This window comes from Pelobates fuscus, chromosome 10, assembly GCF_036172605.1.
Source record: "Pelobates fuscus isolate aPelFus1 chromosome 10, aPelFus1.pri, whole genome shotgun sequence".
NCBI lineage: Eukaryota > Metazoa > Chordata > Amphibia > Anura > Pelobatidae > Pelobates > Pelobates fuscus.
In genome coordinates, this window is record NC_086326.1 from 140,172,349 (window position 1) to 140,312,689 (window position 140,341).

Below are 140,341 nucleotides of genomic sequence, written 5' to 3' on the forward strand. Positions count from 1 at the left end.
TCCCCCAACAAAACCTTACCTTCCAAAACAATGTAATAATAATAATAAAAATAATAATGGTACAAAATTGTATTCGTCCTGTTTTTTTTTTCTTTTCATTTATTGGTTTGTTTTTCTTTAAATCTTTAATAAATAGGGGGAGCTAGTTTTATCCCCCTGTTATTATATAGGTGGGAGCTGGTTTTATTCCCCCTGTTATTATATACAGATTATATAGGGGGAGCTGGTTTTATTCCCCCTGTTATTATATACAGATTATATAGGAGGGAGCTGGTTTTATTCCCCTGTTATTATATACAGATTATATAGCTGGGAGCTGGTTTTATTCCCCCTGTTATTATATACAGATTATATTGATGTAGATTAATTTAGAAATAAACAAATATGTTTAAATGTCTATCTGTTCCTGTCCAAATCTGAGATGATTAAATTGCGTATACGCAGAAGTAAGCTCACACTGACACATGGAGTTCAGGTTAAAAGCACTTCAGAAAATTTAATGCAATCTGGTTGGAAAACAGTTATGCAGATCTTTTTAAAAGCAAAATGACATCATCATTGAATATCAGATAATAACAAATAAACATCATTAATTGGATTAAACATTATGTGACTAACTTCGTGTCCACCCACCAAGAGGTGGTATTATTTTGGACACGGGTGGGGACAAGGGGGGTCTTGAGCGTCATTTTACACGGTCAGTGATATCAGGCCTCATGTCCAGGTGCAAGGTCTCTTATGAATAGAACATTTCATTACTACTGTGTTCTCGTGGCCTTCAAACTATACTATCTTACAAGTTTAGGGAGTAGTCAGCAACTCCTGTGTCTTTGCAGGAAATACAGTCTTTGTCTACTATTCTAATTGGGTTGGGAAATTCAGTCACGTAAGGTAGTTTTAAAATGAACAAGTTAAGTCATGAGGACAAAATGGAGGATTTGAAGAAGTCAGGTTAGGAGGACAAAATGGAGGATTGTCACAATATAAGGTTAAAATGGAGTTAGTACAATAATTCAATACAAGTACAATAAAGATTTTTAATAATCCCACATCAGTCCCCCCTATGAAATGTTAAATTCTAAGAGATAAAAACTTTATTAAGTTAGTATCAGGAAGACGTGTTAACCCAAGGCACAGAAACCCTATGAAGTAACGGTTCTTAAAGTCTTCTTAGTTCTTCAGAGGGACATCATAAATAGACAAGCTTACATTACCATATGGACTTGTGTTATCTGGAATATAGGCACAAGTAGTCATGGTGACAGGTAAACGTTGTTGGTTGCAATAGGTATAATAAATGCAAATCAAAATATTATTATTATTATTAGCAGTGACGGTTGGGAAAATGGACTCAAACTTTCCTTTTACTGCAAAATCATCTGGTACCCCCCTTGGCACACCTATGGCATCAATTTATATATATATATCAAACTTTCCCTTTCGAGGGGTGCTCCTTTTTATGTTCTGAAGCATGAATGTGGTGTGTCAAGAGTACCTTGTCATGTATTATGTGTATGGACATAATAACCATGGCTAGGGCGCATTTGCTTATGCATTGTAGTATTAAACCTGTCCCACGCTACATCAGCGTAGGTGGACTCGGATCATTTAGTCAATATTAATATCACCACAAACTCAGGATGGGCAAATAATCCTGAGGAAGCTTGGCATTTGGATCCCTTCAGCTTCACGAGGTCTCCTTTTGGGGTCCTCGGCTTTCCATCGATGGCAGGTGGTCAGGCATTATTATGGCCATCAAACACCTACTTGCTGGTATCTTTTTATTTAACAAGTCATTTTTTCTTTAGAGTCAAAAGTGTGTCAAAATCAACAAATGTCACTTCTCATGTTGCAGAGAGAGTCTTGAATCTGGAACAATGAATCCACTGAGTGATCTCTGCAACTTTCACAATGCACTATTGGGTATATGGTCTTGGTTGTCACATTGATGACCGGCTAGGCTTCTGGCCATCCTGACAAAATGTCTATGATAACTAGTGCATATTTGACCCAGTAGCTCTTTGTCACCTGGATTCTTGAAAGGGATATTGAGAGTTAGCTAGGTGCTTAGGAGTATTTTAGAGATCAAAAGAGTTCATGAGGGTCTTGGATAGGTATAAAGTTCCATGGGCTCACTGCCCAGTACATGTTTTTGGGTAAACAGAGCTTGAAAGCGTTGGAGTACAGCCCGTCTTCAAGGGTTGCCCCTTTCTGTTTTTCCAGCTTTGTATTTCTTCAGGGTCCGTAGCTGCTTGTCATTCTTTCAGAAGCTTGAGATCTGTAGGTAGGATTTACATGGTGAGTATAGAAGTTTCTTTAGCGGACACCATTCTGTCCACTTCCCTTGGTGCACTTGTGGCTTGGTTGGCAGCGTTTAGTCAGCTGAGTGGTGCTTCTTATCTTCCAGATTGATCCAAAATAATGTGCTGCACCCAGGGCATGTCTTGAGTCAGTGTAGATATTGGCATGTCTTCCTTCAGGCATTTTGTATGCCACTGAGAAGGCTGTCAATTCAGCGTCTTGAGCAGATGTGAGTGAGGAAAGTGAAGGTGCTTGACGTACCTGATCTTCTGTAGCAACAGCAAATCCAGTATGGTACCTTTCCTCTTTATCCGCAAACAGAGTGGAGTCAGGATCTGGTAAAGCTACTTTGTCTTTCTATTCACAGTTCTCTTGCTGACCCCCCTCTGTAGAGATTTGTAAATTGAATGTTCATGTTTTGTTCTAATGAGTCAAGTTCCTTTCATGAGATTTCTGGGGACTTAGTGAAGAAAAAACATGAGGGACAGCCACCTCCCTTACTTCCATGGGAATCTGGGTCAGGGCCGCACTATTTCCTTGAGAGTGCCCAAAACAGTTCTTTCAGTGTGGTATTCCCCCCTGGGAAGTGGCGGAAGAGTGGCCAGAGCAACTTTTCTTCAAAATATAATGTTGTCAGGTAGAGGCAGAGTTGTCTATGAGTGGAGGAAATTGGTAAGGAATAAGAAGGGAGGAAGCATATAAAGGATATAGATATGGTGGTGGGGAGATGGAAGAATGAGTAGTGGATAGAGTGAGAGGGAAGAAGGTGGAGTAGGAGGAGGAGAAGGCGGAGTAGAGGGAGGAGTAGGAGGAGGAGAAGGAGGAATAGAGGAGAAGTAGGGGGAGAGAAGAGAAGGTGGAGTAGGAGGAGAAAGTGGAGTAGAGGGAGGAGTAAGAGCAGGAAGAAGGAGTAGGAGGAGGAGGAGAAGGTGGAGTAGAGGAAGGAGTAGGAGGAGAAAGTGGAGTAGAGGGAGGAGTAGGAGGAGAAAGTGGAGTAGAGGGAGGAGTAGGAAGAGGAGGGAGGAGTAAGAGCAGGAAGAAGGAGTAGGAGGAGGAGAAGGTGGAGTAGAGGGAGGAGTAGGAAGAGGAGGGAGGAGTAAGAGCAGGAAGAAGGAGTAGGAGGAGGAGAAGGTGGAGTAGAGGAAGGAGTAGGAGGAGAAAGTGGAGTAGAGGGAGGAGTAGGAAGAGGAGGGAGGAGTAAGAGCAGGAAGAAGGAGTAGGAGGAGGAGAAGGTGGAGTAGAGGGAGGAGTAGGAAGAGGAGGGAGGAGTAAGAGCAGGAAGAAGGAGTAGGAGGAGGAGAAGGTGGAGTAGAGGAAGGAGTAGGAGGAGAAAGTGGAGTAGAGGGAGGAGTAGGAAGAGGAGGGAGGAGTAAGAGCAGGAAGAAGGAGTAGGAGGAGGAGAAGGTGGAGTAGAGGGAGGAGTAGGAGGAGAAAGTGGAGTAGAGGGAGGAGTAGGAAGAGGAGGGAGGAGTAAGAGCAGGAAGAAGGAGTAGGAGGAGGAGAAGGTGGAGTAGAGGGAGGGGCAGTAGGGGAAAGTGGGGGACTGTAGATGAAGGGGAGGGATCGGTGGGAGGAATAAGCGGGGGTGGGCAGGTAAGGGAGCAGACAGGTGATGTAGCAATGGAGGATACATCAGAAATCAAGACTAGGTAGAAATGCAATGGAGGCTGCAAATAGCCCATGTACAACAACTATTAACTGGCCCTAAGCTTTCCCTAGAGAAAAATAATAAAAGGCTAACATGCTCATCTTGTCTCCACAAGCCTCGAACGTTTCACTCCCATGGGTGGCCCATGATGGCTTGCCCACCACTTCTCCACACGGGGCCTTGTGCCCGCGGAGACAGACGCTATCCCTAACTCTCGTTCTTAATTTAATAATTTATATCTAACATCTCAAAATGTAATTCCCACTTATATCACAAATATACGTTATCACAATTTTATGTCTCGTAAATGGGATAAAATTTATTCTACTCTTCACTGATAATGTATTTTTAAAACATACAAAATAGACAAATAACATTGCCTTCTGCAAAATAAATGGAAAAGATAATGGAGATTTTGTTAAGCTTATAAATGGCTATACATTAATTCACATTTCTTGTTCTCCAGTTTCTGGCTGTTGATGACAATGTACAATGTAATAGAGCAGCGGAAAATGCTAGCAGAATGCTTGGTTGCATAGGGAGAGGTATTAGCAGTAGGAAGAGGGAAATGCTCATGCCATTGTACAGAACACTGGTGGGACCTCACTTAGAGTACTGGATACAGTACTGGAGACCATATCTTCAGAAGGATATGGATACCTTAGAGAGAGTTCAAAGAAGGGCTATTAAACTGGTTCATGGATTGCAGGGTAAAATTCACCAGGAAAGGTGAAAGGATCTTGACAGGTATAGCTTGGTGAAAAGATGATAAAAGCATTTTAAATACATAAAGGGGAAACAACACAGTAAAAGTGGAGACTATATTTAAAAGAAGGAAAACTACCATAACAAGAGGACATAGTCTCAAAAATAGAGGGACCAAGGTTTAAAAATAATATCAGGAAGTATTACATTACTGAGAGGGTAGTGGATGCATGGAATAGCCTTCCAACTGGAGTGGTAGAGGTTAACTCAGTAGAAGTGTTTTAAGCATGCGTGGGATAGGCACTTGCTGCTAGTAACAGATCTAGAATTAATATACTATAATGCCCAAAGTCTCAATTCCTATGCATATGCAATAATAAAATATCTGGGCTTACAACAAAAAAATTATGTTAGTCAGTCTTTTAATCTGGAGGCAAACATTATCCAGTAAAAACATTTTGAAACCAATCCCTAATTGTATTACCATTTGTTAAAGAAATCTAGGTTTATTAGAACTTTCTTTTAGTAAATGTTCTTTAAGATAACCCCTCTTCCATCATGTTACCAATTTTTTTTTTTCCCTTCATAATCTAACGTAACAACTTTGCATATTCCCTCTATCCACATTGCATAGTATTGCAACAAATCACACTTGCCTTTACATCTTTAACTCGTCCAAATAATTCTCTATTCCTGCATCAGATTCACTTTCCTAACCTTCGTAATAAACACTGAGCTACTAATTTTACTGAAAGCAGAACTGAAAAACCAGGAATGTCACCCCTCCCTCTCCCCCCTCGCGTCTCACAGAAGGCAAGGAGGGAGGGGTGAGGAGAGAGCCAGCATGAAGTTTTTTAACCATGTCAGCGCTGGAAGGACAGTTACGTTACAATTATTGCAAGCAAAGAGACACACAAAAAAAACACAACATTTAGACAATACACCTAGGCTTCCCATACTTATAGCAATAATTGAAATAATCCCTGATCCAGTCAGGTCAATCCCAATATAGTAATACTCTCAGTGGAACTCAATACAAAACCCCCACCCTCTACCAGGGTAATGGCTAACACAAAATACAAAAACAATTATTATAATATACATATATTCTTAACCCTTTGTGATCTAGTTCTTCCTCAGCCCAACCTTCCTGCTGAATTCTAGCTGCAATCTACCACATGAAGGCACAGCAATTTTACACACTTTAGCAATCTTTTCAACTAGATCACACGCGCTAGCCAGCCCTTATTGGGCTTTCCTAACCCTGTTCCATTCCCCTCCTATACAGGCATCCCAGATATAGGGGAAAGAAGATTAAACAGATTATCTACAATGGTCAGCTGCCACTCAGAAAGGGTGGGTCCCTCCAAGTGCATCTTCCCAAAAACGCAGACTAGTCACTAATTCCGTGTACCCGAGGTGGTAGCCACGGATTGGAGTGGGGTGAGAAGTGTGTGACCAATCACTTCTCTCACAAGAGAAATAGTAGAGGATAGTATAATAGTATAGGAAGTGTAGAAAAGATAAAAAGGTAAGGAAAATCCTTAGAGATAGACACAGGAGTTCATGAGACTCCTAATTAAACAGACAAGACAACAATACAATTGAAATACAGTGCATGCATTACAGTTCAAATAAAATCAACAGTAATCCCTTTCCTTTACTCGTGTGCTTACTCCAAAGTCACCTCCCTCTACCCCGTAGTGTCCCCGCTCGGAGAACGACTTTCGTAAGTCTCACTACCAGCGGCCACGGAAAACAACTGACACCGGTCCGAGTTCCGTCAGCCTCCCTCTGCACAGCAGTCCACAAGAATGTGGCCACCTCTATCCTCACTCCCGTAGTGCCCCTATAAAACCCACTTTATAAGTCTCACTACCACGTGATGCGGAAAACAAGCAATGCCTACTTGAATCCCCCCAGGAAACAGAGTCCCCTGCCACAAGACTAAGTCCCCTACCACAAATAAACAGAAAACTGGAATTCCACCAGCCCCAGCGCTCAGGGTTGTGGTTACCAAAAGAAAATTGGAATTCCCTCAGCCTCCACACTTGAAGCTGCGGGTTACCACGTGCACAAAGAAGCTAGCTAGGCTCTCAAAGTGACACAAGAAGGATCACAGGAAATTATGAGTCTACACAAAATCCACAGTTCCAACAATCCTCTTTTTCCTTACAGCCACAGCCACGAGGCTCCTAAAAGAGGTAAACAGGCAAAGAAGACCCCCAGGAACGCATCCGCAGGTCAACCCCCCTTTTTCCTTACAACCACAGCACCGTGGTTCCTAAAAGAGGTAAAACAGGCAACAGAAGACCCCCAGGAACGAATCCGCAGGTCCACCCCCCTTTATCCCAAAAGGGGTAAAATACAAACAGATAGACAGACACACTGAAGACCCAGGCAAATCCCCTCAGGTCCACCCCCCTTTATCCCAAAAAGGGGAAAACAAGCAAAACAGAGAACCCCAGGCAAATCCCCTGCAGGTCCACCCCCCTTTATCTCAAAATGGGGAAACAGGCAAACAATTCAAACACACCCAGGCAACAGATAGACTAAAATGCAGGTAAACAAGTGAGTAACGAGACACCGGGCAAGATATTACCTGTCTTTGATGTCCTCCCGGGAAGCAGTCACAGACACGTGGACGGGTCAATCAAAGGGGCCGGAACATACCGGTGGCTCTGCAAAAGTCTCTACCGTGTACCTGGAGGTGATCAATCTCCTTTCCTTCCCCCTGGATTCCCCCGTCCAACCTTGTCTTCCTTAGGACGGCTCACCGGCCAGAGGTCATAGCCCGATGCCCCACGTTGGGAGCCAAATTGATGTAGATTAATTTAGAAATAAACAAATATGTTTAAATGTCTATCTGTTCCTGTCCAAATCTGAGATGATTAAATTGCGTATACGCAGAAGTAAGCTCACACTGACACATGGAGTTCAGGTTAAAAGCACTTCAGAAAATTTAATGCAATCTGGTTGGAAAACAGTTATGCAGATCTTTTTAAAAGCAAAATGACATCATCATTGAATATCAGATAATAACAAATAAACATCATTAATTGGATTAAACATTATGTGACTAACTTCGTGTCCACCCACCAAGAGGTGGTATTATTTTGGACACGGGTGGGGACAAGGGGGGTCTTGAGCGTCATTTTACACGGTCAGTGATATCAGGCCTCATGTCCAGGTGCAAGGTCTCTTATGAATAGAACATTTCATTACTACTGTGTTCTCGTGCCTTCAAACTATACTATCTTACAAGTTTAGGGAGTAGTCAGCAACTCCTGTGTCTTTGCAGGAAATACAGTCTTTGTCTACTATACTAATTGGGTTGGGAAATTCAGTCACGTAAGGTAGTTTTAAAATGAACAAGTTAAGTCATGAGGACAAAATGGAGGATTTGAAGAAGTCAGGTTAGGAGGACAAAATGGAGGATTGTCACAATATAAGGTTAAAATGGAGTTAGTACAATAATTCAATACAAGTACAATAAAGATTTTTAATAATCCCACATCAATATAGGTGGGAGCGGGTTTTATTCCCCCTGTTATTATATACAGATTATATAGGTGGGAGCTGGTTTTATTCCCCCTGTTATTATATACAGATTATATAGGTGGGAGCTGGTTTTATTCCTCCTGTTATTATATACAGATTATATAGGTGGGAGCTGGTTTTATTCCCCCTGTTATTATATACAGATTATATAGGTGGGAGCTGGTTTTATTCCCCCTGTTATTATATACAGATTATATAGGTGGGAGCTGGTTTTACCACCCTGTTATTATATACAGATTATATAGGTGGGAGCTGGTTTTATTCCCCCTGTTATTATATACAGATTATATAGGTGGGAGCTGGTTTTATTCACCCTGTTATTATATATACATATTATATTGGTGGGAGCTGGTTTTATTCCCCCTGTTATTATATACAGATTATATAGGTGGGAGCTGGTTTTACCACCCTGTTATTATATACAGATTATATAGGTGGGAGCTGGTTTTATTCCCCCTGTTATTATATACAGATTATATAGGTGGGAGCTGGTTTTATTCCCCCTGTTATTATATACAGATTATATAGGTGGGAGCTGGTTTTATTATTCCTGTTATTATATACAGATTATATAGGTGGGAGCTGGTTTTATTCCCCCTGTTATTATATACAGATTATATAGGAGGGAGCTGGTTTTATTCCCCCTGTTATTATATACAGATTATATATGTGGGCGCTGGTTTTATTCCTACTGTTATTATATACAGATTATATAGGTGGAAGCTGGTTTTATTCCCCCTGTTATTTAATACAGATTATATATGTGGGCGCTGGTTTTATTCCCCCTGTTATTATATACAGATTATATAGGTGGGAGCTGGTTTTATTCCCCCTGTTATTATATACAGATTATATAGGGGGAGCTGGTTTTATTCCTCCTGTTATTATATACAGATTGTATAGGTGGGAGCTGGTTTTATTCCCCCTGTTATTATATACAGATTATATAGGTGGGAGCTGGTTTGATTCCCCCTGTTATTATATACAGATTATATAGGGAGGAGCTGGTTTTATTCCCCCTGTTATTATATACAGATTATATAGGGAGGAGCTGGTTTTATTCCTCCTGTTATTATATACAGATTGTATAGGTGGGAGCTGGTTTTATTCCCCCTGTTATTATATACAGATTATATAGGTGGGAGCTGGTTTGATTCCCCCTGTTATTATATACAGATTATATAGGTGGAAGCTGGTTTTATCCCCCTGTTATTATATACAGATTATATAGGTGGGAGCTGGTTTTATTCCCCTGTTATTATATACAGATTATATAGGTGGGAGCTGGTTTTATTCCCCCTGTTATTATATACAGATTATATAGGTGGGAGCTGGTTTTATTCCTCCTGTTATTATATACAGATTATATAGGTGGGAGCTGGTTTTATTCCCCCTGTTATTATATACAGATTATATAGGTGGGAGCTGGTTTTATTCCCCTGTTATTATATACAGATTATATAGCTGGGAGCTGGTTTTATTCCCCCTGTTATTATATACAGATTATATAGGAGGGAGCTGGTTTTATTCCCCCTGTTATTATATACAGATTATATAGGTGGGAGCTGGTTTTATTCCCCCTGTTATTATATACAGATTATATAGGTGGGAGCTGGTTTTATTACTCCTGTTATTATATACAGATTATATAGGGGGAGCTGGTTTTATTCCCCCTGTTATTATATACAGATTATATAGGTGGGAGCTGGTTTTATTCCCCCTGTTATTATATACAGATTATATAGGTGGGAGCTGGTTTTATTACTCCTGTTATTATATACCGATTATATAGGTGGGAGCTGGTTTTATTCCCCCTGTTATTATATACAGATTATATAGGTGGGAGCTGGTTTTATTACTCCTGTTATTATATACCGATTATATAGGTGGGAGCTTGTTTTATTCCCCCTGTTATTATATACAGATTATATAGGTGGGAGCTGGTTTTATTCCCCCTGTTATTATATACAGATTATATAGGTGGGAGCTGGTTTTATTACTCCTGTTATTATATACCGATTATATAGGTGGGAGCTGGTTTTATTCCTCCTGTTATTATATACAGATTATATAGGTGGGAGCTGGTTTTATTCCCCCTGTTATTATATACAGATTATATAGGTGAGAGCTGGTTTATTCCCCCTGTTATTATATACAGATTATATAGGTGGGAGCTGGTTTTATTCCCCTGTTATTATATACAGATTATATAGGTGGGCGCTGGTTTTATTACTCCTGTTATTATATACAGATTATATAGGTGGGAGCTGGTTTTATTCCCCCTGTTATTATATACAGATTATATAGGTGAGAGCTGGTTTATTCCCCCTGTTATTATATAGGTGGGAGCTGGTTTTATTCCCCTGTTATTATATACAGATTATATAGGTGGGAGCTGGTTTTATTCCCCTGTTATTATATACAGATTATATAGGTGGGAGCTGGTTTTATTCCTCCTGTTATTATATACAGATTATATAGGTGGGAGCTGGTTTTATTCCCCCTGTTATTATATACAGATTATATAGGTGGGAGCTGGTTTTATTCCCCCTGTTATTGTATACAGATTATATAGGTGGGAGCTGGTTTTATTCCCCCTGTTATTATATACAGATTATATAGGTGAGAGCTGGTTTATTCCCCCTGTTATTATATACAGATTATATAGGTGGGCGCTGGTTTTATTCCTCCTGTTATTATATACAGATTATATAGGGGGAGCTGGTTTTATTCCCCTGTTATTATATACAGATTATATAGGTGGGAGCTGGTTTTATTCCTCCTGTTATTATATACAGATTATATAGGTGGGAGCTGGTTTTATTCCCCTGTTATTATATACAGATTATATAGGGGGAGCTGGTTTTATTCCCCTGTTATTATATACAGATTATATAGGGGGAGCTGGTTTTATTCCCCTGTTATTATATACAGATTATATAGGTGGGAGCTGGTTTTATTCCCCCTGTTATTATATACAGATTATATAGGTGGGAGCTGGTTTTATTACTCCTGTTATTATATACAGATTATATAGGGGGAGCTGGTTTTATTCCCCTGTTATTATATACAGATTATATAGGGGGAGCTGGTTTTATTCCCCCTGTTATTATATACAGATTATATAGGTGGGAGCTGGTTTTATCCCCCTGTTATTATATACAGATTATATAGGTGGGCGCTGGTTTTATTCCTCCTGTTATTATATACAGATTATATAGGGGGAGCTGGTTTTATTCCCCTGTTATTATATACAGATTATATAGGGGGAGCTGGTTTTATTCCCCTGTTATTATATACAGATTATATAGGTGGGAGCTGGTTTTATTCCCCCTGTTATTATATACAGATTATATAGGTGGGAGCTGGTTTTATTACTCCTGTTATTATATACAGATTATATAGGGGGAGCTGGTTTTATTCCCCCTGTTATTATATACAGATTATATAGGTGGGAGCTTGTTTTATTCCCCCTGTTATTATATACAGATTATATAGGGGGAGCTGGTTTTATTCCCCCTGTTATTATATACAGATTATATAGGTGGGAGCTGGTTTTATTACTCCTGTTATTATATACCGATTATATAGGTGGGAGCTGGTTTTATTCCTCCTGTTATTATATACAGATTATATAGGTGGGAGCTGGTTTTATTCCCCCTGTTATTATATACAGATTATATAGGTGGGAGCTGGTTTTATTCCTCCTGTTATTATATACAGATTATATAGGTGGGAGCTGGTTTTATTCCCCCTGTTATTATATACAGATTATATAGGTGGAAGCTGGTTTTATTCCCCCTGTTATTATATACAGATTATATAGGTGGGAGCTGGTTTTATTCCCCCTGTTATTATATACAGATTATATAGGTGGAAGCTGGTTTTATTCCTCCTGTTATTATATACAGATTATACAGGTGGGAGCTGGTTTTATTCCCCCTGTTATTATATACAGATTATAAAGGTGGGAGCTGGTTTTATTCCCCCTGTTATTATATACAGATTATATAGGTGGGAGCTGGTTTTATTCCCCTGTTATTATATACAGATTATATAGGTGGGAGCTGGTTTTATTCTCCTGTTATTATATACAGATTATATAGGAGGGAGCTGGTTTTATTCCCCCTGTTATTATATACAGATTATATAGGTGGGAGCTGGTTTTATTCCCCCTGTTATTATATACAGATTATATAGGTGGGAGCTGGTTTTATTCCCCCTGTTATTATATACAGATTATATAGGTGGGAGCTGGTTTTATTCCTCCTGTTATTATATACAGATTATATAGGTGGGAGCTGGTTTTATTCCCCCTGTTATTATATACAGATTATATATGTGGGCGCTGGTTTTATTACCCCTGTTATTATATACAGATTATATAGGTGAGAGCTGGTTTTATTCCCCCTGTTATTATATACAGATTATATAGAGGGAGCTGGTTTTATTCCTCCTGTTATTATATAGGTGGAAGCTGGTTTTATTCCCCCTGTTATTTTATACAGATTATATATGTGGGCGCTGGTTTTATTACCCCTGTTATTATATACAGATTATATAGGTGAGAGCTGGTTTTATTCCCCCTGTTATTATATACAGATTATATAGAGGGAGCTGGTTTTATTCCTCCTGTTATTATATACAGATTGTATAGGTGGGAGCTGGTTTTATTCCCCCTGTTATTATATACAGATTATATAGGTGGGAGCTGGTTTGATTCCCCCTGTTATTATATACAGATTATATAGGGAGGAGCTGGTTTTATTCCCCCTGTTATTATATACAGATTATATAGGAGGGAGCTGGTTTTATTCCCCCTGTTATTATATACAGATTGTATAGGGGGGAGCTGGTTTTATTATTCCTGTTATTATATACAGATTATATAGGTGGGAGCTGGTTTTATTCCCCTGTTATTATATACAGATTATATAGGTGGGAGCTGGTTTTATTCCCCCTGTTATTATATACAGATTGTATAGGTGGGAGCTGGTTTTATTCCCCCTGTTATTATATACAGATTATATAGGTGGGAGTGGGTTATATTCCCCCTGTTATTATATACAGATTATATAGGTGGGAGCTGGTTTTATTCCCCCTGTTATTATATACAGATTATATAGGTGGGAGCGGGTTTTATTCCCCTGTTATTATATACAGATTATATAGGTGGAAGCTAGTTTTATTCCCCCTGTTATTATATACAGATTATATAGGTGGGAGCTGGTTTTATTCCCCCTGTTATTATATACAGATTATATAGGTGGGAGCTGGTTTTATTCTCCCTGTTATTATATACAGATTATATAGGGGGAGCTGGTTTTATTCTCCCTGTTATTATATACAGATTATATAGGGGGAGCTGGTTTTATTCCCCTGTTATTATATACAGATTATATAGGTGGGAGCTGTTTTTATTCCCCTGTTATTATATACAGATTATATAGGTGGGAGCTGGTTTTATTCCTCCTGTTATTATATACAGATTATATAGGTGGGAGCGGGTTTTAATCCCCTGTTATTATATACAGATTATACAGGAGGGAGCTGGTTTTATTCCCCCTGTTATTATATACAGATTATATAGGTGGGAGCTGGTTTTATTCCCCCTGTTATTATATACAGATTATATAGGTGGGAGCGGGTTTTATTCCCCTGTTATTATATACAGATTATACAGGAGGGAGCTGGTTTTATTCCCCCTGTTATTATATACAGATTATATAGGTGGGAGCAGGTTTTATTCCCCCTGTTATTATATACAGATTATATAGGTGGGAGCGGGTTTTATTCCCCTGTTATTATATACAGATTATATAGGTGGGAGCTGGTTTTATTCCCCCTGTTATTATATACAGATTGTATAGGTGGGAGCTGGTTTTATTCCCCCTGTTATTATATACAGATTATATAGGTGGGAGCTGGTTTTATTCCCCCTGTTATTATATACAGATTATATAGGTGGGAGCTGGTTTTATTCCCCCTGTTATTATATACAGATTATATAGGTGGGAGCTGGTTTTATTCCCCCTGTTATTATATACAGATTATATAGGTGGGAGCTGGTTTTATTCCTCCTGTTATTATATACAGATTATATAGGTGGGAGCTGGTTTTATTCCCCCTGTTATTATATACAGATTGTATAGGTGGGAGCTGGTTTTATTCCCCCTGTTATTATATACAGATTATATAGGTGGGAGCTGGTTTTATTCCTCCTGTTATTATATACAGATTATATAGGTGGGAGCTGGTTTTATTCCCCCTGTTATTATATACAGATTATATAGGTGGGAGCTGGTTTTATTCCCCCTGTTATTATATACAGATTATATAGGGGGAGCTGGTTTTTATTCCTCCTGTTATTATATACAGATTGTATAGGTGGGAGCTGGTTTTATTCCCCTTGTTATTGAATACAGATTATATAGGAGGGAACTGGTTTTATTCCCCCTGTTATTATATACAGATTATATAGGTGGGAGCTGGTTATATTCCCCCTGTTATTATATACAGATTATATAGGTGGGAGCTGGTTTTATCCCCCTGTTATTATATAGGTGGGAGCTGGTTTTATTTCCCTGTTATTATATACAGATTATATAGGTGGGAGTTGGTTTTATTCCCCCTGTTATTATATACCGATTATATAGGTGGGAGCTGGTTTTATTCCCCCTGTTATTATATACAGATTATATAGGTGGGAGCTGGTTTATTCCCCCTGTTATTATATACAGATTATATAGGTGGGAGATGGTTTTATTATTCCTGTTATTATATACAGATTATATAGGTGGGAGCTGGTTTTATTCCCCCTGTTATTATATACAGATTATATAGGTGGGAGCTGGTTTTATTCCCCCTGTTATTATATACAGATTATATAGGTGGGAGCTGGTTTATTCCCCCTGTTATTATATACAGATTATATAGGTGGGAGCTGGTTTTATTATTCCTGTTATTATATACAGATTATATAGGTGGGAGCTGGTTTTATTCCCCCTGTTATTATATACAGATTATATAGGGGGAGCTGGTTTTATTCTCCCTGTTATTATATACAGATTATATAGGGGGAGCTGGTTTTATTCTCCCTGTTATTATATACAGATTATATAGGGGGAGCTGGTTTTATTCCCCTGTTATTATATACAGATTATATAGGTGGGAGCTGTTTTTATTCCCCTGTTATTATATACAGATTATATAGGTGGGAGCTGGTTTTATTCCTCCTGTTATTATATACAGATTATATAGGTGGGAGCGGGTTTTAATCCCCTGTTATTATATACAGATTATACAGGAGGGAGCTGGTTTTATTCCCCCTGTTATTATATACAGATTATATAGGTGGGAGCTGGTTTTATTCCCCCTGTTATTATATACAGATTATATAGGTGGGAGCGGGTTTTATTCCCCTGTTATTATATACAGATTATACAGGAGGGAGCTGGTTTTATTCCCCCTGTTATTATATACAGATTATATAGGTGGGAGCAGGTTTTATTCCCCCTATTATATACAGATGATATAGGTGGGAGCGGGTTTTATTCCCCTGTTATTATATACAGATTATATAGGTGGGAGCTGGTTTTATTCCCCCTGTTATTATATACAGATTGTATAGGTGGGAGCTGGTTTTATTCCCCCTGTTATTATATACAGATTATATAGGTGGGAGCTGGTTTTATTCCCCCTGTTATTATATACAGATTGTATAGGTGGGAGCTGGTTTTCTTCCCCCTGTTATTATATACAGATTATATAGGTGGGAGCTGGTTTTATTCCCCCTGTTATTATATACAGATTATATAGGTGGGAGCTGGTTTTATTCCCCCTGTTATTATATACAGATTATATAGGTGGGAGCTGGTTTTATTCCCCCTGTTATTATATACAGATTATATAGGTGGGAGCTGGTTTTATTCCTCCTGTTATTATATACAGATTATATAGGTGGGAGCTGGTTTTATTCCCCCTGTTATTATATACAGATTATATAGGTGGGAGCTGGTTTTATTCCCCCTGTTATTATATACAGATTATATAGGGGGAGCTGGTTTTTATTCCTCCTGTTATTATATACAGACGTATAGGTGGGAGCTGGTTTTATTCCCCTTGTTATTGAATACAGATTATATAGGAGGGAACTGGTTTTATTCCCCCTGTTATTATATACAGATTATATAGGTGGGAGCTGGTTATATTCCCCCTGTTATTATATACAGATTATATAGGTGGGAGCTGGTTTTATTCCCCCTGTTATTGTATACAGATTATATAGGTGGGAGCTGATTTTATTCCCCTGTTATTATATACAGATTGTATAGGTGGGAGCTGGTTTTATTCCCCCTGTTATTATATACAGATTATATAGGTGGGAGCTGGTTATATTCCCCCTGTTATTATATACAGATTATATAGGTGGGAGCTGGTTTTATCCCCCTGTTATTATATACAGATTATATAGGTGGGAGCTGGTTTTATTCCCCCTGTTATTATATACAGATTATATAGGTGGGAGCTGGTTTTATTCCCCCTGTTATTATATAGGTGGGAGCTGGTTTTATTTCCCTGTTATTATATACAGATTATATAGGTGGGAGTTGGTTTTATTCCCCCTGTTATTATATACAGATTATATAGGTGGGAGCTGGTTTTATTCCCCCTGTTATTATATACAGATTATATAGGTGGAGCTGGTTATATCCCCCTGTTATTATATACAGATTATATAGGTGGGAGCTGGTTTTATTCCTCCTGTTATTATATACAGATTATATAGGTGGGAGCGGGTTTTATTCCCCCTGTTATTATATACAGATTATATAGGTGGGAGCTGGTTTTATTCCCCCTGTTATTATATACAGATTATATAGGTGGAGCTGGTTATATCCCCCTGTTATTATATACAGATTATATAGGTGGGAGCTGGTTTTATTTCACTGTTATTATATACAGATTATATAGGTGGGAGTTGGTTTTATTCCCCCTGTTATTATATACAGATTATATAGGTGGGAGCTGGTTTTATTCCCCCTGTTATTATATACAGATTATAGAGGTGGAGCTGGTTATATCCCCCTGTTATTATATACAGATTATATAGGTGGGAGCTGGTTTTATTCCTCCTGTTATTATATACAGATTATATAGGTGGGAGCGGGTTTTATTCCCCCTGTTATTATATACAGATTATATAGGTGGGAGCTGGTTCTATTCCCCCTGTTATTATATACAGATTATATAGGTGGGAGCTGGTTATATTCCCCCTGTTATTATATACAGATTATATAGGTGGGAGCTGGTTTTATTCCCCCTGTTATTATATACAGATTATATAGGTGGGAGCTTGTTTTATTCCCCCTGTTATTATATACAGATTATATAGGTGGGAGCTGGTTTTATTCCCCCTGTTATTATATACAGATTATATAGGTGGGAGCTGGTTTTATTCCCCTGTTATTATATACAGATTATATAGGTGGGAGCTGGTTTTATTCCCCCTGTTATTATATACAGATTATATAGGTGGGAGCTGGTTTTATTCCCCTGTTATTATATACAGATTATATAGGTGGGAGCTGGTTTTATTTCCCTGTTATTATATACAGATTATATAGGTGGGAGCTGGTTTTATTCCCCTGTTATTATATACAGATTATATAGGTGGGAGCTGGTTTTATTCCCCCTGTTATTATATACAGATTATATAGGTGGGAGTTGGTTTTATTCCCCCTGTTATTATATACAGATTATATAGGAGGGAGCTGGTTTTATTCCCCCTGTTATTATATACAGATTATATAGGTGGGAGCTGGTTTTATTCCCCCTGTTATTATATACAGATTATATAGGTGGGAGCTGGTTTTATTCCCCCTGTTATTATATACAGATTATATAGATGGGAGCTGGTTCTATTCCCCCTGTTATTATATACAGATTATATAGTTGGGAGCTGGTTTTATTCCCCTGTTATTATATACAGATTATATAGGTGGGAGCTGGTTTTATTCCCCCTGTTATTATATAGGTGGGAGCTGGTTTTATTCCCCATTATTATATACAGATTATATAGATGGGAGCTGGTTCTATTCCCCCTGTTATTATATACAGATTATATAGTTGGGAGCTGGTTTTATTCCCCTGTTATTATATAGGTGGGAACTGGTTTTACTCCCCTGTTATTATATACAGATTATATAGGTGGGAGATGGTTTTATTCCCACTGTTATTATATACAGATTATATAGGTGGGAGCTGGTTTTATTCCCCTGTTATTATATACAGATTATATAGGTGGGAGCTGGTTTTATTCCCCCTGTTATTATATACAGATTATATAGGTGGGAGCTGGTTCTATTCCCCCTGTTATTATATACAGATTATATAGGTGGGAGCTGGTTCTATTCCCCCTGTTATTATATACAGATTATATAGGTGGGAGCTGGTTCTATTCCCCCTGTTATTATATACAGATTATATAGGTGGGAGCTGGTTATATTCCCCCTGTTATTATATACAGATTATATAGGTGGGAGCTGGTTTTATTCCCCCTGTTATTATATACAGATTATATAGGTGGGAGCTTGTTTTATTCCCCCTGTTATTATATACAGATTATATAGGTGGGAGCTGGTTTTATTCCCCTGTTATTATATACAGATTATATAGGTGGGAGCTGGTTTTATTCCCCCTGTTATTATATACAGATTATATAGGTGGGAGTTGGTTTTATTCCCCCTGTTATTATATACAGATTATATAGGAGGGAGCTGGTTTTATTCCCCCTGTTATTATATACAGATTATATAGGTGGGAGCTGGTTTTATTCCCCCTGTTATTATATACAGATTATATAGGTGGGAGCTGGTTTTATTCCCCCTGTTATTATATACAGATTATATAGGTGGGAGCTGGTTTTATTCCCCCTGTTATTATATACAGATTATATAGGTGGGAACTGGTTTTATTCCCCTGTTATTATATACAGATTATATAGGTGGGAGCTGGTTTTATTCCTCCTGTTATTATATACAGATTATATAGATGGGAGCTGGTTCTATTCCCCCTGTTATTATATACAGATTATATAGTTGGGAGCTGGTTTTATTCCCCTGTTATTATATACAGATTATATAGGTGGGAGCTGGTTTTATTCCCCCTGTTATTATATAGGTGGGAGCTGGTTTTATTCCCCGTTATTATATACAAATTATATAGATGGGAGCTGGTTCTATTCCCCCTGTTATTATATACAGATTATATAGTTGGGAGCTGGTTTTATTCCCCTGTTATTATATAGGTGGGAACTGGTTTTACTCCCCTGTTATTATATACAGATTATATAGGTGGGAGATGGTTTTATTCCCACTGTTATTATATACAGATTATATAGGTGGGAGCTGGTTTTATTCCCCCTGTTATTATATACAGATTATATAGGTGGGAGCTGGTTTTATTCCCCCTCTTATTATATACAGATTATATAGGTGGGAGCTGGTTATATTCCCCCTGTTATTATATAGGTGGGAGCTGGTTTTATTCCCCCTCTTATTATATACAGATTATATAGGTGGGAGCTGGTTATATTCCCCCTGTTATTATATACAGATTATATAGGTGGGAGCTGGTTTTATTCCCCCTGTTATTATATACAGATTATATAGGTGGGAGCTGGTTTTATTCCCCCTGTTCTTATATACAGATTATATAGGTGGGAGCTGGTTTTATGCCCCCTGTTATACGACAGCCGCCTGGAGGTCCGTTTGGATACCGGAAGCGCCCCCAGTGACAGCCTTTGAGGGTAGACTTAGAGCTGCAATGTAATCATTGCAGTTTTGTGGAACTGCTATGTTTTACATTGCATCACTAAGTGCAAAAGGAACACAGCACCCAGACTACTTTAATTAGCTGAAGTGGTCTGGGTGCCTACAGGGTCCCTCTAATACCAAATAGACCATTTTGTAAACCACCCAGATAGGGCATGTGGCACAGAACATGTCAGAGCTTTTTCACCTGGTGTCCTCCGGTGCTTGCTTCTTTCTCTTCCCCCCCAAAAAAGGCGACGGTTAACTGGATCCTTCACCTTCTTATACAATCTCTAAAAGTTTGCTCTGATGCGCTTACTTATCGCCAGAAGTACTGCATCTCTTCCTTCCCAACTTCTAAACCCCGCCCAGACTTTCTGTGGCTGTCCAAGCACAGAGTTCCCAATGCAGCTCAGTGAAAAGTCTTTGCAAGGCAGGTGATCCGGGTGTAACGGCACCCCCAGGCAGGGCCGTCTATAATATGATTAGGACCCTGGGCAATGCATTTTCTTGGGCCCCCTGGGCCCTGCCCCTCCTATCCCTCCCCCCAATTACGCCCAATGTGCAATCACACTGACAGACGTACTGGCACATACAGACACAGACAGACATTAAAACATTCACAGATACACACTGATACACAAATATATACTGGCAGACATACTGACACACACAGACATACATACACACACAGACAGACACATACACTGGCAGACATACTGACAGATATACTGACACACACAGGCACATACACTGACAGACGTATTGACACACACACAGGCATACTGACATACACATAGACAGACGTACTGGCACATACACACAGACAGACATTAAAACATTCCAAGATACATACTGACACACACATACACTGACACACAAATATATACTGGCAGACATACTGACACACACACAGACATACATACATACACACAGGCACATACACTGACAGATATACTGACACACACAGACACATACACCAACAGACGTATTGACACACACACACACAGACATACATACACACACAGACACATACACTGACAGATATACTGACACACACAGACACATACACTGACAGACGTATTGACACACACACACAGACATACACACACAGACACATACACTGACAGATATACTGACACACAGACACATACACTGACAGACGTATTGACACACACACACAGACAGACATACACACACAGACACATACACTGACAGATATACTGACACACAGACATACACTGACAGACGTATTGACACACACAGACATACATACACACAGACACATACACTGACAGATATACTGACACACACACACAAACACATACACTGACAGATATACTGACACACACAGACACATACACTGACAGATGTATTGACACACACAGACACATACACTGACAGATATACTGACACACAGACACATACACTGACAGAAGTATTGACACACACACACACAGACATACATACACACACAGACACATACACTGACAGATATACTGACACACAGACACATACACTGACAGAAGTATTGACACACACAGGTCTACTGACATACACATAGACAGACATACTGACACACACAGGCCTACTGACATACACACACATACATACATACACAGACAGACATACTGACACACAAGCATACATTTAGCCACCCTCCAGGTTCTTACCTTTTTCTGGAGGGTGGTTTCCCTGGGGTACAGTGGCAGGCTGAGGCAGATAGGAGTTCTCCTCTGGAACTCCCCTCCCTGCCATTCTCCTCCCGCGCGGCTGTGCTCTCCGTCGGGAGGAAGTGACGTCACTTCCTCCCAGCCGGTACAGGAAGGGGCCTGGTCGCGCTGTTTAAGCGTCACAGCGCCAGACCGGGCCCCTGCTCACACATGCTCCCCGGGTGGCCCTTAGTGCATGAGCCACCCGGGGAGCCTCCTCAGTGTGCGGGCCGGTGCAGCTCTGTGCAGCCGCACCGCCGGGTCCAAGGGGGGCTGCGCAAATCGCGGGGCCCACGGGGCAGCTGCACTGGGCCCCCCAGGAGCAACTGGGCCCGGGGCAGCTGCCCCGTTTGCCCCGCGTTAAAGACGGCCCTGCCCCCAGGCATAAAAGGGGTTAAAAGCCGTTTAGGAGATATTCCCTTCCAGATATACAGGCAGCTACTGTAGACACCAATCCACCGAACCCGAGAAGCATATGAATGCCGTAAACAGGCAAACCGGAACCATACGAATGCTGTAAACAGCCGAATAGGAAAATCCATTAGAATAGGTTTACACTCCTAGCAGTCAAACTGGAACAGCATACAATAAATCCCCCCAAGAACGAGACAAGGCTCCGTTTTGAGGGTCAAGCAGGAACAGACAGAGCTGTGGGTTTATTGTTCTTATATACACACACATTAGTACCACCCACAGGGTTTTGGAAAATAACCAATAAACACGTACAATACACTCAGACACTCCCACACAAAATCCTCTCCTCTGCCTGTTATACAATTACCTTACACAATGGGTAATGTAATTATCACAGGCAGAGAAATACAGTTTGTCCACATTATTCATAACTTTAAAAGTATGCATCACATTCACATAAAAATCAGCATACTCCAAATACGAACATATGTCAAAATCATCCACATTGGTCCAAAAGATAGATCTAAGTCCTTTGTGACCAAAGGAAGCATGGCTTTTCTGCCCAAAACCAGTTCCACATAGTCTTCTATCCTGGAGATAATTGGGAAGTAATCCAATTATCTCCACGGACAGAGACAAAATTCCATTAAGCACATGGCAGTAAAAAGACAGTAAAATACAATAAAATACACAAGGTTCCATTTATTACATAAAATACAGACATGCAACATATCCCCAGATAGCTTAGGTCTGAGCACACCTTATTACTGAATGGCACTCAGACAACACACATACAGTTCAATTGCCATGGAGCCAAAGTCTTTTATTACACGAATAGGCTCCATGGAATAGCTCCATTATGTAAATCCGAGAATCTACCGAACGCCAGAGCAGAAATACATGAATAGACCTTTCTGCATAGGAAAATAAAGTATTTAAATGCCGGTCCATAGTCAAAAAGGCAGCAGGCAGGCAACCAGGCTCCTCCAATGCACAGTGGCGAGATTGGTCTCATCACACCGGGCAATTGTCTGTCTATGGAGTTTAGCTCCATTGAGCTAACCAAACCAGGAAGTAACAGGACTGGTTGTCTGATGTGACACTTAAGTGACAACTTCTACTGGTATCTGCACTTTTTGTAAAATGGGAAAAAGGACGACACACTTTTCACAAATAAAGGATTTCAGCAAGCTAAAGTACTTTAGGGGTCTGGAATGTCCTTTTAACCCCTTAAGGACACATGACATGTGTGACATGTCATGATTCCCTTTTATTCCAGAAGTTTGGTCCTTAAGGGGTTAAACTTGTCAGGGCACATGGCCTCTTCTTTCCTTTCGAATGTTTCCCTGTGTTTTCATTCTTTACTGTGCTTGGAGGGAAAAAAAACCTGTCATATCAGTCTACCTAAGTCCACTCTCTGCTTGTAAAACGTCACTTACAAAGCCATTTTGATCTATGAATATTTGCACCCTTCCAAACTATTCACATGTCACTATTTATATAAATGTGTAACGGTCTTACCTTGGTTGGGAGTCTGAAGCACAGATATATGCTCAATCTTGCAATTAAACACAGGCCACGGTGGCCAGGGAAGAACTCACCTGGCCTGTGAGTTTGTGCACAGGGGCGGTGCAGGATGATGCTCTAAGTCGCAGTACAGATACGGACATAAACAGGAGAATTGTCGTGGGCAGTGGTGGGGGAGTGCCAAGCACAGGATCCGCCCCGGGTGCCAAATGCTCTAGGTACGCCCCTGGTCGTGGGTAAGCCAAAGGTTAGTGGGTGCCAGAAATCAGGATAAACGAGTAGAGAGCCGAGGTCAGAGGATGCCAAAGTCAGGATACACAAAATAACAAGCCACGGTCAGGAATCAACAGGAGAACACTGGAACACAAAACAGCAATACAGGAACCAGAGTCAATGAACTGACACTGCCCCCAGGGAGAGGCAGTGTCTTATACCTGGCTAATCAGTGATCAGCTGCAGGTGAACCATGAGTGACAGGAGCAGTCTTAGATAACGTCCAGCCCCCAGTGCTGGATACAAGGCAAGAGTAGACTTCTGGATAATTCCTGAGCTATAGGGTGGCTCAGGGGCAAAACAGCAGGCCCAGGACCACAAAGTACCCAGGTTCAAATCCCTTATTGGGCACTTCTGGGGTGACCTAATCTGGTTGTTGCCTCATCTGGATGTCACGGTGAAAACCGTGACAGTACCCTCCCTTCAAGTACGACCTCTGGGTGTGAACAGGTTCTTTGTAGTGGTTGGATTCACCCTCTTCCTCTGAAAGGTCAAAAACATTCTCTGGTAGGAGATACGTTCTCCCATAGGCATCCATGCCATATGTACGGCCGCCTTCCAGATTTTTGGGAAACACAGCACCCACAGTAGCCTTTGCTTTAGTATTTCTCACAGGCGAGGCATTCACAGCTTGCAATTCTTTCTCGAACACCTCAAGATCCTGTTTACATACAACAGTGCCATTAGAAGCATATGTGCAGGTGAAAGAACTTCTTTGGCAAGGCAGGAAGTGGTGATGGTGCTTGCTTGAACACGTGTTTCTTCGGGTAAAGGTATAGACATTTCTGGAGCTGGAGGAGGGACTTTCTCAGAAGTACTGGCTGTGTTGATTACCGTGGTCTGGGTTCGCTTTTGTGTCACGGAACGAGGACAGGCTAGACAGCTACCTTGGCAGATTCCAGGCTGTGTTGCCGGGATGAAAGGACGGGTACAGACAGTACCTACTTGAACAGTTTTAGGCAGAGGTGGGCGAGTAGGGAAGAGGGAGATAAAGTGCCCTCTTTCTCCACAGTAGAAACATAGGCCACTCCCTCTCCTATGGTCTCTCTCCTTAGACGACAGCCTAGTTCGGGTAAATCCGATCTCCATGGGTTCCTCCCTGTCCACTGGAGCTTCACGTCTTGCTTGAGTACAATGAGAGTGACAAGTTTTGTCTGGTTTTATTCCTCCTGTTACTAAGGCAGGTCCCTGAAGGTGGGTTCATGCTGCAACATGATGGGGACTTTGTATGTGCGTTTAAAGTCCTTTTCTCTAGGTCAGTGCTCCCCAACCTTTTTATCGCCGCGGACCGGTAAACGTTTGATAATTTTTCCGTGGCCCGCTTGTTTTGATTTAATAATTTTAATTTAATTGTATTTAAACATGCCTTCAAAATAAAATACAGCTACACCAAAAAATTAATATTAAGTGATTTATTTGATTTAACTCACTAGAATGCCAAATCAATGAGAACCCTGAGCTTGTTTCTTTGCAGACGGTGTGTGTATGGGGGCAGTGTTTGTGGGGCAGTGTGTGTAGTGTGTGTATGGGGGCAGTGTTTGTGGGGCAGTGTTTGTAGTGTGTGTGTGGGGCAGTGTGTGTAGTGTGTGTATGGGGGCAGTGTTTGTGGGGCAGTGTTTGTAGTGTGTGTATGGGGGCAGTGTTTGTGGGGCAGTGTGTGTAGTGTGTGTATGGGGGGCAATGTTTGTGGGGCAGTGTGTGTATGGGGGGCAATGTTTGTGGGGCAGTGTTTGTAGTGTGTGTGGGGGGCAGTGTGTGTAGTGTGTGTATGGGGGCAGTGTTTGTGGGGCAGTGTTTGTAGTGTGTGTATGGGGGCAGTGTTTGTGGGGCAGTGTGTGTAGTGTGTGTGTATGGGGGGCAATGTTTGTGGGGCAGTGTGTGTAGTGTGTGTATGGGGGGCAATGTTTGTGGGGCAGTGTTTGTAGTGTGTGTGTGGGGCAGTGTGTGTAGTGTGTGTATGGGGGCAGTGTTTGTGGGGCAGTGTGTGTATGGGGGGCAATGTTTGTGGGGCAGTGTGTGTATGGGGGGCAATGTTTGTGGGGCAGTGTGTGTAGTGTGTGTGTGGGGCAGTGTGTGTATGGGGGGCAATGTTTGTGGGGCAGTGTGTGTAGTGTGTGTGTGGGGGCAGTGTGTATATGGGGGGCAATGTTTGTGGGGCAGTGTGTATAGTGTATGTATATGGGGGGTAGGAGGGTAGGGAGGCTTTTAAAAAAAAATAAAAATTAAATATATACTTTATGTCCCCCCTCCCTTCTTACCTTTACTGGGAGGAGGGGGACATCTTTCGTTCCCTGGTGGTCCCAGTGGGATTCATTGGTGGTCCCAGTGGTAGGAGTGAACTCTAGCCCGCGCTCCTGGGCTAGAGTTCACTCTCGCGAGATTTGGAGCGTTGCCGTGGTAACCGCGGCAACGCTCCATACTCGCGAGAGGAAGACCCGGAGGAGCTGCTGGTAAGAGCTCCCGGGTCCTCTCTCACTCCCTACCCCGCCGACTGTCAGCATAGTGCCTGCGGACCGGGGAGGGAGAGCTCTGATCTCCCAGTTCCTCGGGGGCCCGGTACCGTTTGATCCACGGACCGGTACCGGTCCGCGGCCCGGGGGTTGGGGAACACTGCTCTAGGTAACCGAGATCTGCGGGTACATGGAGCAGGCTTGGGAGCAGGGCCGGACTGGGGATACAAAGCAGCCCTGGAAACATTTTTTATGCCAGCCCCATAAGTCACTGCGCCATATATTGTCGCGTGTAATATTGTCAGCACCCGGGGCAAGGCATGTAACTTGCACCCCCTAACACGTGGAGTGAGGGGGTGATTAGTGACAGAGTGAGGGAGGGAATGGGTGACACAGTTACAGAGGGAGGGGGTGACTAGTGACAGAGTGCGGGAGTGGGTGACTAGTGACAGAGGGAGGGGGTGACACAGTGACAGAGTGAGGGAGATGGTGACTAGTGACAGAGTGAGGGAGGTGGTGACTGTCACTAGTCACCCCATCCCTCCCTCTGTCACTAGTCACTCCCTCCCTAACTCTGTCACTAGTCACCCCCTCACTCTGTCACTAGTCACCCACTCCCGCACTCTGTCACTAGTCAACCCCTCCCTCTGTCACTGTGTCACCCATTCCCTCCCTCACTCTGTGTCCCTCACGCTAGTCACCCCTTCCCTCCCTTACTCTGTCACTAGTCACCCCCTCCCTCCCTGTCACTAGTCACTCCCTCCTTAACTCTGTCACTAGTCATCCCCTCCCTCACTCTGTCACTAGAGTGAGTGGGTGACTAGTGACAGAGTGAGGGAGGGGATGACTAGTGACAGAGTGAGGGAGGGGATGACTAGTGACAGAGTAAGGGAGGGAGTGGGTGACTAGTGACAGAGTGAGGAAGGGGGTGACTAGTGACAGAGTGGGGGAGAGGGTGACTAGTGACAGAGTGAGGGGGTGATTAGTGACAGAGTAAGGGAGGGAATGGGTGACACAGTGACAGAGGGAGGGGGTGACTAGTGACAGAGTGCGGCAGTGCGTGACTAGTGACAGAGTGAGGGAGGTGGTGACTGTCACTAGTCACCCCATCCCTCCCTCTGTCACTAGTCACCCACTCCCGCACTCTGTCACTAGTCACCCCCTCCCTCTGTCACTGTGTCACCCATTCCCTCCCTCACTCTGTGTCCCTCACGCTAGTCACCCCTTCCCTCCCTTTCTCTGTCACTAGTCACCCCCTCCCTCCCTGTCACAAGTCACTCCCTCCTTAACTCTGTCACTAGTCATCCCCTCCCTCACTCTGTCACTAGAGTGAGTGGGTGACTAGTGACAGAGTGAGGGAGGGGATGACTAGTGACAGAGTGAGGGAGGGGGTGACTAGTGACAGAGTGAGGGAGGGGATGACTAGTGACAGAGTAAGGGAGGGAGTGGGTGACTAGTGACATAGTGAGGGGGGTTACTAGTGACACAATGAGGGGGGTGACTAGTGACAGGGGGGTGACTAGTGACACGGGGGTGACTAGTGACACAGGGGGGTGACTAGTGACGGGGGTGACTAGTGACAGGGAGGGGTGACTAGTGACACAGGGGGGTGACTAGTGACACAGGGGGGGTGACTAGTGACAGGAGGGGTGACTAGTGACACGGGGGGGTGACTAGTGACACAGGGGGGTGACTAGTGACACAGGGGGGTGAGTAGTGACACAGGGGGTGACTAGTGACGGGGGTGACTAGTGACAGGGGGTGACTAGTGACAGGGAGGGGTGACTAGTGACACAGGGGGGGGTGACTAGTGACACAGGGGGGTGACTAGTGACAGGAGGGGTGACTAGTGACACGGGGGTGACTAGTGACACAGGGGGGTGACTAGTGACACAGGGTATACTTAACTCTGTCACTAGTCATCCCCTCCCTCACTCTGTCACTAGAGTGAGTGGGTGACTAGTGACAGAGTGATGGAGGGGATGACTAGTGACAGAGTGAGGGAGGGGGTGACTAGTGACAGAGTGAGGGAGGGGATGACTAGTGACAGAGTAAGGGAGGGAGTGGGTGACTAGTGACAGAGTGAGGAAGGGGTGACTAGTGACAGAGTGGGGGAGAGGGTGACTAGTGACAGAGTGAGGGGGTGATTAGTGACAGAGTAAGGGAGGGAATGGGTGACACAGTGACAGAGGGAGGGGGTGACTAGTGACAGAGTGCGGCAGTGCGTGACTAGTGACAGAGTGAGGGAGGTGGTGACTGTCACTAGTCACCCCATCCCTCCCTCTGTCACTAGTCACCCACTCCCGCACTCTGTCACTAGTCACCCCCTCCCTCTGTCACTGTGTCACCCATTCCCTCCCTCACTCTGTGTCCCTCACGCTAGTCACCCCTTCCCTCCCTTTCTCTGTCACTAGTCACCCCCTCCCTCCCTGTCACTAGTCACTCCCTCCTTAACTCTGTCACTAGTCATCCCCTCCCTCACTCTGTCACCAGAGTGAGTGGGTGACTAGTGACAGAGTGAGGGAGGGGATGACTAGTGACAGAGTGAGGGAGGGGGTGACTAGTGACAGAGTGAGGGAGGGGATGACTAGTGACAGAGTAAGGGAGGGAGTGGGTGACTAGTGACAGAGTGAGGGGGGTTACTAGTGACACAATGAGGGGGGGTGACTAGTGACAGGGGGGTGACTAGTGACACGGGGGTGACTAGTGACACAGGGGGGTGACTAGTGACGGGGGTGACTAGTGACAGGGAGGGGTGACTAGTGACAGGGAGGGGTGACTAGTGACACAGGGGGGGTGACTAGTGACACAGGGGGGGTGACTAGTGACAGGAGGGGTGACTAGTGACACGGGGGGTGACTAGTGACACCGGGGGTGACTAGTGACACAGGGGGGTGACTAGTGACACAGGGGGGTGAGTAGTGACACAGGGGGTGACTAGTGACGGGGGTGACTAGTGACAGGGGGGTGACTAGTGACAGGGAGGGCTGACTAGTGACACAGGGGGGTGACTAGTGACACAGGGGGGTGACTAGTGACACAGGGGGTGACTAGTGACAGGAGGGGTGACTAGTGACACGGGGGGGTGACAAGTGACACAGGGGGGTGACTAGTGACACAGGGGGGTGACTAGTGACACAGGGGGGTGACTAGTGACGGGGGGGTGACTAGGGACGGGGGGTGACTAGTGACGGGGGTGACTAGTGACAGGGAGGGGTGACTAGTGACACAGGGGGGGTGACTAGTGACACAGGGGGGTGACTAGTGACACAGGGGGGTGACTAGTGACAGGATGGGTGACTAGTGACACAGGGGGGTGACTAGTGACACAGGGGGGTGACTAGTGACGGGGGGGTGACTAGGGACAGGGGGGTGACTAGTGACGGGGGTGACTAGTGACAGGGAGGGGTGACTAGTGACACGGGGGAGTGACTAGTGACACAGGGTGGTGACTAGTGACACAGGGGGTTGAATAGTGACACAGGGGGGTGACTAGTGACGGGGTGGTGACTAGTGACAGGGGGGGTGACTAGTGACAGGGAGGGGTGACTAGTGACACGGGGGGTGATGTCACTTCCTGTCCCCCCCAGATGTTGCGCCCGGTGCGGCCGGCCCCCCCTGCACCCCCCACGCTACGCCTCTGTTCAAAGTGACACCGCTAGTGACAGTCACTCAGACGGTCACTAGAGGTGCTTCCTGTGTCCGTGCACCTACATTCAGGGCCTCCACACTCTGTAGGTGCTGAATGTTCCCCATAGAGATACATTGACTCAATGCATCTCTATGAGAAGATGCTGATTGGTGAAATGTTTTGCAGCCAATCCAATGGCAAAGCATTGGATTGGCTGAGATCATCAAGCTTGATGATCTCAGCCATAGAGGCAGGGCCAGTCAAGGGGAGGCCAGCACGCTGGGTGGGGAAAAAAAGGTGAGCAAAAACACTATTTTTAAACACACATATACACCATGACAGGCACAGAAACACATATACCATGACAGATACACACCCCATGACAGACACACACACACCATGACAGACAGACCATGACACAGACAGACCCACACACACACACCATGACACAGACACACACACCATGATGGACAGACACACCATGACACAGACAGACACACACACACCATGACAGACAGACACACACCATGACAGACACACACACACACCATGACAGACACACACACACACCATGACAGACACATATACCATGACACACACCATGACACAGACAGACACACACCCCATGACAGACAGACACACACACACCATAGACAGACAGACACATATACCATGACACACACCATGACACAGACAGACACACACACCATGACAGACAGACACACACTCCATGACACAGACAGACAAACAGAGACACACACACCATGACACAGGCAGACAGACACACCATGACACAGACAGACAGACACACACCATACAGACAGACACCATGACACAGACAGACAGACACACACACACACATTACTCCTACCTGGCAGGGGGTCGTGCAGTGCAGACGGCTGTCTGTGCTGGAGGCTGCTGGGGACCCGTGCTGGCGGCCACTGGGGGAGGTCTGCTGGCGGCCGCTGGGGGAGGTCTGCTGGCGGCCGCTGGGGGACTTGTGCTAGCTCTGCTCTCCCGCCCTCGCGCGCTGCTGAATGAGACCTGAATATGACATCATATTCCGGCCCCAGTCTCATTAAGCTGCACGCTGGGGAGCAGAGACAGCGCAGCTCCCCCAGCGGCCACTAGCAGAGCTCCCCCAGCGGCCTCCAGCAGACCCAGGTGTCTGCCCGGCCCCAGGTGCCGACGGCCCACCGGGAAATTTCCCGGTATCCCGGTGGGCCAGTCCGGCCCTGCTTGGGAGTAGCTTTCCTGGAGGTAACGCACTGAAAGTCCATTGCGGTCATGAACCACTCCCAACTGTCCAAGACAGTGCTTTTCTCCAGCAGATTCTGGAATGCTCACTCCTTAATCCGTCCAGAAAGTAAATTAATAGCAGAACGGACCTTAACAAAGTCGGTGGCGTAGGTGCTAGGTTTCAAGGCAAACATGAGCTCACAATCCATCCTGAATGTTGTAAATGAGGAACGGGAACCATCAAATCTTCCAGGCATCACAACAAACGGCTCTGGATGAGCAGGTTCCGGGGCTGGGCGTACTGTGCCTTTAAGAAATGGAACTTCTTGCTGCAGCTCTGAAACAGTCTGGGTCAGGCTGGACACTTGCTAGGCAAGGGAGGTGAGCAGCTTACATATCTCTGCGGACTCCATATCGTTCAGTTCATTCTGTAACGGTCTTACCTTGGTTGGGAGTCTGTAGCGCAGATATATCGTGCTCACCCTTGCAATTAAATACAGGCCACGGTGGTCAGGGGCACCCTCAGGGCACTATAGTGCCAGGAAAACGAGTATGTTTTCCTGGCACTATAGTGGTCCTTTAAAACGGTTCTTTCCTGAACTAGCATACTAGTTGTTTGTTTTATTTTCAATTTCAGTTGAGTAATGTATAGTTTTCCATATGTTTTTGGAAATGCAAAGAAAAAAAACTCTTCTTCAGCCAATCACTGTCCTTTTCCAAATGTGCATGCTTTTACTCCATATTAAGTGTTCTCTATGTGATCAGTTGAAATACATTTTAAAAACAGTGTCCTGAGAGAAAGAAAAGCTTTTAACTTTTTTTTTTTGTGCACAAGATATACGGACATTCTTTTAGAGCCACGATAGCAGATGTAAGCTTTCTAGAATAGACAATAACATGGCATGAGATATAACGGCACATGTTAGAGAAGCCTGGCTAGTTGTGGTTTAAAACCAGGTGTCATAGACTAAGAGTACTAGCTGCCCTGCGTGGGGAGACATTGGAAGTGAATTGTTACGTGCCAACTTATGTCGTTTAATCAGGCTATGTATATCACTGGAACTTGACTTATGAAGCATGGTATACAGCACACTAGTAAAGAAACACAATAATAAATATAACGGAAAGAGAGTTTTAACACAATATAATTTTCTATTTTGCGATGTTGATATTGCTGAGGTAAACGTTTTCATATAAAATATTTTTTATTATTCATATTTTACTGTATTTAATACAACAAATAGAATTAAAAATGTATATGCACGTTCAAGCAGTCAAATTAAACTGCACAAACAGAAAGTACATGAACTCAACTTTAAAGAACACATGATTTAGGTTTCGTCAACAGAAGTAAAAAGTGTTATAATCTATTTTGAGTCCCTTAGCATTTTTCTTAATGTGTTGGTAAACAGTCCCCACATTCAAGACACAGGAGTTAGTTAACTTGAACTAAAACAGTATTTTCTACATGCCTTGGCTTATGTTAGCAAGACTTGATTTACAACTAAAACATTAAGAATTTGAGATGGTGTCTTTACTGGATGGGTCTTCTCATGGTGCCGAAGGCTATATATAGAAGCATAACGTTTATCACACTGAGAGCAGGTGTAGGGTTTCTCTCCACTGTGAGTGCGTAGGTGTGAACCGAGAGTTGATTTTTGCTTAAAACATTTCCCACATTTAGGACATGGGAATGGTTTTTCTCCTGTGTGCACCCTGTCATGTTTAATAAGATCTGCTTTAGTTCTGAACCGTTTGCCACATTCGGAACACGAGAATGGTTTCTCTCCTGTGTGACTCATATTGTGTTCAACAAGCTTTGATTTATACAAAAACAACTTTCCACATACTAAGCATAAAAATCTCTTGGCTCTTACATGGTTCAGATCATGTCTAGCGAGGCTAAAATATGTGCGGAAACATTTCCCACAAGTGGAACATGAGAAGGGTTTCTCTTCTGTGTGCATCGACTCATGCGCAGAAAGACGTGTGGCATTAGAAAACCACTTACCACATTGAGAACATGACACTGGTGTCTCAATTCTCCGATGTGTAATAAGATTGTATGTTCCAGTGCACCTCTCTCTACATTCAGAACATGGGATTAGTTCCTTTTCTAAATGAGTCTTATAATGGCTGATAAGATTATTTTCACGTGTGCATACGATCTTGCACACAGTACAGGTAAGCTTATTGTCCTTAGAATTGGTAGGCTGTTCATCAGACTCTGTATTAATGGAGAAATATTTCTGGCACTCAGAGCAGTTAAACATTTTTTCTACCGTGTGCTTTTTTTGATGAGAGACATAAGCACATTTCCCAATACATTTTTTGCCGCATTCACTGCAATCCAACTCTATCAAGCTATCATCCTGTGTATTAATATCAGTATCTGTGAGATTTCCTTCTTCACATGAGACTGATTCTTCTTTAAGAGAGGACAGAGATTCCTCACTCTGCAGATGTTCTGTGGGTGAGTGAATGTCCGTGTCTGTAACAGTCACTTCTTCCCATGAGTCCGATTCCTCCTTAACAGGGGAAGAAGCAGGTTCTGTCTGTGTATGTGCTGTGGGTGAGTGAATGTCCGTGTCTATAACAGTCACTTCTTCCCATGAGTCCGATTCCTCCTTAACAGGGGAAGAAGCAGGTTCTGTCTGTGTATGTTCTGTGGGTGAGTGTATGTCAGTGTCTGTAACAGTCACTTCTTCCCATGAGTCTGACTCTCCCTTAATATGAGAAGGTATATGTTCTGTTGGTGAATGTTTTGTAGGAGAATACAGTTTGGCACTAGTGCGATTTAATTCTCCTGGTTCCTCCTTAATACGAACATGCATGTATTCTAGCTGTGTATGTTCTGCAGGTGTATAAATATTGGTGTCCGTGAGAACATGTTTTTGACACGAGAGAAGTTCCTCCTTAATATAAACAGGTGTGTATTCTGGCTGTGAATGTTCTGCGGGCATGTATATGCTTGTGTCCAAGGAAATTTCTTCTTCAGACAAGACTGGTTCCTCCTTAATTAGAGTATATGGTTTATCTATTTGTGTGTGTTCTGTGTGTGTATCAATATCAGCATCTCCAAGCCTTCCTTCGTGACAGCAGGTTGAATCCCCTTTATCCATAGACTGACTGGTTCTAGATGTATTTTCTTCCAAGTATTGTTCTCCCAGATCATCTGTGTCTGTTTCCTCTGTGGGGACAAGCTCTGGTGAAGAAGAAAGATATTGAAAATCCATTTAATGTAATGTTGCAGTAATGATCTATTGGTAAAATAAATAAATAAAAATAGCAAATACTGTTAATTGATTATTTTTTTTATCTACTTAGTACAAGGTAAAAGGCCAAATGTGTATATACACAACTTTTATATAAATAGACACGTAACCTATCTGGGGATCTATAAATGTAAGTATGGTCTACAGGTAAGAATCACAATGATTGCATCTTCACTTACCCAGTGAGCGGATGGATTGGCAATCATCCATTTTGTCCATGCAAGGATTGTGGTGGTCTTCCGAACACTCTTGCTCTTCCATTGAGAAATAGCTAGGTCTTCACACCATATAGAAGCCTGCCATACAGAATGATACAGTCACATCCCTTGGTTTTACTGTATAATATCCCATTCCCAGAAGCCTCACCTCTCCAGTCAGCAGGTGGGTGATCTTGATGTCATTGTGTTTCTCATGTATGTAATTCAGGTTGATACACCATGCTTCGAATCATGGTTCTACAAAAATCATCTGGGATATTGAGACTGGTGCTAGGCTAGGCACTCTCCTGGTTTTTGAACAATTATCTAAATATTCAAAGACAGACATATTGAAAAAGAGAGCATGTGGTCACTTATATACCTGTAGTAATACATCTATATATTTTTCAAGAGCAGCAGATGCATTCGATTTTTGGGGTAATAGTGACTGATAGAATAGTGATGTCAATGTACCTATCCAAGAACCCTGCACTTCATGGGCCAGCAGATATATCTCTATAGGGAGATATGAGTGGAGTGTCACTGTCTGTAAATGCATTGATGTACATGTGTCATCAGTCAGTGTGTTTGAATGTTCCCCTCACTTACATTGTCTCCTCAGGCTATCCATATGATGCCCTTTTTCATTTCAGTATACCTTTCCACTCTAGATCACAAGCAAGCATCATGCCACTAGCATTTCCATTGCTCATGTCAATAAATGTATTTTCTAAGCACCAAAACAACTTTAGCTTAATGTAAGGCTGGATATGTGTTTATGTAAATGCTATTCCTGAGCGTTTAAATCCAAAGCACATTATCAAAACGGCACTTTCACCGACAGGGGGGTACGGTGGCCAGGGTGGGGGGCAGATAACAATGAGATTTACTGACCTGAACCTGTCCCTTGCGAGTGTGACTATAATATTCCAGGGGGTCCTCTTTAGCTTCGGAGGCTTCAGCACCAGGAGCCACTACTACATGCATGGGAGTACATCAGTGAGGTATATGGATGATACCACAAGACCCTCCATAGACAGAGCCAAGTCCCTGCAGCTGTCACTGGTGACGCTGTCGGGAATGACACATTAGTTCCGCCTGGAGTGTTTTTCAGTAAAATTCCAACACAATGAAAATGAGTATTTCACAACGATTCTACCTTTATGAAATACTTTTGAGTGGGGGTGACCGTACCGCTTTAATTCACAGAAGAAACAAGACAGTTTTTTTTATATCAATGTGTTTTATTTGACATTATAATGAAGATATATTTGGGGAGAAGTGTAAATTGCTGCGTCAAGGCTGGACAGACAGGCTCAAAAATTCAATAATGAAAGCTTTTATTTAACCCCTTAACACCGCAGCCAAATGTACAAGTTGTGAACGAAACAAAACGTAAACAAAACCTGGCATTTGCGCTATATGTCTGTCCAACCGTAATTCACCTCTTTCATATTAAATGCACCCCCCCTTATTATATATCATTTTATTCAGGGGAAACAGGGCTTTCATTTAATATCAAATATTTAGCTATGAAACATAATTTAATATGAAAAAAATGGGAGAAAATAAGATTTTTTTTGATTTTTTTCGTTCTACATGACATTTTAACTGTTAATGTCATAATACTGTTTGCTTTTACTGCAATAAAATACACATATTTGTATTCAGCAAAGTCTCACGTGTAAAACAGTACCCCCTATGTACAGGTTTTATGGTGTTTTGGGAAGTTACAGGGTCAAATATAGCGTGTTACATTTGAAATTGAAATTCGCCAGATTGGTTACGTTGCCTTTGAGACTGTATAGTAGCCCAGGAAATAAATTTACACCCATAATGGCATACCATTTGCAATAGTAGACGACCCAAGGTATTGCAAATAAGCGATGTCCAGTCTTTTTTAGTAGCCATTTGGTCACAAACACTGGCCAAAGTTAGCGTTCGTATTTGTTTGTGTGTGAAAAATGCAAAAAACGCCAATTTTGGCCAGTGTTTGTGACTAAGTGGCTACTAAAAAAGACTGGACATACCCCATTTGCAATACCTTTGGTTGTCTACTATTGCAAATGGTATGCCATCATAGGGGTAATTTTCATTCTTGGGCTACCATAGGGTCATAAAGGCAACGTAAGCAATCTGGCGAATTTTAATGTGAAAAAAATTAAACACAAGCATTATATTTGACGCTGTAATTTTTGAAAACACCATAAAACCTGTACATGAGGGGTACTGTTGTACTCAGGAGACTTCGCTGAACACAAATATTTGTGTTTCAAAACAGTAAAAAGTATTGCAGCAATAATATCGTCCCTGTAAGTGCTGTTTGTGCGTGAAAAATGCAAAAAACGTCACTTTTACTGGCGATATCATGGTTGTAATACATTTTACTGTTTTGAAACACTAATATTTGTGTTCAGCGAAGTCTCCCGAGTAAAACAGTACCCCCCATGTACAGGTTTTATGGTGTCTTGGAAAGTTATAGGGTTAAATATAGTGCTAGCAAATTAAATTCCCTATACTTTCGGCATGGGTGGTCAGGCAGGTCCCGCTAACTGTAATTAATTAGGATACCTAATTATGTAAAATTATTACATAAATATATGTGTAGAATTAATATATGTATATATATACATATGTGTATATATACGTATATATATATATATATTTTTTTAATATTTTTATTTATATATAGGTATATATATAGTGATATATACGTATATATTTATGTATATAGATATATATATTATTTCGTTCTACGTGTATTTTGATATAAATATATATATATTAATATCACAATACAGTTAGAACGAAATAAAACACATCTATATATTTTTTAATATTTTATTTTTAATTATTTATTTTATTTTTTTACGTATTTACATATTTATTTTTTTTATATTATTTATAAATATATATATAACAATAATTATATATATATTTAATCAGTATCAGTCTACGTGTAATTTGATATTAATATATATATATATATATATATATATTAATATTTAAATACACGTCGTGTATGTGTAAATGTGTGTGTATGTGTATATATATATATATATATACTTAGATCATATATATATAATATATATGATCTAAGTATATTTTATTTGTAACTGTCATTTTTTTTATTTATTTTTTTAACTAATATTTTATTTTTTTTACAGGACAGGGGGCAGAGACAGTGTCAGCCAGTGATGTCACATCACTGGCTGACACACAGGATCAGTGATCACAGTGACTGCCTGTCACTGTGATCACCTCCTGCAGATTGGGTAATTGACCACAGGGGGGAGTGCCTGGGTGGTACAAGCACTCCCCCCTTCCAATCTGCAGGGGGATCACTGTGCCAGTTACATGTGTCAGCCAATAGGCTGACACATGTAACACTGATCGCAGTGACAGGCTGTCACTGCGATCAGAGCGCTCTGAGATCGCAGTGACAGCCTGTCACTGCGATCTCAGACCTAGCAGATCGCGGTCACTGACCCCAGGGGGACTGCCTGGGGGGCCAGGTAAGTCCCCCGACCGCGATCTGCAGAAGGGGAAAGCCGCCGGCCGCATGTGTCAGCCGATTTGAAATCGGCTGACACATGCTTAATACTGGTCGCAGTGACAGCCTGTCACTGCGATCAGAGACTGCAGATCGCGGTCACCGGCCACAGGGGGGGTTGCCTGGGGGGCCAGGCATCCCCCCCGACCGCGATCTGCAGCGGGCGATTAGCGCCGGCCACGTGGGCGGCCATTATGGCGAGGACGTACTATTACGCCCGCCGGCGTTTAGAGCCGGTTCCTGCAGGGCGTAATAGTACGTCCTCCGGATTTAAGGGGTTAAAGATATAAGTAATTTCCGTTCATTTACTCCTTCTTCCGCTACTCTTTACTCTTCTGGTAATGCATAACGACAAATCACTGAGACAGCACAGCAGGAATAAGACAGAAAGGGACATATAAATCCACACCTCCTGTACCTCTCTGCTTGTTCTCACCATGCATGCGCATCATGTTTCCAGTGCTCCTGTATGAGGTGTGGATAGGGCTACATAAACAACGTAATTTAACGCCTAAATATCAGAGAATTGAGCAGTGAGACTACAGGGGCATGATCTCTACACTAAAACTGCTTCATTAAAGGGCCACTCTAGGCACCCAGACCACTTCAGCTTAATTAAGTGGTCTGGGTGCCTGGTCCCTCTAGGATTAACCCTTTTTTTTTATAAACATTTATACTGAGGGTTAATCCAGCCTCCAGTGGCTGTCTCATTGACAGCCGCTAGAGGCGCTTGCGTGCTTCTCACTGTGAAAATCACAGTGAGAAGACGCCAGCGTCCATAGGAAAGCATTGTAAATGCTTTCCTATGCGACCGGCTGAATGCGAGCGCGGCTCCTGCCGCGCATGCGCATTCAGGCGATGACGTCGCGAGGAAGGAGGAGGAAAGCTCCCCGCCCGGCGCTGGAGAAAGGTAAGTGTTTAACCCCTTCCTCTCTCCAGAGCCCTGCGGAAGCGGGACCCTGAGGGTGGGGGCACCCTCAGGGCACTATAGTACCAGGAAAACAAGTATGTTTTCCTGGCACTATAGTGATCCTTTAACCTAAAGTTGTTTTGGTGACTATAGTGTCCCTTTAATTATATTTTAAAAGAGGGGGGAAACACTTACATCTTCAGGGGCACTATATTGTTTGGATTACAGGTTTGTATTCCTAATGCTATAGTGTTCCTTCAATAAACAAATCCATTTTTATTAACACACATCCAAGTAATGCTTGAATTAGTATAAGAATCACTTCCGGTATGGAGTATGTCTGCACTTTAAGCACAATAACCACCGCAGCACATTGCAGTGATGATTCAAAGTGTCTTTGGGAATCAAAAATACCAAACCGAGCTCTCCTAAAACCAATGCCAACTCTTGTGTCTGTCCTATTTTGTGCGTCAATGATAGGATGAGGAAAAATTAAACCAGCACTTTGAACCTATCCTTTTCTCCCAAAGTTAGACAGATAATATGAACGTTAACTTCCGCATTACATTAGCCACAGAAGAAGGGCTGGGTTTGGGGTTATCAATATTTTATTATTTTGTTAAACTGCTTAAAAAAGACTCTCTGCACCATAACACACCAATGAGATGTACTGTAACAGAGCTCTGTTTATAAATGAAATCATTTTATTATGAGTTATGTGTTTCCCTCACTTGGTTATCAACAATATCACTTCTTATTAAATCTAAGATGACCCTATCGGTCATTCTAGCATGATGGGAGTTATGAAAACATAATACATTCAACCCCACACCTTACTGAGCTGCATTATGACTGTGTGAATCCCTCATTATCCATACCTGAATATCACCCTGACTGATCCAGGTCCCGCTGAACATGGCGCCCTAATTTATTCCTCAACACATCTCTCCCTGACTGCTGCAGGCCCTGCAGGACATCTCTCCCTGACTGCTGCAGGCCCTGCAGGACATCTCTCCCTGACTGCTGCAGGCCCTGCAGGACATCTCTCCCTGACTGCTGCAGGCCCTGCAGGACATCTCTCCCTGACTGCTGCAGGCCCTGCAGGACATCTCTCCCTGACTGCTGCAGGCCCTGCAGGATCTCTCTCTCCGACTGCATCAAGCTCTGCAGGATCTCTCTCTCCGACTGCATCAAGCTCTGCAGGATCTCTCTCTCCGACTGCATCAAGCTCTGCAGGATCTCTCTCTCCGACTGCATCAAGCTCTGCAGGATCTCTCTCTCCGACTGCATCAAGCTCTGCAGGATCTCTCTCTCCGACTGCATCAAGCTCTGCAGGATCTCTCTCTCCGACTGCATCAAGCTCTGCAGGATCTCTCTCTCCGACTGCATCAAGCTCTGCAGGATCTCTCTCTCCGACTGCATCAAGCTCTGCAGGATCTCTCTCTCCGACTGCATCAAGCTCTGCAGGATCTCTCTCTCCGACTGCATCAAGCTCTGCAGGATCTCTCTCTCCGACTGCATCAAGCTCTGCAGGATCTCTCTCTCCGACTGCATCAAGCTCTGCAGGATCTCTCTCTCCGACTGCATCAAGCTCTGCAGGATCTCTCTCTCCGACTGCATCAAGCTCTGCAGGATCTCTCTCTCCGACTGCATCAAGCTCTGCAGGATCTCTCTCTCCGACTGCATCAAGCTCTGCAGGATCTCTCTCTCCGACTGCATCAAGCTCTGCAGGATCTCTCTCTCCGACTGCATCAAGCTCTGCAGGATCTCTCTCCGACTGCATCAAGCTCTGCAGGATCTCTCTCTCCGACTGCATCAAGCTCTGCAGGATCTCTCTCTCCGACTGCATCAAGCTCTGCAGGATCTCTCTCTCCGACTGCATCAAGCTCTGCAGGATCTCTCTCTCCGACTGCATCAAGCTCTGCAGGATCTCTCTCTCCGACTGCATCAAGCTCTGCAGGATCTCTCTCTGACTGCATCAAGCTCTGCAGGATCTCTCTCTGACTGCATCAGGCTCTGCAGGATCTCTCTCTCTGACTGCATCAGGCTCTGCAGGATCTCTCTCTCTGACTGCATCAGGCTCTGCAGGATCTCTCTCTCTGACTGCATCAGGCTCTGCAGGATCTCTCTCTCTGACTGCATCAGGCTCTGCAGGATCTCTCTCTCTGACTGCATCAGGCTCTGCAGGATCTCTCTCTCTGACTGCATCAGGCTCTGCAGGATCTCTCTCTCTGACTGCATCAGGCTCTGCAGGATCTCTCTCTCTGACTGCATCAGGCTCTGCAGGATCTCTCTCTCTGACTGCATCAGGCTCTGCAGGATCTCTCTCTCTGACTGCATCAGGCTCTGCAGGATCTCTCTCTCTGACTGCATCAGGCTCTGCAGGATCTCTCTCTCTGACTGCATCAGGCTCTGCAGGATCTCTCTCTCTGACTGCATCAGGCTCTGCAGGATCTCTCTCTCTGACTGCATCAGGCTCTGCAGGATCTCTCTCTCTGACTGCATCAGGCTCTGCAGGATCTCTCTCTCTGACTGCATCAGGCTCTGCAGCACATCACTCCGATTCAGACAGTGCGGGGTGTCTCTCCCTGATTCAGACAGTGCGGGGTGTCTCTCCCTGATTCACACAGTGCGGGGTGTCTCTCCCTGATTCACACAGTGCGGGGTGTCTCTCCCTGATTCACACAGTGCGGGGTGTCTCTCCCTGATTCACACAGTGCGGGGTGTCTCTCCCTGATTCACACAGTGCGGGGTGTCTCTCCCTGATTCACACAGTGCGGGGTGTCTCTCCCTGATTCACACAGTGCGGGGTGTCTCTCCCTGATTCACACAGTGCGGGGTGTCTCTCCCTGATTCACACAGTGCGGGGTGTCTCTCCCTGATTCACACAGTGCGGGGTGTCTCTCCCTGATTCACACAGTGCGGGGTGTCTCTCCCTGATTCACACAGTGCGGGGTGTCTCTCCCTGATTCACACAGTGCGGGGTGTCTCTCCCTGATTCACACAGTGCGGGGTGTCTCTCCCTGATTCACACAGTGCGGGGTGTCTCTCCCTGATTCACACAGTGCGGGGTGTCTCTCCCTGATTCACACAGTGCGGGGTGTCTCTCCCTGATTCACACAGAGCGGGGTGTCTCTCCCTGATTCACACAGAGCGGGGTGTCTCTCCCTGATTCACACAGTGCGGGGTGTCTCTCCCTGATTCACACAGTGCGGGGTGTCTCTCCCTGATTCACACAGTGCGGGGTGTCTCTCCCTGATTCACACAGTGCGGGGTGTCTCTCCCTGATTCACACAGTGCGGGGTGTCTCTCCCTGATTCACACAGTGCGGGGTGTCTCTCCCTGATTCACACAGTGCGGGGTGTCTCTCCCTGATTCACACAGTGCGGGGTGTCTCTCCCTGATTCACACAGTGCGGGGTGTCTCTCCCTGATTCACACAGTGCGGGGTGTCTCTCCCTGATTCACACAGTGCGGGGTGTCTCTCCCTGATTCACACAGTGCGGGGTGTCTCTCCCTGATTCACACAGTGCGGGGTGTCTCTCCCTGATTCACACAGTGCGGGGTGTCTCTCCCTGATTCACACAGTGCGGGGTGTCTCTCCCTGATTCACACAGTGCGGGGTGTCTCTCCCTGATTCACACAGTGCGGGGTGTCTCTCCCTGATTCACACAGTGCGGGGTGTCTCTCCCTGATTCACACAGTGCGGGGTGTCTCTCCCTGATTCACACAGTGCGGGGTGTCTCTCCCTGATTCACACAGTGCGGGGTGTCTCTCCCTGATTCACACAGTGCGGGGTGTCTCTCCCTGATTCACACAGTGCGGGGTGTCTCTCCCTGATTCACACAGAGCGGGGTGTCTCTCCCTGATTCACACAGAGCGGGGTGTCTCTCCCTGATTCACACAGAGCGGGGTGTCTCTCCCTGATTCACACAGAGCGGGGTGTCTCTCCCTGATTCACACAGAGCGGGGTGTCTCTCCCTGATTCACACAGTGCGGGGTGTCTCTCCCTGATTCACACAGTGCGGGGTGTCTCTCCCTGATTCACACAGTGCGGGGTGTCTCTCCCTGATTCACACAGTGCGGGGTGTCTCTCCCTGATTCACACAGTGCGGGGTGTCTCTCCCTGATTCACACAGTGCGGGGTGTCTCTCCCTGATTCACACAGTGCGGGGTGTCTCTCCCTGATTCACACAGTGCGGGGTGTCTCTCCCTGATTCACACAGTGCGGGGCGTCTCTCCCTGATTCACGCGGGGCGTCTCTCCCTGATTCACGCGGGGCGTCTCTCCCTGATTCACGCGGGGCGTCTCTCCCTGATTCACACAGTGCGGGGCGTCTCTCCCTGATTCACACAGTGCGGGGCGTCTCTCCCTGATTCACACAGTGCGGGGCGTCTCTCCCTGATTCACACAGTGCGGGGCGTCTCTCCCTGATTCACACAGTGCGGGGCGTCTCTCCCTGATTCACACAGTGCAGGGCGTCTCTCCCTGATTCACACAGTGCAGGGCGTCTCTCCCTGATTCACACAGTGCAGGGCGTCTCTCCCTGATTCACACAGTGCAGGGCGTCTCTCCCTGATTCACACAGTGCAGGGCGTCTCTCCCTGATTCACACAGTGCAGGGCGTCTCTCCCTGATTCACACAGTGCAGGGCGTCTCTCCCTGATTCACACAGTGCAGGGCGTCTCTCCCTGATTCACACAGTGCAGGGCGTCTCTCCCTGATTCACACAGTGCAGGGCGTCTCTCCCTGATTCACACAGTGCAGGGCGTCTCTCCCTGATTCACACAGTGCAGGGCGTCTCTCCCTGATTCAGACAGTGCAGGGCGTCTCTCCCTGATTCAGACAGTGCAGGGCGTCTCTCCCTGATTCAGACAGTGCAGGGCGTCTCTCCCTGATTCAGACAGTGCAGGGCGTCTCTCCCTGATTCAGACAGTGCAGGGTGTCTCTCCCTGATTCAGACAGTGCAGGGTGTCTCTCCCTGATTCAGACAGTGCAGGGTGTCTCTCCCTGATTCAGACAGTGCAGGGTGTCTCTCCCTGATTCAGACAGTGCAGGGTGTCTCTCCCTGATTCAGACAGTGCAGGGTGTCTCTCCCTGATTCAGACAGTGCAGGGTGTCTCTCCCTGATTCAGACAGTGCAGGGTGTCTCTCCCTGATTCAGACAGTGCAGTAGACTGATCCCCTTACTAATAGAGAGCCCCCACCTGCCAGCTCCCAGCTGCAGACACGCCATCTCTATACTGAGACCAGCACATACCTGCCACTGAGCTCCTCTCTCTGAGCATTGACTAAACTACTCTTTCACTTCCGGCCAGTCTACTTCCTGTTACAGGGACCGGAAACCACTCGAATCCATGAGATGAGTCATTAGGCGGATACATAACACCGAGTCATATGATTGGCTTCCAGCTCTGGATACGTCAGTCACCACTCGTTACCATAGAGATGATACAGCGTTCGAGTACACGGCGGCCATGATTGATTCGGGCAGGCTTCTTCTTCCCATAAAGTGGATGGATGGAGATTATAATGATAGCGATATGTGATAGAATGTACCTGAGCCATAGACACAGACACAGTCATTATATGCAGGTTTTATGGGGGAGCTTTTATTCTTTCTTTATTATATAGAGATTTTATATACTGGAGCTGATTTTATTTATAAAGATAAAATATTATTAAAAACTCATATTATTGACCGTGTTAGAATTTCAACCCACAGTCAGAACGTATCATAAGACAATAAAGGAGCTACTTTGATTTATGTTTATATTCCCTACACCTGACAAAAGGCAGAGCAAACACTGTCAAGTTTTGTCATTATTATTATTTTATTATTTATATAGCGCAATCACATTGTGATGTCTGTGAGCAGACAGGTTATAGTCAACAGAATAACTGTATTAGGCTGTAGTTGTTCTGGTGATGATCGTGTCCATTTAACATCCCTCCTTAGGAATCTCAGGGTGAGACGGCCCCTCTAGGACTTATCCCTTTTTTATACCATTGTACATCTGACCATTTTTGTTGTACAGGTAAGGTCTGATTTGTTCGGTTGAATGAGCCTTCGAGTAATTTAATGATAATCTTTTCAGATAACATGTGAAGGACATTTTAGGATTACTTTAACCAGATGTTTCCCTCTCCATATATGCTAGTAACCTTTGCATTTGTCCAAGCCTTGCAATCCGTCTCTTTATTTTCCAATGAAAGGAACACTATAGTTTAAGGAATACAAACCTGGTTCCTAATGCTATAGTGCCCCTGTCCTTAGTAATATATACTCTCCATTTTCCAATAAATGTAAGAATATAAACCTTTTTACTCACCTTTTTCCAGTCCCTCAGTGCTGTTCACCGCTCTGCCTCAGGCAACGTCATTGAAGAGAAATAGAATCCCTTGTCATGGTCAAATCCAATGCTCTTCATTGAGAAGCACTGGACACCTGATGCGCGTGTTCGGCGAGTGCCTTGAACACATCCAACGCTTTCCTAATGAGCTTCCTCGGTCAGTGCAGAACTGCCTCTTCGCCTCAGGAGGACAGCCCAAAGAGGTGGATGTAACAATGATACCGGAGAAACTGACGGAAGCCAAGCACAGAGAGATGGACACAGGTTTCTTCAGGAAGGAAGAGATTCTTTATTGGATCACCGATCGGGACTCAGAGGGACTAGCGTCACCAAAATACAGCAAAGTCTGAGTACTGAATACATAGAGTACATTCCTTATATAGCACTGTAGCTCCTCCCACAATTAACTACACCCACACATACCCTTAACCTATTTAATAAATAGAGTCTAAACTCATCCATCCGGTCTAACCACGTGGCTCATCTGATACAAAGGAGAGGGACGCGTAATTCCAGTTCTTACATTCCTGCACCTGGTCAGTACAGTGATAACAGTATCTTAGCTACGTGTAATTAACTAACTGATACTACAAACACATATACATACATATGCCTTGTGGCAATCTTAGCCTGCTAAACTTGTATTTTACTGGAATTACATCACATTCCCCCCTTTGATGCCTCTGATATTTCACAATTACTTGAGGCATCACTTAACCTTGGTTTGCATATACCTCAGGTTACCATGAACCAGACCAGACTTATCTTATGATGTGAATCTTTTAACACTCATCTTCCTGCATTGGTTCTCCTTGATCTAGAGCCTTATACTTATATATCGCCATTATCTGTGCAGCAGCCTTCCTCTCTGCTATACTTCCTATCAGGCTTTGCACAGACCTAACTACTAAGGGTATAAGACACGGTAGGAGTAGACACAACAGTAAAATCAGTAGGACTCCACCTACCACTGCCTTAAGCCCTCCAAACCACTCATACCAGCTACCAAACCAACTACTTGGATTGTACCCTTTCCATACCTGAGTAGGCACATGCACTAGTTTAACCATATGGCTAGTAAGCTCAGCTATTGCTTGCCCTTCGTCATCTATTTGAAGACAGCAATTGCTCAGGTTAAACTTCCCACATACACCTCCCTCTACTGCCAAAAGGTAATCCAAGGCTAATCTATTTTGGTACACTGCTGTCCTCATCCTGGTATTATGCTTCGCTAGAAGATTGAGTGCTTGTGAGGTCTCATTAGTAATAATCTCAACCACCGCCTGTAATCTTATAATACGGTTGAGCATATAAATAGGGGTTCTATAACCAAAGGTACCATCTTCTGCCCACGTGGCTGGCCCATAATAATCTATGATACGCTGGGGAGGCCATTCATTATCTTCCCAGGTACCTATCTCTAGGGGTCCCCTTTTCTTCCTATGATTCACATCATACACTTTAACACCTAAAGTCTCACCTGTTTCAATCGGTAACAAGAAGAAGGATGGTTTGAGCATACCCAACACACATGCCCCTTCCCAGTCCTGTGGCAACTCCGAATAGGCTTTCTTACCACAGATCCAGTACAAATTTGCTGGGGCTCTCCAGGTAGATGTGATGGATAAATCAAACCACACATCCTTTAAACTGGCATATCTAGCAAACGGGTTAGATGGTTCTGAGACATTTGAAGCCGACCACCAAGTTGTATTTTTAGTATCATCATCATAAGCTTTTTGCCCTAGACAAGTTAATTCTCCTACAGAAGTATTATACATTATTCCTTTCCTTGCTATGCAAACATAACCTATGATGGAGGTCTTTAATCTCCACTCAGATTTACCTCTAACACTCAAATGATAATCGGCTTGTGTAGATATTAGTTGGTCAACTGCCTCAGAACCGGACATTACCTCCTTTGCTTCCCAAGGCCATTGGTCTCCCATGTTAGTACCTCCACACACATAGCAGTTGGTAACATTAAGACTACCGGCAATACTTTCAGCTAGGTCTATGAACAGGTTTTTAGCGTTATGGGGGATCTTATTATCTATACTCATCTCTTCATAAAAGGAATGGTATACTTGATGAGTCTGGGAGGATACCGTATCAGTCTCTATTCCTATAAACAATAATGTCCCAGGATCTAAACCCGTCCCGTATATCTGAAACCCAAATAAATTTCCATACTTATCTAAGAACTTGTCGGGGTTATTAATAAGTATATGGACTGGGTTGCATTCCATAGACTTACAATATGGGCTAGTCGGCAACTTAGTCACTATCATGTCTTTATCTACTGTCTGTCCCCAAGTCGCCCACCCCACACAAGACCAATATGGACAAAAGTTATAGTCTTTATTTGGGCATCTAGGACTCACATATTTATTTTTACTACTGGGACAAATATATTTATCATTAGACCCATACGTCCTCTCCCATCTAAGATCCCCACATACATTCCACGGTTTTCTACCACTTGATATCGCCTTACATGCATCAAATAGCAGAACACCCGAAGAATGTACGGATTCTAACACCGTCTTATTAATTAGGGTCCCCTGAGGATCTCCATTCCTGAGAGTCAACCAAATTGTACGAGGTTGATACTCTGGACTGAAGCACTTAGGTTCTCCTACTCCTAAATGGCACACACTATAGTCTATATTTAGGTATCTACATCTTGATACCTCTCCTTTACATTCGTATTGTGAATGCCAAATTAGGGTTTGGGAAATATGGTTACCTGTTCTCGTAGTCTTAATGCATACCTCACAGCTAGGAGTGTCGGTACCTCTACCTTCCTGAATATAAAAACACATGTAAATAAACACAATCAAAAGCACATCTTTCGCCGTCATCCTCAGTCTTCGTCCGTGCGATGGAACCTCAGCTTCCAGGATGTGAGGGCTGCAGGGAATGGAGTTCTGCTCGTCTTCACAGGTGTCCCTTCGAGACTTTCCTGGCTTATACACTATGTGTTGGTAAGCGGACAGGCTTTATTATGGCCTTCTCACTCACACCTGTAACAATAAAATTTGTAATCCACAATAATTCCTCGTTACTCCGACTGAGTAGTGCGTTTCAACCGGATCCTGCAGGGATTCTCTGGATCTGCTGTAACTTGCCAAGAATCAACTGCTGCTGGCTTAACCCTGGAGTGATGTATCCACGGAGTCACTTCGGCTACTTTTATCGCTGTAGGGGTAGACAAAAGAACAACATAAGGACCTCTCCACTTGGGCCCTAACGGTACATTATTCCACTCTTTAATCCACACTTGATCTCCTGGATGATAACTATGAACAGGGGGATAAATATTCACAGGTAATCTATCTTGTACCCATTTCTGTACCTCCTCCATAGTCTTACCCAACTCTACAACCTGCTGCCGGGTAATTCCTTCTCCCAACTGACTCAAGTCCCCCCTTAAGTTACCAAGTACGGGAGGTGGTCGCCCATACATGATTTCAAAAGGAGAGAGGCCCATCCTTCTGGTAGGGGTACTGCGGATTCGCAATAAAGCTATGGGTAAGAGAACGTTCCACTTAAGTTGGGTTTCCTGACACATTTTAGCCAACTGGTTCTTAATAGTTCTATTCATTCTCTCTACCTTACCAGAACTCTGGGGTCTATATGCAGTATGAAGCCTCCACTTTATACCAAGCATATGAGTCAGTTGTTGTAGGCACTGGTGAACAAAAGCTGGACCATTGTCCGATCCTATAGAACAGGGTAGTCCATATCGGGGTATTATTTCTCGTAGCAGGAATCTCACAACTTCTCCTGCTTTCTCTGTACGAGTAGGACATGCTTCTACCCAACCTGAATAGGTGCACACAATTACCAACAGGTAACGATGTCCACCCGATTTAGGCATTACTGTAAAGTCTATTTGTAGATCGGACATGGGGAGTCCCCCCATAAACTGGACTCCTGGTGGCTTTACTGGTCCTTGTCTTGCATTATTTTTAGCACACGTTACACATCTACGTACAATGGCCTGAGTCAAGTTGGACAATCTTGGTATGTAGAAATGTTTCCTGAGAGATTCTTCTGTACTGTCTCTCCCAGAATGTGTCCCGTTGTGATAATTTTGGACAATTTCTACCGCTAGTGATGCTGGTATGACTATTCTTCCATCTTCTAGCTGATACCACTTGTTCTCCAAATACTTTCCCGGTTCAGTCTTTAACCACTCCTCTTCTTGAGCTGTATAAACTGGAGTCCATTGGGACAGTGGAGTTGGTATAAGAGCAGCTATATGCCCCACATACTCCTGTCTTCCTGATTCAGCAGCACGCTTAGCTGCACTATCTGCCATCCGATTTCCCTTGGTTACATCACCATCTCCTCTCAGATGCGCTCGACAATGTATGATACCGACTTCTTTCGGCTCCCACACTGCTTCCAATAGTTGTAGGATTTCAGCTGCGTACTTGATTTCTTTGCCTTCTGAATTCAGTAGTCCTCTTTCTTTATACAAAGCTCCGTGGGCATGAGTGGTTAAAAACGCATACTTAGAGTCCGTATAGATATTTACTCTTAAACCTTCAGCCAATTGTAACGCTCGTGTTAGTGCTATTAATTCTGCCTTTTGTGCTGATGTTCCTTTCGCCAGTGGCCGAGCTTCTATCACCTTGTCTATTGTTGTCACTGCATATCCTGCATAGCGGATCCCTTCTTTCACATAACTACTGCCGTCGGTGTAATATTGAACATCGGGGTTCTGGATGGGAAAATCACGAAGATCTGGTCTACTTGAAAATACTTCATCCATTACTTCCAAACAATCATGTTGACTTTCAGTAGGTTGCGGCAAAAGGGTAGCTGGATTTAAGGTGTTTACAGTCTCTAAATGCACTCTTGGGTTTTCACACAACATTGCTTGATACTTGGTCATACGGCTGTTACTAAACCAATGATTTCCTTTGTAATCCAACAACGTCTGTACTGCATGTGGGACTCGTACATAAAGTTCTTGACCCAGAGTGAGTTTATCGGCTTCAGCTACTAGCAGGGCGGCTGCAGCTACGGCTCTTAGACAAGGTGGAAGTCCGCTGGCCACTGCATCCAGTTGCTTAGACATGTAGGCAACAGGTCTTTGCCATGATCCCAAGTACTGTGTCAATACTCCCACAGCCATTCTTCTTTGCTCGTGTACATATAAGTAGAATGGTCGTGTGTGATCAGGTAGACCTAATGCTGGGGCACTCATCAAAGCCTTCTTCACATCTTCAAATGCCGTTTGCTGTTCTTGGGTCCATAAGAAGGGGTCGTGCTCTGTACCTTTGATGGCTGCGTACAGAGGTTTTGCCAGTATCGCATAGCTGGGAATCCATATCCTACAGAAGCCTGCTGCCCCCAAGAATTCTCGCACTTGTCTTCTATTCTTGGGTATTGGTATTTGGCAGACAGCTTCTTTTCTCTCTGGCCCCATAATCCTTTGACCTTCAGAGATATGGAATCCCAGATACTTGACAGTTGGCAAACACAACTGAGCCTTCTTCCTGGACACCTTGTATCCTGCCTTCCAGAGAATATGTAGTAGATCGTGCGTTGCTTGCTGACATTTTTCTTTTGTAACTGCTGCTATCAACAAGTCATCTACATATTGTAACAATACACATTCTCCTGGGATAGACTCGAAATCCAGTAGATCTTGACTTAGAGCTGAACCAAATAGGGTAGGTGAATTTTTAAACCCTTGGGGCAGTCTTGTCCAAGTCATTTGGCGTTTTGAGCCCGTTACAGCGTTCTCCCATTGGAAAGCGAAAATACATTGGCTTTCTGCGGCAATTCGGAGGCAAAAGAAGGCATCTTTGAGATCTAAGACTGTGAAGTAAGTAGCCCCGCCCGGAATTAAAGCAAGCAGGTTATATGGATTGGGTACAACTGGATGTATACTAACAACCGCATCATTGACTGCTCTTAAGTCCTGCACAGGTCGATACTCATCTGTACCGGGCTTTTGAACAGGCAGCAATGGGGTGTTCCAGGGGGAAGTACAGAATTTTAGGATACCATACCGTATGAACTTATCCAGATAGGATTGGATGTTCTTCTTAGCCTTCTGCGGAATGTGATATTGTCTTAGGCTCACTGGATAAACCCCATGTTTCAGTTCAATTTTTATTGGTGGAATATTGCGGGCCAGTCCTGGTGGGTTGTTCTCTGCCCAAACTCCTGGTATGTTAAACAATGTCTCATCACTCCTAGGGTTTTGGCTAGTCAACACTGTATAAAGTCGCCACTCTTCTTCCTTTGGTACGGATAAAGTCATAATACCTGAAGGTCCATTAAACTTTAAGGATGTTGTTCCATTTGGTAGGAACGTAATCTGCGCTTGTAATTTTGATAGCATATCACGTCCCAGCAATTGGACTGGACATTCAGGCATATAAAGGAATTGGTGTTTTACTACGTGGCCTCCCAATGTACAGAGTCGACTTTTAAGAACCGGTTTTTCAGCACTTCTTCCAGTTGCTCCTATCACAGTAATAGTCCTTCCAGATGGAGGAGCAACTAGATTAGTCACCACTGAATGTTCAGCACCAGTGTCGATCATGAACGCACTCCTTTTCCCCCCTATTGATACATCGACCATAGGCTCCGCTCGACCAAGGGGGATGGAGCCCGGTCGGTATCAATAGTCCTCCATGACAGTGTCAGCCAATCCTACAAAGTCCCTACCTTCTCTATCGCGGGACCTTTGCGCTGCTGGAATATACCTGTCTTCCCTAACACTTCCTCTGTTCCCATTACTCCCTCTATAACCATTACTCCCTCCGGGGCCTCCTCTACCTCTCGCTCTACCTCTAAAGTTTCCGTAGCCTGCCCTGGGTTGGTCTCTCTCGTACTGCTCTCTTTGCGGACATTCGTTCCTCCAATGCCCTTCTTCCTTGCAATACGCGCATTGATCCCTACTCAAAGGCTCCCTACTCCATCTATTATTGCCTCTATCTGGGCCCCGTTTATCTACGCCTGCGATCGCTACCGCTAGCATATCAGCCTTTTTACGCATCTTGCGCTCTTCCTCTTTCTTACTTTCTGTATCCCTGTTCATATAGACCTTATTTGCTACCTCCATTAGTTGGGTGATGGACATACCTGCAAACCCTTCTAACTTTTGTAGCTTGCGCTTAATATCTCCGTATGCTTGGCTGACAAAGGCGGAGTTAACCATTCGGGAATTGTCTGCGTCTTCCGGATTAAAGGGGGTATACAAGCGGTATGCCTCCAATAATCGGTCATAAAAGACACTGGGCGCTTCATCGCTTTTCTGGATCACCTCAACTGTCTTCGACATGTTAATGGCTTTCTTTCCTCCGGCTTTCATGCCAGCAATTATAGCGTCTCTATAGGCTCTGAGTTGAACCATATCAGCACCATTTACGTTCCAATCGGGATCGGTGTTGGGATAGTGTGTCGCGGCCCATGCTGCTGGATTGGCTTGGTTCAAAGCACGGGCTCTATCCTCTAATGCTTTAATGGCTGCTTGATTTATTCTTGTCCTTTCCTCATTGTTAAATAAAGTCATTAGTAACTGCTGGCAATCAGCCCATGTCGGATTATGCGTCTGTACTATTGAGGTGAACAGATCAGTCATAGCTTGTGGTTTCTCAGTATACGAGGAATTATGGGTCTTCCAGTTTAAAAGATCGGTTGTGGTAAATGGGACATATACGAAGACTGGGTCAGCGTGTGCCATTTGACCTGCGGCATCGATATAAGCTGACCCGGGATTCAGACGAAGAGGCATCTGATAGTGCTTTAATTGTTGGGCACCAGTCAACTGTCGGGTTTGGATGGGGCTACGTAGAGAGGCGTCAGTCATGGGTTCCGGTCGGGGAGAGATAGGGTATGGGGATGTGGGAGGTCGGTTTTGGGAAAAGGTCGTAAATAAAACACTTCGAGCCGAGCTAGATGAAGCTTGACCGGAAGTCTGAAGTGGCGCCAAATCAGGATATTCGTTTCTAATGGGGGTGGATTCTGGTTCCGGAAGGGGAGATTTAGTACGAGGGGGGGTGGATCCTGTACTGGAGGAGGAAGCGGAAGTGGATGAGGGTAATGAGGGGAGGGGTGCAGGACTTCCTGCGTTTGCGTCACTTCTTCTTAACGGAAAGTAAGGGGGCGGCAAAGGGATCTCGGACTCAGGGGGCGTGTCCAAAATGGGCCTAACACCAGTCCTAGTGGACGAGCAAGTCCTAGCTACCATGAGGCGACACTGCTCCTCGTGGCATGTCTGGAGCCATTTTGGCGAGTCATTTACGGCCTGTCTCCAACAGTCAATATAAGGAAACTGGCCGTAAAGTTCAGGCCTACCCGATACAGCCACGTGTAAGCGCTGTACCAGAGTTGGATCCAAACTGCCACGTGGCGGCCATGCCGCAACCAAAGTAGGCCACTCCCTAGTACACAAAGTGACCAAACGTACAGGAGACATCTTTACCCCAAAATCACAAACTTTGAATCCCTTTTTAAAATTCTTAACCATACATCCTAAGGGATCCGGAATCGTTGACTGCGACGCACCCATACTTAACAATGGAACGTCGTCGACAACGAATACTATACACGCGTACTATTCAACAGTCACACCCGTTTCCTCTGGCAACAGCACCACGTGGTACGGTTACCAAGTGAAACGTACACAATAACAATAAACACTCAGGGAATTCCCGTACACACACAGCTGTTACACCAGTCACTATATAATCAATATTATGCCCTTTGGCGTAACTATACAGTCACCCACGCTATAATTCTCTATATACGAATTACCCGTCTATAACACACCCCAGTAACATCGTCTTTTACAAATAGCGGTTACAGTACGGTTAGCATAGGTCAAAGCACAAGTTAAGGTCACAATACAATTATTAGTGGTTATGGTGTTAAACATGCAATGGACGACAATGATTAGTACTTATTATATAATGTCAGTAAATATACAGGGTTATGGTACCGTGCACTATAATACAGCAACACACTATTAACACTCTCGCTAGACGGCTGAGCTCGCGCTATCTAACAAGATATACACTTTACTAAAACAATCGTTAACACATTTACAATTCCCAACTAAACTATTGGCCAGTACCTTGAATGGACTACCTAAAACTATATACACCCGTTTTGGTTAGCCACACTGCCCAATCACCACATATATAGCGAGCTAGAGAACCGAATTTACACAGGCGCCTCTTAGTCGCACTATCAAAAGTCTAGTGGGTTCCAAATTTACACGCCTTCCCACTTAGCCCAGATAGGATGAGAACTAGCGAACCGAATTTACACAGGCGCCGCTTAGTCTCCCGGTCCCTCCGACCTAGCGAACGTAATATACACCCTAGAACGCTAGTCTAGACAAGACACCGGTGTCCGGCTAGGGCTATCTTACACCTGGACCCCGCCTGACTAACCAAATCAAACGGTCTGACTAAAGAGCGTTCGATCGAGCGGTGCGCCTTCGCTCCTTCCCTCCGACAGAGGGGGCAGATACAGATTCAAAAACCCCTTTGGGCCTACCGCACAATCGGTATACCCCTAGCGGGTCCTGCCGTCTAAAACAGCAGTTATCTTACCTCCTCGTTCCTGAACCTGAGTTCACACTCATCGACGGGGACACCCCAGCACTTCTCACGTAGAGGCCGATGATCTCCTGGACAACAGACCAGTGGCGCCGAGACGAAGGGAGGTCCACGCAGAAGTTCAGGGGTGCAGCCGTAGAGAACGTGGGCAAAGATAGACCGTCTCACGCCTCTGCCTCTCAGCTACCGTTGAACGATGAGCTTCCCGGCCAATGCACCAAATGATACCGGAGAAACTGACGGAAGCCAAGCACAGAGAGATGGACACAGGTTTCTTCAGGAAGGAAGAGATTCTTTATTGGATCACCGATCGGGACTCAGAGGGACTAGCGTCACCAAAATACAGCAAAGTCTGAGTACTGAATACATAGAGTACATTCCTTATATAGCACTGTAGCTCCTCCCACAATTAACTACACCCACACATACCCTTAACCTATTTAATAAATAGAGTCTAAACTCATCCATCCGGTCTAACCACGTGGCTCATCTGATACAAAGGAGAGGGACGCGTAATTCCAGTTCTTACATTCCTGCACCTGGTCAGTACAGTGATAACAGTATCTTAGCTACGTGTAATTAACTAACTGATACTACAAACACATATACATACATATGCCTTGTGGCAATCTTAGCCTGCTAAACTTGTATTTTACTGGAATTACATCACAACAATGCATTGTAAACATTTCTAAAAAACTAACTAAACTGCAATGTTTCACACACTATAGTCACCCAAACGGGGGGCCTTTAAATATATAAAAGGATTATGCATGAGGAATTGGTTTAAGTATACTGAACTGATCTTCTTCCATACAGAAAATATTCTTATATTGTACAGTATTACACATCTGCTCAATAATTTAAAAAAAAGCTGTAATTTTTGCATGTTCACTTTAAATTAGTGTTTTTAAAAAGCCAACTAGTCCCTACAATAAGGGAGGTATACCTATGTGAGTAAGTATGTGTATACATATATCAAAAGTGCCTCTTTGTGTCCATTAACTTGGCTTTGGTCTGGTAGTTAAGGATATGGGGGAGGGGCTGGTCCTCAAAGAGACCATCTGGAAGAAAATAAATATCCAGGCACACCTGAGGTTTCTTCCAAAAGGCAGTCTTTTTATTTAGAATGAGACAGTGGAGACCATTTTCTTGTTTCAAACAAAAAGACTGTCTTTTCAGCGATACCTCAAGTGTGCCTGGATATTTGGTGTCTCCAGGGATTGGCTCTCCATTTCTGGAGCACCGTGCAGAAAGTATTCCCCCCTTTTTTAGAGTGTGCCTTATACTCGTTTTTATTTTGCAAACAACTCAAAAGGGACCAACAACTACATCATTTACAAGAAACCAAATAACCCGACTTTCTAAAAAAAAATGACTTTTTCTGCATTAACATGGCTGCTAGCACAAGGAGTTTGAAAGCAGCTTTTGCCTTTGACAAGAGAGAGGAGCAAGGACGCCAGTCAAGCAGATTGGACATGGTTTTGTGTCAACTTTGGTGCGTTAGGATTACACCAGTCCACTTTATATGGACAGAGCTGTGACTTGGAACACTCGTTGTCTGTAACATCAGTATTTGCCAAACCTCCAATTTCAGCATCAAAATAAAAAATAATCTTTTGCAATTAATATTATAGGAACATAGAACTGTGAAAATGTATGTAGGTTTTGATTAGTACTTAAAGGGACACTATAGTCACCTAAACAACTTTAGCTTAATGAAGCAGTTTTGGTGTATAGAACATGCCCCTGCAGCCTCACTGCTCAATCCTCTGCCAGTTAGGAATTAAATCCCTTTGTTTATGAACCCTGCATGTGACTTGCACAGCCTTCCATAAACACTTCCTGTAAAGAGAGCCCTATTTAGGCTTTCTTTATTGCAAGTTCTGTTTAATTAAGATTTTCTTATCCCCTGCTATGTTAATATCTTGCTAGACCCTGCAAGAGCCTCCTGTATGTGATTAAAGTTCAATTTAGAGATTGAGATACAATTATTTAAGGTAAATTACATCTGTTTGAAAGTGAAACCAGTTTTTTTTTTCATGCAGGCTCTGTCAATCATAGCCAGGGGAGGTGTGGATAGGGCTGCATAAACAGAAACAAAGTGATTTAACTCCTAAATGACAGTGAATTGAGCAGTGAAATTGCAGGGGAATGATCTATACACTAAAACTGCTTTATTAAGCTAAAGTAATTTAGGTGACTATACTGTTCCTTTAACAGAGTCCTAAATGAATCTGGAAATTAGCCATCACATATTTCGATTGTAACACAGACCTGGGGACTTCATTACATTTTACTTCCTCAACAACAGCTATATAGATGTTGAAAATACTATACCATGCATGTTTGCACTACAGTCAACTTAGATAACACAAACATAAATTAAATATTTATTTATTCAATCTATACAGAATATATGTATATGTTTCCTTTTACAGAAGCAAAATAGTTATTGACTGATGTGGGTGTTCTAGTATTCATTTATATAAATATTACCTCGTAATTAATAAAACTTGTTTGGAATCTAAAACATTTCGCATTCAGAATACAAGAAAAGTTTTTCTCTTACAGGAATCATCTGTCGACATACAAGATTCTTGGCTTAGTATAATTGTACATAAGCAAATCTATTTTATTTAATGTATTTATTTTGATTGTGCATTGCCCTGACTTAGCAAAACTTGATTTACAAGTAGAACATTCAGAACTGGTGATGGTTTCTCTACTGGATGGGTCTTCTCGTGCTGTCTCAGGCTGTTTTTAGAATCATAACGTTGATCACACTGAGAACAGGTATATGGTTTTTCTCCGTGAGTGCGCTGATGTGAACGAAGACTTGATTTCTGCTTAAAACATTTCCCACAATCAGGACATGAGAATGGTTTCTCTCCTGTGTGACTTGTATTGTGTTCAATAAGCTTTGATTTATACAAAAACAGTTTGCCACATACTAAACATAAAAATCTCTTGGCTCTCACATGGTTCAAGGAATGTCTATCGAGGCTAAAACGTGTGCGGAAACATTTACCACAAGTACAACATAAGAAGGGTTTCTCTTCTGTGTGCATTGCCTGATGCGCAGCAAGACGGGCAGTGTTAGAAAACCACTTTTCACATTGGGGACATGACACTGCGGTTTCCATACGATGAGTAATAAGATTGTACTTTACAGTACAATGTTTTCTACATTCGGAACATGGGGTTAGTTCCTTCTCCAAGTGAATTTTGTACTGGCTAATATGACTTGTTTTATCACTGCATGCAATCTTACATACTGCACAGGTCAGCTCATTTTCCTTAGAATTGGTCGTCTGTTCATCAGAATCTGAATTAACAGTGAAATATTTCTGGCACTCAAAACAATTAAGCATTCTTTCTACAGTATGCTGCTTTTGGTGAGATATATAATCTGATTCTCCTATACATTTTTTACCACACTCGCTGCAATTCAGTTCATTTAAAACTGTATCCTGTGAATTAATGTTGGTAAGACTTCCTTCTTCACATGGGATGGAGTCATCCTTAATATGAGAAGATACACATTCCTCTGTCTGAGCATGTTCTTCGTTGCTATAAGTGTCATCATTAACAGTCACTTCTTCCCACGAGTCAGAATCCTCCTTAACCGAGGAAGCCTTATATTCTATGTCTGCATGTTCTGCAACTGCATAAATATTAGTGTCTATGAGAATTTCTTCTTTACATATGATGGGTTCCTCCTTAATATGAACAGGTGTGCACTCTGGTTTTCTATCTTCTGCAAGTGTGTAAATATTGGTGTCTGTAAGATTATCTTCTTCACATGAGAGTGGTTCCTCTTTAACACAAACTGGTGTATCCTCTAGGCGTTCATGTCTGGTGAGTTTATAACCATTGGTGCCTGGGAGATTATCTTCTTGATATGAGACTGATTCCTCCTTAATATGAAAAGGTGTGTACTCTGGTTTTATATGTTCTGTACCTGTGCAATTGTTAATGTCTTTGAGATAATATTTTTCACACGAGACCAGTTCCTCCTTAACATGAACAGATTTGTACTCCGGATCTATATGTTCTGTGGGGGTATGAATACTGATGTCTATTAGATGATCTTCACACGAGATAGGTTCCTCCTTGATACAAACTGGTGTGTACTCTGTATGTGAATGTTCTACAAGTGTGTAAATGGTGGATTCTATGAGATTATCTTCACACGGAACCAGTTCCTTTTTAATATAAACAGGTGCATAAACTATATGGGTGTGTTCTGTGAGTGCATCACTTTTAGTGTCTCTAAGCCTTCTTTTATAACATTTTGAATCCCCATACACTTCATCCATAGATTGACTAGTTCCAAACAAAATTTCTTCCAAGTATTGTTCTCCCAAATCACCTGTGTCTGTTGTCTTTATGGGGACAAGCTCTGGTGAAGAAAATTAAATGGAAAATCCATATGGTTTAGTTTTTAACAGTATGTTATCTATTGGGATAATGAAACTATGTATTTTGTAATACATCATTTTTATTCATATAAAGTGTTACGCATAAACATTGATCCTTCACATTCACCCCTCCATTCACTTACACACATACTGACAGTGCAGGGGACAATCCAGGAATCAAAAACAAAATGGTAGTTCAAGCACATCTGTGGTGGTCAGTAACCATCACACCATGCTAGCAAATTTCAAAATTAAAATTTGAGCTCTGGTGTTTAATAAAGCTGCAGATTGGGATCCATCCTCCTAGAAGTGATAACATATGAGGGTTAAAAATAGAAATGTTTGGAAGTTTTAATTGGACCAGTGACGAGTTACATCTGGGAACCTGGACTCTCTCACCCTGGGTATGGTCAGTTTATATTAATTCAATGTACCGTATATACTCGAGTATAAGCCGACCCGAATATAAGCCGAGGCCCCTAATTTTACCCCAAAAAAACTGGGAAAACGTATTGACTCGAGTATAAGACTAGGGTGGGAAATGCAGCAGCTACTGGTAAATTTCTAAATAAAATTAGATCCTAAAAAAATTATATTAATTGAATATTTATTTCCAGTGTGTGTATATAATGAATGCAGTGTGTGTGTATGAATGCAGTGTGTGTATGAATGCAGTGTGTGTGTATGAATGCAGTGTGTGTGTATGAATGCAGTGTGTGTGTATGAGTGCAGTGTGTGTGTATGAATGCAGTGTGTGTATGAATGCAGTGTGTGTATGAGTGCAGTGTGTGTATGAGTGCAGCGTGTGTATGAGTGCAGTGTGTGTGTGTGTGTGTGTGTATGAGTGCAGTGTGCATGAATGCAGTGTGTATGAGTGCAGTGTGTGTATGAATGCAGTGTGTGTATGAATGCAGTGTGTGTGTGTGTGTATGAGTGCAGTGAGTGCATGAATGCAGTGTGTATGAGTGCAGTGTGTGTGTGTGTGTGTGTGTGTGTGGCAGAGCCTTGGGGGGGGTGGGCAAATTTTATTTTTATTTTTACATTATTTTAATTATTTTTTTTAATTATTTTTTTTATTTACTTATTATTTTTTTTTATTATTTTCATATTTTTTTATTATTATTTATTATTTGTAATGTTATTTTTTTATTATTATTATTATTATTATTATTTTATTATTAATTTATTTTTGTTTCGTCCCCCCTCCCTGCTTGCTAGCTGGCCAGGGAGGGGGGCTCCTTCCCTGGTGGTCCAGTGGGGTTGGTAGTTCAGTGGGGGGGCTGTGGGGGCTGCAGAGATGTTACTTACCTTTCCTGCAGCTCCTGTCAGCTCTCTCCTCCTCCGCGCCGTCCGGTCAGCTCCCTCTGTCAGCTCACACTGTAAATCTCGCGAGAGCCGCGGCTCTCGTGAGATTTACACTGGGAGCTGACCGAGGTGCTGAACGGACGGCGCGGAGGAGGAGAGAGCTGACAGGAGCTGCAGGAAAGGTAAGTAACATCTCTGCAGCCCCCAGTCTGTATTATGGCAATGAAAATTGCCATAATACAGACTATTGACTCGAGTATAAGCCGAGTTGGGGTTTTTTAGCAGAAAAAATGTGCTGAAAAACTCGGCTTATACTCGAGTATATACGGTAATCTTTTATATTGTTGTAACCCTGAAAAGGACAGGATAAAGGTGAAGCAAGGATTACAAAGAAGATAATATTAGAGCTTGAATATCTATTCTATTATTAATATCTGCCATGACAATTTGCCAGAAGTGTACTATTAGATGACAACCTAAGGACGCATGGCATCTCCAACATTCTACAGATTACACCCGTTCTTAGCCATATTAACACAAACCAGCAATGGACAGATGTTATAGATTTAGAGCGGTCAGCTGATATTCTCACCCAATTTTCAGTGCCCACTGCAGTTCAGGATAATGCTTCCTCATTGTGGCGGAACCAACCTCGCCACTGGAGGAGCCTGGTCACCCGCCTCCTGCCGCTGGACTATGGCCCCATGTTTAACACTGTTCTTTTTCCCTGCAGAAAGGCTGGTTTGTGCCTTTCTGTGGACTGTTAAAGCCATGCTACCCCAGACAGCTATGCCATGGAGCCCAGCCGTATACTGAAAGACTGTATGAAAGACTTTGGCTCCATGGCGATTGAACTGTATGTATGTGATCTGAGCCCCATCCGGTAATAATGTGCGCTCAGATCTAAGCTATCTGGGGATAGGTAGAATGTGTATGTTCTATGTGATAAATGTAACATTATGAATTTTTATGTCTTTTATTGTCCTTTGTCTGCCATGTGGTTAATGGAGTTTTGCCTCTGTCCTTGGAGATAATTGGATTACTTCCTAATTATCTCCAGGAAAGAGAGGAGGGATTGTGATGCATTGTGGGATTGTAAGCTTGTGATTGGTCAATGTCCAATATGTTTTGCATCTGGTCCCCTAGGGAAGTATCCACCAGGTGGGAGACCAGGTGGGAGCCGGGCAGGTAGCCCCAGTAAATCAGTTCTGCTTGACCCTCAAATGAAGTGTCGTCTCGTTCTTGGGGGGAATTGGATTGTATGCTGTTACATTGCGACTGCCAGGAGCGTAAAATGTTTGTGGCGAAACCGACCTCGCCACGTGTCCTTGGAGGGGGCTGATTGCCCGCCTCTTGCCTTTGGACTATGGACCAGACTTTATGGGAATGTGATACCCCAGATAGCCATACCATGGAGCCTATTCATATAATGAAAGACTATGGGAAAGACTTTAGCTCCATGGCAACTGTACTGTGTGAGTAGGATCTGCGCGCTATTCGGTAGTTTTGTGCGTGCAGATCCCAGCTATCTGGGGATAAGTGAAATGTCTGTGTGTTATGTGTAAATGTGACTTTATGTATTTTAAAGTGTTTTATGTCGTTTTGCAACCATGTGGTTAATGGAGTCTGCCTTTAGTCCTGGGTAATTGGATTACTTCTCCAATTAACTCCAGGGCAGAAGGGAGGAAACCAGGGTGCATTGTGGGGATGTTTTTCTGCCAGCCGGAAAGGAACAAAAGATACTTTTAGTAACTTTTGAACCCCTGGTCGGATTCATACAATTTTTTAATATGTTGTTCCCCTGAATGGATTGATTGTGGATATGTATTTTTATGTGAATGTGATGTATGGTTTTAAAGTTATGAAAGTTGTGTAAAAGTATATTTTACACTGTATGCATAATGGGATTATGTGTCACACTAAGGGGAGGGGATGTGTGGGAGGTAACATCTATGTCATTGGTTGTTTTATGCCTCCCCCTGGGTGTGGCCTGTATGTGTGAGTTGGAAATAAAAGCCAGGCTGGATGAGCCAGTCGAGAGTTCCTGTTTTACCCTCAAAGTGATGTGTCGTCTCATTATTGGGGGGAAGGATTTATTGCATGCTGTTCCAGTTGACTGCTAGGAGTACAAGCCTATTCGTATGGTTCCTATTCAATGGTCTACAGCATTCATATGCTTGGGAGAATTTAAAAGGTTTCTCGGATTCGGTGATTGTGGTGTCTGCCAGAGTGCTTGGAGTCCTCAGGAAGCACTAGGAGCATCCATTAACGGAGGTACCAAGTCGGGGTGCCAGGTGATCCGTTACAATGTTCATATAGTTTTTCCTGTTCGGCTGTTTACAGCAATCGTGTGTTTCCTGTTCAGGAGTTTGGAGCATTCCCCTGGTTCCAGTTTGGGAGATTGGTGAATTCATGTGTTTGCAATTCGGGAGATTGGTGCTTGCAGTAGCTGCCTGTGCATCTGAAAAGGGGAATATCGCCTAAACGGTTTTTAACCTCTTGTGTGCAAAACACGGTCCGTTACACTCATTATCACAAGCTACACAGAGATGATGGACTGCTTGGGATTCTTGTTTAATGTTAAACAATTTTAAAACCGTTTAAAAATGAAGTGAAGAAAGGCGCCAGGGAACTCAAGGAACTTTAACCACTACAATCTGTTACAGTGATCAGAGTGTCCCTTTAATTTTTATTACTCAAAAGAGTAAATATGGGACTATATTAATGCCGTCTGTGCAGGGAGTGAAGCAGGGAAGACTATAGAGGCTAGCTACTAGTTTTCACACACTGTCCGACCCAAGGTGCACGTATATTGGTGGAGGATCCTGTCATATACTAAAAGAAGGGATTAAAGTAAGGTATCGAAAGCAACAAGTGCCAAATACACACACCACTCCCTGTGTCTAAGATAAGAGATAATAATACTTATATATATACAGGTACATATGGAAGATGTTCCATGCAGTCAAGTCCTATAAAGACAAAAAGTACATAGTATAGACTGTATGTATAAAAAGAAATATATGAAAGTGATTGAATACACTCACGGATTCCAGAGCCGTACCAGGCTCTGTATATAGTGCCCAAGGGTGCCTTAGAAGGCTATATGGAGAAACTTGGATGATGTCCCCCAGAAGCAGGAAAAAGCAGCAAGTGATGATAAAGAAGTATTACATTTATTGTAAATAAAAGTTTAAAAATAACTGTGCAGGTCCCATATGGTGACACACAAAATCACAGTAATGCAGACGCGTTTCAACTCAGTCCGAGTTTTCATCAGTGCATAAAACATCCAGCTGCTGTTCCGTTTTAAGTTCTCCGCTTTTCTGATTGCCGGTCACATGGGCGGAAGTTCGGGTGGCCGGCGTCTGACGTCACTTCCGGTATTTTCGGCGCTCGTTTTCTGGCTTCATTCTGTTCAATGCATTTGCCCAATTGAAGCTGGAAACTCCATATTATGAATGGGCACCTTGTATAGTCCTTAAAGTGCATACATATAGGCAGTAGCTTGTAATAGGGAAAGTGACATGGTTATATATACAGATAACGGAGAATGATATAGTAGAGGGACTTAATGACTTAACAACTTATAAATACATAATGCATAATGTCAATATTAATTTGTTGGTGCATTTACCCAAATGATGCAAAGGTCTCCATATTAAGAATGGGCGTTTTTCATATCTTACAAAATACATTCATATAAACAATGATTAGTAGAGAAAAAAAATATATAATAACATAGTTGCTTATATAAATAGCAGCAATGAAGCAGAATATATATATGTATTAATAAGCAACATATGGGCACATAATATGTAATGCCTTAAAGGTGTATATCGCCTCCAATTTATATGGATATAGCCCCTATAGAATAAGATTGATGGGGTGGAAGGACCAAAAATATAAAAATAAATATAGATATAAATGTAAAGAGAGTATATCGAAAAGTATATAAAAGACTATGTAAGAAACCGTATTTATAAAAAATATATATATTATAAAAAATAATAAATAATATTATAAAAAATATTATAAAAAATGAGCCAACTCAAAATCTAAATTTAAGCCATTGGGGGATAAAGTATTCAGTTCAAATATCCACCTACTTTCAATTTTGCATAGTTCTTTAAAATTATCTTCCCCCCTCCAATCTTTTTTCTTTTGGGCAATGGCAATAAAATTAACGTGTGAAGGATCACTATTATGACATTGTGAAAAATGTGCAGAGACACTGTGTTTGGCATACCCCCTCTGTATATTACCCAAGTGTTCTAGTATGCGGGTTTTTAAAGTTCTCGTGGTCATTCCCACATACTGTAATCCACAGGGGCACCAGAGGAGGTATATCACATTGCTTGAGTGGCATGTGAGAATAGAATTAATTTTATATTCCTTTTTGGATATATTGGAAACAAAATTAGTACGTGTATCTTTTTTAAATTTTGTTCTTTTACAGGCTGTGCACATTTTACATGGATAGAAGCCATGTTTTTGATTAAAAGTATTAATATTGGCAGTATGGGTTTTTATATGATTTTTAACCAATAAAGTTTGGAGATTTTTTGTACCTCTATATACGATTTTGGGTTTATCACCAATGATGTCATTAAGACCTTCATCAGTTTTCAAGATATGCCAGTATTTCTGAACAATAGATTTTATATGTCTAGCATCACCACTATAGTCCAAAATTAATGGAGGTTCCTTTTTCTGCTCGATTATTTGTCTATCTCTATATTCTAATAGGGACTCTCTATTTAGTTGTCTAGTTTCCTTGATTTGGTGATCTAAAATAATCGGATCATATTTCTTTTCAACAAAAAAACTTTTTAAACGTCCTGCCTGTTCCTCATATTCCTCAATGTCACTGCAGTTTTTAAAGATACGGTTGAACTGACTTTTGGGTACATTGCGCAACCACGGGTCGTAGTGACAACTCGTGGTGTCAATGTACCCGTTAACATCCACCGGTTTAAAGTACGTGTAGCGAAAGCCACTTCGCCACTGTGGTTTGGAGGGGGCTGCTTGCCCGCCTCTTACCCTGTGACTACGGTCCCTGGGCGATTTGGCCCTTTATGCACGGTATTTGGGCATACTGTGGGTTATTGGGCTGCCCCAGGATTATGGGCCCTCTCATCAGCCCATACGAAACTTAAACCCCATGGCGTTTGAACTGTGTTTGTGGCATCTAAACGCTGTTTGGATATGTTGAGCGCTCAGATCCAAGCCATCTGGGGATGGGTTGAATGTGGGGGTTCTGTTTAGTATAACAGGAGTTATGTATTTTTATGTCTTTTGGTGGTTGCTGGTAACATGTGCTTAATGGAGGCTGTGTTTGTCCCTGGATATAATTAAATCAGCTTCTCCATTGTCTCCAGGATAGAGGATTCTGGGGAACTAGTTTGAGCTTCTAAAAACCATGCTTCCAGAAGGTCAAATGCACATTTGTACTAACTTTTGAACCCCTGCTCCAATTCGTATGATTTTTGAGTATGTTGTTCCCCCGAATGGATTGATTGTGTATATGTATTTTTATGCGAATGTGATGTATATTTTGGGAGTTATGAATGTTGTGTAAAAACTGTATTTTCCCTACCTAGGATAATTGTATTTTCCTGTGTGTACAGATAATTAGTTTACAGGTAGAGGGGAGGGCTATGTGTGGGATGTAACTATTGTGTGATTGGTTAATGTACGTTACTGTGTGTGTCCCTCCCCTTCATGGGAGCACCTAATAAAAAGGGCTGCAAGCTAGCAGCCAGAGAGTTCTATTTTTACCCTCAACTTGAGTCCTGTCTCTTATTGGGGGAATCTGCTACAAGGGATTGCTATGCTAGGCATATTCCCTTGCTATAATCACTGAGCTCTTGTAAGAGCTTGTTCCTGCTTCGTTCTGAAGGGAGATAGCTGCAGCCTGCGGTGCTTATGGTGTCTGGTGGAGTGCTTGGAGTCCTCTGGAAGCGCTAGGAGCATCTTTCAACGGAGGTACCCAGTCGGGGTGCCAGTGGATCCGTTACATTGGTGGCAAGCGGTGGGATGGCGTCCTAGTGCGAGGAGAAGCAGCTCAGAGACACCGGTAACGTGTGGAGTTGTGCAGCGTCCCTATCTTCAGCAACATAATGGAACCAGCAGTGGCTACAGCAAGCATGGCGTATAGCTACTCCGTACTAGAGTTTGGCACGATGGTAGGGTTGCGCCTGAAGTTTTACGGACCCAATCCAGAGGAGAAATACGTGCGGTTCGTGTGGGACATGGTGACCCGGAACCTACAACACAGGGCGTTGAGGGAAGGCCAGTGGGCACGTTGGGAGAAACTCCAGCCACAGGTAGAGTGGGACGAGGAAGAAACAGAGGTGGCCGGTGGAGATGGGACCGAGGTCTCTCTACCGGCCCTACAGGGATGCTGGGCACCCGGCCCAGATCCCCAGCGGCAGTATGTTTTACAGGGAGGGGAGACAGTCTGTCTCACTCCCCAGCGGCAGAATGTGTTATTGGAGGAAGAGACAACCGGTCTCCCTCCCCAACAGCAACCAGAGGTACCCGAGGTAGAGGACCTCATAGACTGGTCCTGGGAGGACCCCCTGCAGGCAGGTGGAGATGGGACCGAGATCTCTCCACCGGCCCTACAGGGATGCTGGGCAACCGGCCCAGATCCCCAACTAGAGCTGGAGTTACAGAAAGTGGAGAGCATCGACCTCCCCCCCCAGCAGCAGCCGGAGTACCAGGGGGAGGTAAGTGATATTTCTCCTCCCCAGTCAACTCCTTTGTTCCCTGACCCCCCAGCAGAAGAGCTGGCAACTGGGCAGAGCGCCGCTGTCCTCTGTCCTCCCTTGTTTCCTTCCCCTGAGCCTGACTTTCTACAGGCTGCCTCAGCGGAAGAGCTGGCAACTGGGCAGAGCGCCGCTGGCCTCTGTCCTTCCTTTTTTCCTTACCCTGAGACTACCCCAGCTCTGACCCTGGAGCAGAGCACATCGGGCATCTGGCCCCTAAGTACTCACAGCCATTTGCCCAGCAAGGCCGAGGGTGCCACAGTTTCACCCCACAACTTGGGACCTACAGGCCAGTATGACTTATTGTTGGGGGGCTATTCTGTGAATTCTTTATTGTGGGGGGGCTACGCTGCTAAATTTGTTTTGTGGGTTAGACCCTCTGTGAACTATGTACCGTGGGTGGGCCATTCTGTGAATTCTTTATTGTGGGGGGGCTACACTGCTAAATTTGTTTTGTGGGTGGGCTACTCTGCTAATTTTGTTTTATGGGTGGGCTGCCCGACTAATCTAGGTACTGACCGGCAGAAGGTCAGGTACCTGGTTAGTCTACCCCCGAATGGGAAGATATGTAGCGAAAGCCACTTCGCCACTGTGGTTTGGAGGGGGCTGCTTGCCCGCCTCTTACCCTGTGACTACGGTCCCTGGGCGATTTGGCCCTTTATGCACGGTATTTGGGCATACTGTGGGTTATTGGGCTGCCCCAGGATTATGGGCCCTCTCATCAGCCCATACGAAACTTAAACCCCATGGCGTTTGAACTGTGTTTGTGGCATCTAAACGCTGTTTGGATATGTTGAGCGCTCAGATCCAAGCCATCTGGGGATGGGTTGAATGTGGGGGTTCTGTTTAGTATAACAGGAGTTATGTATTTTTATGTCTTTTGGTGGTTGCTGGTAACATGTGCTTAATGGAGGCTGTGTTTGTCCCTGGATATAATTAAATCAGCTTCTCCATTGTCTCCAGGATAGAGGATTCTGGGGAACTAGTTTGAGCTTCTAAAAACCATGCTTCCAGAAGGTCAAATGCACATTTGTACTAACTTTTGAACCCCTGCTCCAATTCGTATGATTTTTGAGTATGTTGTTCCCCCGAATGGATTGATTGTGTATATGTATTTTTATGCGAATGTGATGTATATTTTGGGAGTTATGAATGTTGTGTAAAAACTGTATTTTCCCTACCTAGGATAATTGTATTTTCCTGTGTGTACAGATAATTAGTTTACAGGTAGAGGGGAGGGCTATGTGTGGGATGTAACTATTGTGTGATTGGTTAATGTACGTTACTGTGTGTGTCCCTCCCCTTCATGGGAGCACCTAATAAAAAGGGCTGCAAGCTAGCAGCCAGAGAGTTCTATTTTTACCCTCAACTTGAGTCCTGTCTCTTATTGGGGGAATCTGCTACAAGGGATTGCTATGCTAGGCATATTCCCTTGCTATAATCACTGAGCTCTTGTAAGAGCTTGTTCCTGCTTCGTTCTGAAGGGAGATAGCTGCAGCCTGCGGTGCTTATGGTGTCTGGTGGAGTGCTTGGAGTCCTCTGGAAGCGCTAGGAGCATCTTTCAACGGAGGTACCCAGTCGGGGTGCCAGTGGATCCGTTACAGTACGTCCTAGTGGAAATATGCTTGTTAGAGATATAAATCTCTAAATCTAGAAACTGGACCGACGTTTGGCTAATTTGACTAGTCAGGACAATGTTTCTGCAATTGTCATTGAGGTCTTTCAAGAAGAGATCCAAAGAAATTCTTGACCCCTTCCAAATAAAGAAAATGTCGTCGATATACCTGCGATAGAGGACCAGACCCGCCCCCATAGTCTCCCGACCCGGAAGGAAAGTGCCCTCCCAGTGGGACATGAACAAATTAGCATAGCTGGGAGCGAATCTGGTCCCCATCGCAGTACCGACTAACTGAAGAAAAAATGAGCCATCAAACCAAAAAAAGTTGTTGGTGAGGATTAGATGAATACTATCTATAATAAAATTAATCTGGTTCTCAACAAACTTATTGCTTTGTTGCAGAAAATATTTAATAGCTTCACAGCCCAGCTCATGTGAAATGATAGTATATAAACTGGTCACATCACATGTGACCAGATAATAGTCTTCCTCCCATTGTATATTTTGTAAAATTTTTAGTAGTTGTGTGGAATCCCTAAGGTAAGTTGGTTGTGATATCACCAAAGGCTGGAGTTGTCTATCTATGTATTCAGATAGCCTGCTTAATAGGGAACCAATCCCGGATACTATGGGCCTTCCGGGAGGTTTCTTTGCATCCTTATGGATTTTTGGGAGGATGTAAAGAACTGGTATACGACATACCGATACATTTAAATATTTATATTCATGTTTATTGAGGATCCCATCTTCCATACCTTTACTCAATAGTGATGTATATTTCTTTCTTATTTCTGGGGTAGGGTCAGCATTGAGTTTAACGTAGGTGGAGGCATCGTTGAGCTGCCTGTATACCTCCTCCATATAGTCCTCAACATTGAGGACTATATGGAGGAGGTATACAGGCAGCTCAACGATGCCTCCACCTACGTTAAACTCAATGCTGACCCTACCCCAGAAATAAGAAAGAAATATACATCACTATTGAGTAAAGGTATGGAAGATGGGATCCTCAATAAACATGAATATAAATATTTAAATGTATCGGTATGTCGTATACCAGTTCTTTACATCCTCCCAAAAATCCATAAGGATGCAAAGAAACCTCCCGGAAGGCCCATAGTATCCGGGATTGGTTCCCTATTAAGCAGGCTATCTGAATACATAGATAGACAACTCCAGCCTTTGGTGATATCACAACCAACTTACCTTAGGGATTCCACACAACTACTAAAAAAAAAAAAAAAAAAATTTTACAAAATATACAATGGGAGGAAGACTATTATCTGGTCACATGTGATGTGACCAGTTTATATACTATCATTTCACATGAGCTGGGCTGTGAAGCTATTAAATATTTTCTGCAACAAAGCAATAAGTTTGTTGAGAACCAGATTAATTTTATTATAGATAGTATTCATCTAATCCTCACCAACAACTTTTTTTGGTTTGATGGCTCATTTTTTCTTCAGTTAGTCGGTACTGCGATGGGGACCAGATTCGCTCCCAGCTATGCTAATTTGTTCATGTCCCACTGGGAGGGCACTTTCCTTCCGGGTCGGGAGACTATGGGGGCGGGTCTGGTCCTCTATCGCAGGTATATCGACGACATTTTCTTTATTTGGAAGGGGTCAAGAATTTCTTTGGATCTCTTCTTGAAAGACCTCAATGACAATTGCAGAAACATTGTCCTGACTAGTCAAATTAGCCAAACGTCGGTCCAGTTTCTAGATTTAGAGATTTATATCTCTAACAAGCATATTTCCACTAGGACGTACTTTAAACCGGTGGATGTTAACGGGTACATTGACACCACGAGTTGTCACTACGACCCGTGGTTGCGCAATGTACCCAAAAGTCAGTTCAACCGTATCTTTAAAAACTGCAGTGACATTGAGGAATATGAGGAACAGGCAGGACGTTTAAAAAGTTTTTTTGTTGAAAAGAAATATGATCCGATTATTTTAGATCACCAAATCAAGGAAACTAGACAACTAAATAGAGAGTCCCTATTAGAATATAGAGATAGACAAATAATCGAGCAGAAAAAGGAACCTCCATTAATTTTGGACTATAGTGGTGATGCTAGACATATAAAATCTATTGTTCAGAAATACTGGCATATCTTGAAAACTGATGAAGGTCTTAATGACATCATTGGTGATAAACCCAAAATCGTATATAGAGGTACAAAAAATCTCCAAACTTTATTGGTTAAAAATCATATAAAAACCCATACTGCCAATATTAATACTTTTAATCAAAAACATGGCTTCTATCCATGTAAAATGTGCACAGCCTGTAAAAGAACAAAATTTAAAAAAGATACACGTACTAATTTTGTTTCCAATATATCCAAAAAGGAATATAAAATTAATTCTATTCTCACATGCCACTCAAGCAATGTGATATACCTCCTCTGGTGCCCCTGTGGATTACAGTATGTGGGAATGACCACGAGAACTTTAAAAACCCGCATACTAGAACACTTGGGTAATATACAGAGGGGGTATGCCAAACACAGTGTCTCTGCACATTTTTCACAATGTCATAATAGTGATCCTTCACACGTTAATTTTATTGCCATTGCCCAAAAGAAAAAAGATTGGAGGGGGGAAGATAATTTTAAAGAACTATGCAAAATTGAAAGTAGGTGGATATTTGAACTGAATACTTTATCCCCCAATGGCTTAAATTTAGATTTTGAGTTGGCTCATTTTTTATAATATTTTTTATAATATTATTTATTATTTTTTATAATATATATATTTTTTATAAATACGGTTTCTTACATAGTCTTTTATATACTTTTCGATATACTCTCTTTACATTTATATCTATATTTATTTTTATATTTTTGGTCCTTCCACCCCATCAATCTTATTCTATAGGGGCTATATCCATATAAATTGGAGGCGATATACACCTTTAAGGCATTACATATTATGTGCCCATATGTTGCTTATTAATACATATATATATTCTGCTTCATTGCTGCTATTTATATAAGCAACTATGTTATTATATATTTTTTTTTCTCTACTAATCATTGTTTATATGAATGTATTTTGTAAGATATGAAAAACGCCCATTCTTAATATGGAGACCTTTGCATCATTTGGGTAAATGCACCAACAAATTAATATTGACATTATGCATTATGTATTTATAAGTTGTTAAGTCATTAAGTCCCTCTACTATATCATTCTCCGTTATCTGTATATATAACCATGTCACTTTCCCTATTACAAGCTACTGCCTATATGTATGCACTTTAAGGACTATACAAGGTGCCCATTCATAATATGGAGTTTCCAGCTTCAATTGGGCAAATGCATTGAACAGAATGAAGCCAGAAAACGAGCGCCGAAAATACCGGAAGTGACGTCAGACGCCGGCCACCCGAACTTCCGCCCATGTGACCGGCAATCAGAAAAGCGGAGAACTTAAAACGGAACAGCAGCTGGATGTTTTATGCACTGATGAAAACTCGGACTGAGTTGAAACGCGTCTGCATTACTGTGATTTTGTGTGTCACCATATGGGACCTGCACAGTTATTTTTAAACTTTTATTTACAATAAATGTAATACTTTTTTATCATCACTTGCTGCTTTTTCCTGCTTCTGGGGGACATCATCCAAGTTTCTCCATATAGCCTTCTAAGGCACCCTTGGGCACTATATACAGAGCCTGGTACGGCTCTGGAATCCGTGAGTGTATTCAATCACTTTCATATATTTCTTTTTATACATACAGTCTATACTATGTACTTTTTGTCTTTATAGGACTTGACTGCATGGAACATCTTCCATATGTACCTGTATATATATATAAGTATTATTATCTCTTATCTTAGACACAGGGAGTGGTGTGTGTATTTGGCACTTGTTGCTTTCGATACCTTACTTTATTACTTTGACTATAGGGTGTTGGGGAACACCTTTTTTCACTCCAGTACTGTGTTTTGACTTTACTGTGTAAGCGCCATCTACTTCTCTTTTTTATTTAAAAGAAGGGATTGCCTGGTCTTGTAATAATTGTCTTATAATTAAAAAAAAAAAAATATTGATGTGACAATTGTCTTTCAAAGTGAAACAATAATCATCCAGACCACTTAATCTTAATTAAGTAGTCTGGGTGCAGGCACCCTGTCCATTTAACCCTGCAATTTAAGATTACCTCTGGCATACGGACAGCCAGTAAAGGTGCTTTTACTGCACGAGACCTGGAAGCCAATAGGAAAGCATTGAATGCTTTGTTATGGGGAAGCTTGAATGTGCATGAGCACTCACTGCACATGTGCAGCAGGTTTTCAAGGTTTCTCAAAGAGGTGCATTAGATTGAACCATCACGGAGAAGGCTATGCCCCTCCTCCATGACATTGCCGGAGACACACAGGTGAGCAACGCCAAAGCAGTTGCAAATTATTTCACTCAATAATAAAGTATTGCAGTATATCTCTTTTATTAGACTAAACAAAATTTGTAGTAACAGGCTTTTGAAGCTTTTCTGAAGTATAAAGCATTCATCACTCCTGAAAACTGGGTATGGAGTACAGTATTGATAAGCTCATCTGGGAGTGGCAGGGCACCGTGAATATTAATAAAAAGTGTAAATGTAAAATGCTGTTTATTATGACCTCAGGGATGGGTGGGCAACCTAACTAGGTATAATAGTACTCAAGAGTTTGGAACAGATTGAATTCATAACACTGGACACAAGTGTTCCTTCTTCCACCACTCATTCCTGTTCTGCTCATACATGAACACAAGACACAGAGACATCATGGCAGTAATAAAACAGACACCCATCTGTCAGTGAACAGCAAGACATCTCCCACTCATTGACAGAGTCTGCATATCATCTCTCCCTGATTCAGACAGTGCGGGATCTCTCTCCCTGACTCAGACAGTGCGGGATCTCTCTCCCTGACTCAGACAGTGCGGGATCTCTCTCCCTGACTCAGACAGAGCGGGATCTCTCTCCCTGACTCAGACAGAGCGGGATCTCTCTCCCTGACTCAGACAGAGCGGGATCTCTCTCCCTGACTCAGACAGAGCGGGATCTCTCTCCCTGACTCAGACAGAGCGGGATCTCTCTCCCTGACTCAGACAGAGCGGGATCTCTCTCCCTGACTCAGACAGAGCGGGATCTCTCTCCCTGACTCAGACAGAGCGGGATCTCTCTCCCTGACTCAGACAGAGCGGGATCTCTCTCCCTGACTCAGACAGAGCGGGATCTCTCTCCCTGACTCAGACAGAGCGGGATCTCTCTCCCTGACTCAGACAGAGCGGGATCTCTCTCCCTGACTCAGACAGAGCGGGATCTCTCTCCCTGACTCAGACAGAGCGGGATCTCTCTCCCTGACTCAGACAGAGCGGGATCTCTCTCCCTGATTCAGACAGTGCGGGATGACTCTCCCTGATTCAGACAGTGCAGGGTGCCTCTCCCTGATTCAGACAGTGCAGGGTGTCTCTCCCTGATTCCGACAGTGCGGGATATCTCTCCCTGATTCAGACAGTGCGGGATATCTCTCCCTGATTCAGACAGTGCGGGATATCTCTCCCTGATTCAGACAGTGCGGGATGTCTCTCCCTGATTCAGACAGTGCGGGATGTCTCTCCCTGATTCAGACAGTGCGGGATGTCTCTCCCTGATTCAGACAGTGCGGGATGTCTCTCCCTGATTCAGACAGTGCGGGATGTCTCTCCCTGATTCAGACAGTGCGGGATGTCTCTCCCTGATTCAGACAGTGCGGGATGTCTCTCCCTGATTCAGACAGTGCGGGATGTCTCTCCCTGATTCAGACAGTGCGGGATGTCTCTCCCTGATTCAGACAGTGCGGGATGTCTCTCCCTGATTCAGACAGTGCGGGATGTCTCTCCCTGACTCAGACAGAGCGGGATCTCTCTCCCTGACTCAGACAAAGCGGGATCTCTCTCCCTGACTCAGACAGAGCGGGATCTCTCTCCCTGACTCAGACAGAGCGGGATCTCTCTCCCTGACTCAGACAGAGCGGGATCTATCTCCCTGACTCAGACAGAGCGGGATCTCTCTCCCTGACTCAGACAGAGCGGGATCTCTCTCCCTGACTCAGACAGAGCGGGATCTCTCTCCCTGACTCAGACAGAGCGGGATCTCTCTCCCTGACTCAGACAGAGCGGGATCTCTCTCCCTGACTCAGACAGAGCGGGATCTCTCTCCCTGACTCAGACAGAGCGGGATCTCTCTCCCTGACTCAGACAGAGCGGGATCTCTCTCCCTGACTCAGACAGAGCGGGATCTCTCTCCCTGACTCAGACAGAGCGGGATCTCTCTCCCTGACTCAGACAGAGCGGGATCTCTCTCCCTGACTCAGACAGAGCGGGATCTCTCTCCCTGACTCAGACAGAGCGGGATCTCTCTCCCTGACTCAGACAGAGCGGGATCTCTCTCCCTGACTCAGACAGAGCGGGATCTCTCTCCCTGACTCAGACAGAGCGGGATCTTTCTCCCTGACTCAGACAGAGCGGGATCTCTCTCCCTGACTCAGACAGAGCGGGATATCTCTCCCTGACTCAGACAGAGCGGGATCTCACTCCCTGACTCAGACAGAGCGGGATCTCACTCCCTGACTCAGACAGAGCGGGATATCTCTCCCTGACTCAGACAGAGCGGGATATCTCTCCCTGACTCAGACAGAGCGGGATATCTCTCCCTGACTCAGACAGAGCGGGATATCTCTCCCTGACTCAGACAGAGCGGGATATCTCTCCCTGACTCAGACAGAGCGGGATCTCTCTCCCTGACTCAGACAGAGCGGGATCTCTCTCCCTGACTCAGACAGAGCGGGATATCTCTCCCTGACTCAGACAGAGCGGGATATCTCTCCCTGACTCAGACAGAGCGGGATATCTCTCCCTGACTCAGACAGAGCGGGATATCTCTCCCTGATTCAGACAGTGCGGGATATCTCTCCCTAATTAAGACAGTGCGGGATGTCTCTCCCTGATTCAGACAGCACCAGATGTCTCTCCCTGATTCAGACAGCGCGGGATGTCTCTCCCTGATTTAGACAGTGCGGGATATCTCTCCCTGATTCAGACAGTGCGGGATATCTCTCCCTGATTCAGACAGTGCGGGATATCTCTCCCTGATTCAGACAGTGCGGGATGTCTCTCCCTGATTCAGACAGTGCGGGATATCTCTCCCTGATTCAGACAGTGCGGGATGTCTCTCCCTGATTCAGACAGTGCGGGATATCTCTCCCTGATTCAGACAGTGCGGGATATCTCTCCCTGATTCAGACAGTGCGGGATATCTCTCCCTGATTCAGACAGTGCGGGATATCTCTCCCTGATTCAGACAGTGCGGGATATCTCTCCCTGATTCAGACAGTGCGGGATATCTCTCCCTGATTCAGACAGTGCGGGATATCTCTCCCTGATTCAGACAGTGCGGGATATCTCTCCCTGATTCAGACAGTGCAGGATATCTCTCCCTGATTCAGACAGTGCGGGATATCTCTCCCTGATTCAGACAGTGCGGGATGTCTCTCCCTGATTCAGACAGTGCGGGATGTCTCTCCCTGATTCAGACAGTGCGGGATGTCTCTCCCTGATTCAGACAGTGCGGGATGTCTCTCCCTGATTCAGACAGTGCGGGATGTCTCTCCCTGATTCAGACAGTGCGGGATATCTCTCCCTGATTCAGACAGTGCGGGATATCTCTCCCTGATTCAGACAGTGCGGGATATCTCTCCCTGATTCAGACAGTGCGGGATATCTCTCCCTGATTCAGACAGTGCGGGATATCTCTCCCTGATTCAGACAGTGCGGGATATCTCTCCCTGATTCAGACAGTGCGGGATATCTCTCCCTGATTCAGACAGTGCGGGATGTCTCTCCCTGATTCAGACAGTGCGGGATATCTCTCCCTGATTCAGACAGTGCGGGATATCTCTCCCTGATTCAGACAGTGCGGGATATCTCTCCCTGATTCAGACAGTGCGGGATGTCTCTCCCTGATTCAGACAGTGCGGGATATCTCTCCCTGATTCAGACAGTGCGGGATATCTCTCCCTGATTCAGACAGTGCGGGATATCTCTCCCTGATTCAGACAGTGCGGGATATCTCTCCCTGATTCAGACAGTGCGGGATGTCTCTCCCTGATTCAGACAGTGCGGGATATCTCTCCCTGATTCAGACAGTGCGGGATATCTCTCCCTGATTCAGACAGTGCGGGATATCTCTCCCTGATTCAGACAGTGCGGGATGTCTCTCCCTGATTCAGACAGTGCAGGATATCTCTCCCTGATTCAGACAGTGCAGGATATCTCTCCCTGATTCAGACAGTGCAGGATATCTCTCCCTGATTCAGACAGTGCGGGATATCTCTCCCTGATTCAGACAGTGCGGGATATCTCTCCCTGATTCAGACAGTGCGGGATATCTCTCCCTGATTCAGACAGTGCGGGATATCTCTCCCTGATTCAGACAGTGCGGGATATCTCTCCCTGATTCAGACAGTGCAGGATATCTCTCCCTGATTCAGACAGTGCGGGATGTCTCTCCCTGATTCAGACAGTGCGGGATGTCTCTCCCTGATTCAGACAGTGCGGGATGTCTCTCCCTGATTCAGACAGTGCGGGATATCTCTCCCTGATTCAGACAGTGCGGGATATCTCTCCCTGATTCAGACAGTGCGGGATATCTCTCCCTGATTCAGACAGTGCGGGATATCTCTCCCTGATTCAGACAGTGCGGGATGTCTCTCCCTGATTCAGACAGTGCGGGATATCTCTCCCTGATTCAGACAGTGCGGGATATCTCTCCCTGATTCAGACAGTGCGGGATATCTCTCCCTGATTCAGACAGTGCGGGATATCTCTCCCTGATTCAGACAGTGCGGGATGTCTCTCCCTGATTCAGACAGTGCGGGATGTCTCTCCCTTGTGGCAGAAGCAGCCACCAGAGACTCTTATTTACAATGTAGTTGTCCTTAGCTCTATCTATCTATGCATATAATGTATGTTGTACCAGCATGTTAATGTAATCGGTCCCCGAGCCAGATATACTTACCCGGTTCGGGAACCGATTAAAAGTACCGAATGCCAGACCACCCTGCTGTGGTCGTGTGTCTCCTGTTCAGAGAGAAACAATGTTGCACATAGCGTTAATTGGGTCCGTGGGTGGCCGCCGTTCGCCTAATCTCCACGTGGCGGCGGCCATCTTAACGGCCGAACAGCGGTGTTTGGTCGTCGAGCGTCTGGAACTAAAATCGGACGCTCGACTACCCAGACACCGCTCAGACCTCCAGGATCACCAAACCGTATGATCCAAACTGCCGAACGGCCCGCCGTTCGGTAGTTTGCATTCCCCAGTCTAGGGGATTCATCCGAACCAAAGATTGGGGTCGGATGGCTGAGCTGTTCGGCACTTTTTATTCAGTGAAGTAGACCGACCACAGGGCCAGAATCTATGGAGCTGTTTTCGGCTACTGTGTCCCTGCAGTCGGTCAAATCTTTAAATATCTGTAACTCCCGAACCCCTGGTCTGATCTGGGTGAAATTTGAATATGTTACTCACCCAGAGCAGACCTACCAGGGGACCCCTCATTTATCATCGTACCCCCCGTGTTTAGGGGACATTCAGAAACTGGGGAAAACTCGGTTCCCACTAATTAATTTACCTGCTAATCTAAGGGGAGGAGAGGGAGAGGAGGGGATTGTGAGGTGATTGGTTGTTTTGAGTTACCTCCCTTGCATGGGAAAAAGCCATAAAAGAAATTGTGTGAATAAAGCTGGCAGTTGACCTCCAAGCTATGTGTCGTCTAGTTCTTGGAGGGAAGGGATTGTAACTACGCTACCCGTTTGATACCTGTCTTGGATTGCTGTTCCTGTCTACCAGCGGAGCTACCTTGGATCATACCTCTACTCCGCCACATCCCTGATTCAGACAGTGTGGGATATCTCTCCCTGATTCAGACAGTGCAGGGTGTGTCTCCCTGATTCAGACAGTGCAGGGTGTCTCTCCCTGATTCAGACAGTGCAGGGTGTATCTCCCTGATTCAGACAGTGCGGGATGTCTCTCCCTGACTCAGACAGAGCGGGATATCTCTCCCTGATTTAGACAGTGCGGATGTCTCTCCCTGATTCAGACAGTGCAAGATGTCTCTCCCTGATTCAGACAGTGCAGGATATCCGGATATCTCTCCCTGATTCAGACAGTGCAGGGTGTCTCTCCCTGATTCAGACAGTGCAGGATATCTCTCCCTGATTCAGACAGTGCAGGATATCTCTCCCTGATTCAGACAGTGCAGGATATCTCTCCCTGATTCAGACAGTGCAGGATATCTCTCCCTGATTCAGACAGTGCAGGATATCTCTCCCTGATTCAGACAGCACCGGATGTCTCTCCCTGATTCAGACAGCGCGGGATGTCTCTCCCTGATTCAGACAGCGCAGGGTGTCTCTCCCTGATTCAGACAGTGCGGGATATCTCTCCCTGATTCAGACAGTGCGGGATATCTCTCCCTGATTCAGACAGTGCGGGATATCTCTCCCTGATTCAGACAGTGCGGGATATCTCTCCCTGATTCAGACAGTGCGGGATATCTCTCCCTGATTCAGACAGTGCGGGATGTCTCTCTCTGATTCAGACAGTGCGGGATGTCTCTCCCTGATTCAGACAGTGCGGGATGTCTCTCCCTGATTCAGACAGTGCGGGATGTCTCTCCCTGATTCAGACAGTGCGGGATGTCTCTCCCTGATTCAGACAGTGCAGGATGTCTCTCCCTGATTCAGACAGTGCAGGATGTCTCTCCCTGATTCAGACAGTGCAGGATGTCTCTCCCTGATTCAGACAGTGCAGGATATCTCTCCCTGATTCAGACAGTGCAGGATGTCTCTCCCTGATTCAGACAGTGCAGGATGTCTCTCCCTGATTCAGACAGTGCAGGATGTCTCTCCCTGATTCAGACAGTGCAGGATGTCTCTCCCTGATTCAGACTGCAGGGTGTCTCTCCCTGATTCAGACAGTGCGGGATGTCTCTTCCTGATTCAGACAGTGCGGGATGTCTCTCCCTGATTCAGACAGTGCGGGATGTCTCTCCCTGATTCAGACAGTGCGGGATGTCTCTCCCTGATTCAGACAGTGCGGGATGTCTCTCCCTGATTCAGACAGTGCGGGATGTCTCTCCCTGATTCAGACAGTGCGGGATGTCTCTCCCTGATTCAGACAGTGCGGGATGTCTCTCCCTGATTCAGACAGTGCGGGATGTCTCTCCCTGATTCAGACAGTGCGGGATGTCTCTCCCTGATTCAGACAGTGCGGGATGTCTCTCCCTGATTCAGACAGTGCGGGATGTCTCTCCCTGATTCAGACAGTGCGGGATGTCTCTCCCTGATTCAGACAGTGCGGGATGTCTCTCCCTGATTCAGACAGTGCGGGATGTCTCTCCCTGATTCAGACAGTGCGGGATGTCTCTCCCTGATTCAGACAGTGCGGGATGTCTCTCCCTGATTCAGACAGTGCGGGATGTCTCTCCCTGATTCAGACAGTGCGGGATGTCTCTCCCTGATTCAGACAGTGCGGGATGTCTCTCCCTGATTCAGACAGTGCGGGATATCTCTCCCTGATTCAGACAGTGCGGGATATCTCTCCCTGATTCAGACAGTGCGGGATATCTCTCCCTGATTCAGACAGTGCGGGATGTCTCTCCCTGATTCAGACAGTGCGGGATGTCTCTCCCTGATTCAGACAGTGCAGGGTGTCTCTCCCTGATTCAGACAGTGCAGGGTGTCTCTCCCTGATTCCGACAGTGCGGGATATCTCTCCCTGATTCAGACAGTGCGGGATATCTCTCCCTGATTCAGACAGTGCGGGATATCTCTCCCTGATTCAGACAGTGCGGGATATCTCTCCCTGATTCAGACAGTGCGGGATGTCTCTCCCTGATTCAGACAGTGCGGGATGTCTCTCCCTGATTCAGACAGTGCGGGATGTCTCTCCCTGATTCAGACAGTGCGGGATGTCTCTCCCTGATTCAGACAGTGCGGGATGTCTCTCCCTGATTCAGACAGTGCGGGATGTCTCTCCCTGATTCAGACAGTGCGGGATGTCTCTCCCTGATTCAGACAGTGCGGGATGTCTCTCCCTGATTCAGACAGTGCGGGATGTCTCTCCCTGATTCAGACAGTGCAGGGTGTCTCTCCCTGATTCAGACAGTGCAGGGTGTCTCTCCCTGATTCAGACACTGCAGGATGTCTCTCCCTGATTCAGACAGTGCAGGATGTCTCTCCCTGATTCAGACAGTGCAGGGTGTCTCTCCCTAATTCAGACAGTGCAGGATGTCTCTCCCTGATTCAGACAGTGCAGGATGTCTCTCCCTGATTCAGACAGTGCAGTAGACTGATCCCCTTACTAATAGAGAGCCCCCACCTGCCAGCTCCCAGCTGCAGACACGTCATCTCTATACTGAGACCAGCACATACCTGACACTGAGCTCCTCACTCTGAGCATTGACTAAACTACTATTTCACTTCCGGCCAGTCTACTTCCTGTTACTTCTTGTGACCGAGGACTTTAGGGAACGTCATTGGGCGGATAAATTACACCGTGCCATATGATTGGCTGCCATTTCTGTCCATCAACTGAACAGGTCTTATCACTGACATTGCGCATGCGCAAAATTCCATCGCGTTGAATTGACCGAACAATCATAACGATGAGGGCGTGGCTACGCCGTTCACCCCTCGTAACCATAGAGATATTCTCCCCGCCTCTACAGCGCTAGATAGCGGCCATGATTGATTCGGGCACATTTCTTATTCACAATGAATGAAGGATGTTAAAAAGCAGATATTTATCTGACTGCTTTTCTATTACATGTGTTTATTCATCTGATCACTCAAATTAGATAAAGTTTCATAACTAGTTTAACAGGAACCAAAATGTATATTATCCTGGGTATCATAATGTGGTGTTTTAATAAAAATTATTAAATCGAGGCCATGGTAAATATTTTTAACGTCTGGGAATGGAATTACCATTGTATGTCACCAACACCAGCAGGAACAACGTTAACCCTTTCACTCTCACAATGGGAGCAGAGACAGGCACAGTAAAAAAATAAAAAATAAATTACAAAAAATTAATAATAATAATAATACCACTAATCAGGCATCTACCATCCATTTCTATTGGCGTCGTAGCAAAGGGTATTGAGATAAGGAGAAGGAAATGACATCCATTACAAAATAAGCTTTTCACAAACATAACATCTTTATGAAATACTCACATTGACTGTGTTGGAATTTAACCAAAAGGTTGGTGTTACTATGGTAATTTATTGTTACAATGGTAATCCCAATGTGGTGACCACTGTCAGTTGCGGTAGACATTAAAAATAATTACTATGGCCTCGATTTAATATTTTTGGATAAGCATTTTAAATTATATTTTTAAAATATTAAAATATAAAATATATATATATAATTTATAACACAATATACCAATATTTTTAAATCCACTCATTTTCTCCACTACTTGCGATGGTGTGCCAGAAGTTCTGTATCTCAGCTAAGCCTTGTGTGTCACTGAGCTAGCTCTGCACTTCTTAGGAGCTACCAGCTCTTCATCGCCAGTACTGGAGGAGGAGAGTGGCACTTGCGATTGTAGTTACGAAGTCAGTCTGTTCAAATATAGCCTGACTGCTTACAACGTGGGTATTTAGGGCACTCCTGACATAATATCCCCTACAACACACTGTAGCAGTTACGAAGTTTGGAGTATTTCTTAAAAAGAGCACTCCGGGCACCATAACAACTTCAACTTCCTTACCCATATAGGTTAAACCATTCACTTACACTTTAATCCTAAAGTTGTTGGTACAGCGCCGGTCTTCCCCGTCCAGCACTGGAGAGACAACTTTGTGGTTAAACCGTTCATGAACAGTTTAACACCTATGGGTAAGAATGTGCCAGGGTCCTCCTGGCACCATAACAACCTCATTTCAATTAAAATGTTATGGTGCTGTGTTCCTTTAATGCAACGCATTTCACAACTCACTTAAAGAGACACTATAGTCACCAAGTCAACTTTAACTTAATGATGAAGCTTTGGTGTATAGATTTTTTAGATTGTGCTCCTGCAGTCTCAATGTGTCCCTGTAAACTCTGCAGAGCATCACATCTCTATTTCCCCAAATAAATTACAGAACATTTAACCCTCAGAACAGCACTGTAAGATTTCCTGCCCAACACTGACAATGTTCTCGCTGCCAAAGAACAATGCATGTGTGCACGTTACCATAGTGATAAGGGAGCTGCTATACAGTCACAGTTACCATGGAGATGGAGGAGCTGAACACAGATCTCATTACCATAGAGATGAAGGAATACTTCCGGGTAGAGGAGTGACACAATAACAGAAGGGGAAGTTCTTTAGCGGCCATTATTAATCTCTGCAAAACACATGATATCCAACAATATTAGATCGAAGGAGATTGGGGAGTGAGTGATACAACCATAACAGAGGTGGGAATCCTAGATTTATTACTTATATTTCTATAACTTAATTATATAGGTGGGAGCTGGTTTTATTCCCCCTGTTATTATATAGGTGGGAGCTGGTTTTATTCCCCCTGTTATTATATACAGATTATATAGGTGGGAGCTGGTTTTATTCTCCCTGTTATTATATACAGATTATATAGGTGGGAGCTGGTTTTATTCCTCCTGTTATTATATACAGATTATATAGGTGGGAGCTGGTTTTATTCCCCCTGTTATTATATACAGATTATATAGGTGGGAGCTGGTTTTATTCCTCCTGTTATTATATACAGATTATATAGGTGGGAGCTGGTTTTATTCCCCCTGTTATTATATACAGATTATATAGGTGGGAGCTGGTTTTATTCCCCTGTTATTATATACAGATTATATAGGTGGGAGCTTGTTTTATTCCCCCTGTTATTATATACAGATTATATAGGTGGGAGCTGGTTTTATTCCCCCTGTTATTATATACAGATTATATAGGTGGGAGCTGGTTTTATTCCCCCTGTTATTATATACAGATTATATAGGTGGGAGCTGATTTTATTCCCCCTGTTATTATATACAGATTATATAGGTGGGAGCTGGTTTGATTCCCCCTGTTATTATATACAGATTATATAGGTGGGAGCTGGTTTTATTCCCCCTGTTATTATATACAGATTATATAGGAGGGAGCTGGTTTTATCCCCCCTGTTATTATATACAGATTATATAGGTGGGAGATGGTTTTATTCCTCCTGTTATTATATACAGATTATATAGGTGGGAGCTGGTTTTATTCCTCCTGTTATTATATACAGATTATATAGGTGGGAGCTGGTTTTATTCCCCCTGTTATTATATACAGATTATATAGGTGGGAGCTGGTTTTATTCCCCCTGTTATTATATACAGATTATATAGGTGGGAGCTGGTTTTATTCCCCTGTTATTATATACAGATTATATAGGAGGGAGCTGGTTTTATTCACCCTGTTATTATATACAGATTATATTGGTGGGAGCTGGTTTTATCCCCCCTGTTATTATATACAGAATATATAGGTGGGAGCTGGTTTTATTCCCCCTGTTATTATATACAGATTATATAGGGGGAGCTGGTTTTATTCCCCCTGTTATTATATACAGATTATATAGGTGGGAGCGGGTTTTACTCCCCTGTTATTATATACAGATTATATAGGTGGAAGCTGATTTTATCCCCCCTGTTATTATATACAGATTATATAGGTGGGAGCTGGTTTTATTCCCCCTGTTATTATATACAGATTATATAGGTGGGAGCTGATTTTATTCCCCCTGTTATTATATACAGATTATATAGGTGGGAGCTGGTTTTATCCCCCCTGTTATTATATAGGAGGGAGCTAGTTTTATTTCCCTGTTATTATATACAGATTATATAGGTGGGAGCTGGTTTGATTCCCCCTGTTATTATATACAGATTATATAGGTGGGAGCTGGTTTTATTATTCCTGTTATTATATACAGATTATATAGGTGGGAGCTGGTTTTATTTCCCTGTTATTATATACAGATTATATAGGTGGGAGCTGGTTTTATTCACGTTATTATATACAGATTATATAGGTGGGAGCTGGTTTTATTCCCCCTGTTATTATATACAGATTATATAGGTGGGATCTGGTTTTATTCACGTTATTATATACAGATTATATAGAGCATTGAATGTTATGGAGCAGTGTTATTGGCATTTAGGGTTTGCTATATATATCCCAGTAATACAGATTGAAACAAGTTTTAGTGCCATTTTCTCACATATGTGATACCACTGACTATACTCACCAGAACAACTCTGTTAAGCTGTAGTTTTTCTAGTGACTGTATTGTCCCTTTAAACTTGCAGCCAAAAAGTTATTTTTTTTCACAAACATCTACTTATAATGATTCTGACATATCTATTTAAGTTGAAATATGTCTTATACATAAAATATTTAATTAGCAATATCTGTTATTTTTATTGCTAATATTACTGTTTTTTTTCTTGTTTTGTGTATGCTTATTGCAAATGACAAACAACCATTGCAGATTTACCACATCTCTTTCTTAATAATAATTTTATTGAATATAATTCCAGAGGAACTCAAGACATTTCACTAATTATCTGAAGATATTATGAACACACACAAGAATCTGATTATGGAGAGGATCCTGAATCTTACCCTGGAGATCATCTATCTGCTGACCGGAGAGGTGAGGCTTTTCTGGGAGTTTTACAAAAACAGTGGTGTGTGTCTCACATTTTTGAAAATATTTCATTATATATTTTCATGTGACAGCACTGAAGAAATTACATTCTGCTACAATGTAAAGTAGTAAGTGTACAGCCTGTATAACAGTGTACATTTGCTGTCCCCTCAAAATAACTCAACAAAAGTGAGTACACCCCTAAGTCGAAATGTCCAAATTGGGCCCAGTTAGCCATTTTCCCTCCCCGGTATCATGTTACTTATTTACCATTACATGTTTCGCCACTAGGGCTTTTTAAAATGGGATAAAATGACCAACCTGGCTAGTAGGTAGTAGACCCTACTAGCCAGGTTGTTAATTCTATCCCATTTGAAAAAGCCCTAGTAGCGAAACGCGTAATGGTAATATTGTTTGTGTATTTTATCTAATTAAAAGGTTTTTTGGTTACTACCCTGTGCCAATTATCTATTTTTTTTAAAAAAAAATTTATGCACAATTTGATGTTTTTATATTTTTACCTGGCTCTTACTTATTTTATCGTGTGACTACAAGTTTATCCGAGGTGGGGATCATACCACCAACGCTGATATCTTGTAAGTACGTTTCTATTCACGTTCATTTTATACCCTGTATACACCGAGAGCACTATCAGTTGTTTTTTATATACCCTTCTCCTGAGTGTTGGACACCACCCCTTCCAGAAGACTACTACCACATATCCCATAAGCGGGGATCATACCGCTGTACGCCCTCAAACCTGAGCTGGCTATAGCTCTTTCAAATGTGAGTTGATTATATATATTTTTTTCTCTTCACTCATATTGGTTTATACATTCTATATGATTGGTCTTCTTCACATTTTTGTTTTTCATACAAGGGGAACAATTGGCCTACTATAAGCACTGAGGATATCACATCTCCAAAAGCACCATAAAAGACCTCTATCTCTAGAGTGAAACTGAACTGTTGGAACTATTTATGCGTACAACTAATATCCTAATTATAACTCCTCATATTTGTACTTAATGTATATGTTTTTATCTCTCTGATGTTATAAGATACAGTGCATTGTATTATCTGCTGATACATTTTTAAGTACATTATATGTTATCATATTTGGCGCAGCTCTGCACTACTGTTTTCTGAGCTTGATAAAGATCCCTGAAGGGATCGAAACGTTGCTGTATCTGTCATGTTTTTCCAATAAATCTGCTGATGTGTGAAGACCTTGAGCGCCTGAACTACTTTGCTATTATATTATTGAAGGATATTGATCATATGAAGCCATTTATTATCACATAGTTGTTTGGCTCCTTTTTAAATCATAATGATAACAGAAATCACCCAAATGGCTCTTATCAAAAGTTTACATTCCCATGAATGTTTGGCCTTGTTACAGACACACAAGGAGACACACACACAGGTTAAAGTGGCAATTAAAGGTTAATTTCCCACACCTGTGGCTTTTTAAATTGCAATTGGTGTATGTGTATAGTCAATGAGTTTGTTAGCTCTCACGTGGATGCACTGAGCAGGCTAGATACTGAGCCATGGGGAGCAGAAAAGAACTGTCAAAAGACTTGCATAAGTAGGTAATGGGACTTTATAAAGATGGAAAAGCTTATAAAAAGTTATCCAAAGCCTTGAAAACACCACTGTTCAATCGCTTATTAAGAAGCGGAAAATACCATCCCCACTATGAAGCATGGTGGTGGCTCACTGATGTTTTGATGGTGTGTGTGCTCTAAAGGCATAGGGAATCTTGAGAAAATTGATGGCAAGACGAATGCAGCATGTTATCAGAAAGTACTGGCAGACAATTTGCATTCTTCTGCATGAAGGCTGCTCGTGGGACGCTCTTAGGCTTTCCAGCATGACAATGACCATAAGCACAAGGCCATGTTGACCTTCCAGTTTTTACAGCAGAAAAAGGTTAAGGTTCTGGAGTGGCCATCACTAACCTTAATATCATCAAGCCACTCTGGGGAGATCTCAAACATGCAGTTCATGCAAGACGACCAAAGACTTTGCATGACTTGGAGGCATATTGCCAAGATGAATGAACCTGCGAGAATTAGGGGCCTCGTAGACCACTATTACAAAAGACTGCACGCTGCCATTGATGCTAAAGGGGGCAATACGCAGTATTAAGAGCTGTGGGTATGCAGAATTTTTAACGGGTCATTTTATTTTTTTCTTTGTTGCCATGTTTGTTATAACCTATAGTTTAATATTATTCCCATCAGAAATAAAAGAAATGTGTTTTGTGTGCTCACTCATGTATTTTTTTTTTTTTTTATTATTATTTTTGTTTTTTAAAAGGGTACAAATATTACCAATTCTACAAGGGTATGTAAACTTTTGAGCACAACTGTGTTTGTGTGTGTGTGTGTGTGTATGTGTATGTGTGTGTGTGTATATATATATGTATAATTGTATTTGTGACCTATAATGATATTTATAAATGCATTATCCTTTGTATGTTTCATTTATTTCCAGGATTATATAATTTTAAAGAAACCTGAGGAGAGGGTAACACATAGCAGCAGTCCTTGTATGTCAGAAGGATCCGGCAACGAGCGGGACAATGAGCAGACGATGCCAAATATAACCAGCAAAATTGCCCACGTGCTTTCTGGAGAGGTGAGGCTGCTGGGAACGGGACATTATACAGTAAAACCAAGGGATGTGTCTGGATAGTGACTGTATTATTGTGTGTGTCAGGTTCCCATAAGGTGTGAGGATATCGCTGTCTATTTCTCCACGGAGGAGTGGGAGTATTTAGAAGAACACCAGGATCTTTATAAGGATATAATGATGGAAAATCACCTGCCCCTCAACTCAAAAGGTGCAAGGAATTTAAATCCCTTTCATGTTATTTGTATGTCCCTTAGTATTTCCTTTTGAGATATGTGTATATTGTATCATTTTATGGAACAACTAATAGCTCATTTTCTTTTTCTACTTTTCTTCTAGATAGATCCTTCTCTCCAAAGATTCCAAACACGCTTTGCAGCCCGATTTCTTCAGCTAAATGTTTCAGAAAAATTAGAAAGAATCGAAATGATACTGAAACAAAAGAACAGAGAATTCATAAGCCATTGAAGAGGCAAACTGATTATTTTCCTGATGTTGGCAAAGGATCAGATTCATGTCCAGCACAATACACTTTCACTAACACAAATAGAACCACCTCATGTCAGGAAGAAAATCTCCCAAATGTTGACATCCATGCAGTCACTGAGCACACACAGTCAAAATGTACATTTCCCTCTATTAAGGGTAAACATGTATTATGGGAAACAAGGAGTCTCGCAGATCTTCTTGATTTCACACCTGCAGGGCATACTTCTACCCTTAGTAAGGATAAACCGGCTTCCCAGGAGAAAGTAAGGATCACAGACATTGACATTTATACACCGAGGGAATGCATACAACCAGAATACACAGCTACTTATATTAAGAAGGAACATGACATCTTGGGAAAAGGGAATCTCACAGATGTTGATATTTATCCACAGAACAAACACAAACATAAACATAAGGAATATACGTCTACTCTTAAGGATGGATTTGTCTCATGTGATAAAGAAACTAACGCACACGTTGACAATAATACTTCCACAGATCAAATACAGACAGAATACACTAATGTTGTGGAACTTGCCTTGTGTGAAGAAGAATATATGACAGATTCGGACATGTGTACACAGAGAAATGCTCAAAGACAATACAGATCTACATACACAAACTCTTTCTCATATAGTGAAGGAAATTCCACTAACATTTGTACGTCCACAGAATATAAATCTACAGATATAAAAGAGGGATCGACATCATCATGTGAAAAGGGGAATCTAATAGGCACTGACATTTATTCTTCTGCAGAATATCCATCTATCCATATAAAAAAGGATTTAGCCTTCTCTGAAGACGTAAATCACACTGTCGTTAATATACACTGTGAACACACACAGATACAAAATACTTCTCATACAGGGGAGAAAATATCTTTATTCAAAGGAATAAATACAACCGACATTTATACACCCACGGAATCTTCAGAAAGCCATCATAGTATTGATAGTAAAGTAGGGTTGGTACAGAACAGTGCAAGGCAGGGTACATTTGAAAAATGTTTCCCATCTAGTCAAAAACTACACGCAGTAGCTGATAACTTATGTCATGTTGAAAATCTGTCTGTTCAAAATGAAGATCGAAATAGTCTGTATTGTCCTGAATGTGGAAAATCATTTACGTCTAAATCGGCACTTGTTAGACATTTAAAGATTCATAGTGGAGACACTACATTAAGATGTCCTGATTGTCGGAGATGCTTTAGAAGCAATTCGGATCTGTTAAAGCATCAGAGGATTCACACAGTGGCTAAAAATTGCTCGTGTTCAGTGTGTGGAAAATGTTACACTACAAACTCACATCTAGTTAGACATCAAAGGATTCACACGGGGGAAAGACCATATTTTTGCTCGGATTGTGGGAAATCTTTTGCCCACAATTCTGATTTTTACCGACATCAGAAAACTCACTCAGCGGAGAAACCATACTCATGTTCTGAATGTGGCAAATGTTTTGCTATTAAATCATATCTCGTTGCACATATAAAGACTCATACCTGAATTATCAGTTAAATAACAAGGAAAGATTTTTGTAAATTGACATATTTCGCATTGGGGACAAAGCCTGTAGGCAGTTTGAAGAAGCTGAGATACAGCCAGGTGAAATGATTTTGCTCCTTACATTTTGTAGGCATGGAATATAATGACATTCACCCGCACATGTAGATTATGGAGGAGTGAGCAACAGGTTCCTGTCTAAAGCGAATTACTGATGGACTACAATATGATCCACATATTTATATTGTGTGTATATATTATTATTTTATTAAATGTTATTTTCACTATTTTTACAAAGGTTGTCGGTGGTTCGGTTTTATTGTGTGCTTCATGCATTTTATAGCATGTCTGGATCAATATAAACCAGAGGTGTAACAATTTCATATATATCTTTTTGTATACACTTGCAACATGCAAGAGAGAGTGTAAAAAATCATACATTTGTGAGTGAAACAACAAGGTGCAAGAGACTACTGAGTACGGATAACAGCTCAAATAGTCTGCCTTTCGGTGGGTCCCCATTTTGCGCGTGTTCTAGTTATTACCAAGGAAGCATTATCTTTTAAGAAAATACCTCTTAAAAACAAAGCACTTAGTTTTTATATTTTCGTGTGTCTGTGTGTCTCTGTCTCAAACATGTAGATCCTGAAAATGAAAACCTGTATCCTAAATAGCTTTGATCTGTACATTTTGACAATGCAAAATATAAAGGGTAGAAAAAAAATGTGGAAACTGATAAGTATAGTTGTAAACTCAATATTAAAAGCATTGTGGAATGTATATGTTTAGCATTTATTTAGCACCAACATAATAAGCAATGTTACATTTATATAGTGGGGATATTTTAGCACTGTAACATCAAATCATTTTTAAAACAAAGAAATCACTTTATAACACACGTGCAGTTAAAAAGAATCCCCCTAAAAAGTATACCTCACACAAACCTTATATGAACAAACTAAAAAAAACCATATAAATATACCAAAAATGTAGATAGAAGAATGGTGTGATTACTAAATAATTTAGACAAGATATATAAGCAAAAAATACAACCTGAAAATCAAGATAAATAAATAATGTAACCAGGTGCTAAATCTAAAAACAAAAGGAAAATCTATATGGTGAAGTAAGTAATATTAGAACCAGAGGCCTATGGAGTTAGAGAACATACCAGATGGATAAATAGAGTAGGCCTGTCTCCCCCCTGGAGTGTATTCCAAGAGGGGTGGTATCTTATAATTTCGTCTCCTCAGATAAATATGGGGGGCGGGGGGAAAAGGCAAATAGTGCTATACGTTATATTAAAAAAAAACATGTTGGGGGGCGGAGCCTGACAGCCGAACAGAGCGGTCGCACAGTGGATAAGCTCCTGGATAAAACGCCTAAAATCGATTAAAAATACCGCAATTCTCTGCATACAGCCTGATTTCCAGCCCCAACAACAGGGATACACAATAGAGAACCAGCCGAACTGAAGCCCTGATCTATTCTGGCGACGGCATCCAGAGGTTGGACCTGAGGCCTACCTGCGGCCTACTCAGAGGACCTGGGGGAAACGGCCGATCCCCCGGCCAACAGAGGCCCTTTTAGCCGGAGGTCTACCTGGAACGCCTCCTCCCCCCCCCTGCCGGTGGGGGTTATCCCGGTAACTAAAGCAGACAGCCCAAACCAGAGATACGTCAAAGCCGACAGGCCATTGATACCCAGCATGGCGATGGCCGCAAGGGCACAAGCACCCGAGCCCTACCTGCTCCCGCTGGCGGTAAGGTTAGACCGATTACTGAGGGATTTCTGGGCCAAAATATACAGCCGCGGGGGCGCCCCAGCGGAGGTCAACCCGGCACCAGTCCCAAGAGACCCCACACAGAACCCTGCAATGCCGACAAGGGCTCTGAGAGGGACCTGGAAAGCGGGAAGATGGAGGCGGGGAACCCGAAGCAAGCTCCAGATCCCCAGCTACCGGCCACGGGTGAGTCACCCGAAGCATACACGGGGGCTCACCCGGGGACTTCACCCGCATCGCCCCCTCCTTAACCATACAATCCCGGCAGGGAGAGGACACCTAACCGGAGGGCCCCACACTTACGGACGGAACTCCCCCCGGAACAGCTCCACTCCAGATCCTTGGACCCACACGGGACTTACTGATACCCATCACCATAAAGCATTGAGAGAACCAGCAACTGACAGGTGCCGGCTCAACGCTCGCAGAGCAGGGACACTCGCTCCAACTATAACCCCAATGGCCACTACTGGAGGTTCGGGCACCAACACGACACTGCAAACAACAGGGGATGACCCACCAAGGGGGCTCACATGCCAACAAGCCTACGCGGAGTGGACGATCTGCACATACTGTGAGCCAGTCCCCACCAAAGCACAGAGCCATGGAGACAGCCTGGGAGAACCACTCTGCCCTGCAAATAGGTCTGGACTTAGCCTGCTGGCAACGGGCATAGGTTGAGAGGAAGAGATACAGGGGGACACAAGATACGCCAGTGCAATAGCATGTTGCTCCCTCTCATACACAGCACTGCAATCTAGCTAATACATGTGATTTAACCTATTGTTTATGCCTGTTCTAACAGGTCCCCTATGCCACCTGACCCCCCCAGCATTTAATATTCAGCTACCGAAACACCAGGTGGCTTCTTTCCCCTAGGCGATGCCTGTAACCATGTCTACCCGGCCTGTATCGTATGGTATTGTACTGTCTTAGCATATAATCTGAGGGTCAGAGTGGCTCTTACATGGTTGGTCAACTATTGCGACGTGCCGTGCCCAGCTATGTTGCCTTTCATGGTCCTAGATGTACCACCTAATCCTGTGTTACGGGCTTGCCCCCCTACCAGGCTTCACATGACTCTCAAGCATACGGGACACTTTAACTAACCAGACCAGTGGACGAGCTTTTACAGCTGCGCACGCCATGTCCCACACCACACTAGTGTCCACTCTTGTCAATCTCACACAAAAGCTAAATCTAGCCTGTATAACCCAGTATGTATATCAATCTATAGTAAACATCTATGCCTATCTAGCCTGACCACACAATGTTCCTCAAAACACAAAAAGCCTGCGTATTCATTGTATGTTTAATCTTCACATGTCGACCTCCAATAGGCACTTCTCTTATAAGCAATCTGACCTAGACATGTTTGTTTAACCTGTTCACTGTATACTTTAAAAATGTGCAGAATTATCGCTTGCCACGTACAGATTCAACTGTTTGTGTTACCACGCTTGTCGCTGCTGTCGTGGCACGGCAAGTTAAAATGTATTCTATTATTTGCACAACAAAAATAAAGAGTTTAAAAAAAAAAAAAAAAAAACATGTTGGGGGGCAGAGCCTAGCTGCTGAAGCAAACATTTGCATGAATCCTGAGTTCCGAGCTACATAGCCCTACAAAACCCCAATTATACCCCACTACTTGCCTTGGTTGAACTCTGAAGGGCCCTTTAGCTTGCCCAGGCCCTATGGGACGTAAAAACCAAAGAAGCCATAATCAGACAAGCCCTGGCTAAGAATGAAAATAAGGGATCTGTGGTGGCAGGCCCATGACGTTGTCGGACCCAAGATGGCGTCCCTCACGGTAGACTGTAACAATTTTTCTGACGGTCTGTCTTTTGGGACAGAAGAAGGGAACTTACCTGCCCTCATCCTGCAATCTCAATCCCGACATCAGAATGTGCACCGGTGACCACAGCAATCCTGAGGGACCTTTTATCAGACCTGCAAAAAAAATATATAGGCCTATGTGGCTACCCTGCATGGGGATCTGCAGGGCCTGACTACGCACACTGGAGCATACTTTCCTCATTGCAGATCTCATTAGCAAGCAGTCGAGGAACTGCAACAGCAAAACCAATCCTATGAGCAATGCTTTGCAGCCCAGGAGGATGACCAGCGCCAGAATCATTTTAAAATAAGGGGAGTCTCGGAAACAATCCAAGAAGCTGAACTGACACATTTTGTTAGGAGCCTACTAATGGCCCTGCTGACACCCAGATTTGGCAAAACAGTGGTAATCACTGGACTGTTCCCAGTACCTGACCAGCCAGAGCACCATCCACTGCCCTAAAAGACTTCATAGTCCAATCTCAAAGTGGCAAAGACAAAGCAGCAGTACTGAACACCATCAAGGGACAGTCACCTTATCCTTTTGAGGAGATGGATCTGACCTTTTATACAGAACTCTCTGACAGCACTATGGCATGGAGAAGCTTGTTAAGACCACTCACCTCCCTCCTGCAAATGCACAACACATGCTACTGATGGCACCTCTCCCATATACTGACAGTACTCCACGGGGATACAACACACACGATTCACAGAGCAAGGCTTTTCTGCAAAGTCTGAGACTTACACCTGACTCTCTGGGTCCATAGGATCTGAATATAGCGTTCAAGAAACTGCACAACTGGGATCCGGCTGGAGCAACCATGCTCGTGCCAAGATCATCCACACCGGACTCTTACGCCTTAGCCAGAACCGGAACAATGGAGAGGATATACTTTTTAGGGTATTGTTGTTTTAATATAATAGGGCAGTAGCCCCTATCCCCCTCAGACTGCATGGGCTTTAGCCATATACCCCCTCCCCCAGCCTGGAGGTGATATAGGTTAGGAGCATGCTTATTCTCCAGTCTAGGATGGGCTAAGGTACATAGTACCTAAATATGCACAAATGGTGCACACTCAATAAGCTTATACAGGCTCGCTATTATGCTCCTCTACTTATTTTTTTATTTTTCTGTTTTGTTTTATTCTGCTTTTTAATCCATTTGAATGTGTTTTTTATTTTTTTACACATATTTTGCAAACTGTTTGATGTATATATATTTAAATGAAAATATAGGGTGATGGTGAAGCGCTATATTTGAATAAAATGTAGGAAATGGAGATAATATTAGAGATGAGTGAATATACCTGAATAAAAATCTTTTCTTGCAACCTTAACCTTGATATAAGATTCCTTAAAAGTATAAACACAAAAAATATATCATAGTATAAAACTGTAAAATACACAGTAAAATATATACATAAGATTATTCCCACTCACACTTTCTAGAGCCAAAAGATCTTTTATACTATGATATATTTTTTGTGTTTATACTTTTAAGGAATCTTATATCAAGGTTAAGGTTGCAAGAAAAGATTTTTATTCAGGTATATTCACTCATCTCTAATATTATCTCCATTTCCTACATTTTATTCAAATATAGCGCTTCACCATCACCCTATATTTTCATCCCTTTGTCTTAAAGATAAGATTTTGGTGTTATAGCAGCTTAAATTGTATTATATTATATCCAATTGGTATATATGAATTTTGGTTTTTCACATTAGCGCTGGTACACCCACCCGTTTCGATATATATTTAAATGTTGCTACTTCTAAGCCACTTCACGTTCTTAAGTTCACATATTATAAAACCCACAGCATGACAATTGTTGCTGATATGATCGTGAAATACTAAGATGTTTATCAATTATTTATTTCAGTATTCAGCTATGTCAAGCTCATGTCTAACTGTGGCAAAAATGAAAAGTTTTTTAAAATTAATTAATTAATTAATTCAAGATTGCACTTAGAGACATAAAGGAAAGGCACGCTTAACTCCAGTTCAAAGGGAAAGTTTCCAATCTGGTTGTTCCTCTCAAGAGAATAAAGTGTAAATCACAATGAAATAAATAACATGACCGAATAAAAACAAATAAAGTCCAAAGGTAGCAACAGCAGCAATCCACCGCATTTCGTCCAATAGGATGTGTGGTTTTCAGTCCTCGTCCTGGTTTAAAGGGGGCTTCAAGAAATGCTATAAGTGCCAGGAATACAAAGCTGTATTCCTGGCATTAGCTCTCCCCATGCCTCCTCCCTCCTCTGGGAATAAAGGGTTAAAAATCCTTTATTTACTCACCTGATCCCAGTACTGATGTCCCTCAGCGCTGGGTTAATGCTCCGCCCCCTCCTACGTCTCGCAATGAGCGAGTGCTAATGTGCTTGTGCAACAAGTGCCGCGCGCACATTAGTCCTCCCCATAGGAAAGCATTGAATAAATGTTTTCCTGTAGGGAAAAATCTGACGCTGGATGTCCTCATGCAGGGCCTGAGGGCGTCCAGCATCACAGACCGGACCAATGGTCCATTTCGATTCAAGAAGCCACTGGAGGCAGACTTAGTGCTGCAATGTAAACATTGCAGTTTCTCTGGAACTACAATGTTTTACATTGCAGCACTAAGTGCAAAAGGGACACTGTACCCAGACCATTTCAAAGAGCTGAAGTGGTCTGTGTGACAGGCCACTGCCACTATGTACCATGTCCACTGAGTATTTTGTGTATTTTGCTTGCTCCCTGTTCGGGAGAGCTCATATGAACGGAAACCACCCTGATTCCCCATTTAGAACGTTCTGAAACAGGAAATCATTCATGAATGCTCCCCTGGGTGGCCGCCGGTTCATATAACCGACCGCCCCCCAGTGAAAGCATTTGTTTCCCCAACGAGCCTGCCGCATGGTTTCAGTTCCCCGTGTCGGGGATCAACCTACCTGCTCCTAATGGAGCTATAATCACTATTTCCCCTACCCGGGAGCTACGAAGCCAGGCTCGTGGCTGCTTGAGAGCGCTCTCTCCGGGGCTGCCTGAGTGGAGATTACTGCTGGAGAGAGGCGGAATCCCTGGAGATGTGAGTCGGCTACACAGCCACAGGGGTCCTGCTGACCGCCTGAAAGTCTAGGCCGACCAATGGGAGAAGGAGCGCCCATTCAAACTGGGTTTGTGCTATTCTGCTTGGTGGGCACGAGTGAGCGCTGATTGGCCGCTGTGGGTTGCAGGCGATCAATCAGAAAAGGAGCGCCCCTTCAAATAGGGTTTCGCGCCCTTTCTCCTAAATGGGCGGCGAAACCCCTCTCCTCCCCGAGCACCAATTGGTGCAACTGGGTTTCACACCCTTTCTCATGAGTGGGCGAGCGAAACCCCTCTCCTCCCCGAGTGCCGATTGGCGCAAATTGGTTTTGCGCCTTTCAGCTGGTTGGTTGTTGCTTACTTTAGGTGCCAAGTTTGAATTCACCAGACTAAACCAAGCAACTCCATGGAACTAATTTTTGGGATGCTTGAGCCCCAGACTTTAGACGATGATTCCTCAGGCTCTATAGATCCAATAGCCCTGCTATTCACAGGGATTCTAGATGGGACCCGGAGCCATCCAGTGATATGTGTAACCTCTTCCCTTCCCGGGGCACAGAGTCCCTACGTGTTCCCCCATATATGTAAGGTGTTTTAATGTGTGTACCTGTATGTGCTGTTGGTATCTCCCAGAGCGGGAGATGGCTATCTGTAACCCAGCCCCCTCCTGCATGGGATTGTGTTGTACTGGATGGAGACCCCCTGTGGGGGTCTGGGCATAAAAGCTATGTGTCCCCAATAAAGATTGTTAGAGTTTGTACCTCCAGAACTGTGTCTCATTTAGTTACTGGAGGGAAGGGAGATTAAACCCCTGTGTCTGCTGTTCCAGCTTGCAGGGGATGCAGCGGGCAGAGTCCTTGTAAGGACTAAGAGAGCTAGTTCCCTATCCATTTCCCAATTACAGCTAGGTAGCAGCCCTTTGGTGGAGGTACCCAGCCGGAGCTCTGCTATAGTCTGGGTGCCTATAGTGTCCTTTTAATGGCGGTTTTCAGCTGATTCTGATCTGTGGTGTGCATTCCACTGTGGACTGCAATGACGACATCCAGCTTCTACAAAATGGCGTATGTTTTTCCGTTCCCGCAGTCTTTCATGCCGAGCAACGAGAGTGATTCCATCTCCTAACACAGAATCAGCACTCGCACACGGGCTAAGTGTGGCACTGAAAAACACTCCCAGGAACAAACATCAAATCCAAACGTTCCTGGCCGGCAGTACTGTCCTATACATATAACACAAAGCAATAGACATGAAAAGGAATCTCTATGGTGGGATATCTGCAAATATGGGGACAACATAAATGACTGAGAAAATGGTAACGCTAAAATGACAAAATGAAAATATAATGAAAAAATGAAATAAAAAAAATATATATATAGAATGGAAATGAGGAAGCGTAGTAGAATTAACGTAAAATGAATATGCAAAAAAAAGAAAAGTAATGCATGAAATAATATACACGCACGAAAAAATTATAATAAAGATTATTTTATTGTTCTCAGATACAAGGTACAAGGTTAATGTTGATAATGTCACAATACTTTGGGTTTAATAACATTTGACCAAATCTTTATATATCATGTTGGGCACATATCTAGCTGTAAGTGTCCCTTACTGTAGTCACATGTTGACAATAATTATCTCCTACAATGGGGCACCTTACTGGAAATACTTGGGATTAAAAGGGTTAAAATACAGAGTCCTACAAAGGGTTATTGGAGACACAGATGGCATTAGCCAATAACTGTTCTACCCAGGAGAGTTTCCTCTAACTAGCCAGTGGTGGCCATGTATTGTCCCTTTGCTGTGAAGCTTGGCTGGTCCTACAGAGTCCCAGTGACCATAGATGCCAGGAGTGGCTAGACAGTACCAAACACCATAGAGCTGAGCGATGGCCCCGGTATGGGAAGGAGGCGGCGGCCATGTTTGATTCGGGCAGACCTATTCTTGCAGCAAGCTGTGTTGATGGAGGTTTTCTTTCGGCGATGTGTGAATGTAGAATGGGATTTAACGGAGATTAATTCACCGTGACCCCGGTGCAGGTCTCCGAGCTCTCTGGTAACATGTCCACCAGGGTCTAATAAACAGGTTGCTGCCTGGTGCTGGGGGAGGGAGGTTACTGACTATAGATTTATAGAAATAATACCTGTTACATGACCTGTCCATACCTGGCCCTCCTTCACATGTCACTATTCACATATAAACACACAGGTAATGAGTTAGTCATTTATTATTATCACGTGATCAATGTATGTTATTCTTTCAGACTTCCTGGACTGCACTGAGACTAATTAGATCTATTATCTGAACTTCCTGGTCTGCAGTGTGACTAATTAGATCTATTATCTGAACTTCCTGGACTACAAGGGTTATTATTGATGTCTGCACCTGGAGAATATTCTACACTTTGCCCAAGGTAATGATTTAATGCTGTATCTTCATGTTTGGTTTATATATTGTTTTGGATATGTGTACAATATTAAATAGTCTTAATGTTAGTTATAGGATAAACAAATGACTTTTTATGGGGTGGAGGGGATACCAATATAGGATGCTAGCACCTAATTTATATTTTGGGAACATTGGATCTTATGTTTATGATCACTTAAAGGAAAACTGTTATTATATACTGTATTACATGAAGTTACCTATAGCTTTCATTGGTAGTAAAAACAAAGTGCACCCCCTTGCACATCACAAGTAAATATTTTGACAGATTATAAGGTTAAATTTTCTATTATTATGATATCTAAAATTGTCGAATAAATTGTTGCTCTCATGGAACAAAAAATACATCTGATATGTCTGTACCATTTTGGACTCATTTATATTGAGCTACATTTTATAAGATGATAGTACATAAAAAAAGTCAGCAATACAACCTACTGCAAACAATACTCACCAAATTACATTACAGAAATGTAATGACCATCGAGGTGCAGCCCAGAAACATGGACAAAAACCTAAAGCTACATATCCGTTTGGCTTAATCCACGGCCCAAATACAAAATAAATACAAGTCACTGTTTAGTAGATATACCCCAAATGACAATATGAATGCATTTAAAGGAATACCAAATTGGATTCCTAGCACCCAAGTGCCCCCCTCGCTTGCTCCCCCAGAGCACATAAAGGTTTAAAAACCCTTTCCTTCACTTACCTGAATCCAGTGCAGATGTCCCATGGCCCTGGGTCAAGCTCCGCTCATCCTCCATCACTGTCGGGGAGTGCTGCATTTGCATTAGGACATCCCCATAGGAAAGCATTAAATAAATGCTTTCCTATGGGATTTTAGCTGACGCTGTATGTCCTTATGCAAAGCGTGAGGACGTCCAGTGTAAGTTGCCTAAAGACCCGGAAGTGGATTTAACCCTGCACTGTAATTATTGCAGTTTATCAATTACAATTGCAGGGTTAAACAGACAGGGGCACTGCACCCAGACTACTTCAATGAGTTGCCTTTAATTCTGCATTTTTTTTTTCATTGGGTTTATATCTAAAAACCTCTTGCAACACCTGAATTTTTCTTGTCTGCAGCTTTTGCAAGTCCCAAGTGTGTGTCTGTATGTGTGTCTGTATGTGTGTCTGTATGTGTGTCTGTATGTGTGTCTGTATGTGTGTCTGTTAGTGGTTCTGGTGATTATAGTGTCCCTTTAAGAATCATATTTTTGTTTTGTGAAAATAAAGCTTTGTAAGTTTGAAAACAATCTGTCTCAGCACTTTTTAGCTGGCTCCTAGATTCAAAGCAAATTTGTCAAGCCCATGATAAGAGGACTATAGATGCTTCCAATGGGGTTTTTGTGGAGATTTTGGGAAATTAACCCCTTAAAACCAGAGGGCGTACTATTATGCCCTATTCTAAGCGTCTCTAAACGCAGCAGGACGTAATAGTACGCCCTCCGTTTTTTTTTTTTTACTTACCCGGTTGGCGGCGATCGCGGTTGGGGGGACTCCCTCCTGCAGCCTCCCCCGGCCATGTGAGAGTGAGGTCCTTACGAGGACCTCACAATCACATGGCTGGGTTAGCTGCCTGCTGCATTGACAGTTAGTCCCCCTGCTGGCTGGAGATCAAATAAAATAAATTAAAATAAGTGTAAAAAAAAAATTATATATATATATATATATATATATATATATACACATACATACACTGTCTAGGTGTATTTTACTATATACATATATATATATATATATATATATATATATATATTAATATCAAATTACACGTAGACTGATACTGATTAAATATATAATTATTGTTATATATATATATATATTTATATATAATATAAAAAAAAATATGTAGGGGGGGCGGAGCCTAGCATCCAGGCAGAGTGATTGTGCTGAACCTCAGCTCCAGCTTCACTCTGCACTTTTTTGGGGTAATCCCCCAACAAATCAGCGCAATCGCACACTGGAGAGGAGCTACCGGAGATCGGTCAGCGGGGAGACGGCCGCTCCCCATGCTGACTGACCTGGACATGGATCCCTCTGTTTTACTCGGGAGACTTCGCTGAACACAAATATTAGTGTTTCAAAACAGTAAAATGTATTCCAACGATGATATCGCCAGTAAAAGTGAAATTTTTTGCTCTTTTCATGGACAAACAGCACTTACACGGACGATATTATTGCTGTGATACTTTTTACTGTTTTGAAACACAAATATTTGTGTTCAGCGAAGCCTCCCGAGTATAACAGTACCCCTCATGTACAGGTTTTATGGTGTTTTCAAATACTAACGCTAACTTTGCCAGTGTTTGTGACCCTGTAACTTCACAAAACACCATAAAACCTGTACATAGGGGGTACTGTTTTACACGTGAGACTTTGCTGAATACAAATATGTGTATTTTATTGCAGTAAAAGCAAACAGTATTATGACATTGACAGTTAAAATGTCATGTAGAACTAAAAAAATAACATTTCTTATTTTCTCCCATTTTTTTCATATTAAATTATGTTCCATACCTAAATATTTGATATTAAACGAAAGCCCTGTTTTCCCTGAATATAATGATATATAATAAGGGTGGGTGCATTTAATATGAAAGAGGTGAATTACGGTTGGACAGACATATAGCGCAAATGCCAGGTTTTGTTTACGTTTTGTTTTGTTCACAACTTGTACATTTGGCTCAGTCCTTAAGGGGTTAAAAAGGCTGTATCATGGTTTGTTTGTTTTTTCCTTGTTTTTTTTGCTTTCCTTAAGGGCAATATATAAAATGATTACTCCAGCCCTTTTGTGTAAAATGCCCTGTTGGACACTGACGAAGGTCACCACCTCCGTTTGCAGTATAACCTGCAAAATAAAGTTTGCACTCAACTTGAATCAAGAGCTGGACTGGAGAAGCCTGTGATTGCACCATTTTGCCAGCTCAGAGCGGTGAGGGAAGAGAGTGGGAACACTATGTGCAACAGAGAGAGCAAATGGTGGGAGGGGATAGCAATCTTCCCCTTGCAGGCAGATTTTTACGTGTTGGTAGCATGCCGTACAGACATTTTGGATGCATTCAATTGAAATTGACAGCCTGAAACACTGCACATCCAGACTCCTACCACCATGACCATTTCAAATCACTGAATTGGTCATGGTTGTTGGAGTAACCCTTTAATAATATACTTCCATCATTGCTAACATCTGGGATCAGCCATTTTGTTCTCCTCTGTCCATGATGTCTGCTGTTTACTCTTGTGTGGGATTTTGTTTACAATAGGAAAATAGTTTATTTCACAATACCATAGCAGCCTCTCAGGAGTCATAGCCCAACACATCTGGCAACTCTTTGTATGGTGGCAAAGAGAGAACTCTCAGTCAATACAAAATATCTGTTTCTGTCCTTGATGACCGTGGTAGAAATGACCCACAACACCTTATATCTGTCTCTTTTTAATACTAGGTGGCAGTGGCCAAAAGAACTCCTGAAATGTTCAGCCATCCCTCTCAGTGCAGGTTCACCTCTAGAGGTATGTGTAACATATGCTTTCTAATTTCAGGACTACAGTTCACTTCAAGAACCGCTGAATCCACAATCTTCTGAAAATGGTCCGAGATAGGATGGGTGAGAAGATCTTGAATCTCACCCTGGAGATCATCTACCTGCTGACTGGAGAGGTGAGGGATTCTGGGTAATGTCACCATGGAGGTCATCTGACTGGAGAGTGAGGGATTCTGGGTAATGTCACCATGGAGGTCATCTACCTGCTGACTGAAGAGGTGAGGGATTCTTGGTATTGTTACCATGGAGATCATCTACCTGCTGACTGGAGAGGTGAGGGATTCTGGGTAATGTCAGTATGGAGATCATCTACCTGCTGACTGGAGAGGTGAGGGATTCTGGGTAATGTCAGTATGGAGATCATCTACCTCCTGATTGGAGAGGTGAGGGATTCTGGGTAATGTCAGTACGGAGATCATCTACCTGCTGGCTGGAGAGGTGAGGGATTCTGGGTAATGTCATTATGGAGATCATCTACCTGCTGGCTGGAGAGGTGAGGGATTCTGGGTAATGTCACCATGGAGATCATCTACCTGCTGGCTAGAGAGGTGAGGGATTCTGGGTAATGTCACCATGGAGATCATCTACCTACTGGCTGGAGAGGTGAGGGATTCTGGGTAATGTCATTGTGGAGATCATCTACCTGCTGGCTGGAGAGGTGAGGGATTCTGGGTAATATCACCATGGAGATCATCTACCTGCTGGCTGGAGAGGTGAGGGATTCTGGGTAATGTCATTATGGAGATCATCTACCTGCTGACTGGAGAGGTGAGGGATTCTGGGTAATATCATTATGGAGATCATCTACCTGCTGACTGGAGAGGTGAGGGATTCTGGGTAATGTCAGTATGGAGATCATCTACCTGCTGACTGGAGAGGTGAGGGATTCTGGGTAATGTCACCATGGAGATCATCTACCTGCTGACTGGAGAGGTGAGGGATTCTGGGTAATGTCATTGTGGAGATCATCTACCTGCTGGCTGGAGAGGTGAGGGATTCTGGGTAATGTCATTATGGAGATCATCTACCTGCTGACTGGAGAGGTGAGGGATTCTGGGTAATGTCCGTATGGAGATCATCTACCTGCTGACTGGAGAGGTGAGGGATTCTGGGTAATGTCCGTATGGAGATCATCTACCTGCTGACTGGAGAGGTGAGGGATTCTGGGTAATGTCAGTATGGAGATCATCTACCTGCTGACTGGAGAGGTGAGGGATTCTGGGTAATGTCACCATGGAGATCATCTACCTGCTGACTGGAGAGGTGAGGGATTCTGGGTAATGTCAGTATGGAGATCATCTACCTGCTGACTGGAGAGGTGAGGGATTCTGGGTAATGTCACCATGGAGATCATCTACCTGCTGACTGGAGAGGTGAGGGATTCTGGGTAATGTCATTGTGGAGATCATCTACCTGCTGGCTGGAGAGGTGAGGGATTCTGGGTAATGTCATTATGGAGATCATCTACCTGCTGACTGGAGAGGTGAGGGATTCTGGGTAATGTCCGTATGGAGATCATCTACCTGCTGACTGGAGAGGTGAGGGATTCTGGGTAATGTCAGTATGGAGATCATCTACCTGCTGACTGGAGAGGTGAGGGATTCTGGGTAATGTCACCATGGAGATCATCTACCTGCTGACTGGAGAGGTGAGGGATTCTGGGTAATGTCATTATGGAGATCATCTACCTGCTGGCTAGAGAGGTGAGGGATTCTGGGTAATGTCATTGTGGAGATCATCTACCTGCTGGCTGGAGAGGTGAGGGATTCTGGGTAATGTCATTATGGAGATCATCTACCTGCTGACTGGAGAGGTGAGGGATTCTGGGTAATGTCATTATGGAGATCATCTACCTGCTGGCTGGAGAGGTGAGGGATTCTGGGTAATGTCATTATGGAGATCATCTACCTGCTGACTGGAGAGGTGAGGGATTCTGGGTAATGTCATTATGGAGATCATCTACCTGCTGGCTGGAGAGGTGAGGGATTCTGGGTAATGTCATTATGGAGATCATCTACCTGCTGACTGGAGAGGTGAGGGATTCTGGGTAATGTCATTATGGAGATCATCTACCTGCTGGCTGGAGAGGTGAGGGATTCTGGGTAATGTCATTGTGGAGATCATCTACCTGCTGGCTAGAGAGGTGAGGGATTCTGGGTAATGTCATTATGGAGATCATCTACCTGCTGACTGGAGAGGTGAGGGATTCTGGGTAATGTCATTATGGAGATCATCTACCTGCTGGCTGGAGAGGTGAGGGATTCTGGGTAATGTCATTATGGAGATCATCTACCTGCTGACTGGAGAGGTGAGGGATTCTGGGTAATGTCATTGTGGAGATCATCTACCTGCTGACTGGAGAGGTGAGGGATTCTGGGTAATGTCATTATGGAGATCATCTACCTGCTGACTGGGGAGGTGAGGGATTCTGGGTAATGTCAGTTGGAGATCATCTACCTGCTGACTGGGGAGGTGAGGGATTCTGGGTAATATCACCATGGAGATCATCTACCTGCTGACTGGGGAGGTGAGGGATTCTGGGTAATGTCATTATGGAGATCATCTGCCTGCTGACTGGAGAGGTGAGGGATTCTGGGTAATGTCATTATGGAGATCATCTGCCTGCTGACTGGAGAGGTGAGGGATTCTGGGTAATGTCATTATGGAGATCATCTACCTGCTGACTGGAGAGGTGAGGGATTCTGGGTAATGTCAGTATGGAGATCATCTACCTGCTGACTGGAGAGGTGAGGGATTCTGGGTAATGTCATTATGGAGATCATCTACCTGCTGACTGGAGAGGTGAGGGATTCTGGGTAATGTCATTATGGAGATCATCTACCTGCTGACTGGAGAGGTGAGGGATTCTGGGTAATGTCAGTATGGAGATCATCTACCTGCTGACTGGAGAGGTGAGGGATTCTGGGTAATGTCATTATGGAGATCATCTACCTGCTGACTGGAGAGGTGAGGGATTCTGATATTGTTAATTTTCAAATAGCCATTATATCATGGGATTAACCCCTTAAGGACCAAACTTCTGGAATAAAAGGGAATCATGACATGTCACACATGTCATGTGTCCTTAAGGGGTTAAACACAAGGGGGGTTATAACCTCACTCAGTCAGGTATAAGCATAACATAGGTTGTATATTTAAGGTTGCTGCAAATTCGTTTTAATTTTATGTTCTGGACTGAGACATATTAGCAGATATGATATAGAATTGTTCTGTGTTTCAATGTGTAGAATTACATTGCTGCAAAGGAGTCTAAAAATAAGGTCGGGCACATCAGCAGTCCCTGTGTGTCAGAAGAATCCTGCAAGACCCAGATCTCCAGCATGGTGCCTCCATCTCACTCCCTGATACGTGAGAGGAACAATGAAAAGAAGATCCTGGAACTGACCAACCAGATCATCCAGCTGCTGACTGAAGAGGTGAGGCTGCTGGGAATGGGACATTATACAGTAAAACCAAGGGCTGTGTCTGGATGGTGACTGTATCATTGTGTGTGTCAGGTTCCCATAAGGTGTGAGGATGTCACTGTCCATCTCTCCATGGAGGAGTGGGAGTATCTAGAAGATAACAAGGATGTTTACAAGGACGTGATGATGGAGAATCATCAACCCCTCCGCTTATTAGGTAGGTGGATCATTTTACTCTCATTAATATTTATAGGACAGATGTTATCACACATGATCTAATATAATACAGGTAGTGTTACAAGATTGTATTTCAGAGAAAGTAGCTGGTAACATTTGCTTCAGAGTGCAATCTCAGCATGTATGTGCTGCTTGTGATAGATTCAACTAGTAAGTACACAGTACACAGTATATTTATAAGCGATGAAAAAGAATCACTGCACAGGGATGCCTTTTCTTAAAGGGGCACTATAGGCACCCAGACCACTTCAGCTTTAAGAAACTGCAATAATTACCTGCTAGGGTTAACTCCACCTCTAGTGGCTGTCTGACTTCCGTGTCGCTGAGCGACTTTTGTTCGCGTAAATGAAGCTGGGCGTCTTCAAGCTATGCATGAGGAAATCCAACGGCAACAAAAATCCCATTGGAAAGCATTATACATCCAAAATTAACAATTTTGACAACCACATTTTTATTATGTGGGATGAAGAATAAAACATCGGTCGTCTGTAATAAAAGCACCACAGAACTGCAAATTTTATAATAAGAAAATGATGCTGTGCATGATCACTAACTACTGTCCCAGCTTAACTAGATCTCAGACAAAAGAAATTAGCTTACTATATAATACACTAGAAAGACACACCCCCAAAAAGTGTACCTCACACACACTATATAAAATATGCACAAAAGCGTGTATAAAACCCCAAGGGTGATATACACAGGTAGAGGGTGGTACAAAACAATACAACCTGTTTATGGCTGATCGTGAACGTGGGATCTATTGAATGGCAAAAAATACAAAATATGGTGAAGTAAATAAGGCAAAGATAAATTTTGCACGTGGTAGAGAACTTACAAAAGAGAGATGGTAATCACGCCTGTCACCCTGTCAGGGGTATTGTCCAAATGAAGGATCAGATGTATATGATAGAGACTGGATAGCAGTGGAAGCAGGTGTCTGTCTCGTAGTATATGGAGAGGAGAAGTTCCAGATTCAATCGCTTATACGGCAATATCACTTTTGCTCAGGAATAAAAGAAAATAGAAATAGTGCAGATTGTATAAAATTTACAAAATTTATTACAAAGATTGCACTTACAGAAAATCAGTGGTAAAACAGCATGTCTCCATAATGAAGTTTTGGTCTGGTCTCCAGATGGTGATAGAAAGAGATCCAAAATTGGAGATGCACAAAAACAATAAAATAAAATAAAATAGAATGGACTATAATAACAGTGCTGGTTATTAGCATAAAATGTCCAGAGTGTAGTATCCTACACTCTGGACATTTTATGCTAATAACCAGCACTGTCCCTGTCCTCTTAACCCTGCTATGTAAAACGTGTGTTTACATTACAGTGTTAGGTCCAGAGGTAAGTCAGTATGACAGCCACTAGGGCTGTTTCCACTGGATTGACCAAGTAAAGCTCAATCACGTGATGCGGAAGCTCCATAGGATAGCATTGATTTAATGTTTTCCTATGGGAAAGTTTGAATGCACGTGCTGAACTTTCTGCGCATGTGCATTAGGTCTCCAGTGCTTCTCTATGAAGAGCATTGAATTGGATCAAGCCAGAGAAGGTCCTGCCTGGGAAAAATCTTTATTTTTTTTGAGTGTGACATCAATTTAGAGGTACAGAGAGGGACACTATAGAGTTAGGAATCCAAGTGTGTATCCCTTATGCCATAGTGTTCCTTTAATTGCAAACTACCATAAAGTTAGTAACAATCACAGAACAATAATGCTTAAATAAAAAAAGCATACAGAATAATAATGCCAAAAAAAGCATGCTTTTTTATAGCATTATTATTCTGTGAATATTAACTTTATGGTCCCCCAGGAAATCCCATCTTGGGGACGAAATGCGTAGGAACTATTACTTTTACTTTATTTTATGCACAATTTTATATTGGCTTTATCTATATTAAATAAAATCTGCTTTAATAACATCCACTATCTGGAGTCCTGATTTGCGGTGGTGTAAACAAATTCAGGAAGGGAATTGGAGCACCCCATCTCCGTCAGGGGAAGCACCCTTGAAGCGCAATTTACACCTTATTCCTGTGAGTGGATTCAATTATAGCACAAATAATTTTATTTAACTGAATTACACTATGTTCTGTATATTTTTGGTACCTGCTGTATTCCCCTTTTTCTGCGTATATATCTTAGTAAATAACCCTACATGTTTTACCTGGGTTATTAATCATATGACCTAATGCAAAAATCATTATTTAAGCTTCGGACAAGTGATAAAAACCCCATGGGCAGGGGGCGGAGCTTGACCGCCATGCGGAGAAGTCGCAATCACCCGGAGCTCTGATCAAGTGGCCGACATTGAGCCTGATTTACAGTAATCCAGCCAAACTAAACGGGTACCTCACCTACCCACCCCACAAAGCACCCAGTGGGAATGGAGCAGGGGCACTATGAACTCTCCGGGCGCACTTGCCAAGGCAGGTCTGACTTGGGGCCTAGCAGTTGTTGCGGGGCGGGAGATGCAGCCGGTCTCCCAACTCCAAAGTCCTGTAGGGCACCGAAGATCCTTCCCCTCCCCCCCATGGACCGGCGGGGGTCATCCCGGTCTGCCACGGTATCCATAAACCAGCTCCTGCACACTTGGGCCCTACCAGATGGGCAAGGCTGGGAGGTGACAGCGAAACTCTGCTCACCCAAGCTGGCGATTGCCAGCTCCACCACGACGCCCACATGAAACGCTGATCCCATACACCGCAGAGACAGGCTGCTAACACACCTGGATCAGCTCTGTGCAGCATTTCAATGGCGGGAGCCAGAGAGGTCAGAGGCAATAACACCTCAGCAGCAGACCCCCTGCAGGTGACAACGGAAGGGAGAATACCCCAAGTGTTGGGTTAGGCATCACTCACGAATCCGGGCTCAAAGTACCAGCAATCAGAACCAGCTGACACGCGCCTCGGAGAACCCCTACTCAGCCTCAACCTGGGACAGAAAGACACAGCCTCAAGAGATGGCGTAGGGTGGAAGCCATGAACAGACCCTGGGACTAAACGCATACTGATGAGTGCTATTTGCCTAATAATATGATGCAGCCTCTCAGCCGGAGACCCCCCTTATGCTCTTACAATTAAGGGTTACTGTGTGTAGTAGACAGGAACAAAAATGCTATGGTTTTCCATAAATCTTGTACCCTAGCTTTGAATATGTCTCCATACTCTTGCTTATATCCACCCTTATAATGTGCAGCCCCATCAACTTGTTGCTCAATGGTTATGTTTCAATATACTATATATAATCTTGAACCCGTCTGTACTGTACTGGCAGGATATTGCTAGATCTGCTAAGCTAATACCAAGCACTACTTAAATTCCTATCTTTATGTTTAAACCTGGTCAACATCTTCTTAACTAAAAAAATGTGCACGTAAACCCATTGTTATAAGCGATGAAAATCAGTGTGAGGATTGCCGTTGGGGTACCGCACGCGTGTTGCTATATTTCTATGCACTGCAAAAAAACAAACAAAAAAAAAAAACCATGGGCAATTCTACCAATGTACCCAAATCACTCAAACATTTAATTGACCCCTAGAAAGCTCACTCCAAAGTAGACCACGATCAATTAGATTCAAGTATAAGCTTTTTTTCTTTTTGTGCATTATACCAAGTCAATTAGAACTTAATTTTTCTTAGATATTGTCCCTATGGTGTTCCCCAAGAATAGGTGAAGAAATGAATTTGGTTAGTTGAATTAAAATATCACAGAAAAATAATGGGAACTGGACTCAATCCACATAAGCCAAAAGGGTAATTAACCCCTTAAGGACCAAACTTCTGGAATAAAAGGGAATCATGACATGTCACACATGTCATGTGTCCTTAAGGGGTTAACTAGACCATGGGCCAGCACCAGCACAGCAAAATATAGATACCAATTGAAGAAAAAATGTCCAGGCACTCTAATGCTTTATAGACATATTTTGTAGAACCAGGGGATGACACACAATGTTTCGACCCACAAATGGCCCTTTGTCAAGTTACTTCACTCCTAGAAATGCAAACATTTTATTATTTTATTCACTTATTGTTTGTATTATTGCACTTGTATTGCTGCATATTTCTACAGCCAGTGTACATATTGCAAAATTAAAATGAGTGTTATAACCAGCTGCTTTTAAAATGAAGCTACTGGACTTGTTTAACAGAAGTCTTAATCAGAGTTTATTTCTTTCCTGTAGGTGATTCCAAGGACAAGAGTGAAAGTGATAACCCACCTGTTCCAGCTAAACGTGTAAATGAAAATAATCAAAAAGCAAAACAGAAAAAGAAATGTTTTAGGATCAATCACAGAAGAAAGAAACTGACTAAACCTGGGAGACGTGTAGGCAATAAACCACTATTACGTAAGGAAGGAAATCTCAAAGACTCTTCTGAACAAATGGAGACAGAACATACCTCGATCTACTTCAAAGAGGGGTCAGCCTCCTGTGTAGAGGGGGTTATTGTAGACTCTGGCATTTATACACCCACAGAGCCTTTATCTACTACAAGTGAGAAGGGCTTAGACTCCACAGAAGAAATTAATCACTCAAACACCGGAATTCAGTCTGCAGAACATCCACATACAGAATGTACAATTCAAGTGAAAGATGAATGCTGCTTTCTCGATGCAGGAAATCTCACACCCGTGTATAATAATACTTCCTCACGACACACACAAGCAGAATATCTAGCTATTAAAGTCAAAGAGGAATCTACCATCTGCGAAGAAAGAATGAGCATAGTCCCAGTTATTTGTACACCCACAGATAATTCACAGACAGAATACACATCTACTTATAAAAAGGAGGAATTGGGTCCATGTGAAGGAGATCTCAATAGTACAGATATTTTTACATGCTCTGAACATGCACAGTCAGATTATATATCTACTAACATAAAGGAGGAATGTTGCTTTGATGTAGAAGAAGAAAATCTCAGACATTTATACCAGCTCACTGAGGATACATCTTCAGATCCGAATTATCAAAGACCTCTCCCATCGTCCTTTGGGAAACGGTTCAGCAAGAACTATTTGAATAAACATTTGTTACTTTTTGCAGAAGAGAAACCCTTTTTTTGTTCAGAGTGTGGAAAATCTTTTCGACAGGAGCAGTATCTTGCTATACATCAGAGGATTCACACAGGAGAAAAACCGTACTCTTGTTCCGTCTGCGGGAAGTGTTTTATCCGCAGGTCATATCTCAATTTACACGAGAGAATTCACATAGGAGATAAACCATTTTCATGTTCTAAGTGTAAGAAGTCTTTTAATAGGAAATCAACTTTGAATAGACATCTGAAAATTCACACAGGGGAGAAGCCATTTTCTTGTTCAGAATGTTGGAAAAGTTTCACCCAGAAGTCATCCCTTGTTACCCATTGGAGGATTCACACAGGTGAAAAACCAATTGCATGTTCTCAATGTAAAGTTTGTTTCAGAGATGCATCAGGTCTTTATAGACATAATTTCATCCATGCCGGAGACACCCCACTTTCTTGTACAGAGTGTGGAAAGTGTTTCAATCAGAAACCAGCTTTTAAATCACATCAGAGGATTCACTCAGGAGAGAAGAAATATTCTTGCTCAGAATGTGGGAAATGCTTTATTCACAAATCACGTCTTCTCAGACACCAAGTGATTCACACAGGAGAAAAAACGTTTGCTTGTTCTGAATGCAAAAAGTTTTTTAGCAGTGAGTCGAGCCTTTATACACATCAGAAGATTCACACGGGAGAGAAACCATTTTTTTGTGGTGACTGCGGTAAATGTTTTGGTCAGAAATCTCATCTTGTTGTACATCAGAGGATTCACACAGGAGAAAAAACATTTTCCTGTTCTGAATGCGGGAAAAGTTTTAGTCAAAAGTCCCATCTTGTTGCACATTGGAGGATTCACACAGGAGAGAAGCCATTTTCATGTTCAAACTGTGGGAAATGTTTTGGGACGAAGAACTCTCTGAATAAACACATGAAAATGCACACGTGAAAAAAGAGAAACGAATTGGTAAAGCTGTGAAAAACTGTTCATTTGGACAGGTTATAGCAAGGACATCACCTAAAAAAACCAAAACTTTAATTTACAAAATAGAGCATAATTATTTTTTATATATTGTGTTAACATTTTCAAAACCAGATCAGCAGTATTTTTATTTGGTAGTATTACTAGTATTATTTTATTTATTTTTGTCATGTTTAAAGGCAAACTCTTAATGTTAGAAATATGAACACCTATTTTTAATGTTAAAGTTTATTGCTTTCATTTAGCTTTAGGGCTAAACTGGAGCTCCCATACTCAGTCTTTATATTACCTTTAGTTCCCCTCACTTGTATAACAATCTCCTTTTTCATGAAAACCAATACATTACAATCAGCATCTCCTTATAGAGCTGCATTTACATCCACGAAGTCCCTTTATTGGCTGCCCAAATGATAGCAACCAGAGGTGGAGTTAGGCTGCAATGTAAAAACTGCATTTCCTTAGAACAAAAGGCAATTTTTATACTGCCGAACCTGCAAGAACAATCAAGCTGTAGTATTTCTGATGCCTAGAGCATCTCTTTAATATTATTATTAAATCTTTATATCTAATTTTATTGTTGCTGAAGTTCAGAAATAAGAAGAGGGCTCCTTTAAATGTACTTGGTACATTCCATCAGCATAATGGTTTCCTAAGGAGGCAAAGGGGGGAAGGAAAGCTATTAATAGTTTAAATGATGGTAACAATTACTGGGTAAGGTTTACCTGATTTATATAAAGGCAGTTTTGTCAAGAAAGCTGGCTAACACAACATACAGACTAATATTTATGCTCTTTTTTGAATGTTTTTTTTGTTATAGGTCCACTTGTCTCTCTGTTAGATTACATTACCTATACGTCTGTGCTCGTTAGAGCAGCAGGACAACAGTTAAACACCCTCTGCGTCACCTATTTCAGATCTAAAAGTATTAATTGACAGATTGCTGTAATTGAAGGCAAACACAGAATTTAGTTTGTGGTATTATTACTCTATCTATTTTCCTGCTACTATCAATTGTAGGTATATGTTAACTGGAATTTAGTGCATCATTTTAGTGTGTACATGTTTTTTTTTTTTTAAATGCTTCAAAACACTATAAATTGCATTTTGTTGATGTATGCTTTATATGGGATGTAAGTAAGGTTAACTTCTACATTGAATGTATAACACTATTATGAACAAGTCTACATTTCACTGCATGTATAACTTAAAATCTGTTGAATGTCTATTTTTTTCCCATGTATTTAATGTCGGCATGTTGGTAATATAATCAGAGCTGACTTTATTGCAGTGCAAAAAGGGCAGTTGCCCAGGTCCCATACAGTCCTAAGGGGCCAAAACTAGCGCTTCTTGAGCCCAACATTAACATTGCAGCCTCATGTAAAATGCGTTTCCTTCTGTTTATACTGTTTTCTGAAAGCTTGTCTCACATTAATCCACAAGAGCAGAGATGAGCGAATAGGCTTCCTGTTGTGCGATACCACCCCCTCGTTAAGTTATCAATTAACATAGGAGGAAGCGGGAGGGATTTGAATTGCCACCTTCCTGCCCACATTACTGTCACAGCTACATGATACGTGGGATCCAGGATTGAAGACCAGATGGACAAGTGAGGAAATCTAAGGTGATAGGAGAGTCTTAAAGTAGAGGGGGTTTAAATAGAAAGTGAGTTTGCAGGGCAGGTATCAGGCAGGGACCGTGAGATATGATGAACAAATTAGGATTAGGGAAAGATAGATGTCTGAGAAATAAAGTAGAGTCCATATATAAGAAGGTGGGATACAGAGAACAAAATAGGGTATGGGAAGGAAAAGAGGTCTAACAAAGAAAGGGTGCTGAGACCAAAATACATTTAGTTTCCTGAAAAGAACAAGGGGGGCCTGAGAGTAAGCGCAATATAACAAAAAGTAATAGGATCAATAAACATATGGAGGCTTTCAAAATAGAAAGGTCTGATTAGAATAGGAGGGAATAAAACGTGGAATAATACGGAAAGGGGTGTGCCTAAAAACAGAAAGATATGAGTAGGATTAAGGAGTCTGGAATTGATAGTAAAGTCTGAGAAGGTTTAGAAAGGAAGGATGGAGTTCTGACGAGCGAAAAGGGATCTGAAAAGAGGCAGTTCTGAAAAACAAGTATTATTACAAGGGCTGTGTGTCTATGTGAGGGCTTAAGGCAGGTGGAGCAGCAGGAGGCTCACAAGTTTGGACTTGCCCACTGCCTCATAAAAACTGAAAACATTCCTGCATACAATGTCCATTTTGTTAGACTAAGAATTTATATTCTTTAATTTCACTTTTTTCTATTGTGTGTTTTACCTTTTAGGTATCAGGGTACCAAAGTAACACTTTACATGGTTTAGGTGCTGAGAAAAGAAAGGTAAGGTATGTCTTGGCTAGGATTCATTACTAGAAACAGAAAAATGAGTATAAATAAGAATTGGAAATGCCGGCACTTTAGTACCGGCCCATGAAGGTATATGGCACATGCAGCCATATGTATGTGCTCTGACTTGTTAAGATATTAAGGCAAGTGTGGATGTACATTCAGGTGACCATCTAATGTAACTTTTTACATTATTTAAATAGAAACAAACATTTACGTTCCCTGGTTGTGTATGGTCTATTCTGTTTAATAAAGTACAGTAAACATTATTTAAGTGTGTAATGGAGGGTGGGAGGGAGGAGCATACAAACAGAACATACCTCTGAAAAGTAACCAGTCATTCTGAGTGCTATCCTTATCCCATGGATCCTCATCTTGCAGGTTTACAGTTGTCAATGTAGACGATTGTTTTCCCATTGGTGTCAATTTGCAATCAGCGTAGCAGTTTGATACAATCTGTAAATTCAAGGACTGTGGCAAAAGCAAGGCATTTGCATCAAATATCTTTTTGTGCCTTTACAGAATAATTTAGTTTTTTTTTAAATTTAATAAAAAGTTTAAAATAAATAAGTCAAATCTAATTTTAGTGCTGAATTTAATATTAATCAGCCACGAGGACCTAAGAGGCACTCTCGGTATTGTAAATAACACTGCTCTACAAATAACACAAATCTATTAGAGCAGGTACTCCGGTGACCTGCCCCCAAAGCTCTTAGTCGATCAAGGTTGGATGGAATTGTTATCGACGATGCAATGGTTATGGAATAGTTATGATTCTCAGATTGCTCCATTCATTTTAGAATTAATAACTGTTAAATATTGTCAAACTTTTCTATAAATGAAAATTGCTTTGTTTACAGATCTAATGCTGATATAATTTAAAATAAAATGAATACTAAGTGTGGCGACATCTCTAAGTAACAATCAAGGAGACATTAAATAAACCCTGAAATCTATCCTTGCGTAGCCAGCCATACAAAAACCTTTGTTACAGAGCCATTAAATGTCTGTTGGAATTACCAGTGTAAGTAGTCACAGAACTACCGTGCCTACTTGTGGTAAGAGAAACTACTGCCTCTTTTAAGAAGGCATAGGCGAGTGGGAGAAGAGATGGGTATTCTTCTACCACTGACATATCACATATGAAACCTATTGCATAGTACAGTTCATGTACATTTTCATGGAATTCTAAAAGTTATGCTCAAAATCTAAAGAATGCTAAACTACTGAATAATTATATAACTCTTGTCTTGTTTACCCATTGTACAGAGCTGCAAAATATGTTGCAAAATTAAAAATAATTCTAATTACAAACGCTAATAAAATTTAATTTCGACAAAACTATCAACTGTGTTCATTATGTAGATTTGTGTATAAATAAAGTATTTAATACGACAAGAGAAATTGTCATTATGTTTTTGGATTTTTACATAGATAGAAAGTCCAGTATTTTGATTGTTTATTTTTTCCTTGGTCGGTACAGGAGAAAATTAATGAAGTGTAGTAATGATGATGTATTAATAGGACCACTATATGGCCCATAACCAGGCTTTTACGTGAGCACAGCATCACACCGCAGGGTAGCTTCTGGTGTTGCGTAAAGATATTCTGTCTCTGTCATCGGCAGAGAACCCCACGGAATTCCTGAGAGCACTCCAACTGCCGCAGATATTCTCCCCTGCAGCAGGGGGCAACCACGGGCCAGGTTCCTGCTGACTTTGGCCATGAGCAGAAGGGGGGCTCCAGGGCAGGGGTGACACAGAGGAAGCCGCCGCGCATGCTGAATCCAACATAGGATGGGTTGTGCACTGGAGTTCTGGCTAGTTAGTAGTCCGCAAGGCTTCACCGAGGTCCTACAGGGATTTATGCTCAATATATGCCCTCATTTTTATTTCAGTTTTATTTTTTACAATTTTCTTGAGTTAATTAACAGTTACTTCAATTTTCCCATCTGGCCGATTGACATTTTATGCCTGTTATCTCTAACCAGCTCTGGGGGGGAGGGGGGGAGGTTGATGAAAGAATGTGAGGATGTGTGGCAGTGCTTAAGGTGCTGTATGTGCAGGGGGGAGACTTCCAGAGGTATTTTATTTGAAATTGCCTGTGACTTCATGCAGTATCGCTTGCTTATATGCTGTACAGACCGGGCCCTGTCACAGCTTATTGTGTAACATTATACCATGACATCTTCTCATGGGACTGCTAGAAATAAGAGCTTGTTTACGTTTTAAAATGTGTGGATAACCCGACATTTTATTCCACATCATAAATAAAGATACATTTTTTTTTTTTTTTAAAGTAACACTTTATGCACCCACGCCATTTTCTCTCAGTTTTGTAATAATTAAACATAATATTCCATTCCAGAGGAAAACAGGATAACGGAATGAATCCCAAGTTATGAATGGTGCATTTTACAAATGATTCCTGTAAAAAACACTTGATTCTTCATCCATGTGAATCCCTGCATTAAATCTGGCTTACACATTTTTTAAAGTGATTAGCGGCACACAAAGCACAAAAACACACAAATAGTCATATAGGCATTTACCAAACATGGCCTCCATTTAATCAGACCAAATCATGTAGATTATCGAAAAAAAAAAAATAGGCCATAGCAGTTAAAATCGATTAACTCCTTGAGGACACATAATTTTTTGCTGTTTGTGTTCAACCTCAATTTGCATTTTTCTTTTTAACACTTATTATCTATCATTTTTTTTTAAAGCACAAAAGGGGCTTTAGTTTGTGGTTACATTTTTTTTTTTTTTACATACATGATACATTTTGCTGGGTATTTTGTACATTTTAGATGTGCTACTATGGTAAAACCCCCCAAATTATGCTGTTTACTTCTGAATAATGCAATATGTCCAATGTATGAATTAGACACTATTTTGTGAAGAGACAGTGCTGTAAAAGAGACAAGACGATTTCAGATTTAACTTTTTTTTTTTATATTCTTTATTTTTGCTGTGCACATTATAACTGACAAGTTTGCAGTGTCACAACAACATTAGCAAGCTTAACCCCTTAAGGACACATGACATGTGTGACATGTCATGATTCCCTTTTATTCTAGAAGTTTGGTCCTTAGGGGGTTAAGAAAACATAGTTAAACATAGGCATGACATTGGAAATGACTGCACATTTTTATAAATTTTAAGGATTATGAGTGTATGAATGTATAAGCAAGCATAACAGTGTAGATAAAGGAGATAAACAAGCTAAGCATGCTATATATGTGCGTCTGAGTGTGAGAATTACATCTACACCTCCCTTTATGGCATAACCTTTCAGACAAGACAATAGTTAGATAGGTATAAAGGTGGAAGAGCATGTTAGGCACAAGATAAGTATTCCACTGGATATTAGTAAAATAAACAAAGAGCAAGGCAAAACTCTGCAGTGTTAGGAGCACTTAAAAGGTAATGTCTGCAGCCACCGTTCAGCCAACACTACAAGTAGGCCATGCGTGAGAGTTCATTGCAGTGTCCGAAGGTAGTCATCCTCCTGCCAGGGCCGGACTGGGGATACGAAGCAGCCTGGAAAAAAATCTATGCAGGCCTCATAAGTCATTGTGCTATGTAGGGTGTTATATTATTTTATATATATATATATATATATATATATATATATATATATATATATATATATATATATATATATATATATATTATTGATACATTTCTTCTTATTATTCAAAATATTAGTCCTTTCAGGGTAATTAAATTATACAGTAAACCATACTCACAAACAGACAATCTTACTGATGCACACAAATAGGCTCATTGACAGACAATCTCAATGACACACACAGACAAGGTTACTGGCACACACACACATTTAGTACAGACAAACTCTGATACACACACAAGCTTACTACAGACAAGCTCACGGTCACACACACACGCTCACTATAGACAAGCTCACTGATGTGCACACACTCTCCCTACAGACAAGCCCATTGACACACACATGCTCCCTACAGAAGAGCTCACTAACACACAGATTCACTACAGACAAGCTCAATGACACACATATGGTCACTACTGACAAGCTCACGATCACACACATGCTTACTACAGACAAGCTCACTGTACACACATGCTCACCACAGACAGGCTCCGACACACCCATGCTCCTTACAGACAAGCTCACTAACACGCACACACACATATGATCCCTACAGACAAGCTCACTCACTAGCAGGCACACACACACACACACACAAATTGTCAGGATATTTATATCGGCAGACATTTTGTGCTAAGATAGAAATTAAAAGTGTATATTGCCAGAGTCACTCAGAACAGAGCGGACTCCATTTTGGATTTTAGGCAAGACAGACACAAAATTTCTTTCCTTTCTGTAACGAGCCACTAGCTTGAGCTAAGGAATGCATTATGTAAACAAGCCAAGTGATAAGCAATGAAGCAGGGGGATGGAATGCTCTGTTTAAATGTTAATGGAATAGAAATAATTTTAAACACAGACACTAGTGACAGAGAAGACTAAGTAATTAATTTTACTTTCTAAATTTTACAAGGCCCCATTGTAAGTAAGGGGTGAAATTGAGTTTAGAACTGTCAATTTTAGAAATTACAACAGGAATTGTCGACGCACTGTCTGGAGAAAATCCAAAGAAACGCTTTGAACTGACAGTAAATTTAAGTTATGGTAGTCATTTTAGATAAGCCAAATGACATCAAAATCGTCATCAGGAAAAGTTAACTCTTTCCTGGATAGGAAAGTTTAATTAGGCAATTGCGCACTCTATGGACCAAATATCTAAATTGCGATCTGCACGTAGACACACCTACAGTTTCCTATTGGCCTTATCAACTAATGATGCACAGAGAATCTTTCCCTTTAAAAAGTTAGGACAAAGGGAAGAGAGAGGTTAGTTTGGGCTTTCAGATTCGGACATTCAGATAGATCCAGGACAGATATTCAGGACACTCTGGGACAAACACTCAAACTCTCTTGGACACAGCTCAAGAAACACTCCTTGAATTTTACTATTACTTTCTAACCAACATCACTTTTCTCTATTACTTACACACCTCCATACAACCAATCATACTCGCATTCAAGTTCCTGGGACTACCTACTCATTTGATGAGAGCATCTACTTAACTGGTAATTATGCTGGTTTTATTTAATTAATTTAAATTAATAAGAAAATTACTAATAGTATGATATATGACTGGATAAATCACGGTCAGATTTCAATAATTGAGAAATCTTAGTTAACTAAAGAATATGTAGTTATAACACTCCATTCTGCAGGTGGAGTCAGATAATTACATAGTACTGGTATCTTACCACGTGTTAGCATACCGCTGTTTTTATCCATGTGTATTGATTTGCTCTGAAATAAGATAAGATATCTTTTTAGGCAAATTAAAATTCGGCTTATAGAATCTGTAGATTATTCTTATTGGATGGTTCCAGGAAATAATTAATGAACTGGTTTGAATGTTATTTTAATTGAAAATTACATGAGAATAGGATATTATATGCCTAGGAGGATCTAGCCAGCATTAAAAGGGTTACTCAGTTGATCTAACTTTTAGCCAAGGTTTTATGGCTTTTCGCTGGAAGTTTAGCTTTCTGTGACTGTGAAATACCTCATTAATCTTACTCTAAGTGACAGTTGATGCTGTTAGCTGGTGGATTGTTTTAACATTGCCATTGTATTGCATACTTATGTTATACTAAATATTCACTGATTATTATCACGCATGTTACATATTATTGTTATTTTATTTGTCACAATAAATTATATCTATTTTTATAACAAATTATGATTTTATTTGTATGGAATACATTTCACTTACATGATAACAATCTCTAATATGTAAGAGAATTGAAATAGTGGGCAATTCTCAACTGTATAATATTATCATCCCATAAATATCCCCACAAAATTCACTAGCAGGCGCGCACACACAGAGGCTCCCTCACTAGCAGATGCGCGCGCACACCACACAGAAGTTTGCTCGCTCTGTCACTAGCAGATGCACACACACAGACAGGCAGACAGCCACACACAGGCAGAAGGTCACACACACAGGCAGACAGTCACACACACACAGACAGCCACACACAGTCACACACACACAGGCAGACAGTAACACACACAGGCAGTCACACACACAGGCAGACAGTCACATACACACACAGTCACACATACACAGGCAGTTACACACACACACAGTCAGACAGCCACACACACAGGCAGTCACACACACAGACAGTCACACACACACACACAGTCGCACACACAGTCAGTCACACTGACCTGCTTCTTACCTCCACATCCCTTGGAGCTCCTGGAGGCTGGTTGTTGGGGAAGCAGGGACTCCTTCCTGCTTCCCATGCAGCAGTTACCAGGGCCGCACGCTAAGCCCCGCCCCCGCATGATAGGCTCCGCCCCGCCGCACGCTAGCTCCGCACCACCACCAGGGCCGGCGCTACCATAAGGCGGCCCAGGCGGCCACCTTAGGGCGCACCGGCCCTGGGGGCGCAAAATCAGGCTGACCGGAAGGAGGGAAGCGCACTGCGTTCCCCTCCAACCGACGACCTTTTGTAGCGTGGCCGAGCGCCCGGTTCTGCGGGCGCGCGAGGGAGCACTCTCCCATGTGTGCTTACTCTTCAGCTCCCTCGCGCGCCGCATACTGATACCGGAGCCGGAAGATGACGTAATCTTCCGGCGCCGGCATCCCGACGCGGTGCGCGAGGGAGCTGAAGAGGAAGCACACATGGGAGAGTGCTCCCTCGCGCCCGCCCGCCAGCCCGGGAGACAGCCAGCCCGGGAGACAGACAGACAGACAGCCAGCCACCAAGGGAGACAGCCACCAAGGGAGACAGCCAGCCAAGGAGCCCAGGAGCCCAGCAGCACCACTGGACCCCAGGGAATCCCTTCAGCACTCCAAAAAGGTAAGGAGGCTGGGGGATTAAATAAAAAAAAACATGTGTTAGTGTTAGTGTATGTGTGTGTCTGCTAGTGAGTGTCAGTGTGTGTGTCTGCTAGTGAGTGTCAGTGTGTGTGTCTGCTAGTGAGTGTCAGTGAGTGTGTCTGCTAGTGAGTGTCAGTGTGTGTGTCTGCTAGTGAGTGTCAGTGAGTGTCAATGAGTGTCTGCTAGTGAGTGTCAGTGTGTGTGTCTGCTAGTGTCAGTGAGTGTGTCTGCTAGTGAGTGTCAGTGTGTGTCTGCTAGTGAGTGTCAGTGTGTGTCTGCTAGTGAGTGTCAGTGTGTGTCTGCTAGTGAGTGTCAGTGTGTGTCTGCTAGTGTGTCTGCTAGTGAGTGTGTCTGCTAGTGAGTGTCAGTGAGTGTGTCTGCTAGTGAGTGTCAGTGAGTGTGTCTGCTAGTGAGTGTCAGTGAGTGTGTCTGCTAGTGAGTGTCAGTAAGTGTGTTACTGTGTGTCTCTTACTGAGTGTGTTTGTGTGTGTATTAGTGAGTCTGTTTGATGTCTGTTAGTGAGTGTGTGTTTGTCAGTGAGAGTGTATGTTTTGTAAGTGAGTGTGTATGTATGTCTGTCGCTGTGTGTGTCTGTTAGCTGGTGTGTATGCATCTGTTCGTGAGAGTGTGTGTGTGTCTTCAGCACTTACCTTTCTCTAGCGCCGGACTCCCTTGGCGCTGGGGATCCCTCCGCCTCTCAGCTCCAAATGCTCTTGCCGCGCATGCATTCAAACCGCCCATAGGAAAGCATTACTCAATGCTTTCCTATGGACGTTCAGTGTTTTAGAATAGCGGAAGCTCCTCTAGCGGCTGTCAGTGAGACATCCACTAGAGGCTGGATTAACCCTCGGTGAAACATAGCAGTTTCTCTGAAACTGCTATGTTTTCAGCTGCAGGGTTAAAACTAGAGGGACCTGACACCCAGACCACTTCATTGAGCTGATGTGATCTGGGTGTCTGTAGTGGTCCTTTAATTGTGTGTGCATCTGCATGCACTGGCGTACATACCGCGGTCGTAGGGGTCACATCCCTGCGACCAGGTGCCCGCCGCCATGATGTCTATATGCCTGCATGTATGTCTCTGTCTGTGTCTGTATGTCTGTATGATTATTTCTGTGTTTGTATGAACCTTATTTTGAACGAGGGTGGGGGGCACCAAAATGCATCTTCGCCTGTGTAACTAAAAATCCTAGCACCGGTCCTGACCACCACAATTTTTTTTAAATCATCCCGGCCGGCCATGTGTGAGCTGTGCCGGCCGCCTGTCTCGCCCTCCTCCCATGGGGCCCTGTGCGGCCGCACAGCTCGCACATAGCCGGCCAGGATTACAAGAGCCTGATCACTGATTAGGGCTGTCAGCCCAGCCCCAGGTGCCACGGCCCACCGGGAAATTTCCCGGTATCCCGGTGGGCCAGTCTGGCCCTGCCTCCTGCTCCATCAGGGCTTAACATAAAACACTTCCAGGCGTTGAGTGTCTTCTGAGCCATTGTGCTTCGACTGCTCATATCCACAAGCCGATACCTCAGTAAGGGTTTTTTTCCTGTGTCCATAGGTCCCCCTGCTATGTGCAGTAGGACCTTGGACCCGTGGGAGCCCTAAATCCTGGAAAATCCCCCAAGGTGTATGGACAGAGGGCTGGATACTTTTCCAAGTGAACCCCTGGCCCGGTGGGAGAAAGGACAATCTCAGCGCCAGTGCTCCACTGGGGTTTAGCAGGACAGATAATATCAGGAGATCTGCTAGGACAAGTATGCTTTCCTGGCATGTCAGCCATCTTGTGTGTAGTGTGACAATCCTGAGGTAGGTCAGCTCTGTGCCGAATTGTAGCAGGTTCCTGCAAGCGATGTGCCAGTTTGTGCCAAAAGTCCTCAAAGATCACGTCCAGGCTGGTGGAAAAATCAGTTTGCCCTCCCTTGCAGGCTAGGGACCCAGAGCTCTCTGGGGTGGTGAGGATCTTAGTGCGGCGGCCATCTTAGGGATGCCATTTGGGTGCAGAATTTCTCTGAAAAGGCAGTGTTTTCATGAAAATGCCTGAAGGGAACTATTATACTCACCAGAACAACTAAATTAAGTTGTAGTTGTTCTGGTGACTATAGTGTCCCTTTAACCCCTTAAGGACACATGACGGAAATATTCCGTCATGATTCCTTTTTATTCCAGAAGTTGTGTCCTTAGGGGGTTTATACTTGTGTGCCTCCATTTTATTCTCCCCTGTCCATGATGTCTGCAGTTAGCATTTTGTCGGATTCTTTTGAATGGTAGATTGTAGGTAAATTGGCTTCAGCACAACTGTAATGTCAAAACGTTTTTTTTGTTTAATACTCTTTTCATCAAGTGTTGAAAGGAAGTACATTATTTTAAAATCTCTTTACAACCCCACCAGTTATGCAGGTAAGAAGCACTTTTTTCTTCACATCTACAAAAGATATTTGAAACTGGTTTACTAACGTTTTGAAATTGATTTACTAACATAGACACTTCCTGTAAGTCAAAGTAACCAAGATATCGTTCACAGAGCAATCTCAAGAGAACAGACCAAGAGAACTATAGCTGATATTAATAAGGCACAGCCAGGCTTATTTTCTTTCTTCAAATGTTTATTTAATGTAGAATTTTTATTTGCTTTTTTTTTTATTATAAGTTTTACTGAAGTTCACACATTTTTGGACAAGTACAAATGAAATTTGAGAAAAAACAATATACAATTCCAAATCTGTGGTAAAGTTTGTCACATTAACAATGGTATTATAAGTTCCACTAGTTGCATGAGGACAATTTTGTATTTCTTTATTCAATAAAGAGCTCAGGTTAACTTAAATAATCTTCTGGTGAACATTTTTAATAAGCAAAATATAAGAAGAATATAGAGTGAAGACATAAGAGAATTTAGGAAGGTAGAAAATGAAGATGAGGTACGGATGAGGATAGGGGTGGCAGGGAGGAGAGAGTGTGCACCCACGACATGAATGCATATTTACACTTTATATGCATATTATTATTTATCATATATGGTTACTCCTGTGATCTGTAATGTGGCATGTCCTTCAGTTAGGCAATGGAGATACAGGTCTAGTTTGGTTGACATATTGCTAGATTTTCAGCTAGTGTATAAAGTTTTAGCTCGGCTGTAACATTGTTAGAGTGGGTTGTTACACTAGAGACACCAACACAAATCCCTATTGTGGGCATTATAACAGACTTTAACACAAATTCCTATTATGGGAACAGCTGTGGCACTCTTACTGTGTCTAGCCAAACATTCATAGGTTTCAGTAAATTCAAGTATTTGAGAGTTGGGGCAGATTTGTTTAGCTATTATCTGCCGATTGCTATCACCATGGCTGTTATTATGTAGTATACTTTCTTTTTTTTAACCTTACAAACAAAATAAAATGTATTTATAAAATACGAAGGATAGCAGCTAATGGTATATCCTTTTTTCCTTCACACAGGTTTTCGGGTCCAGTTGTATGCATTGCAGAGTTTTGCCCTATATCATACAAAACGTTAACTGTTCTACTGTATTTCGTTCTGTCCATCACCAATAGTTTTGCCTCATCAACTGCTTCATTGAATTACACAAACGTAAAGTAAATGTGCAAATAATGAATTGTAACAGTCTGTACTGTAGAAAGTCAATAAGAAAGAGAACAGAACAAGATTGCAGGGTGGAAACTTAACCCAGATCCCAATTGATCTTTGATTTCTCCTATCTCATTCTTGGCTATGCACAAACTCCTTCGGAGCCACAAGACCTGCAAGGAATTTGCAGTAATCCTGGACACCAGAGGACTTGGTAAAGAGGCTATCTGGTGTCTTATTCGATCACTTATAACATTAATATGTTTTTAAAATAAATATTTTATTAAATGTAATGACATAACAAAACAGAACAATACATAAGTAAAACCATGTAAAACAATCGAATAGACATGCAATATCCCTAACAGGCTTGAAAAAGTACACAAGCTGTTCATCTATATAAAAAATAAATCATAACATCGAGTTACACAGTATGATACAGCACAGGATGGTGATTTGTAATGTCTCCCATTAGATATATGGGGGGAGAGGGAAGAGGACTATCCAATCTGGTAATCTTCAACTGAAAAAGTACAAACTACGACAATGGGCATTACTGAAGTGACCCATGAAGTCATGGCTTACGTCTGAAAAAGGAATTCTCAATCATACTAAATCCATTCACACCATACTCTATCGAGTTAAATAAACTATATTATTCAGAGTATTAAAATAAAGCAAAAAGATTAACTTTCTATGAATCCGAAATTTGCCAGTTCAGAGGTTAGATGTAACTGAAATAGGAGTAGGCACTATCCCATCAGGGACTTTATTATCTATAAGTAAATGAAACCACGGAGACCAGATCTCGCTACAGCAGGATAATTTGTCATACATAGCATTAAAATACCGCTCCATTTTCCCTTGGTATGTTATCTGGTTAGCTATTGCAGACTAATATGGAGATTCTAACTTACACCACTCTCTAGATCCTTAGGGCAAATTTTAATAGCCAGGTGTTTGCTAGAATTGTTCAACTTAGTAAGTTCTAAATGAAAGAGCAAAGTGTCGGGGCGGGGCCGGACCGCCGAGCTGGACGGTCGCAAGACAGACCAGCTCCAGCAAAAACTAAGACAATTCAGCCATTAAACTACGGCTCTTACTAAAAATTCCGGCCAGCAACGGCGGCCCTCGACGGGCAAAGTGCACAGGACCCAGGGTGAGGCTTGCTCGCCGAGTATTAGTCCCCTGGGGGAGAAATCTTCAACGCTGAAGTTTGAGGCCTGTTCCGGCGGTGAGTGGAGCGGACGGTCGCCACTCCGCTATCCTGCCGAGCAGTGTCTAACCTGGGGTTTATGCCCTCGAGGAACCGGCTCCGTTCCCCCCCCCTCTGGACCGGGGGGGTGATCCCGGTCCCCACCCTGAAGCCTTGACCGCTACGACTGGGACTAAGGCCTTGCAGCAATACCAGAGGCAGACTTTAAAATGGCGGAGACCACGCACCTAACCTCATGACCTAAGCGGGAGATGCTTATCCCACAAACGCTGCATCCAACGTGGCTCAACAGCTATAACGGATCAGACACCCATACGATCCAGCCGCATAATCGCACTCTGGCACCCTACCAGGACACTTACCCCGGGTGACTCTCTTTAAGCTCTCAGCTCCGGTAAGGGGATGGAACAGCAACCAGCGGCGGGAAAAGGGGCGCAGCGCGCCAAACCTGCACTTACCTGACCGGCAGGGAACATCAGCCCCTACTCCACATCACATCACCTTTTGGGATCCTTTTTTTTGGTTCAAGTCCAGCGAGCCGGATGACGTACATCACCCCATGCAGCACCTGTTAAACAGCCCACAACAGCCGCAACACGGGCAGACAACCGGACAACAGCGGGAACAAGTGGAATCCACAGAGGGCAGGACTTTACCAGACACAAGGGGACTTTTTAAATGTGACCTAACCAGTCTTTACTCTCCCCAGTATAACAATGTCGAAATTATACCTGTCTTACTGTGCTAATTGCATTAATGCATAGCTGTAGGGGACTAAGGGGTTAAGCTGTATCTCCCATACCTTAATATCTGCATCCATGTATGGCTATAGGGGCCTAAGGGGTGATGTTATCTCTCATACCTAAGCATGTACCTAGCTAAACTAAATATACTGCCTGCATGTAACCTTATCTTGCAACTAACTACTAGAAAATGTGCAATGCCTAGCAACTACTATGTGTTATATGAAAAGTCTACTTAACCAAAAATGTGCAAGTTACTCTTATGCCACAAACATGTTCACCACTCTACGAATACTGCGCTTGATAGAGCTGTTGTGGCTATTCAGGCAATGTTGTAATCTCATATGCACAACAAAAATAAAGAATTCAAAAAAAAGAAAGAGCAAAGTGTGCAGCTTTAAAGAAATATTTAGGTTAAATATCAGACTAAATAATTTCAAGATTAGATTTCCAGCAATAACTGTGAGTTGCCCTATCAAACTTACGGATACACGAGGGAACAAGGTACCAGCGGTGAAGTAACTTATAAAAGATTTCATGTAAATTATTGGAATGTACACTTTATCTTACCATTATCCACACTTCACACCAGCTATCTATAGTGAAAGCGATATTGAATTCCCTTTTCTATTTTGTTACAGAGGTAGTTATTTTAATATGCTGATCAATAAGTATTAAATTTTTTAGTCTAGAGATAACTTTGGTATCATTCTATTTTCCGATGTAGTCATCCCACCTAGTTAAAGAAGTAATGCAATTAACTTTGAAAAAATATATATGAAAAACGTCTCGGATTACATTTTGCTTGAATCTTGCTGTGATAAAACGCTCCTTCCCCAGAACGTTTGCCACGGACTCCTGGAGGAGTGTGGAAGTCGGCCTCCTGCCCACCTACTATGGTCCAGGTCTGGGACACAGTTTGGGAGTTACACTGCCCAGCCGTCATTAGTAGCTTGCCCTGGGTGCCCCTGGTTCAGCAATTTCCCTTCATGCGAATGGAAGCGAACGCTAGCTCTCTGGCGGCCGATCGCATGAACCAAACCAAAAAGTCCTACTTAGCGGTACTTAGCTATGGAACTAATTTCGGCATGAGGACTTCGTGGGTTCCTGGTCACCTTAGCAGGACTTAGCCGCGAATGTTATGGAACTGTTTTCGGCATGAGGTGACCGTGCGGTTCCTGGACAACTTGGTTTCAGGTTTTGAACCACTCTTTTTGGAGGGAAGGTGTCTGAGACTAAGGGGAACAAACAGTACCTGGAAGCCAGGCGGAGCACCCTGTATTGCGGCCACAGGAGCTCCCGAAAGTTGACCGGCAAACGCTTTAAACACCCTGGAACTATTTTAGGCATAGGACCATGTGTGCGGCCGGTCAGAACTTTAACATGGTGGTGTTTCCCCTACACTGCATAGATGTGAGCGCTATTTGGAGAACTTGGGCACTCAGATCAGGGCTATTTAAAGATGTATTATTTGTGGGGTTAATTTATGTTTTTATTATGTTTTGGGGTACTTTGATGTTTTTATATTTTTGTGTTTGGCTCTCTGTTCATGGGAATTAATTAGATTTCTGGTCTTTAAAGCAATTATCTCCCAGGCCCAGAGATTTCTGGGAGCGGCTGGTGCTGAATACATTGGAGACCCCCGGCCGAGTTTGGCTCATTAAAATCAGTTGTACTCCCAGAACTAGTGTCGTCTAGTTACTGGGAGGGCAAGGGCTATAATCATTGCTCATCACCTTGTTCCAGCTCATGGAGGATTCTGGGGGAGGAAAGTCCTTGTAAGTGCTTCGGATTTCTGAAAAGTGACAAAACGAGAGAGGGAGGGAAAATGATGTGAATGATGACAGGAATCTTGACCAATAAGCTAATTCATGGCACTGGGAGCCCTATAGATGTGTAAGTGCTTGTGGTGGCAGTACAGGCACTGGAAGTCCTATAGATTTTTAAATGGTTGTGGTGGCAGTCCAGGCACTGGGAGCCCTATAGATGTGTAAGTGGTTGTGGTGGCAGTCTGGGCCATGGGAGCCCTATAGATGTTTCCTCCTCTCTTCCTCTCTCAGGATTTGTTCTTCATTTCTTCCTGTCTGCTCTAGTTTTCTTTAAAACATAAGATAAAGTAGTGACTACAAAAAAGAAAGCAACCAATCAGTGAGTTATCAGTCAAATTACACAGCATGGGAAATTTCCAGAGAACTTTCCCACGCTATGTAAAATTACCCTGAGCACTCTGATTGGTTGGATTCCAAATCAACCATTCAGAGTGCTGTGGCAGGTAAATGTGGAGACTTACCTGTCAGTATTTTCATTTACCTGTAAGAGCACTCTGATTGGTTGGTTTAAACCAACCAATCAGAGTGCTCTGGGCCTAATTGCAGGACGAGGACAGGCTTTATAAGCCTTTCTCCGCCCTGCGGAGCCCAGTCTGCACCGTGCCCTCGCTGGGTGAAGATGGATTATTTTTTTAGCGTGAGTTTTTTTTTTTCTGTCTGATTTTTTTTTATTTTATAAGGTCAACAGGTATTGTGGTATTTGGCCTTTTATGGGTCTGAAAAGAGAAGGTTTTAGAAAAAAAGAAGACATCAAATGGTAAGTATTTTATTTATTTACAGGGATTTAGATTTATAGTCTCCCCCCTCACGATTTTAAGGGTGAGGAGGTTAGGTAGTACTTTGATTTTTTTGGGGGGGTGACTAGGGGCTTGGGGACCCCTAGTCATCTGGGGGGGGTATTTTCACATTTAGCTTTGGGTGGGGGCCGGGGGAGGACAATAGGTCTCCCCCATTTTCATTTAGGGCTCCAACCCGCCGCTCATAGGTGGGGCCAGGGGGAGGACAATAGGTTCCCCCGTCCCCATTTTCATTCAAGGCCTGCTCACTGTTTACTGGACATGCCTCTACTTGAGGCATAGCGAGTAAGGGTATTCGGGAGATTTTAATCTCCCTTATGCTATTATGGGGGTCATATTGACCCCCATAGAGTGAGGGAGGACATGGGGGACTCAGGAAGTGCCGGGGAGCCACATATTACAAGGAGGGAGCTGCGAGCCGGTAGCTCCCTCCTTGTAATAAACCGAACGAACGAAGAGGCCTTCGTTCATTCATTTGAAATTTCTATTCATTTATTCGTCTTTCTGAATAGATTAAATTTACGTTTGATTGCCCAAGTGTTTAACTGGGCATGTGTGGGAATTTCACAGCACTATTTAGTGTGGGCAGATGACATGTCCCCCAGGGACTTCATCTACCCACACAAAGATGGCGGCGCCCAGGACCTAGGTGCGGGCAGAAAATAAAGATTTTAAAAAGGTAATATGGTGGGCTTAGAGGTATTTGGGGGTGACAAGCGGGGCAATTCGATGTAGTGGAGTCGGGTAGGGGGCTAAAAAACTGGATTCGGCCATGACAATACCGTTTTAACTGCATCTCTCAAAACTTGGTTACTTAAGTTTAGAGATTTTACTAATGAGGACCTTATCCAAAATAAATAAAATAAAATTATGATCTCAAAGATGTGAACTTTTGCAATGGAACCAACCAGTGTTCTTATTCTTTTTCTGATTCCACACCAAAATATTGTCAGGGTACCTAAGGTCTCTACCTCTGAGAGAGGTAGAGACTTAGAAGTTTATCCGTCCGGACGGCATGTCCCCTCGGCCTCCCGCGGTTCACTCGGTCTTGCTAACGCCGGCCGCGAGGGAGTCACTTCCTTTTATAACAGGAGGACCGGAGGTAGACGTCATGACGCCAACCCGGAACGTCCTGTCACTCAAATCTCGGGAGACGAATCAGGACTCGCCGGAGGCGTGTCTTCTCTCCCTAGCCAGGAGACTTAACAGTGGCTCTCTCATTCACTCATTGCCCTGTCGTGGTTCTAGTCCGCCTAGTCACACAGTGCTTTGTTATTCTCTTGTCCTTTGGTTCTGACCCGGCTTTGTTGTTTACTCTCCTGCCTTTCTGTTATCCTTGACCCGGCTTGTCTCTCGCTTACCTGTTCTCTCGTTCCCTCGACCTCGGCTTGACTCTGACCATTCTATTGTAGTTATACGTTAAGTCCGGCCATTCTAAGGACCGGTATACGTATCTGCTACTCTTTGTACTCTGCGTGTTGGATCCCTGACCCGATCCTGACATTACGACAGGGCCATGGATCCTGCAGGTACAAATTGTCAGCTTGGTTCTCCTGATCCTAGGTTTGACGCCATGGATCATAGGATGGATCAGATGGCCCTAGCACTACAGGCGCTGCTGTCTCGCCCTATTAATCCACCTGAGGAGATGCGTAATACGTCTGCTTCTTCTGTGGGTTCGGGGCTAGAGGTAGCTACTGTAGGTGCTTCTTCCCGAGTTACCCCACCTGTACGTTATGCTGGTTCTCCTGAGAGGTGTCGTGGCTTTTTGAACCAGATCAGTATTCATTTCGAGCTACAGCCCCGTTCATACCCTACTGATAGGGCAAAAGTGGGATTTATTATTACCTTACTCATTGAGAAAGCTCTGAGATGGGCTAATCCGTTGTGGGAAAATGATAATCCATTAGTCTATAACTATAATTCCTTTGTAGCTGCTTTTAAAAGAACTTTTGACCCTCCTGGCAGGAGGGCCAATGCAGCCAGATTACTGTTGCGCCTTAGACAAGACAACCAAACACTTGTGGATTATGCACTAGAGTTCAGGTCTTTGGCGTCAGAGGTAAAATGGAATGAACAGGCCTATATAGATGTATTCTTAAATGGATTATCTGATGTAATACTTGATGAGGTAGCGACAAGAGAGCTTCCCGAGAATCTGGAGGACTTAATTTCCTTTATCTCTCGTATTGACGAACGTCTAAGGGAGAGACAGAATACTCGAGATAGAACCGCTAAATCTTTCTCTAGACTAGCACCCTCATTTCAAATTTCTGAAACCAATAATCCACAGGTTTCAGAACCTATGCAGTTAGGCCTTACTCGTCTCTCAGAGGAGGAGAGACAGTACAGGAGAAGAGAGGGACTGTGTATGTATTGTGGGGCCAGAGGTCATGTACGTTTGAGCTGTCCCAGCCGTCCGGGAAAGGCTCGCACCTAAGTTTCTCTAGAGGACAGACCTTGGGTGTTTCGATTTTGTCCTCTACTCATAACTACAAAGAACATAGACTCCTATTACCGGTCTCTTTAACTTGGGAGAAGGGAACTTTAGAGACTATGGCATTGATAGACTCTGGCGCTGCTGAGAGTTTTATCGACCAAAAGTTTCTCACCAAACACACTATCCCATCCCAGTTAAGGAAGACACCCTTGGCTGTTGAAGCCATTGATGGTAGACCTTTAGTTGAGCCTGTGATTTTCCGGGAGACCACACCTCTTTACTTAACTACTGGTATTCTACACAAGGAGGAAATATCCCTACTACTCATTTCATCCCCTTCTGTTCCCATAGTCCTGGGATACTCCTGGCTTAAGAGACATAACCCCGTTATAGATTGGAGATCAGGGGAAATAGTTTCGTGGGGTCAGAATTGTCAAGAGAATTGTTTAAAGAAAGTGTCACCTCTTTGTAGTGTCAACTCATTTAATAACGCTACCGACTCTACCAAAGTACAGATACCGTCCTTGTATCAAGATTTAAAGGCAGTATTTGACAAAAGAAAGGCTGATACCTTACCACCACATAGGCCTTTTGATTGCAAAATTAATTTACTTTCTGGTACCATGCCTCCCAGGGGTCATGTATATCCTTTGTCTACGAATGAAAACTTAGTTCTAGAAGAGTATATTCGTGAGAACCTAGACAAGGGGTTCATTAGAAGATCCTCCTCTCCTGCTGGGGCTGGATTCTTTTTTGTTAAAAAGAAGGATGGTTCTTTAAGACCTTGCATTGACTACCGAGGTCTTAACAAGATAACCATCAGAAATGTATATCCGATTCCCCTGATCACCGAGCTTTTTGATCGATTGAAAAGTTCTAAAATTTTCACTAAGTTAGACCTTAGAGGTGCTTATAATTTGGTGAGAATCCACGACGGTGACGAGTGGAAAACTGCATTCAATACTCGATATGGGCACTATGAGTATACTGTAATGCCTTTTGGTCTCTGCAATGCCCCGGCGGTATTTCAGGACCTTATTAATGAGGTTCTTAGGGAGTTTCAAGATGACTGTGTGATTGTATACCTTGATGATATACTTATACATTCCAGGGATATTGAGACTCACCACGGACAAGTCAGAAGGGTTTTGCACAAACTTCTTCAGCATGGCTTATACTGCAAACTAGAGAAATGCAGCTTTGACCAATCCCAAACTACCTTTCTTGGTTATGTGATTTCTGGGGAAGGGTTTGAAATGGATCCGGAGAAGCTCCAATCCATATTAGAGTGGCCTTTACCTAAGGGTCTCAAGGCTATCCAGAGATTCATTGGTTTCTCTAATTACTACAGACGTTTCATTAAGGGATACTCCTCTATCATTGCTCCCATCACCAATATGACCAAACAAGGGGCTGAGACTAAGAATTGGTCTACTGAAGCACTTCTGGCTTTTAAGACACTCAAGGAGCTGTTTGCTTCCGCACCAATTTTAGTTCACCCTGATACTACTCTACCTTTCCTACTCGAAGTTGACGCTTCTGAGACTGGTATAGGTGCTGTTCTGTCCCAAAGGTTGGGTGTAGATAAACCATTACATCCTTGTGGATACTTTTCCAAAAAATTGTCAGGTACTGAAAGCAGATATGACATTGGTGACAGGGAACTACTAGCGGTTATAATGGCCTTGAAGGAGTGGAGACATTTGTTGGAGGGTACTTTGCATCCTGTTACTATTTTGACAGATCATAAAAACTTATCCTATATTGGAGAGGCTAAACGACTATCATCTAGACAGGTTCGTTGGTCCATATTTCTCACTCACTTCAACTACGTACTCACATATAGGCCAGGTTCTAAGAATTCTAAAGCCGACGCCTTATCCCGCCAATATGAACCTGCTGCCATATCTGAGCCGGTTTTGTCCTCTATAGTACCCAAGTGTAACATTATCGCTAACACTACTCTCAAAGTTCATTCTCCGCTACTTGATCAGATAAGGAACTTGCAGCATCTGGCACCTAGACTGACTCCGGCTTCCAGACTTTTCGTCCCTCCTGAACTCCAATTGGAGCTCTTACAGTGTCTTCACGAGAGTAAGGTGGCTGGTCATCCGGGTGTTCGCAAGACGTATTCTTTGATCTCCAAGGATTTCTGGTGGCCGTCGTTACGGAAGGATGTTAAGGATTTTATCGGGGTTTGTGTGGTCTGTACTAAAACTAAACTACCGCATTCGCTTCCTTGTGGCCTTCTACAACCTCTGGAAATTCCTGACAAACCTTGGTCCTGTGTGGCAATGGACTTTATTGTGGATCTGCCTGTTTCTAAAAAGCACACGGTTATCCTCACCGTAGTCGATAGGTTTACCAAGATGGCACATTTCGTACCTTTGCCTAAACTCCCGACTTCCCCTGAATTGGCGGAAGTCTTTGCTAAAGAGATTTTTCGCTTGCATGGGATTCCTTCGGAGATCACTTCTGATAGAGGCTCCCAATTTGTTTCACGTTTTTGGAAGTCGTTCTGTTCTCAATTAGGCATTAAATTGAATTTTTCGTCCGCCTATCATCCTCAGTCTAACGGAGCTGCTGAACGAACCAACCAGAAGATTGAGCAATACTTACGTTGTTTTGTGTCCGAACACCAGGACGATTGGGTCGGTTTGATTCCTTGGGCGGAGTTTGCGCACAACAATCTCGTTTGTGACTCTACGCATTCAAGCCCCTTCTTCATGAACTATGGCTTTCATCCATCTATTCTTCCCCCGGTTTCTCCTTCCCAAGGAGTGCCGTCGGTTGATGTCCATGTGGCCAATTTGAGGAAGTTGTGGGATCAGACTCGACAGATTCTTCTACACAATTCTGTACTGGTTAAGAAACATGCTGACAAACGTAGAAGGGCGGCTCCGAATTTTGTCCCAGGCGATAGAGTGTGGTTGAGCACTAGGAATATTCGTCTTAAAGTTCCTTCCATGAAATTCGCTCCTCGTTATATTGGTCCCTACAGGATCTTGACTCGAATTAACCCAGTGGCGTATCGTCTAGCTCTCCCAGCTACTTTACGCATCCCGAATTCCTTTCACGTGTCATTGCTGAAACCTCTAATCTGTAACAGATTCTCCTCCACAATCGCCCCTCCGCGCCCTGTTCAGGTGGAGGGTCAGGAGGAGTATGAGGTTAACTCCATTATTGATTCTCGTGTCTCCCGGGGGCGAGTACAATATTTAGTTGACTGGAAGGGATATGGTCCTGAGGAGAGGAGTTGGGTACCACAAGAGGATGTTCATGCTCCTCGTCTTCGCAGGGCATTTCACTCCCGCTTTCCATCTCGTCCCGGCTCCTTCCGCCCGGTGGGCGTATCTGAGAGGGGGGGTACTGTCAGGGTACCTAAGGTCTCTACCTCTGAGAGAGGTAGAGACTTAGAAGTTTATCCGTCCGGACGGCATGTCCCCTCGGCCTCCCGCGGTTCACTCGGTCTTGCTAACGCCGGCCGCGAAGGAGTCACTTCCTTTTATAACAGGAGGACCGGAGGTAGACGTCATGACGCCAACCCGGAACGTCCTGTCACTCAAATCTCGGGAGACGAATCAGGACTCGCCGGAGGCGTGTCTTCTCTCCCTAGCCAGGAGACTTAACAGTGGCTCTCTCATTCACTCATTGCCCTGTCGTGGTTCTAGTCCGCCTAGTCACACAGTGCTTTGTTATTCTCTTGTCCTTTGGTTCTGACCCGGCTTTGTTGTTTACTCTCCTGCCTTTCTGTTATCCTTGACCCGGCTTGTCTCTCGCTTACCTGTTCTCTCGTTCCCTCGACCTCGGCTTGTCTCTGACCATTCTATTGTAGTTATACGTTAAGTCCGGCCATTCTAAGGACCGGTATACGTATCTGCTACTCTTTGTACTCTGCGTGTTGGATCCCTGACCCGATCCTGACAAATATACATTAGCATTGTTGACTCATGTAAAATGCTTAAATTTGGGAAGCTTAGACCTAATTCAGTATTGTCTCTTAAACATAACAAAACGTGCATATGATCATGGGCGTAGGAAGCGGGGGGGACGGATCCCCCCCAGGGAATAATGCGGGGGGGACAGGTATGGTAAAATCCCCCCCAGGTTAGGATTAGGAGGAGAGGAGTCCGAGGAGTCTAGGAGACGGTCAGAGTGCTGACACCGCTGGTAAGATTTCGGTGCATTCGGATTCGGCTTCCGAATGCACCAGTCAGTGTACCTGTTACACGAACAGGCGGAACAGCGTGATCGGCACTCCGGGGTCTCCTTCCGGTTTCAGTGTGGCACGGGCGGAATGTGCTGCAGACTGCAGGAGGACGCACAGCACATGTCTGGACTCCAGTGGCAGCCTGTCAGGAAGGAACCTCCAACTTCAAGCAAAGCTGCTGATAAAGAGGAATTATTTGAATGTTTAGCAACTGATAAATCAACAAATTTGATATTGTCTTAAAAATTACTTTATAACAAGCGCTGGTTCCATTATTACTTATATTATATTGTTTAGTTTTTCCTTCTAAATTTGAGGTAACCTAGCAGCTGAATTGTATAATGACACTGTTTGATAAAAGAAAGAATACTTATATTAACATGGAGCAGGAAATAGCTAATTGGTCTAATAGGAACAGTAATAAATTACCAATTACTAAATCCAAAACGAGCAATGAATTGGAAAAATTATTAGAAAAAGAATTAAAAATAAAATGGGAAGTAGCCACTATAGAGAAATATATTCAGGAGAAGCTCACCCCAAGAGGACTAAGATATTTTAAGACCCCGACATTTGACAGAGATAATGACCAATTTATGGAGGAATGGAATGAAATGTTAGAGGGCTTTTCATTTACTAGTATGCAGTTAATAGTTAAAAGAAGGAAAGAAAAACCTGAAGGAGCTTGACATTGAGATAAATAGATGTCAGGACATGCTACTTAATTTGTCTAACGAAGAACAATTTGAGGATATCACCTCCCACATAGAGAGAAATTTGGACAGACTAGAAATGGAGGTCATAGGAGTAAAAAAGAGTAAATATCTTAGGGACATCCAAGACTATGAATTAAAGCAAGTCAGATCTTTTTCAAGATATGCACAAAACAATAGGTTAAATATGAGGGACAAACAGGCTACCCCCATAAGATCCAGACCTAATTACACTGCAGATGGAGGACATGAAAGTTATATAGAAAAAAAAACATAAGAATAATTACTATAAACCTAACTATCCCAGAAGGTATCATCATAACGAAACAAGGGAGAGGTGGAGACCTAGATTTAATTCCACAAAGGATAATCTACACCAAACCTATAGAGAAAGAAATTTTAGAGGAGAGGAAACACATTATACCACTAGGAGGGGTTCTCACGATCAGAGAGAGCAGAGACCTTACAAACAACATCAGGGAAATAGAGAAAAAATCCCTACATACAATAGATACGAAATTTTGTCAGATCACAGGGAAGGAGAGGTTTTTCGACAACCCAAGGCCAAAGACCGACACAAATTAGATCAGGAATTAATTACTCAAACAAATCCCAGAAAAAGAAGGGTCCCGGATATAGAGGGACCAGGGGAGGAAAACGAATACAGATCAAAAAGGAGGGATCTCAACCTAAGGAACTAATAAAGGGCATTTTTAACCTAAGTGATAAAACCCTCGACAATCACCATAAGTCAGTGTTAAATAAAGGGTTGAAATTTGCCCCTAGCGTAGGGTTAAATCATTTCGATATGTACATAGACTTGAACCGTTTCAAACGAAGTCTATGCTTAAAAATGTTTTCTCTCGGAAACCCACTAAATAGGCAACAACCAGAAGCTGAAGCAGAGTTTAAACATACCTCACTAAAAATAAATCTTCCTTTTACCCTAAACAGATGATATCAGACAAAATCATTTCATTTGAGACTATGGTAATGAGTGAAATTAATAAAATTGTCCCCAAGGATAAGTTCAAACATAATTTAACAATAATGGAGAAAAAGGCATTAAAGGATTTAGAAACAGATAAAAACCTAGTTATAAAACCGGCAGATAAGGGAGTGGGGATAGTCCTCATGTCTAAACAATTTTATAACACAGAAGCGGAATTTTTTTTAAAAGATCACAATACATATCAACAGTTAAGAACGAACCCAAGTGACAATATACATGCTGTATTCTTATCGTTTTTAGAGAAAGGCCTTAGTGATAATATTTTAAGTTTAAAAGAATTCCAGTTTTTAAACTTTAGATTTCCTAAAATTCCAGTATTTTATTTTTTACCCAAAGTCCACAAGGATGAAAAAAAAAACCCAGGCAGACCTATTATAGCAGGCATAGACTCCATCTCAAGTAGACTATCCCAGTACATTGATGATCAACTACAACCTTTAGTTCTAAGAACTAGATCTCACATTAAAGACACCATCACAGTACTACAAATTTTAGAGAATATGCCTTGAGATAAGGACTGCATCCTAGTCACTTGTGATGTGGCAGCATTATATAGTAACATCCCTCATTCATATGGATGTAGAGCAGCGGAACATTGTTTAGTAGAATCAAAGGAATTTAAACAGGAACAAATAAAATTCATAGTGAAAGGAATAAAACTCATCCTTAATAATAATTTCTTTTGGTACAAGACCCCGCTCTGAAACAGATCCTCCCCACGAAACCGAGAATGATTTATAGGGGTGCAAAATATCTACGAAATACCCTAGTACGAAGTTCCTTAAAAGAACTTAATCCCTCTACCACTATACTCGGAAATGAGAAAGGCTTTTATGGCTGTGGCCAATGTGCAGCCTGCAAGAAATCAGGCTGCACTAGAAGAGTGATAAAAGATATAGATTTAAATAGAAATAATAAAATCCCAATAAAACAATTCATAACCTGCTTCACTAAAAATGTGATATACCTCCTAATCTGCCCATGCGGACTGAAGTACGTGGGGAGAACCACTAGACCCCTACACATCAGAATTAGGGAACACATATACCAAATTCTAGCTGGTTTTGAGCAACACAGCGTCTCTAAGCACTTTATATTATGCCATAATCAGAAACCTGAGGGTTTAATGTTTTTTGGGGTGAATAAAGTTAATAAAAATTGGAGAGGAGGGGATTTTACAAAAGATCTAGGAAAATGTGAGATGGAGTGGATCTACAAACTCAACACACTGATTCCACATGGCCTTAACGCTGACTTCGAGCTGTGCCATTTTTTATAATAAGATTCCACTCCTCCCCCCCCCCCTCCTTTCCTTATTTTATCATTTTATTCATTTTTTGAGAACCTTCTTCCCCTTTATCTATTTTCTGCTACTTTTCTAAATAGGTTGAAGAGATTCTTCCATTGTTATCCCTTTTTGAATCC

At 43.0% G+C, this 140,341-nt stretch overlaps 4 protein-coding genes across 6 annotated transcripts; 2 read left to right on the top strand and 2 right to left on the bottom strand.

Annotated features, from left to right (window-relative positions):
- Window positions 1-32,540: 32,540 nt before the first annotated feature.
- Window positions 32,541-44,515, bottom strand: LOC134574561 (zinc finger protein 436-like). Of its 3 annotated transcripts, XM_063433686.1 has the most exons (4): window positions 44,469-44,515; window positions 34,916-35,073; window positions 34,729-34,845; window positions 32,541-34,479 (listed from the first exon to the last, which is right to left on the bottom strand). In XM_063433686.1, exons 3-4 carry the CDS (start codon window positions 34,808-34,810, stop codon window positions 32,753-32,755), a joined length of 1,809 nt encoding a protein of 602 aa, XP_063289756.1. In that variant the 5' UTR covers window positions 34,811-34,845; window positions 34,916-35,073; window positions 44,469-44,515; the 3' UTR covers window positions 32,541-32,752. The 3 variants fall into 3 exon arrangements, with proteins under 3 accessions (XP_063289756.1, XP_063289754.1, XP_063289755.1); XM_063433684.1 differs by having other exon boundaries at window positions 34,729-35,073; XM_063433685.1 differs by lacking the exon at window positions 44,469-44,515 and having other exon boundaries at window positions 34,729-35,234.
- A 13,023-nt stretch (window positions 44,516-57,538) lies between these two features.
- LOC134574566 (gastrula zinc finger protein XlCGF26.1-like) lies at window positions 57,539-81,760 on the bottom strand. The gene is made up of 2 exons (XM_063433691.1): window positions 81,750-81,760; window positions 57,539-59,562 (listed from the first exon to the last, which is right to left on the bottom strand). Exon 2 carries the CDS (start codon window positions 59,477-59,479, stop codon window positions 57,806-57,808), a length of 1,674 nt encoding a protein of 557 aa, XP_063289761.1. The 5' UTR covers window positions 59,480-59,562; window positions 81,750-81,760; the 3' UTR covers window positions 57,539-57,805.
- Window positions 81,761-83,703: 1,943 nt separating this feature from the next.
- On the top strand, window positions 83,704-90,960 carry LOC134574548 (gastrula zinc finger protein XlCGF66.1-like). The gene is made up of 5 exons (XM_063433669.1): window positions 83,704-83,792; window positions 85,917-86,032; window positions 88,529-88,672; window positions 88,754-88,877; window positions 89,006-90,960. Exons 2-5 carry the CDS (start codon window positions 85,955-85,957, stop codon window positions 90,664-90,666), a joined length of 2,007 nt encoding a protein of 668 aa, XP_063289739.1. The 5' UTR covers window positions 83,704-83,792; window positions 85,917-85,954; the 3' UTR covers window positions 90,667-90,960.
- An 8,315-nt stretch (window positions 90,961-99,275) lies between these two features.
- LOC134574541 (oocyte zinc finger protein XlCOF22-like) lies at window positions 99,276-113,398 on the top strand. The gene is made up of 6 exons (XM_063433661.1): window positions 99,276-99,403; window positions 99,612-99,761; window positions 103,343-103,460; window positions 106,593-106,781; window positions 106,863-106,986; window positions 111,205-113,398. The coding sequence occupies exons 3-6, from the start codon at window positions 103,389-103,391 to the stop codon at window positions 112,992-112,994; spliced, it is 2,175 nt and encodes a 724-aa protein (XP_063289731.1). The 5' UTR covers window positions 99,276-99,403; window positions 99,612-99,761; window positions 103,343-103,388; the 3' UTR covers window positions 112,995-113,398.
- Window positions 113,399-140,341: the final 26,943 nt, after the last annotated feature.

Coding starts and splice junctions, on each gene's coding strand:
- LOC134574561 (XM_063433686.1), bottom strand. CDS start 34,810: ATGGAAGAGCAAGAGTGTTCGGAAGACCACCACAATCCTTGCATGGAC. Junction 34,480..34,728: donor CCAATCCATCCGCTCACTGG/GTAAGTGAAGAT, acceptor CTTCTTCACCAG/AGCTTGTCCCCACAGAGGAA.
- LOC134574566 (XM_063433691.1), bottom strand. CDS start 59,479: ATGGATGAAGTGTATGGGGATTCAAAATGTTATAAAAGAAGGCTTAGA.
- LOC134574548 (XM_063433669.1), top strand. CDS start 85,955: ATGAACACACACAAGAATCTGATTATGGAGAGGATCCTGAATCTTACC. Junction 86,033..88,528: donor TCTATCTGCTGACCGGAGAG/GTGAGGCTTTTC, acceptor ATTTATTTCCAG/GATTATATAATTTTAAAGAA. Junction 88,673..88,753: donor CCCACGTGCTTTCTGGAGAG/GTGAGGCTGCTG, acceptor TGTGTGTGTCAG/GTTCCCATAAGGTGTGAGGA.
- LOC134574541 (XM_063433661.1), top strand. CDS start 103,389: ATGGTCCGAGATAGGATGGGTGAGAAGATCTTGAATCTCACCCTGGAG. Junction 103,461..106,592: donor TCTACCTGCTGACTGGAGAG/GTGAGGGATTCT, acceptor TTCAATGTGTAG/AATTACATTGCTGCAAAGGA. Junction 106,987..111,204: donor TCAACCCCTCCGCTTATTAG/GTAGGTGGATCA, acceptor TCTTTCCTGTAG/GTGATTCCAAGGACAAGAGT.